The 121896-nt window shown below is 35.0% G+C and overlaps 2 protein-coding genes across 2 annotated transcripts; one reads left to right on the top strand and one right to left on the bottom strand.

The window, feature by feature from the left end:
* The first annotated feature begins 5229 nt into the window (after positions 1–5229).
* Positions 5230–72765, top strand: LOC127836681 (uncharacterized). The gene is made up of 15 exons (XM_052363374.1): positions 5230–5306; positions 25551–25858; positions 29697–29879; positions 30074–30180; positions 30327–30400; positions 34033–34194; positions 34680–34885; positions 35205–35305; positions 47933–48061; positions 49202–49292; positions 69166–69309; positions 69479–69599; positions 70521–71218; positions 72279–72506; positions 72631–72765. The coding sequence occupies exons 2-15, from the start codon at positions 25594–25596 to the stop codon at positions 72639–72641; spliced, it is 2520 nt and encodes an 839-aa protein (XP_052219334.1). The 5' UTR covers positions 5230–5306; positions 25551–25593; the 3' UTR covers positions 72642–72765.
* Positions 72766–79793: 7028 nt separating this feature from the next.
* Positions 79794–88795, bottom strand: LOC127836684 (uncharacterized). Its single transcript, XM_052363378.1, has 6 exons — positions 88706–88795; positions 87219–87375; positions 86476–86585; positions 85700–85785; positions 80114–80330; positions 79794–79997 (listed from the first exon to the last, which is right to left on the bottom strand). Exons 1-6 carry the CDS (start codon positions 88790–88792, stop codon positions 79893–79895), a joined length of 762 nt encoding a protein of 253 aa, XP_052219338.1. The 5' UTR covers positions 88793–88795; the 3' UTR covers positions 79794–79892.
* Positions 88796–121896: the final 33101 nt, after the last annotated feature.

Here is a 121896-nt window from a genome sequence, read left to right as displayed (position 1 = left end):
TGGTTATGGGGATGTCTATGCGCAAAAGTTTGACTTTATTTTTTGTTAAAGTTATTGCTTTCACATTGAATTTGTGTAGGAAATCTTTTAGTATATTGTGACCTAAAGTGCGTGGAATGATTCCATCTGCGTAAATGGGCAATAAAATAGTTCCAAAGAGTTGCATTAAAACTCACAAGTTTTTGCACGATTTATCGTACATTTAAAAGTCATATTTCTCAATTTAATGCATGCGATCTTAAATATCCACTCAAATATACATTGTATGCGTTTGTTCGGTTTTAGCTATTTGGTAGACAAAATGGCGTGCTTAGCCTTATGCACAGTTGTATGTGAGAGCAAGGAACGACAACTCTGCGTGAAGATTGCAAAGAAGGATTATCGGAAAGAGCGGATGATATGAACAAAGAAGGAAACAGCGGATGATATGTACAAAGAATGAAACTGCGGATGATATGTACAAAGAAGGAAACTGCGGATGATATACAAAGAAGAAAACTGCGGACAATATGAATAATTAATAAATCTGCGGATGATATATACAAAGAAGGGATTTGCGGATAATATATACAAAGAACGAAACTGCGGATGATATGTACAAAGAAGGAAACTGCGGATAATATATAGAAATAAGGACCATTAAATAAATAATAATGATCTGATGCAAATAAAGAAGTAAGCTGCGGATAATGTGTACAAAACTATCACTATAGAAATGCACTTTCAATAAATAATAATGGTCTGATGCAAATAAAGAAGGAAGCTGCGGATAATGTGTACAAAACTATTACTATAGAAATGAACTTACCGATTTCTGGCACAATTGCTTGTAAAATTCCAGGTGACCGCGCATGAAATCTTTCACTTTACATCCAGGTAATGGGAACACTGGACACAAAGCGATCGACTTAAGATACTTAGTCTGTGAATGTCCAATTATCATGGCCATAATGACACTATTTCTGCACACACACACTAAAAAAACACACGCTTTAATAATAAATATTTATTACGAAAAAACACTGTGTAATGCTCACTATACATTAGATATGCTGTAAAGGTTTATAAAAAAGCTGGATGATTTTGAAATAAATATACGCAGTCGACATTTACTCTATCATTACAACTGGTAAAAGGTGTGGCATGTGGCTTTGATCATATACTTGTTATTGGAACTTAAACGGTACAACTTACTGACAATCATTACTGTTTGTTAAAGGTGTGATATGCGGCTTTAATCATAAAATTGTTAATGAAAATTAAAGGTAAAACTGCCAATCATTATAGCAGATCACAACAAATCCAAGTATCAATCTGTGAATAATTACAAACGTTTAACAGACATGGTACCTTGATAACATAATAAATGTTGATTTGTTGAGTGTTTGTCTACAGTTGCTTCTAAACAAATTAATTGTTCCTTACTTATTAACTGGTAAGTTGTAAGACTTGGATGATCAAACAAAATTATCAATAAGCCATGCATTTTGTTGGAAATGTGAGAAAAACATCGAATTAATTATTTCATTTATAAGTGAACATATGAATTGCGATAACATCGACATATGGTGAATGTCGGTTTTTTGACTTAATTAGAACGTAAAGAAACAAAAATTAAAACAACGACAAACACAGTTATCAATAAGCCATGCATTTTGGTGGAAATGTGAGAAAAAACATCCAATTAATTATTTCATTTATAAGTGAACATATGAATTGCGATTACATCGACATATTGTGAATGTCGTTTTTTTTACTTAATTAGAACGGAAACAAACAAAAATTAAAACAACGACATATATATTATACTTTTTTATTTCATGAAGTTTACATATTTATATTTGCTGCACATAATACATACAGCGTTTATGTACTTTTACTTGCATGTGCAATCAGTGAAGATGTCATTAGAAAATATTTCCTTTGAAATTTGTTAAGTTTAAGGTTCATGGGGGGATAAAATTAATTAAAAATTCGCTTTGGTTTTTCTTCATTCAATGTGGTACAATATGGTCAAACTATATATCATTTTAAAGCTAAAGACGGATAGAATAACATAAACACATTTTTGACATTTCATATTTGTGTGCTTTATTCATATTTTGGTTTAAAACCAATACATTTGCACACTAATTTACAAAATCTCAATCTAAAGTTAGGAAGGATATGCACTACCTTAAGTTGAATAAATACAAAGCTATATACATATACAAGGTCAAGTTAGCAACATTTCACAGAAAAGTATTGTCATAAAACAACAAATTAGTTTTTATTCAACTGCCTATTTTGGATAAATTTCCTTAACAAAGTTCTAAAAATAACTAAAACGTAAATACTTTTTAAAAATCCAGGTATGGTGGATAATAAGAGTCACAATTCTTTTTCAAAGGCTTAACAATTTTGTTATTTACCTCTCAACCAAATTGCAAATTTAAACCATCTCAAATTGAAATAGATTGCAGACGGCATATAAAATTGTAAAGGAATATAAAGAAATTGGCAAACCGATTGATTTTATATTTCTATTCCTTCTACCCATTTTGAAAGCGTGGCACTCGCTGTGCTCCGTAGAAAAACGTGCAAAACAAATCGGTCGAAACCACGTGCAGTGGTGAGAAAACCGGGTATGTGTATACACATACCTGAGAAAACACAAACTTATTTTGACAGTTGGTTCGCAACTAGTAAAACAACTATTAACATTAATCAGCAAGAGATCGCACTCAATAACAGAAATGACCACGTAGAGATATCATCACTTACCCTATTTCAAATAATTTCCAGCTGAAAATTGTCCCCCACACGTCTTTTTTAGTTTATTTGTATTGTTTTTCTGGAGCCGAAGTGCATCTCACAGAATATCCATCTAACTTCCGTTGTTTTCACTTTCGTTATTAAAAACTTTGTTTAAAAGAATTATTTCTCCTTTTAGATTGCTAAAGCGATGTGTTATTATATATTATCAATAGAATAGTATACCGTGATGAATTTAACGTAGTTACGTATCGATCTTTCTGTCAGTCTGTAAGCGTACTATTTTATGCGCAATAATATAAGTATGGTGATTCGACAACAATTGTAAACATTGGTGAAATGCTTCTTACATAGTTATTCTTTTGATTGTTTATGAGGTCAGATCGTGCAGTTTGCAAACATCAACGGAAAGATTACAATCCAATGCATTTGTCATCGTCAACCGTTTGGAATGTCAATTAGGTGATGAGTTAGTTTTTAGCATGTTTGTTTCTATGTTATGAATTTACAAATGGCTGCCCCCATGGTGCTGAAATGACATGTGTTCGAGTTTTGATATTTCTAGATATGTAAACTTTTTTTACTATTTAAGCGTAACTTGCTCTCGTCAATGTCGATATTATTCACTAGTTACATAATTTTCCGCCGAAATACGTGGAATAAACATGATTCAGATTTTTGAAAATAATGTATATTTTAGTGTTAAAATCGCTTTGTATTTTGATTGATTTTGTGGATGGTATGATACGTTGATGTACAACATTGGTAGCAGTTTGAAGGAAAAACATCCTTTAAAGCATATATGTATACATTTTCAATGTGGCACTCTTCCTTTAGTCAAATTTGAGTTCAATGCTTGGGGTCCCACATTTTTCAAAATGAAGCCTCTACATGAACCTTAATATCAGTTATCTCATTCATATATTGGTAAAAACCGTTATGCTACGCTTTAATGATCTGGGTGACTTGTTCTCAAGATTATTATCAGCTTATCAACAATTAGTTTAAAATAACATGCCAATTTCTTGTGTATTAGGAGCAATCGATAATCGATAATGCGCTAAATAGCTTCAGTAAGGACACTAAGGGTGCTTATTAATGATAACAATAGGGAGTCTTAACAGTTGTTGTTGACTTTTTCCAGAAACAAGACAATAACGGTGCAGATATATTATTATTATAATATTTTTTTCCTTCATAAATGACCCTTATCACACAATGATTTCATCTATACTTCGGAAAACATAAAATTAACCCAATACACACACACACACACACACACACACATACATATATATTATGATGCTTTTGTGGATAAAAATGTAATTAATTTTATATGAGATTCCAACTCTTGCTAAATGTGTTGTCACCCGTTTGTTTGAGTAAATACTTATTTACGCCATGGTGCATTTCATAAAATAATGTATTAATAAATAAATGTGCATCCGTGAACTATGTGTTTTTTTTCTACCCTTGTCACATTCTTCAACATTCTTTTGTTGTTTGATATACGATGTGTTTAAATATGAACCTAATGAATGAATCTCGGTGATTACTTATAGTTTGTCAATCAGTTTTCTCTATTAAACCTCGATGCTATCCCAAATCGTATTCTTGCATAAAATGTATTTATTATATAACTTTCCCAGTACACCTAAAACGATTCAGGATAATACATATTGATTACGATGTGATATACATTTCCCAGTACATTTACTTTACTTTAATATAAACAATGTTGATTACTATGAAATATAATTTATTTAATACCGAAATGTTTTCACTGGGTAAGATTTACTGCGCTATGACCTATTTGAAGACGGCTTGAGACAACCCCTCGCAGTTGACACCGTTTCTCCTATAACGAACAACATTCGGACGATAAACATAATTATGTAGTTGAAATTCAAGACCGCTTACACGTTTCAAGAGGCAAGACATTTTTCTTTCGTGGTATAAAATTTTATCAGATAAATGCGTGTTTTATACGTTGACATGAGACTCAGAGTCTTTAGCTATCCGGTAAATACTACTTGACTATAGAAGTAAGTCATTTTTCAATGGAAAATTACCTTATTTTACAGACCATAAACCAAAAATGTAATTTCATTCGATAATATTGTTATGCCGTATAACAAAGAAAACAAAGGTTATAAAAGTTTATGTACTTTTACTTTCATTTTCAGTTTCCTTATCAATTCTATTACAACAAAAGCATATTTTCATAAATATCATATGCAATCATATATCAAAATATCGTATACAAACAATAATAAAATATCCGCACCTGCATATTATTCTGTAGTTAGTTTATAGAATTATGTTTTTTTGTTAAATAATTTATCTTGACCGGATGTTAACTTTTCTAATCAATATTCAAAACTGAAACTTGTTTATTTTTGAAACCACTATTTATACTTTTTCGTCAATGACACGTGACGACCGTTAAAGTAAAAATATCTACCAATGAACGTTATATGAAATGGCGGATCTAATGAATGAATGAGATGCAAGCGTTAACAACAATATTATACAAATACAATGACAAAAACGTAAGTTAAGCAATAGACATCGGTTGAAATACATTAATATGATGTTTATGCATATTGTGAATAACAAGTTATTTTAATAATAAGCATTTTAATTGAATAACGAGCGTTTGTTTACGTTACGCTTTGTATAACGGAATGGGTGGGGTAACGGCCTAGCAATATACACTTATTCTCATGTGAATTGTGATATTAATGAAATAAACATAAAAAATACAAGTTTAAGGTAACTAATTTATTTTGACATTACGTAACAGCTAAAACACTGAACTATGAAAAACATATTTGGTTTTGAACATCAACGGACATATAACAAAATACAGAAGCATAGAGTACACACCACTTTTTGTCTATTTATGTACCAAGTAATGTACGCGATTTTGGTATAGTTGCATCACAATTATCAACAAACAACACATGATTGCTGATGCCACTGGCAATTTTTGTTCAAATAACAAAGCATGCATCGTGTGACATATTTAATCAGTATTTAAGCACTGGGGGGCAAATGTTCAGATGCAAAATAAGCACTGGGGGGCTTATATCCTACCTGTCATTTCTACTGGGGGGCAATTGTCCAAATGTTCATTTTTTCATTGGGGGGGTTTTGTCCTGGGGGGCTTATGTCTGGATCCCTTTAAGCCACTTCAGACGAAGGCAACTTTGAAAATCTATTCACCATAGCGGCATGATATCTTGACAATCGCTGTATTGTTATTTTTATAAAACTAATGTCTTAAATAAATTATTTACTTTTTATATTATTTTGTATTGTGTTGTTTTAAAGTATTTTAATGAAAAAGCCTAAATAAGTATTATGTGATAAACCAAAACACTTTGCTTAAAAGGAATTCATTTGCCAATATTGTTGACTTGAAATATGCATGTCACATGTATTGAACATTACCACAATTTATCCAATTAGTTAATCTAACATAATGGGCTACCCGACTATTCTCTTGCTGTTATGTTGTATTTCATTTTTTTTAAACATATGCAGTGCTCTTAATTGAACATATTTTTTTATCAAATTATTAGGTATTACTTCTTTATCACATATTGTGTATCAAACATTTACAAAATGTTATGGAAACGGTAAACATAACATAATTTTATATTCAAAGAGTAAACAAAGTAAGTCCTATAACTTTTGTGCAACTATGGGAACATAATTTACAGTATACAAGCATGAAACACAACAATTACAAGATGCATTGTCATTAACAATACATAATTGAGCTGTATCGAACATTACAGAAACATACCAAACTGTTTTATCAAACAATTGTATGTCGTAATTATGCGTCTCTTTCGTTAAATATTGTTATATGACTGAAATAAAATAAGTATGTGTGTTAATACTTATACTGACAATATAACAATTGTTTTTAACGATCATAAAAGTATCGAACATTACATTAGAAATAAAATTTCTATGAAACACAAGACTTAATTGTTTTCATTGTCTCATTGATTTAAATTCTTGCTTCAAACAATTTTGAGCATCGCTCAATATCACTGTCAGAGAACGTGAACAGTTTTGGCATGTTTGTTTTCTGTGGAAAATTCACAGTACAAAGTACATTGGCATTTGAAACCCATATCCGATCTTCACGTTTTGGCCATTGATATGCATTATTTTTCGTTTCCATAAACTTTATTTCTACTTCTCCTTCTATTGCATCGACTTTTACAATCTTTCCAACGTACCACTGGTTTTCATAGACCGCAGCCACATACTTGCCAATGTTTGCGCTTGTTTCTGTGACAATTAGGGGTTCCAGTTCCGGTTGACCCTCTTCAATCGAACCGATAGAAGCAGACGGTACCGGCGCTTCTAAATCACCATCGGCAATGACACTTTCAGAAGCAATATGTACTGATACTTCAATTTCATTTTGAATATCAGCATGAACTGTAACAGCAGCTGTGGGTGTCGGCTTTCTTGTATGTTCTGCTCTCCAGTCGTCACACCGCACCCCTGAAAGACACCCAACACAGTAACAGCTTGTATCTCTTACGAATATTTTGGAGTTACCCTGGCCAACTACTGCATGTAGCTTCATGGTTCCTTTTACTGGACGCAGGTTTGCAGCATATTTTGCAATAACTATCGTTTTGTCCGATATTTCTTTGTCAGTCACAAACTTGAATTCAACGTTATGAAAGCTTGACGTTTCTTTTGCCCAACTGTAAAAGCCAGAAGCATCCTGAATCATAACTTTTCCTGTTTTGATAGCATTGTCAGCAAGACGCTTGACAGTTCCCCCCAAACCGTCACATGGTCCTTTCCCATGACCCGCTTCGAAATAGTTCCAGATCGCCTGGCACCCGAAAAGAGTATCGTAGTTACATGTAGCAACCACGTCGAAGATTAGCTTGTTTCTATACTGGGATGTAGGGCTGTCAGTCCAAAAATGACACACTTCTATGTCCGGAATCATTTGCTTAACTTCCTTATGAATGGTATCCAAGAAGGTGACAACAGTGTGGGCGTTGTGTGCTAATGTGTCCGATACTATGACAATACTTTTATGCTTAAGTTCGTTGTTTTGCATGTAGTATATGACAACAGGGTGCAAAGTAACACCTGTTTGATTGAAATAGGCCGATTGAATTTCATCGGAACTGCAGCGACAAGCATAGTTTTCCGCAAAGTCCATTTGGATTAAGACTTGTTTTTGTGGCAGGTTTTGTTTGAGTGTTCTTATCTGTAAATACTGGTTTTTAACCCGGGCAGCATGTTCGCTGAAGTCTTGTTTCTGGTTTTCTATATGGTCAAAAAATTCCTGTTTGCCCATTTTTGTATCTGTTATTCTCATAACGCTCTTCTGTTTCCCTCTGTCATCAACGACAACACGTTTCCATTGTGGAACAGTTACAACTTCATTTAATGAATCTAAAACTGTCTGCCTATCAATCTCCCCCTTTGCAAACACGTCTGGATTGACAGACACGGAAACCCCTTCTCTTTTAAGTGTTTTGGCCGTTCATGACATGTTTTGATGTTTTGTACAGAGGCAACTGTTTCTCGATATGAACGCAGACAATTTTATGTTTCTTGGTCGTATTCTACAAAACGTGGCAAACGACACTTTACACTCTGGATTCTCTGATAAAAACTTTTCGTGTAAATTCTGAAGATAATCAGTCAGCACTCTAGACTGCTTTGCTCCCCCATCAGTTTTCACACAATCAGCCTTTCCAGGTGAGATTCTACTATTGTCGTCACGCTCAAAAAATTCAATTATCAACTTTTCATACTTTCTGGTGACCCTCCGCCCTTTCGTCTGGTTTGGTTGTGAATTATTTGTGTATTTGGAAATAGTGTTCTTATTTAGGCCAGTCTTTTTTGACAGCATTGAACTGAATCTGTATTTTCTGATTATTTTTCCGGCTACAATTCTGTGTAATTGATTTATCGACGCCTTTGTATGTTCTTCCATCTTTGAGCGTAGCTGTGCGGAAAGCACATTTCCGAATACGATTTCTTTCCTCACCTTATCTTTCTGTGCAGAAGTGAGTCCCGCTCTGTTCATAAGTTTCTCCGCGCTACTCCTGGGCGTTTGAGGGGAACTTTGAAAGCGCTTCATAAATCGCTGTCGTTTTCGTTGCTCAGTCTTCAGTTTTCTGGCTTAATCTATATTTGCCCTTTTAAGCTCTGTAATTTCTTTCTTTGCACGCTTTAGTTCTCGTGTAACCCTTTTGGTTGGTCCAGCCGCTCTTCGTGGGAACTGCATTGCTACTATCATATTGTTTGAAGTATCAATCGCCCCATTCACACTCTCATAGCCGCTGGTGTTTATCGACTCGTTGTGTGAACTAACATTTTGTTCCTCGGTAAGTCGTTTTTTCTTTTCTCGATATCGTTTGACTGATTCTCTTATGTTTTTGCGTCGTTCTGTTTTTTTCCGCGGAACTTAACAAACCGGTAGGAATGTAGTTTGATCTTCGTCGTTCGCGCTCTTTTCGAAGATACCCTTCATTGTCTTTTTCTTTCAGTCGTTTTCTATAATCTTTACAGATTTCAGCCCTAGATTTCACCATCTTAGTCTGAAAGAATGATGTGTTGTATTAGGTATTGTTCGAGACTACAGTATGTAATGTTCGATACTACTTTGTTAAATAAACAACATACTTATTGCATTTATGTGCTGATGAGCATTAACTAATTTTCCTAAGTAATTATTCAACCTTTTGAAAATGACGCTGACAGAATTTTTGCTATAATAGTATACCTTTAAAAAACATGACCCATTTCGTTCAAAAATATTAAAACAAACGCATTTTGTTCAACTATCTTGTGAACACATATCGGTTTGCATTACAGCATGAAGAAATTACACACATCTGTGACTCTGTATGCGTAAAATAATATAGCTGGTTTTTATAAATTGGGGACAACAACGACCACACATTTCAGATGGAATGTAAGTAATGTTCGAGACCAAACATCGCGTACATTACACAAAGTGCTTTACAATCGCGAAAATTAACCATACTTATTTAACTATGTTTTTGCATGCAACTGATTACTGGTTACTCGATTATATACATATAGTAAATGTTAATGTAAAATGTGAATTGAAAACATGATTAAAATTAACATACCTCGTCATGCGTAAAGCTGTCTTCAAAAACAGTAAAATAGTGGCTACCCTGGAGAGAATACTATGAAGAAAGAAAGTTCTATGACATCATACGTATGACGTCATTCTAGAATATGACATCAGCAACCTTGTGTATATCGTGCAATGCAATTTACGTTATAATATATGTATTGAACATTACAATCTCGTACATTACGACCCCTTGTTATAATGTGGAATTAGTTTACATATTTCAATGAGTGGCTCATTTAATTTTTATTATACGAAAAATGAGTCGGTTCCGTGTGATAGAATAATTACAATTATAAGGAAATAAGCCGAACTAAAGAAACATTGATCTCGAACATTACACAGTTTTGTACCAATTTTTATAGTTTTAACAAATACGTTTTAAAGATTTAAACATTAACGTGGTTGGTCCACTAAATTGTTCCAGATGTAAATACTATTGGAATACAAATATGTTCGAAAGCTATATACAATTCAGTTTTCTTAGTTTAAATAAAATATGCCAACACTAATTTACAAATCGCGGACATTACGATGGCTTTCAAAATTAGACGACAAGAAATAAAGGACTATTAAAAATAAATGGCACGACTGTTTTGTCTTGTAAATGGTTATTTGAACCACACAATCATATATTTTAACGTAGCTAACGGTAAAATCATCACATGCGCAATGTGATTATAGATGTTTATAACAGAACGTAATCCATTGAAAAAGCGACAGGCTCGTACATTACATTTCGTACATTACACGATAAAAAGATCATACGTTGTACAATTCAAAGAAAACTGTTATGTGTGAAATATATTAACCTATGGCCAGGCTTTACATTTGTAATGAAAATGAAGTCCAGTTTTAACAACATGAATGATGGATGCGTGGCGACAATAATTTCCCATTGTTGCTGAGAATAAGTGATAATGAGCAACTATCAACTGGCTTGTTACAAGTACCAACAGGTACAAGGCTAAACAATTATAGCAAGGAAGAACATGTTCTAATTTGTTTTTAAACTATTATCTACATTTTAAGGAATGAATATAATCAAAATAGTTGTTTTTATTCCTAACTTTCGTTTTCCAATGAGACATAATGGGTATACATGATGTTATCCGGATCTCAATAACATTTGCAAAAACTTTATCTAATATAGGTTTGAACAACCCTAAAACAATAACGATATATATAGCGTGTGAAATGAATTTTTTTCTGTCGTCATTGTTTCTACCTATATATATTAGTAGGTTTTCCAAAATAAACCCCAGTCAGGAGTTAGTATATGTATAAACATTACGGAATAATAATTATGTTCTTACTTTCGAATTCAGGATTCAAATAATATTGCGTCAGAGAATCGGAATGATTTGATTGATTTGATTTTATGAACACACCCGTTCGAAACGGGACGTATTATAAGATCACCCTTGGCGGGCGGGAGGGCGGCGTCCACAGAAGTGTCCTCTCTCTAATTAAAAAAGTTTTCATCCGATCTTCACCAACCTTGGTCAGAAGTTGTATCTCGACAATATCTAGACAATATTTAGGTCCCGTTCGAAAATGGGTCATGCCGGGTAAAAAACTAGGTCACGTTGTCACTTAGTGCATTTAGCATGGTGTTCGCTCTCTAATTGAAGTAGTTTTTATTCGATCTTCACCAAATTTGGTCAGAAGTTGTGTCTAAAAGATATCTAAAAGATATCTAGGCCAAGTTTAAATATGGGTCATGCTGGGTGAAAAACTAGTCACGAAGTCACTTAGTGCATTTCAAGCAAAAAGCATGGTGTCCGCTCTCTAATTGCAGTAGTTTTAATTCGATTTTCACCAATTTTGGTCAGAAGTTGTGTCTAGATAATATCTAGGACAAGTTCAAATATGGGTCATGCCGGGTCACAAAATAGGTCATTGGGTCACTTAGTGCATTTCCAGGATTTAGCATGACGCCCGCTCTCTAATTGAAGTAGGTTCTCAGTTTAGGGACCTCTGCTCAGATCTCTCCCTTGCAGATGTTCACTCCCAGGATCCAAATCTGTTTTGTATTAACTTAACTAGCAAGATAATGTCCATAGCGGAATGTAGCATACCGGTCTCCTCCGGCAAGGTTAAAGCTAGAAATAGGGTCCCGTGGTGGAATGAGGCGTGCTCTAATGCGGTACAGGACCGTAAAAATGCTTTAAAAATTCTTAAAAAGAACCCCGCTGAGCATAATCTTCTTAATTATAGGTCCCTTGAAAATCAGGCAAAGCGGGTTATTTTAGACGCAAAAACTCAAAATTGGAAAGAATTCTGTGATTCAGCTATCATTAATAAGAAAAATACTAGGGATTTTTGGCAAAAAATTCACAGAATTAAAGGAAACCAGGGTTTTTTTTCGCCCGATTTTATAGCCGAAATTCGGCTATGTTCCCAATCCCAAAAAGTATACTTTTTTCCCAAAATGTGGCAAAAAATTCCCAATTTCCCCAAAAAAAATAAAAAAAATTTTTTTTTTTGTTTAGAAAAAAAATCTCATGTGTATTTTATCTCAATTTTAATTCAATTACATCTAACAAAGTATTATATGATTTTGTTCTTTTAATTTGAATGATTTTATATAAGGTTATATAAAATGTAGTATTTCCCTAATCAGTGGACTTTTCGTGTGGAAAAAAGGCTAATGAATTTATTTTCCCAATTTCATGAAAATGCCGATAAAATTCCCAATTCCAAAACCATGGGCTATCTTCCCAAAAAGTGGAAAAAAAACCCTGGAAACTCATTCACCCCTGTACCGCTACTTAAATACAAAGGCGAAATTGCCACTACCCCAAGGGAAAAGGCTCAATTTTTGGTACGACATTTCCAATCTGTCTCCAGTGACTCAAACCTTCCCGTTGAAACTTTGAATTATCAAAAGCGGTTTGAGACTGAGCACCGAAATATTTTAAACGAGCCTGGGGATAACAGCACGCCTCTTAATTTACCATTCACTATTACAGAATTATTAAGTGCCATTAACAGCAGGAGCAACACCGCCACGGGGCCTGACAAAATAGCATATTTAATGTTTAAAAATATGCCAACCATAACTCTGAAAATCTGGCTTAACCTCAGGGTTTTCATTAGGAGGCGGCCGGCGGCCGATTTGACCGCCTCAAATGTTATTCAGGCCGGCTCAAATTCGGAAAGAAAATAATAATAAAAAACATCGGCAAATTTTCACGACGATGACGAGATATTTAGTATTCGTTAATATACTAACTGTCTGAAACCGAAGTAAACAACCTTAACCGATATATGTTAACTAGTTGAAGTAGGTTCTCAGTTTAGGGACCTCTGCTCAGATCTCTCCCTTGCAGATGTTCACTCCCAGGATCCAAATCTGTTTTGTATTAACTTAACTAGCAAGATAATGTCCATAGCGGAATGTAGCATACCGGTCTCCTCCGGCAAGGTTAAAGCTAGAAATAGGGTCCCGTGGTGGAATGAGGCGTGCTCTAATGCGGTACAGGACCGTAAAAATGCTTTAAAAATTCTTAAAGAGAACCCCGCTGAGCATAATCTTCTTAATTATAGGTCCCTTGAAAATCAGGCAAAGCGGGTTATTTTAGACGCAAAAACTCAAAATTGGAAAGAATTCTGTGATTCAGCTATCATTAATAAGAAAAATACTAGGGATTTTTGGCAAAAAATTCACAGAATTAAAGGAAACTCATTCACCCCTGTACCGCTACTTAAATACAAAGGCCAAATTGCCACTACCCCAAGGGAAAAGGCTCAATTTTTGGTACGACATTTCCAATCTGTCTCCAGTGACTCAAACCTTCCCGTTGAAACTTTGAATTATCAAAAGCGGTTTGAGACTGAGCACCGAAATATTTTAAACGAGCCTGGGGATAACAGCACGCCTCTTAATTTACCATTCACTATTACAGAATTATTAAGTGCCATTAACAGCAGGAGCAACACCGCCACGGGGCCTGACAAAATAGCATATTTAATGTTTAAAAATATGCCAACCATAACTCTGAAAATCTGGCTTAACCTCAGGGTTTTCATTAGGAGGCGGCCGGCGGCCGATTTGACCGCCTCAAATGTTATTCAGGCCGGCTCAAATTCGGAAAGAAAATAATAATAAAAAACATCGGCAAATTTTCACGACGATGACGAGATATTTAGTATTCGTTAATATACTAACTGTCTGAAACCGAAGTAAACAACCTTAACCGATATATGTTAACTGCTTTCTCATTGGTCGTATCGATATAATTGTCCAATCGCGGAGCGGATAACGAGACTGTACGACTTTGATTCAAGGTCACAAACTGTGACAAAGTCAACAATTGGATATGTCAAAAAAAAGAAAAATAAACGACTTTTTCGTTTGTGTTTCCAGTAAGAACGATAGTTCGCTGTTGAAGTTATCTTATCCAAGCGCCCTTTAGAGCATTATAGGCAGAGGGACATTATCGAGTCCGTTTCCTGGGAAGAACCAGTACTAGGTGTCTATGGAGGAGATAATGAAAATGCTCCCCTAGTGGGTAGCGAACCCACGAACTCCCGATCGCTAGGCGGACACCTCATCCACTACACCACCGCGATCAAGAGCGGTAAGTGGATTTATTTGTTACCACATTTTACACGAGGGTGAGTCTTTCATAAGGATAAATGAAACTCTCGAGCCCCAAACTCTCCTGATTTTTTCATGATTAAGGTCGGACTTGGTTGCCTTAAATGCTAAATATATTGAATTTGCACTGCAATGTTTAGCTATGTCAAAATTTGTATTTGAAAAAAATGACCCAAAGAAGCTTCCTCAGCAAAATATTTAAATCCTAAGATTGCATCAGCTGGGGCAACCTATGCCCGATTTTTTTCCAAAAAAATGCCTAAGTTAATCAAATAAAAACAATTATTCTCATGTCAACAGGCACACAATCTTTATAAACTGAATAATCAATTATTTCAGAAAAAGACAGTCATTGTGTACTCTTAACACAGTATTACTTAAAAATGTTCAGGTATTTGCTCATAAGATGCTTCAGTATTATTGTTTTAATTATTGTGATGTTTATCAGACTTTATTTTTCTTAAGGTAACTTACTCCTTTGGTAATATTATTTGAATTGCTAGTCACATACTCTTGGTAAAATGGGATCGTGTTAAGTAGAGGTTAATTATATTGAATGTTATTGTTTGACAGGTGATAAAGATGCTTACAGTTTGTACTGTTTCTTCTTATTTGCAATAACTACTTGTGGACTAGTCATTTAAATTGGTTAAGTTATATATTTTGAAATGTCATTGTCATTATTGGAAGTTACAACTTATTAAAATGTTAAAATTTCCAGTGTTTGTTTAATTCAGATTTTCATTAATACTGTAAAGAATACATGTTATGTACTGCACAGAAATTATACATTCAGCTAGGGCCCGGGCCCTTTGCCCTCCGACGGGGACATTCCACCTCAGACCCATGCATCTACATGAAAATTTAAAGAAATAGATTGTGATATTTGCTAGCCAGAATATTTTTTTTGTTTTGAATCTCTTAAAAATACAGGTGATTAAAGCTCAGGAGAAGCGATTTCTTTGTTTCAAATAAGCTAAATTGCAGGTGCTTCCGGGGGCCTCTGGCCCCCTGGACCCCTGTCCAGGGTGTGTCCTGAACCCGCCATGGGCCCTATCTGCACCCAGATTTTATTTTCAGGATTTCAAATTTGGGACAATTGACACCACTGACAGTTGATATAACCTGAGGACTTAACAATTCACATTAATATCCTCTATTTTAACTGAAAAAAATCATGTAAAATATGTGCCCAAAATCGCTCAGAAGCCACGATTTGGCACCTTTATTTTAAAAAATTTCAGGGGGGGGCATGCCCCAGGACTCCCCCCTAGCAGGTTGGCCTCCTCAAATAACTCAAAAGCCTGCTACAAAGAATCCTAATGAAAACCCTGTAACCTTTTCAATCAGGTGTATAGGACAGGCAGGATACCACCCGAGTGGAAGCAGGCCACAGTGATTCCAATTCCTTAACCCGGTAAAGACAAAAATGATCCAAACTCATATCGTCCAATAAGTTTAACATCACATGCAGGTAAATTATTAGAAATAATGGTCAAAAATAGATTAGAACACTTATTGGAATCTAATAATATACTAAACCCCTTCCAGTCTGGCTTTAGGAAGGGGCCAGTGATTTTTTTTGCTTTAGTTTGTTACAGCCTGTGCCATTTGAATTGGGAAAATTAGCGCGATAAACCGTGAAATTGGGAAAATAATAGCGCGATAAACCATGAAATTGGGAAAAATTAAGCATTATAAATAGGATTATAAGTAACAGAAGTGATTTTGTTTTTTAATGCATGTTCAGGGAGTTTCCTAGAAAAGGAGTCTGGTCAAATTAGGATTTTTTTTAATCAATAAAAGTGGCAAGTTTGGGAATGATTTATGGACAAAAATGACTAAATTCAAGTTATATATTTTTTAAGATGTTTAAAAAATAAAGAAAAATAAAGTTGAGACCTAGATTTAAGAAATCATAATTAAGTTATATGAGACTTCTTTCTAAAAAAAAAAAAAAAAAAAAAAAAAAAATTTTTTTTTTGGAAGTTGGGCTTTTTTTGGGAAATTTTGGTCATATTTTTGGGAAAAAACGTGTATTTTTGTGATTGGGAAGCAGCCGAAAATCGGCTGTAAATTTGAGCAAAAAAAATCACTGGGGGCGATCTACTCTTGACCAGCTAGCTAGATTACAACATGATATTCTTTCTGCAAAAAATCAAGGGCAATCAGTATTAGCAATTTTTTTGGACCTTCAGGCCGCCTTTGATTTAACATGGACCTTTGGCATATTAAAAAAGCTAGCTGACTATGGAATCACTGGATACTGCTTCCACTACCTCAGAGCTTTCCTAGAGGGCCGTAAAATCCAGGTCAGGGTCGATGGGGAGTTATCAGAGGTAGCCATAACTGACCGCGGAACCCCTCAGGGGTCCGTAATATCCCCAACTCTGTTCTCCCTCATCGTAAACGGTCTACCTGATGCCGTAAAAGACTCAGGAATGGTTATCTCCCAGTTTTCCGATGACTCAGGCACTTGGTTAAAGGGGTCTAACATGTTACGCCTGCAAAAGAGGGCTCAAGCAGGCTTAGACTCCATATAGAAATGGGCAATTGAATGGGGATTCAAAATTTCTCCAACCAAAACAGTAGGAGTACTATTTGGCGAACAATTTCAGCACTCTTTGGACTTAAATTTAGGCGGCACCAAAATTATCTTTGAAAAAGTGGTGAAATTTCTAGGTATGTACCTAGATAAACTTAACAGTTAACCTTTACTCACCTTTTCAAATATTTGGCAGAAAGGTGCGAAAGGGACCTAAATTTAATGAGAATGTTAAGAGGCACAGGTTTCGGATCAGATAAAAATAGCCTCTTAACACTCTACAAGTCCCTTATATGTCCAAAGCTAGATTATGGAGCCCAAATCTATGCATGTGCAAAACCAAATGCCCTAAAAATGGTTGATGCCATTCAACACAAGGCCCTAAGGATAGCTCTGAGAGCCCTAAACTTTACACCGGGTGCACTGCTAGAGGAGGAGGCCGGTGTGTTGCCTCTTGACTTGCGTAGAAAACAACAGTCCCTCAATTTCTGGGCCAGGGCTAAGTCTCGGCATGGTTCAAACCCCGTTAACAAACTTGTCGGGACTGGCACCTTCATCAAGGGGAAAATACTTAAGCGTAAGCATGTCGCCCTACCTTTTGGTGCGAGTATTAGGACCCTGGTTGAGGATGCCGGTCTCGACAAGGTACATGTAGCAGACCTGAGGCCCTCCAAGGCCCCCCCTGGACGCTTGGACCCATTGATGTTGACCTATCAGTCTCTAATAAAATAACGAAAACTGACTTGCCACAACTCATCAAGTCATAAGCTCTCTCTCTTATAGATAATATGTATGCTGAGCATCTAAAAATCTACACTGACGGCTCCAAATGCCCTAACTCTGGTTTGGTAGCCAACTCTTTTGTAATTCCTTCAAAAAACATTAGTAAAACGCACAGGCTCAGCAACAATCTCTCTATTTTTACTGCAGAACTTTTGGCAATTAAATTCTCTCGGTGCTGGATATTGGTCAATAAACCTACTAAAACTGCTATTTTATCAGACTCAATGTCATCTCTTGAGTCCATAAAAAACAGAAATAGCAGATCTAGGCCTGATATTTTAGCTAGCATTTTGGAACTTCATCAACAGTGCCTAGATAAATCTTTTAAGGTCACATTAGTATGGTGTCCAGCACATGTCAACATCAGTGGGAATGAGCAGGCCGACAGGGAGGCCAAAGAGGGCCTCTTGAGGGGGGCCGTAGATGTTGGGGAACCCCTGGCACCTTCTGAGATCTACTCCCTGACAAAGAAATTTGTTTTGGGCGAGTGGAATCTCCGGACCGACAATTTGTCTTCCCGTCGACATACTTTTACCAGACCTGCGAAAACCCTCAGGCCGCCTGACAAAATTTACTCAGCAAGCATTGTGCTTGACAGAGCCATCACGCGCCTGAGGATGGGAACCACCCTATTACCCGGTGGCGCAGGAAAGTATGTCCTCGGTATAGACCCTGCATGTCCTAGGTGCCAGGAACCTCTCACTGCGCCCCACATGCTGCTGCACTGTCCTAACCATAAGGCGCAGAGGGACCACCTTGAAGCTGCATTGCACTCCCATGGACTAGTTTTTAACATTTCCAACGTGCTAGACCCCAAGGGAGCAGCTAGGGGCCCGGTCTTCTCTGCCCTCGCCAAATACTAGATTGTCAAATAACAGACAAAATCTAGGTCATTGGGGGAGGGAGAGCAGCCAACACCCACCTAATTATACAGTCTTGTGACTGTTTTCTTTAAAATGTGTAATCTCTGCACAAACCTGATGTAATCTAATAATTGTGTTGGATTTGTGTCGCTTTTACACAACCTTTACTTTAGCTTTTAATGGGTTTAATGTTCTACCCCGCCCTTTTTAAATCAGGCCAATGGCATTGACCTGGTCTTCTTTATTTTAATACATTTTTTATGAGAGTATGACGTTATTCCACCATTTACATTTTTCAGTTTTTTAATATAATCATATTTTATGGCATTTCTTACTACAAGAAAGGACGAGGCTGTCCAGTAACCTGGGATTGTTGGCTGCATTGCACCCCCTCCCTTCCTCTTTGACACCCCACCCTTTCCCCTTCAAACTCGAAGAACCATGTCGGACTGGAGTGCACGGTACAGGGCCTTATACCATCATAAACACCTATTTAGCCCTATCCAGGACAAAGTATTGTCGACTTTATTGAAACTGCTAATTTCGTTCCTTGGAGTACACTAAATATTGTTATAACTGCTATTTTGTGTAGCAATTTCCTTATTTTTGTGAAAAACTGCTATTATATATAGCAAATTGCCTTAACTTTTATCTCAATGTTGCTATTCCTACACCATAGCAACCGTTTTAATTTGTATTGCATTAATTCATGTTAAAATTGCTACTTATATAGCAAATAACCTTATTTTTATATTAAATTGCTATTTTATATAGCAAATTGCCTCGGTTTTTCTGTTTAATTGTAATTTGCATACCATATAAGGTACTTTAGTATTATTTCCTCCATTGTTTTCACCAATATATTAATAATATTGGTTAGATTAGAGCTTTTTGGGTTTGTTTTAATGCATCTAGGTAATATTTGGTCTTTTTATCATTTTACATCTTACCATTATCAATTTTTCTTCAATAGTATACAAACTATTTTTCATTTACCGTGCACTCCCTCTGGTCCAGGGGAAACAACCATTGTAGACTCCATCACCACAATTACCTCCCTTAGTACAACTGAGTGACACAAACTCTGCTGGCTCTTCTTTTCCCCCACCCACATCGGCCTACACTTCCATAAATCTCTCCTTCTTTCAACCCTCCAGGGTGGCAACATGTATTTTAAATATATAAATGCATATAGTTCTGTACATGTACATATTGTAAATAATGTACCTTTTGTACAAATTTAGCTGTTTTTGTCTCATTTTTAACTGTAAAGCACATTGTCTTAACCCTAATTTTTATGTGGCCCTATGAAGGTGACTGTTTGGAGACACGTAAGTTATTGCCCTTAACATATAAGGTTTTTTTACTAAACCCACTTTTAAATATTGTTTTAATGCCACTCTGGGGGGACCTCTCTTCTCCATAGCCCAATCCTCCTTAAGTTCCATACAGACAGGGTCTTATGTTGGAGCATTACGGCTATATTCCCTGTCTGCAAGTGTTCAACATTGAGCCACATACATAAACTTGTACTCATTACTTTTTTAACAACTCAATACTCAATTGCAACATTAATATATAATTGAGAGTTATACTCCCTATGTGTTATCATATATTGTCTTTTTTCCTTTCCTTTTCATATAATTGCATGTACACATGCAACTTCACTTTACATTTGAGAGTTGTTAAATCAGGCTCTGGCATCCCTCTTAATTAATGTTCATAGATATAAATATATCTCTCCAATGATTAGATCTTGTTGTGTGGCATTTAGTTTCAACTTCAAATATACACATAAAAATGGTACTTGACTATTTATGTAAACATATTGTGGCAATGTTCAACCACTTTGTGATCTGGAATACTCTCAAGTATTATTATTGTGTTACTCAAACATATTACACATCTGTGTATCCCTTTTTCTATAAAACTTATATTAAAATAGTCCTATTTGGACTCTAACATTTAAAACTCAGATCACAAAGTCTAAAGACTCCAACAAACCCATTGCAGTATATACTGAACAGTGGGTCTGGTAATGATGATGCCACATACAACAGTACAGTGTATGTGTGTTTTCACCATCTTTACTTATAAAAATTGGGCTATTCTTTCTCTCTCTCCTCCTTAAAAAACAAAACAAACAATAACATACAATAACAACATCATATTATTGATAATAATTAATAATAAGCACAGTAACATAACATAAACATAGTAATTTATAACTATAAAACAAGTCCAAGTTCTTTTGTATTTATCATCTTTTTCTTTCATTTATATTTTTAACCAGGTTTTCCGAAGGAAAAAACTGGTTATTAGATTGGCGAATGCGGGCGGGCTGGCTGGCTGGCGGGCTGGCTGGCTGGCTGGCGGAACAAGCTTGTCCGGGCCATAACTATGTCGTTCATTGTCAGATTTTAAAATCATTTGGCACATTTGTTCACCATCATTGGACGGTGTGTCGCGCGAAATAATTACGTCGATATCTCCAAGGTCAAGGTCACACTTTGAGTTCAAAGGTCAAAAATGGCCATAAATGAGCTTGTTCGAGCCATAACTATGTCGTTCATTGTCAGATTTTAAAATCATTTGGCACATTTGTTCACCATCATTGGACGGTGTGTCGCGTGAAATAATTACGTCATTATCTCCAAGGTCAAGGTCACACTTTGAGTTCAAAGGTCAAAAATGGCCATAAATGTCCCTTGAGATATAACCTTCATATTTGGTATGCATGTGTATATGGACAAGGCCTTTCCATACGCACAACAATTTTGACCCCTGTGACCTTGACCTTGAAGTAGGGGTCTGCGTTTAGGTTTCAAAATCTGCGTTTAGGTTTCGAAAAATGCTCTTAACTTCTATGTCCCTTGAGATATAACCTTCATATTTGGTATGCATGTGTATATGGACAACGCCTTTCCATACGCACACAAATTTTGACCGTCCGTCCGTGTGTCCGTCCGAAAACTTAAACGTTGCTCATAACTTTTGCAATATTGAAGATAGCAACTTGATATTTGCCATGCATGTGTATCTTATGAAGCTGCACATTTTTAGTGGTGAAAGGTCAAGGTCATCTTTCATTGTCAAAGGTCAAAAAAAATAAATTCATGTGCATATCTCCAATGTCAAGGTCGCCATGACTAAAAATATATTTATTTTAAAACAAACTTACAAAGGGGGTTAATTTTCTTTGTTCATTTCAAAAGTTCAGTTTGAGTTGTCTCCCTTTATCAGATTTTTTTTCACAATGAAAACCTGGTTTTGTGACAATTTTGTCCCTTGTTTGCATATAAACTATTATTGTTTACTTTTTCTTAAAGTACAACGTCAGCCGTGGGAAAATCTATTTATAAAACGGATTGACCTACTTGCAATCCTTAATAAGAAATTTCGGCCAATCAGCGCCATCGTTTTATAAATGCATTAACCAATAAAAACGCCGCTTTTTAACAGCGTTAGGCATTGTAAAGTTCTGCGTCTTTTTAACGCTTCTTATAAAGGTTAGATATTTTTAAACCAATAGATTTTTATTAAGGCACCGCACCAACACTGCAAAGTTTACTATTTATATCAATGGTACAGCCCAGTAAAATCGGGCTGTCCATTTTATGGCCGTTTTCGGCTTTTTTACGCAGAGGTCTATGTTAAGCAGTGTGCTCGGGCAATGGTTTATAACCGGAGTCCCGAGGGTAAACAATCCCATTAGTCAGTGAAGTAGGTTTCATCCGATCCTTACCAAATTTGGTCAAAAGTTGTGTCTTGAGGATATCTTGGTCAAGTTCAAATATGCCGGGTCAAAGACTATTTCACTAGGTCACTTAGTGCATTTCAAGCAAAAAACATGGTGTCCACTCTCTAATTGAAGAAGTTTTCATCCGATCTTCACCAAAGTTGGTCAGAAGTTGAGTCTTAATGATATCTAGATGAATTTTAAATATGGGTCCTGCCGGGTCAAAGACTAGGTCACGAAGTCACTTAGTGCATTTCAAGCAAAAAGCATGGTGTCCGATCTCTAATTGAAGTAGTTTTCATCGGATCTTCACCAAATTTGGTCAGAAGTTGAGTCTAAATGATATCTAGATAAATTTTAAATATGGGCCATGCCGGGTTAAAGACTAGGTTACGAGGTCACTTAGTGCATTTCAAGCAAAAAGCATGGTGTCCGCTCTCTAATTGAAGTTGTTTTCATTCGATTTTCACCAATTTTGGTCAGAAGTTGTGTCTAGATGATATCTAGGACAAGTTCAAATATGGGTCATGCCGGGTCAAAAAATAGGTAATGGGGTCACTAAGTGCATTTCAAGGATTTAGCATGATGCCCGCTCTCTAATTGAAGTAGGTTTCATCCGATCTTCACCAAATTTGGTCAAAAGTTGTGTCTAGATGATATCTAGTTCAAGTTCAAATATCGGTCATGCCGGGTCAAATACTATATCACTAGGTCACTTAGTGCATTTCAAGCATTTAACATGGTGTCCGCTCTCTAATTGAAGTAGTTTTCATCGGATTTTCGCAAAATTCGGTCAGAAGTTGTGTCTAAATGATATCTAGATCAATTTTAAATATGGGTCATGCCGGGTCAAAGACAAGGTCACGAGGTCACTTAGCGCATTTCAAGCAAAAATCATGGCCGCTCTCTTATTGACAAAGTAGTTTTCATTCGATTTTCACCAATTTTGGTCAGAAGCTGTGTCTAGATGATATCTAGGACAAGTTCAAATATGGGTCATGCCGGGTCAAAAAATAGGTAATGGGGTCACTTAGTGCATTTCAAGGATTTAGCATGATGCCCGCTCTCTAATTAAAGTAGGTTTCATCTGATCTTCACCCAATTAGGAAAATTAGCGCAGTAAAAAAACTTACAATTTGAAAAGTTCCCATGTGAAAACTGGGCATTGTAGGTATTTTTAATTTCTTTGGACCTACTTGTTCAAACCCATCTAAATATTCATTCACATGCCGTTTTCGATGAAATGTGGAGTTGTTAATTTGGGGCGCTCTTCATCCGAGAAATTTAAAAGTTCACTCAGCTGAGAACCTAACTGATTAACCTCTAGGGCATCGTTTGACACCTGACCCAGGTTGGTCATCATCAACAGTTTAAACTTTCTTAAAGTCATGAATTGACAACGGCAGAAATCCACGAGGAAGATGTTCTCTTTTATTACTGTCCAGTTATTATCATATTCTTGTTATAAGTTGCTCATTCAATTTACAGAAAAGCATTAATTTTACGCTAAGAAACTTCACCGGCGGAATCAATAAAGATTAAAACGGAAATGACCTGATCGAATACGCTGCTTTATGCAACCTTAATCAATCAAGCCATGTTCACGTGGATACAAACAACCTTTTGTATGTGTTCACTTGCTGATAACACGAATTAAGAACGATATTGAGCCAACTTGCCTTCGTTTTGTGATGTTTAGACGGCAATGGGAATGTGCAATTTTTGAAATTTTGCAATTTTGAGAAATTTTACCGGGGCTTTCTAAGAGGAAAAACATTGCTGCTGATAAAAGCTCAACGTCATTGTGTCTTTTAACAGAACATTCGTTACGGTTTCTAAATTTGAAAATTGTTTGACCTTCGAACATGCACATTGGTATATATAGATGGGAGGAACGGAAAGCGCATTTAAATTTTGAAGTCAGCAGGCCAAAGGTGAAGGGGAAATAAGCTTGTATCAAGAAAATTATTCTTTCATTGTATCTAGAGAATGCTTTCACCTACGATCATGCAAGGTCACTAGGGCTTGATAATCGATTGGGTTTGGCTCAATATCTAGAGAACTAATATCATCATACGCAATAATATGCTGGTTAATGGACTTGCACGAAAGACGACCCTTTATGATATTCACATCAGGAGATCTCAGGTTAAGGTGACATTGACGACTTTTCTGCGATTGCTTGGTCATTAAACAACTTTTGGTTGTTATTCAATTAAATTTAAAGCAAAATGACATATTTACAGTTATTATAGGTAATAATTCATAATATTTATTCTTATAATCGACTGTTGTTTTTGCCCACACGGAAGGGACGGTATTACACGTCGGTCAACTCGCCCCATAGTTTGTGTTTTCAACTTCAATATATCTACTGGGTAGGTCTAGCTCAAACCTTCACTATTGAACATACTTAATGTGTAATTGATCGTAAAAACAGCAGATCTGCTGGGTCGTGCTTTGCAGAATTATGACTTGTTTATTTTTCAAAAATGGAAAATAGAGCCCCAACAGTGTGTGTCCACTCCCCTGACTGCCTAGCGGAGAGTGCTCAAACTTTCGTAGCTGACTGACTTTCAGGTGTAGATGATTATTTAGGAAGTTATTTTAGCTGCGACAAATTTTGGCTCTGTTATGGCCTTTGGTCTTTTCTAGTTAAAATTTCAAATAATTAAACTGTTTTAATGGATGTCATAGTAAATACTTATGAACTAGCAACTTGTTTTGTTAAAAACAAATAGTAATATGCCGTACCTGTTGTTTATCATGGCTGTTGGCTTTTCCAAGACGTATTTTGCAAAGGTGAATACCATACATTGTCTAGAAGGTGTTGTTTCAATCCAGCATATATCGATTCTAGAAATAAAAATTAATTTATATAAAAAATTAATTTCATTTATTTGAAGTAGCGAATACATGTCTTCGGTAAAGAAAGGTTTAAATCTCGTGCTTTTATAAGATACTAGCAGATGATAATAATCCATGACGCAATCGATTTAATAGTGACCTTCCGACGTCACTCAGTGACTTTCTGACGTCACTCATAGGTATATAAACCAGAGCACCATGCCTTCTTATTCTTTTCGAAATAGGTGTCGCTGAAACAACTTGTGTATACACGTTCATATATCTACAATGTCGGGTAGAGGCAAAGGCGTGCGGAGACGGACAAGAAAGGCCATAGCGGGACGGGAACGAACAGGGGAACGGGGGATGCGAGCGGCGGTCAATCTGGCACCGGCGGTGGAACCAATGGCCAGAGGGCGTAGAAGGGCTGCGGCGGAAACGGCTCCGGTACGAGATCAGGCACCAACCCCGGTTCCTGGGCCAGAACCAGAGGCGGCACCCGCATCAGCACCACCTGCAAAGCGATTACGCGCAGACGAGAGCGCCGTAAATGGTGAGATCATTGATTTTTGCGACATTTTTAGCACAGCCGATGGTCAACCACGTGGTCACAACGTGGTTGAGCACGAGGCGATGTACAATGCAAACGATAATTCATGTCTGTCTCAAATGAATAACTTTCAGAGCATTTCTATATTGCCTAGACAAGCTAATGATGATGTTTCAATCCACGTGCCTGCTTCGCTTAAACAGCGTATTTGTCGTGGAGAATACATAAATCTTGCATTATTGCTTAAGGGACCAGTTGAGCTAGCGGACTACACAAACGGGGGTTCTGTTTTCGTTTTGAATAATGGGTCGTTAGAAAGCCGTCCAAAGGAGTGCAAAGATTAGTTCAATCGAACGTTGGTCAGATGCATTTACCCATTCACTTCATGTTCTCCGGGCAAAAGGGGGCAATTCTGGTCTGTCAAATATATATCGCCAGCCAAACGCTCAAGGTCTAGAGGTCAGTCGCTTTAGCGGTCAACCACGTGGTGCCAAAAGGTCTATGCCGTTTCATAGGCCCGGAAGAGGCGGCTTGGGTCGCTAATAGCCGGGCCATTTCATTAGCTCCATCGCCAATCAAATTAGAAGTTTTAGAGTCATGGCTAGAGAATTATAATTCAGTTGATAAACATGTACTTTTGTCAGGTTTCAAAGATGGCTTTAGGCTAAGCTATGAAGGCGAACGAAAGGCCAGATTTTCCAAAAACCTTAAAATTGGTTATCGAAAAAATTCACGTTGTTCTTCACAGCAAAAAAGGTTACGTTGAAAGTAATGCAGTCTCTCATCGGCTCATTAAATTTTTGTTGTCGGGCAATTGTTATTGGAAGACCCTTTTGCAGACGTTTGATAAACGCTACATGCGGTATAAAGCAATCACACCATCACGTTAGAATCACAAACGCCATGAGGCGTGACTTAATTATGTGGCTGGATTTCTTTGAACATTTTAACGGGGTTTCCGTTTTTCACGATCGATATTGGCTATCAAATGACGACATCCGGTTATTTACTGATAGTTCGGGTGGTATAGGTTTCGGTATCTGGTTTAACGGCCACTGGTGTCAAGAAAAGTGGCATGCAGATTGGGTTCGGAAAGGGCTAACTAAAGATATAACATTGCTGGAATTGTTTCCTATAGTGGTAGCCACGGTCGTGTTCGGTAAACATTATGACTAAAAAGAAAATTCGCTTTCATTGTGACAATAAGGCCGTTGTTTACATTTTGAATACTATGTCGTCCAAGTCGGTTCGTGTTCTTGCTTTATTGAGAGTTTTGACCATGCAAGGAATTTTTCACAATTGTGTATTTAAAGCGGACTATATTCCCGGTAGCAAAAACGATGTTGCAGATGCATTATCACGGTTTCAGCAAGAGCGCTTTCGGAGACTGGCCCCGTTGGCGGACACGGCAGCAACTCCAATGCCGGCCTATCTCTGGAATATATTCAATATAGAACTAACGAATTGGTACTCGCAGGCATTTCTAAAAACACGCAATTAGCATATAAAACGGCGAATAGTTCATTTAATAATTCAGGGAGTTGTATAGATTAGCTGTAGTATGGCCAGCTCCATGTAGCCATGTAAGTATGTTTGTTACGTATTGTTTCGAGAAGCATTACTCACCGTCTTCTATAACAACATACATATCTGGGTTGTCATTTTATCATAGGATTAATGGTTGGTACTGCATTTCGGACATATTTGTTGTTAGCAAAATACTCCAGGGTTGTCGCAGGCAAAGGCCTGTCGTGGATAAAAGAGCCCCTATCACGATCTCTATGTTGGAAAAAATATGTTCAATTCTTCCAATGGTCGCTCATGATCATCACGAATCTTTATTGTTCAAGGCTATTTTTACATTGGCATTTTTTGGTTTATTCAGAATCAGCGAATTAGCTTTTACACATAATGGCAATATGTCACTTGTGTTTGAAGACGTGCGGCTGGCCGCCGGTCATCAGCAGGTTTTGATACGTTTAAGACAGTCAAAAACTAATCAGTGTGGAAATCCTATTAATTTGAGACTTCCTTGTGAAACAAATAATATTAAAATTAATATGCCCAGTTTGCAACCTCAAACTATACTTTGGCATTCGGCCCGTAACATCGGGTCGGCTTTTTGTGCACAATAACTATAGACCAGTCACGCGTTATCAATTTTCAGCAGTGCTTAAAAAATGTTTAATTCAGTCTGGCTTTGATTGCAATGTCTTTAAATCACACAGTTTTAGAATAGGCAGAGCGACACATTTAGCAAGTACAGGGGTGTCAAACGATCAAATTATGCGGATGGGCAGGTGGAACTCGAATGCGTATATTTCATATATTAGGTAACTGCTGCTGTATAAATATTATTTCAGAAGTTTGGATTCTGGGAGATTCGATCCCCTATTGGGCCGGTCAGCGGGCGGAATTGCTACGTATGCCGGACCTTAACCTCCCGGCCGGGACACGAGTGGTTTGGATGGGCGTTTCCGGTATGGGGTGGGCTGACGCCGTACACCACATGCAGCTCCCCGCTCTATTCCGGATGCCACCGAAGGTGCTTGTGGTCCATCTGGGGGTTAATGATTTGGTCCGGCATAACCTTCAGGTCTGTTTTAAACACATTCAAGATTCGATTGAATATTTACATCGGGCATTTCCGGCGAGCATTATAGTCTGGGCAAACATTTTGCCAAGATTTAAATGGAGGGCTCCAGAAACAGAAAACAAGCAAATTGGCAAAAAACGTAAGCGCGTAAATCAATTTGGCCATATTTAAAGGTATAAATAATTAACTATAGGATAATATACATATGTCCAGGGGAGGTAAACTTTGCATTTTGTCGTCATCCATCACGTAGTGCTAGTCTGTGTGAGAATGGCAGGAATGCTTTCAAAATTATTTTCGGGATAGTATGGGTGTTCTGATACTCGCTCGATGGCACTGCGTGCTTAGGCGTACTTGGCATAGCTCTTTTTGGCTTTGGAAATTGTGGCATTGCGAATATTGTATTATGTGTTGCACTTGACAATCGCAGGTACTGCGTACCTAGAATTTAGTTGGCCGGTTGCGTTGGCCTTAGCAATTGCGCGTGTATAATGATATATATTTCCGAACCAGTCAGGTGTTCGTTGAAATAGGAATTGCATAAATAAATGTGAGCACGTTGCGGAGCTCTTGCAAAAAAGCATAGAATACGGTGCATTATCTGGTGGCGGTGATTGCATAAACGAGAAGCTAAATTAATAGTGCACCTGGGTTGGGGTTACCTTTAGGGCAGTACTTCCGGTCGCCTCCGCGACATGCCTCAGTTGTAGTGCTAGTCTATAGCTGAGGTGTTATTTACTCTAGTGCTAGTCTGGTGTAAATTATATTCCGCCATTTGGCCAATAAATCCCATTTATCTTTTTGTATTGTTCCTTTGATATATTGTATGGTTCAACAATAGAATATCAAATTGTGTTAACGTTATGTAACACATTTAAGAATTGTAATAAAAATGTTATTGACAAAGTTGACTTTTGTAGTAATTATTCAAATAACTCTAAGCAGAGGAATGAAACGAATCTTGGTTAACAAATGGGGTAGTGAGCTGCTTTCTGAAATAATAGCATTATATAAAAATAAACTTTATAAGTAACGTTATAGTCTGAGTGTGCTTATCTTAATTCGCATAACATATCAAGTTAAAGTTGACTTGAAGTCATTTTATAATGTCATTAGTTCTAATAAAACAGGTTCGAAAACTGAATCGATTGTATGCTTAATGTAAAGAAATCCGTTTAAGAGAAATAAACATTAATCCAAAATATTTGTAGTAATAATTATTATCGATATCATATATTATTGCAGAAATCAGTGAAATGGACGGAAAACTTGAAATGCATGGTGGTTTGAATGAGAGCGAAGTCGAAAAGATTGCATCACATTTGCAAGATGGCAGATTAGTTGAACTTAGCAAATCTTTTCTCATGAGGATAAAAAATTGTTCCGACCTAACGAACAAGGGTGGTGGTTTCGGTAAAATATATATTTGTAAGCATATATATATGTACATATCTTTATATTATTATTATATATGTATTGAAAAAAACAATAACCACAATACTATAATAACTATTACAACTTCATCATGTGAAATATCTCGTTTAGTATTTGTTTACTGTTACCGTATAATCTAGTTTAATGTTCCATTCGTACATTTTGCAAGTCTTACTTTTTTGTTAAAGCTCGCGTTCCTATTCCTGGATTCAAACACAGACTTGTCCTTAAGGCAATTGGAGGTGATGATGAGAACTCAAAATCTCAAACGCAACTTTTTGGGTCCGTTAAAAATGTGAGTATGTGTATTATGAGTTATATGTGGTAATTTGCCTAATCAGAAACGTGAACACCATGCATGATATACGCATCTCTATAGCTACTTAGTACTCGTTCGTTCGATTTAAACAAAAAAAAGTACTTACATCAGCGCTGTTTTAGGAGAAGCTGGCATCACGCGTGAGACACTTTGCTATCGTTCCACTGTTGGCATACCACGATGATCTGTCGATAGGGTAAGATTATGCAAACGGAAACGAAAGAAACGGAATAGCTTTGTTGATAGATGAGAACGACACTCCATAGAACTTCTAACGAAACATTTACGATTTTTATAATGCCTTTCTTATTTATTAAATGATTTTGTTAAATTTAGAATCTTCAAGAATGTACATATTTGAATATTTTAATCTTTATGCGATTTCATCAACAATTCGAACGAGCATTACTACGCTAAAACAAAAAGTAACATAAATACACGACGTAAAAGTAATATTTTTTATATTCTTTAAGTAGTTTATTATTTGAACTTCAACTAAACAATTATCAACTCCTAGGTGCAAGGTATAATGTAGGTCAACTCGTTTCTTTGATGACAGTTTTATTCATTTATCTCGTCGAGAACCGTAATATCTGATGAATGTCATGGAGTGTTCTTCCATTTCCAAATACTCGTCCGTTCAGGTTCTCGTACAATATATTTCTTTACCGAAATGATGCAATTGCCATGAATATGTTTAAACAGTTTTAAGTCGGGTTATTTTGATTCAGAGTAAGCTCAGATAGATTGTGAGATGCAATACATGTGTAAATGCAGGCTTTTTCTCGTCTATGCGCAGACTCACTCTTTTGTGTAATGTATTCAAAACATTTTTTGTTTTTCTGGAAAGAGATTGATCTTATATAAAAAAAAAATTTACTAATGAACATAACAAATATGTAATTGTTTTCATTTACACTTAGAAATGACGCGCACACGTTCATAGGCGTTAAAGCATCACATATGAATGATTTCATTTCAATTTAGTAGAGGATTAAATAAAACAGCATCATATGAATTTTGTAGTCTTTATATTGAGCCATTTTATTTGCGTTACAGGTGAACATGAGTATACTACTTCTACTTATACTACTACAAATTCTACTTCTACTGCTATTTCTATTTCTACTACTACTACTACTACTACTACTACTACTACTACTATTACTACTTCTACTACTACTACTACTACTACTACTACTTCTACTACTACTACTACTACTATTACTACTACTACTACTACTACTACTACTACTTCTACTACTACTACTACACTACTACTACTACTACTACTGCTACTACTACTACCTACTACTACTACTACTACTACTACTACTATTACTACTACTACTACTACTACTACTACTACTACTACTACTACTACTACTACTACTACTACTACTACTACTATTACTACTACTACTACTATTACTACTACTACTACTACTACTACTACTTCGAGCACTTCTACCATTACAATTACTGTTACTACTACTAATAAAACAACACCTACTTGTGATATAAATAATGATGATGATGATGATAATAATGATGATGGTCTGGTATATGACATTTGCTATTGTATAGCGGTATAGCGGTCCTCTATCCAGTTTGTTACAATCTTGTGTGTGGGTAATACTGGCTCTGCTCTGATAGTTACATATTTCCCTTAATTGTATATAATGACAAAATTACACATGTTATCATATATAACCATCAAACCAAGCGGTTTCGAATACTGTATGTAAAAACATAGAGTGATCTTCGATTTAAATTATTAAAAAGTTGACTTTGTGTTCAAAATTTGACTCGCCTTGTTCGTAACTTGTTTTCGTTATTGTATTACATAAAATCGTCTCTTAGCCAAGATCATTCTTGTATCAGAATAAGAATTCGTGTAAGCGATTCTGGGCTATCTTGGTCCTCTTATTATAAAACTCATCTATACCATGCGTAATATTATATACAAAAATGTGCCAATATTTAATAGACTGTGTTTATGACCACACTTAATCGGTATAAATTCCCCCCATGTGTTGCAACATTTCTCTAGTTTAACCCTATATAAATTGTTATCAGTAATAATACATTGCATTAAAATACGTATGTTATAAAATAAACGATAGTATTGACACAACTTTGTAAACGAACATGCTGTTTGCCCTTCATTTAGGCGACCATGTCATTGATAAATTAAAATCATCGACACATTCGTGTGTCCAAAAATCGTTAAGAATGATGGCACACACAACGATTTCGTACGTACAACTGAGAACACAATTGACCTCTTACGCAACATATTTACAAATAAACATAGAGAAATTCAAAATATCTAATGTATAACAGACCGTTGATGACTTTTTAATATTGTTATGTACTTCAAATTTAATATTGACATAGATGTATTTAAACGTTTTTTTTTTATTAATATTACTTGAGCGAAACAAAATGATAAATATGTTGCTGAAATGTAGTTTAACATCGTTATCCGCATTAATACAAATCATATAACAAAATGCTTATTAAAAAGTATTTGTATTGTTTATGTGAAAAGTTGGAACAGTTTCAAAAGTTAAATGAGATGCAATGAACATACAAACTTACAGGTAATCTGTTTTTTATGGAACTTCACCTTTATCACATGTTTGACCGGGTTCCGGAAGAACACACATTTAAACTCGAATGCTATGATTGGTTATTCCGTTCTACGGATTACATTATTTTGAAATCTAATAATATGTCCATAGAAAACGAATGTCTCCGCAAAACATACTTCTCACAGAAATAATTGTTGAGTGACATATGTTAATGTAAACAATTAATATCAGTGATCACTTCGAAAGAAGGTTTATAAAAGGTAACTTACTGTTGTGAATATTTTGACTCATACCAAATTCTAACATTGACTTGTAGACGAACGCCATTATTGTTTTACACAGCGCTGCATCTTGATTTCATGATCAATTGTTTAATATATAACGTAATCTCTTCATTCTTGGTAAAGATAGACCTTGAACGAAATATCAATATATTATAACTATTATTTGTTTATCACACATAAGCTGCAATTCATAATTATCACCTTGACCTTTCAGCGAGCGCACTGATATTGCATTCGACATATTGACTCGATATTATTAGTGGTTGTATCAATATATTTTGAACTAAAGGTAAAGTCATTGTCCGTGAACGTTCATGCACTGTCACTATATCCATGTAGAAAAAAATCGTCAGTGTCAACTACTGTTAAAAGTTGTTCTCTCCCAAATTAGCTTTGTGTAATCCGATCAGTTTTGTCATTCGAAATTATATTAAGCACGCACATATAACAACCGATGGTGACAACTGTATATAGTGTTTATTTATTTAAAACATACCTAACATACATAACCCGGTCATATAAATAAAGGCGGACAAATAAATATGAGGTACAATATTTTTAAAAAGTAATTATTGATATAATGTTTCAATGTTACATTTAATTACTTCACCTCTTGTGCGGCCTTAATTGTGCATGACTGCAACAACACACACGCACGCACGAATGAATACGCACCAACGCATGCAGGTACGCATGCACACTCTGAAGTACATGCATACATCTATGTGTGTGTGCGCGCGCGCGCGTGTGTGTGTGTGCGGGTGTGGGTGTAATTGTGCGTGCTTGTGTGTGAGTGCGTTCAAGCGTGCGTGCTTGTGTGTGAGTGCGTTAATGTTAAATTTATATTAATTCACACCTCTCCTTTAGAACATCATAACATCCTCTTATTTTAACAGTGACGGTTGTTTTTTGTATTATTTTCTATAAATATATCATTAACATTACAGTGTATGTTACTTGATTTCACCGTATTTTGAAAATGGTGATCTGTTCGATGCACTTCGATCCGACAACGGAGACAACGTTCTTCTTGACTGGAAAACAAGGCTGAAAGTGAGCTACCAGATAGCATGTGGAATAGACTACATGCATACAAGTAATTCGTTTCGGTATGTCTTCCATTGTCATATTTATATTGACCTCAAATTAAGAACGTGAATTAAAAAAACATTTGAAACACACTAATCTCTGAACCAAATTCGATCTCTTAAGCCGACAGCGCCTCTTGTTCACACTTTTTTGTTTCCGATTACTGTTTTTGTCGGAATTGTATATAAACAGTGTTTGTTAAAGTCACTACAGTGTACCGATTCTTCCAAATGCATTCACAAAGTGTTCCGAAAGGATTAATTAAGTATACCGACTATTTCGATTTTGTAATAGTGTATGAATGTGTTGTATGCAAGCGGCTGGGATGCCTACTGGGAAAGAATATCCATAGAGACACGCACTAACATTGTTTTCCTTTATCCTGCTCACGAAGATGCTAGCTAGTTTTATCAGATGATATCATTGCCAGTAGAGGTCTCAGATATTACTGACCTTGCGTCCAAAGTTTAAGTATTTGTTTTCATATTCTTTATCTTTCAAACAGGGGAACCATTCTACATCTGGACATCAAGTCAAAGAACATCGTGCTTGATAACAAATTCAACGCTAGGTTGATAGATTTTGGCTTGTCAAGGGAGTCAATGACAGGAAGTAATATAACAACAGCGCCTTTAGCAGGAACCGAATTATACCGTCCACCAGGTGTTCACAAAACGAGCCCTTTACTGGATTATTATGCTTTCGGTGTTGGTAAGACTTCAGTAAATCGTGTTTGTTATAGTCCTAATGTATAAAGAAAAAGCACCACTTACATATAAAGGGGAAGAACTTTCCATCTGATCATGTGTAAGGTGTTTGATTGTTGATATCATTGAAATATACACCTTCTTTACGTCTTGTGTTATTGGCTCGTTGCTTTTTTGTCAAATGTGTTAATTTTGATAATTTTCTTTCGCATTTAATTATTTTGTTTCATGACGAGTTCACAGGCAATATAACACATATTAACGTTGACCAGTATGCTTTTTTATTTTGTTAGTTATATATGTGTTATTATTCCTTTTTCCAGTTATTCGGGAACTTTTAACCGGCCTAGGTCCTGAGGGAACATGTCGTTCTCAGACACCACTGGGACGGTTGGACATGGTGAATTTTGAAGATGTGATACAGGTGAATATGTATTTGTATTTTAACTCGTATGGTTTGAAAAAGCTTGTAGGTATGTTAACATGAACTCAATTTTCTTTTCGTAAAATATTTAAATTTCATTTGGTTGCGCACAATATGATAAATATATATAGAGAGAATACTAGGTTAGCGCTGAATAAAGAGAAGTTTATGTTGCGAGGCTTAGAACGCCGGGAGCGCGAGCCTTGGCGAGCGCTTTCGGTGTTCGAGCCGAGAAACATAAACTTTTCTGTATTCAACGCTAACCTAGTATTATATTTATCCCATTTTTTATACGCCCGTCTATGACGGGACGTATTATGGTATACCCCGCGTCCGTCTGTCCGTCCGTCCGTCCGTCCGTCCGTCTGTTAATGTCGTACGCTACGTCAAATATCCTTTGACAGATTTTCTTCAAATTTTAACACAATCTTAATATTGATAAACCCTGATCCCCTTTCGTTTTTGACGGAATTCTGAATTGTCGTTCCAGAGTTATGGGACTTTGTTCGTCAAAATTTCGTGATTTCATTGAATGTCCTACTGTAGCTCAAATATCCTTCGATGGATTTTTTTCAAATTTCAACACAATCTTAATATTGATAAACCCTGATCCCCTTTCGTTTTTGACGGAATTCTGAATTGTCGTTCCAGAGTTATGGGACTTTGTTCGTCAAAATTTCGTGATTTCATTGAATGTCCTACTGTAGCTCAAATATCCTTCGATGGATTTTTTTTCAAATTTCAACACAATCTTAATATTGATAAACCCTGATCCCCTTTCGTTTTTGACGGAATTCTGAATTGTCGTTCCAGAGTTATGGGACTTTGTTCGTCAAAATTTCGTGATTTCATTGAATGTCCTACTGTACCTCAAATATCCTTCAATGGATTTTTTTTTTTTTTTTTTTAGTATCCCTGAAAAATTGAACAAGGTGAGCTTTTTTCTATTCCGATTGTACACTACCACTTACCCATCTACATTTCTCTTTTATTATTGGTCAAAATATCTATAACAGGTTTACTTCAACTCCATATCCTCTAAAGAAATGCATACATATACTCAAAAAAAGATATGGTATGAATGTCAAGGAGACGGCGCTCCATGCTCATGTACTTATAAAATAAACCATGTATTCAAATACAAATAAACTGAAGTAAAAAAATGATTCAAAGGGTTATTTATTACCTTACTACTTCATTGGCGAACGACGGGCGTATCATGCGCTCATGGCGCAGCTGTTTATTTCAACGTGACATTTACCATAAATAGATCTAATAACCTTAACAATAATTTTAAATCATTCTTAAAAGTGTTTAAAATCTAACGAATGTAACCATGCGTTAGAGAATGTATTTGTTCTGGGGACCGTTTTACTAACAGAGTTACGCTAGCGTATGTCTACGATTTTCGTAATTCCTTGCGTACGTTTGAAATTTTTGCGCAAATGCGTTTTACTAAAAAATGCGTACGTAAGTTTTACGTAAGTTTTAACGCAACTTTACGAACAAAAAAAGCATGCGTAAGCATTCAGTAGTTTCGTAAATATGGCCGCGTTATTTCCGAGAGGGAACGCTCGAAGAAGAAATCCAAGGATTTTTAGAGACCGACCAAACTTTCTAGATGTTCTGACAGAGCAAGAAATACAGCGAAAGTATAGACTATCAAAAACACAAATCTGCACAGTGCATGAATTAATTAAGGACGACATCTCGCCGCATTGTAGCAGAAGTCACCCATTGTCGTCAATGACGAAGGTAATATAGATTAACATACTTTGATTTTGTTGTATCATTCGAAATGACAACTTGTTAGAGTGACAGTTTGCCTATGCATTCAGAAAAAGTACGTGTCAATAGCGCTTGCGGCGTCCTTGACATTGTCAACTTTTTATGAAAATTAAATGATGCGTTTGCTCTTCTTGGAACTGATAACGCTATTAAAATACACAAGTTTTCTTTTATTTTGTAAAACCTATGGTTATTTTTCGAGTGTTGCTGAGTTTGTAGAACACAATATTAACTGGATATAAGGAGCTATTACTGTGAAAAGGATTTTCATCCGAAATCTGTATCCGAATAGTGAATATCATCCGCATCTGTTTGGAAAACATTCTTTGACAAGTTACCTATGGAATATGCCAGTGTTTGGTATAACACCTTAATGAAAATAAATTGATCTCTTTGATCAATTTTACAAAATGCAGTAAGGTTATTTTATCAGATAATGGCATGTTAATAATGTAGCTTGTTGTGGCATCCAATGAAGACGATTTCACAATGCAATGGAATTAATGCAGTATGGTTTGATTCTGTGTACAGCAATTGAATTGGTATGGTTTAGATATGTTTTTAAATATATAAAGTATAAAATCCTACTCTATCCGTAATAATCATACATGTAATTGTATTGTCGAGCAATGTCATTTTGTCTTCGAGTTAATTTAATTTGTTCATTTGAATCATGTGATAAAAAGATCTGACACTTGTTGCCATTTCATACCATTGTTTGTTAAACTCATCGGGGAAATTCCTTAGTAAGCTCATGACAGGCTCGCTTACTAACAAAATTCCTGAACTCTTTTTTTTTGTCAAAGTATATTACTATATGTTACAATTTTGCAGTTGCTGATAACACTTCAATTTCTAGCCAAATCCGAGTTCTACAGTGAAGGTGGCATGACTCAAAGTGTCTCAAGAAGTTCAGTTTGTAAGATTATTTGGCAGGTACAATAGTTGAACATATTTAAAATCAAAATTGCTTTTTCGACATGGAAAATATGTATGTTTTGCAGTAATAATTAGTTTTAAAATATGTTCTGCGTATAATCACATACTAGTATATTAACGTGTTTTCTTCCAATTGATTTATAGTATGGTATATTTGTTGTAGGTGTCTTCACAAAACTGCAGGCTTTCTACAATTTTCGCCTCAGAAGACAGCTCTGGTGGTGACTGTATGTGCCAAACTGCACAATCTGTGTGTGAGTGATGGTTTCCTTGTCATTGATGACATTGGTAGGCAGGAGACAACGATGACAATGCACAACTGCCAATGAAAAACCCTGACCAGAATGCTTAGCGTGTGCGGGCCTTACTGATTGAGAGCTTTCACTGAAAAGCGATTCTATGTGTTTAATACAGAATACCTTTTTCAGCGAAATCACTCAATCAATAATGAATTAATTCTCAATAGCATACTAAACTGTTTAATGTATTGTTTTGTTCATTTCACTACTAGAGTATTCTTTTATTACTAGGTGATATTTAGTGTTAAAATATAAGAAGTAGTTCTAACAATATTTCTTGATAGTTGTTAAAAAGTGCAGAGAATTGTAATAACCGTATCAATTTCAAACCATATTTAGTGCATTTCATTGATAGCAATTTACTGCTAAAATTGTCATTTGATTTATAACATTTTCCATTTATTGTACGTCACAAAGTGATTTTTTCCAAACAAAACTTTGAATTGTATCAAAACAAACATCATGAATAAATGTTTAAAGCCACACACCTTGAAATGAAGTACATGTTAATAAATACATCAAGATGTAATTTCAAAATGTGCAAAATTGTCATAAAATCTCTAGCCTTGTTTGCAAGTTATTTATTTATTTTTTTAAATTTAAAAACCAAAAGTAGGATTTCTATACATATACATACGTTTCAACAAACGCAATTATTTTAAGTTTTAAAGCGCAAAAGAGACAGATGTCTACCTTGTAACCACCAGATATATTCTTATTGGCATAGATCAAATATGTTTCTCATATGTATCCTTAAACTTACTATGCCATGTATTTCATTTCAAGGGGTGTGGCTTTAAATAATGATTATTTATTGTTCATTCAGCCGAAATGAAAACAGTTTTGCAAGAAGTTCTCTGGTTCTTCGTTGCTCTAATAAAATTGCATCGAGTGATACATTTTGCTGTCTCAAAATTTGCAAGACTTCTTCATGGTCATCTGAAAAAAAGGTTTATTTTTAGTAATAGAAAGAAATTCAGGCAAAATGGACTTTAACAAAGGTAGGAATAGGTAACGACTCGCCCCATTAACGACTCGCCTCATAACGACTCGCCCGTTGTTAATTGGGCTAGTCGTTACAATACCAATAGAAAAACAACATGACTGCGAAATTTAAATAAATTTACATACTAGTAAGTCCATAGTTTATTTCTTGAAATATTACCATCTTCACTTGTCTTCTGCCTTTTGTTTTTCATGCCTGGACTCCTGTAATCATTTAAATTAACTTACATTGAATTAACTTGTAACACGATTGTTATAATAATTGGAATAAAACAAGGGCTGTTAGTAAGACACGCATGCCCCCCTAATTGGCTGTCAAGTGTAGTGGCTTCATGTCACTGTGACCTTGAACTTTGACCTAGAGTCCTGAAAATCAATAGGGGTCATCTGTCAGTCATGACCAATGTCTCTATGAACTTTCCTGATCCCAGGCTTAAGCGTTCTTCAGTTATCATTCGGAAACCCTTTACTGCTTTAAGTCACTGTGACCTTGAACTTTGACCTAGTGACCTGAAAATCGATAGTGGTCATCTGCCGGTCATCATCAATGTACCTATGAAGTTTCATGATCCTTGGCGTAAGCGTTCTTAAGTTATCATCCGGAAACCACTTGGTGGACGGACGGACCGACGGAACATGTGCAAAACAATATACCCCCTCTTCTTCGAAGGGGGGCATAAAACACACCTTATGTTGATTGGCAAAAATTACATTTTTATGTCCCCCACTATAGTAGTGGGGGACATATTGTTTTTGCCCTGTCTGTTGGTTGGTCTGTTGGTTGGTTGGTTGGTCTGTTTGCGCCAACTTTAACATTTTGCAATAACTTTTGCTATATTGAATATAGCAACTTGATATTTGGCATGCATGTGTATCTCATGGAGCTGCACATTTTGAGTGGTGAAGGGTCAAGGTCATCCTTCAAGGTCAAACGTCATATAGGGGGACATTGTGTTTCACAAACGCATCTTGTTAATACAGGAATTGTGTGGATATTAATAATATGTATTATACTGTTGAAATGTATTCCAAATTAACTGATTATCTTGTTTCAGTTTAACATTGCTGAATGTATCGTATTTATACTAATAGCCACATTATTTATATGTTTTAAGATGCTTTGCTGAATACACACTGTTGTTAACAAATAGATGAAATAAAAAGAATTTGTTATAACGCACTGCACATACATTTTTGTTTTTTGGTTTGGAGTTGCGACTCCTCCTACCACCTGGGGTTCTAAAGCTACAGTGGGCTCCACACACATCGTACTGCATGATTGACCATGGTGCTCTGCAATCATCGGCTGTTGTGTTCTGTCATTATTGAAAACAGACAACATGTTTCTTCAACTTAAGTGCCTTTCAAAACAATGAGAAATAGAAGCACATGTACATTTAGCGTTAGCAGCAGGGATAGCAGTAATTTTTACTGTTTTTGCGAAAACAGTACTGTTTTCGTTATCTAGTCATACCGGCAGCGGGGTGTCATTAACTGTCACAACGGCGACTGTTGTAGTGGAACGGTATGGTAAATAATATAGTTAATGACAGTAAGTGAAGATTACTGTTTTATTTGATCATTGCAATAAGGTATGTTACTCACGTTGCACAGCAAACGTGTCCACACCAACGAACCCCACAATCGACTCTTCGCCAATAACCTCTATCATCTATAAGAAATTAGATCTAACTGTACGGTAATCAACAATATAATTTGCATCAAACTTAGGCGTAAAGAAGTTGTATTATGAAATTGTTATTGATTTGACTTTAATGATGCACTGCATTACATAATTAATTTCATCACAGCTATCAGTCAGATACAGTAATTTACATATGATATCATTGGTTATGAATATAAAAAAACAATATTCTAAGGTCACTCATCAAATGGAGATATGCTTTGATATAGCTTTCTCTTTGTAAAGTCGTGAATACAAATGCATTTACTTTCTCCTCCCAATGCTCCAGTGTAATTGCTAGACCCCCTCCAGTTTGTTTCATTGATAAGCGTCGTTGTCTTTCTTTCTTTCTCAGTTTTGTTTCGTGTCGGAAATCTTTTTCCGGATCTCTTCCACTGTTCTTTCGTCTGCTCCCAGTGCGTGTATTCTGCATGAGATTATGTTTACATACGTTTAGCATGTTAAGTGACATTTTAATAAGCTATATCCTTATTTAATAAGTTATTATGGTGTTTTTGAGCGTTTTAACTACAGTAAGTACATGTCACGTTTTTTTTTCTAATCTAAAATTGCGTTCATTGTTAAGTTTCAAAGAAATTATAATGGTGCGCTAGATGATACTCACTGCTCTGCAATTTTTTCCACGCAAGATCTTTATCTTTTGCAGACAATACGAACGTTGACGAGTGACGTCACGCGCACCTGCTAAATGACCCGAGTTTCTACTGGAGGGCAAAAAGCGCATATACAGAAGCTCTATCTCAATATCTATCTCATAGTACTGCCTTGACAAAATCAACGTTTTTGTTGATAATCATACATAATATCAAATATAATTTTAATTATGATGTCTGAAAAGACATAAGCATGCAAGGAACTTTATTTTTGAATAATATTGTTATTATTTGTTTTTACTTCAAACGAACTCGGGAGTGGAAAACCATTTAAGAGCACATACGGTATATGGATACCACAAAATTTCTCTACTTGCACTTCTTTGCGACCATTTGAAGTTAAAACAAGTCTCAGAAATTGTAATTCTTTCAGAATAAAATAGATTTAATGAACGAAAACAATTGAGGATGAAGACAAACAACAAATAGATAGATTTTATCTTAGCAACATACCTGTATGCATGTAGTAACCTCTATATGTCTAAAAAAACTAACCTTGTTACACATTAAATAAATTTTATCGATTAATGTTATTGATTTATTTAATTGTTACACCAGTTTTGACACTCTGTGTTGCAGCATAGGTGTTAAATTGCACCTTTGTTCATCACAAATCGATTATCTCGTTATGATCGGAGACCGTCCAGACAAAGACAACAGGGTGTCATAAACCAAGGCACATTGGGTCCATGCCATAAACCACATGTTGCAGACGATTGTCTGTTCATTAAACACAATTCACGATACCTCCATGACATCTCTTGGCATTTTGAGAAATCAGTAAAGCCAAAGTTTAAAAGCAAAAAAAAAAGTGGCTTCAATAAAATATTTCAACATTACAAAATGACGAAATCTGTCAGAAATGGATTAACAGGAACTAGTGCATTATATTAGCCAGTTAATTGAATCATTATAATACAGTGTTCAATAAATATAATTTTAACATATTGTGCAGTATTACTGCTACGTAATTAAGGGATCCGGCAAATGTAAACTTCGCTAGTACGTGTATAGATTTTACGTTACTTCAGTGTACACAATACCATCATGAAAAGAAGCTATCACAATATGGTAAAAAATACTTGCGTTAAAGAAATGAAATTTATAATGTGTTTATAATAGAATGCTAGACTTTAAATTATCACTAATTATCACTAGCACGGACTCTAGATGACAATATACGCTCCGTGTCACTAGTAAAGAGATTTCAATATACATGCGAAGACAATTCAATTTGCATAATATGCAGGTTTTTTTCCGCGTTTGTATGATAAAATTTATTAACATTGGCATTCAATGTTAACGAAACGAGAATTTATTGATTGGAAAAGTATATAACCATAACATTTAATTTTTTTATGTATTCCGTTTTTGGCTTTGTTTGATAATTGATTAAATGCACCTCTTACAAGCTGATGAAAAAAAAACCTATCCATACCACTAATAATTATTATCAAATTAATAAGTGTTTTATTATTTGTGCAATATCATTTATTAAAGTCTTACTATCAGAAACAATAAGGCAATTTCATTGTTTTGTTTTGTGGGATTGTCAGTATTTAGTATTCCCACCACGTTTACTCTGATGCTTATAACTACATTGTTTTTATGAAGAGGGATCGATATATATACATGTGAATATACATTTATTGGTACTAAATATAATATATTAGCACTATTTTTTTTAAAGATATTCATTTTTATTTCGCATTTGTTATCAAAATATTGACGAAGCAAAAGCCCTTTATACATGCTTTACGTTACTGTAACCAGTGTTTTTGCCCTCCAGTCAATGCGCATGCGCGGAAATATCGAAATGTAAACAATAACAATCAACGTTCGTATATGGATGAAAAATTGCCGTTTATCAACGCATGCTGCTCGATGTAAGCAGCTGCTATCACCTCTGTTTCTATTTTTGTCCAATTCAATTTCCTTTTTTCTCTTTTCTTCTCATTAAGCGTTACCGCATCCATTGTGAAAAGTAACAACTTAAACAAGTGCAGACGACACTATGTGACGACACACTTACAAAAGCAGATGGGTTACATAAAACAACAAAGTAAAAATAGTATAGTTTAACCGTCAGAGTTGTTGTTGTTTGTTTACATGTTACCTCCAAGTTGGAGAGTTACGATCATTTTTTCACTTACGCACGATGTCAAACTTACGCAATGTTACTAAAACGCACTTACGAAATGCGTACGTTATTCGTAACTTGTCAACTTACGCCAATACTTACGCAATACTTAAGTATTGTTAGTAAAACGGTACCCAGGTATGCAAAATAGTCTTAAATATTTTTCCACAAAAACTGTCAAACGAGAAAAAAACATCACCATATGACTCAATTCAATTTTACGCAGCATGCAAATTGTAACACATTACGACCGCAAAAAGAAGATTTTATTTATTTTATTTTCGAAAGAAAATGATCAAAATCCAATATTGCGGCGATTGCTCCTGATAAAATGATGTCGACGTCAACATACATGTATATGTAGATTTACACACAGAGTCGTTCTAAAAATAATTAACAAAAAACTATTCTCGCCTAATTTGTTCATGGTCGCTGCAAATTTTGATGGCGTCTAAATCTAGCCTTCACATCCTGTAGTTTGTGACCCAAATACAAGATAACCCGTAATAATAATATCGAGCTATGAAACACTTGTTGCAAACGGGTAATTATTACTGAATAGACTTTCTTTGATAAAATAACAAAGACAAAATTTATTTCTTTAAAGAAAATACCCTTACGTTTACTTACATCCATAAGGAAAACAATTTGAATAGACTACTGAAATAAAATACACACCATCAGTATGCTCTACACACACAATTTTACATCCAAATGGGCACGCACATTCTGAATATCAAAAACACAAATAAGCTAGATCTACATGTAGATCTAAATCCTTCGTCCCACCGGTTCCATCCGAGGTAAGTAGTCCATAGAATATGCACGTTTTCATAATATCATCCAGGATACATTAACACGAAAAAAACGCGCGTCTTTAATGTTTTTATCCCAGACATCGCATACTACTAGTATTACTAGTTTCGTGTACACCAAAAGATGACATCACAAAACATGACGCAATAAGTATGTCATTTTATGACGCAATCAATCAGCTGATTCATTATACGGATGGCGAAAAATTATGTCCTTAGACTAGATCTAAAGGTTGAAGGTCGTATAATTTTAAAGCTAAACAGGGCTCGAAATTAACTTTTTTTTCTACTTGCAAAACATTGCGAGCAGCTTTAATACCAACTCGCAAAATCAAAAACAGTCTCGCAAATTTTGCAAGAAACATAAAAAAAGTTTGGACATTAATTTAGTACTATTAAACAAAATAAAAAGTACTTAACATACAAATTTTATTTCTGCAATCATACAAAGATATCAGTTCCTTCAGGTTTTTTTTTCCACTTTTTGGGAAGACAGCCCATGGCTTTGGAATTGGGAATTTTATCGGCATTTTCATGAAATTGGGAAAATAAATTCATATAATACTTTGTTAGATGTAATTGAATTAAAATTGAGATAAAATACGCATTAGACACTTCTTTAAAAAAAAAAAAAAAAAAAAAATAATAATTTTTTTTAATGGGAATTTTTTGCCACATTTTGGGAAAAAAGTATACTTTTTGGGATTGGGAACATAGCCGAATTTCGGCTATAAAATCGGGCCAAAAAAAACCTTGTCCTTTGACCATAAGGGTATTGTTTTCAAATATAAGTGTGTCGTGTTCACTCAGAAAACAAAGTTTAAGTGTCAGTTTGGGATATTTTTAATGGGTTTTCAAATATTGAAAAAAATCAGCTATGATATCGTGTTGAGTGTGATGTCACCAAAATACAAATCAACGGTTAACTTTGCTTTATCTTTCGTATTTTTATTTCCGCCTGTAGGCAAAAAGAAACTAATTATGTTTGGTTTCGACGCCATGTCTGTTCAAGTTCAATGAACAAATGTGAATAGTCGACTGTTTCACGTTTTTTGTACCAATACTATCCGCGTATCTGAACTATAAGTATACCAATCTACATACAAGGTGCGCGCTTCCGCATACAGGTATTCAGACGTTCTATAAATTGACCTTCGGTTTAGCGTTCATGACGTCGAGTGCATTTATATTACTAGTTTTTTTCCACTATTTCTTTACTCGCAAAAAAATACTAGTGGCTTAAAACTTAACTCGCAATCAGTATTTTACACTCGCATTTTGCGAGCGTGCGAGTGTTAATTTCGAGCCCTGGCTAAAGTTTTCTCGACTCTAGAGTTTTCTTATGAAAAATCATTCAGTGGTAGAATTAAAAGTAGTCCGTGCACGCGACAGGTATATTCAACAAGGTGGGAGACAGGCTAGTTTATTCCATAGGGTGTTATACCGTCAATGTCGGTATAAAAATGGGATACAACACCATATCTAACTACCTTTGAAAAAATAAAGCCTATTTGCGACATTTGACTTGCCAGTACACATATGTGTCAAGTATTTTGAATATCTTTCCTGATTTACTATCTGGAGTTCCATTGTTCACTATATGAACCATTTCTTTATCTATATCCTGTATTTTGAAGACGCCTACACCAAATTATTGATCAAAGGCAAATACTTCCATAAACGCATGTTACTTTAGACCCAACACTAACACACTATAGGTTACATAAACCTTGAGAGGAAACTTTAATGCCTATTGTAAATGGGAATGCTAATTAAATTGAAAATATAATATCAATATAATAAATTATACTTAGTTTATTTCTTATGAACCTCGTCATTGTGTTGATGGTTGCCATATTAGCTTGAGGCCGGTGCCTAAAACAGATAACTGCAGCCCAAACATAATATATCGATATCAATTCCATTGAATTCTTAATGAAATTTAAATTATCTTGCTTTATAATATAATGCAGAACATTTGTGATTCAATAGCATAAAAATATTTATCATGATATACAGAAACAAATTTTCTACCGTGTTTAACGAAAACTAATCCACGAAAGGTTAAGCATAGGCCATTACATTGTTTGGGCGTAGACACAATTTAATGCTAAATGGAGTAAATAACTTAGACAAATTTCTTATTTTCACTGTCAGGCTAAAACAGCTGCTCTCCTGTGTTTTCACCTGGAGCATTTTTGTCAATGCGAAGATTGTCTCGATTGTTTGATATAGCAAGCGCTCAACTAACGCGCTGATTTTCATTTTTCCTTATTTACATCCAATCGAACTTTAATTTAAATATTGAAGACTATTTATTTTAAATAAATTAATTAAAACAAAACATTTAATGGGCCTTAATCGTTTCTTAATTGACAAAAATATTTGCATTAATGTGTATATGCGCGTTTTCTGGAAGTCACTATGGTCTGGATTTTACTAGATTTAATCTTCAATTAGTCGTGTATTACCAATGTATAAATCCCATCTGGTATTTAAGTTAACAGTTGCGGGTAAACTAGAAAGTCAAACAGTACGTACCATCCGTGATATTTAAATGGCGTCCACAGGCTGTCTACTGGTTTGGGCTAATTTCTCTCTGTTTTTTTTTTGACGCTCTAAAAATGAACTACAGTTCCCTAAAAGGAGAGCAAAACGGCGTAGAATAACAACTATCAGAAATTGAAAATGTATTTATTGTGTGTGTATGATGCATCAAAATAGGAAGTATATATTCGCTGCTTTGTACATTTTCCGAAAAAAAAAATACTACAAAAATGTTCCTTATCTCTTTCATTAGTAGTTTGTTTCCGGAAAATATCAGTACGTATATTATTTCGGTGAAGTTTTATCTGAAGCATTGGAATTTTGTGGATTAAGTGCATATTTGTGTTTTCGCTCTCCAGATCCATTTGCTTAGGGTTTTATTGCTTTTTGATTATAAAAACGACATTGTATAATAATTAGCCCATTCAACAACTTGAAAGACATGGAATTCAACATCGATTGATAAACATGCACATTCCTGATTGTTAATAGCACGAAAAATATGGACTTCATCCACGTACAATCGCGAAACAAGCAAATAAGATTTCCGTTATTGTGCTTGAACATTAATGTTTTGTCTTAATCACATTAAGTGATATTAAACCCTTACACGAGAACACCTTCGAATATGATTATGTGCAGGAATGTTAAAACTAAGGTATAATATTAAGTAGCTTAACACAAACGATCATGAACACACTAATTATTATAATTATATTTCTTTGTCATGTTTTAGAGACGTATATGGACAATTGATTATGTCTGGAAGAGTGTGTCCAGTATAGCAAGTCGATGCATATCTAGCGTAGATGATGACGAAACAAGTGGTCAAATATCATCAGCTTTAATACGCACATCATTGAAGGTGAGAATCTTATAATAAACACATAGTTATACTAAACGTTGCCACAACCCGCAATATTTAATATTTAAAACTAATTTGTTGTGCGGATTAAGAAGCTTGAAATAATAGTTTGAAACATATATAATTACTCGGTTGGGTGTTGTTTACGCATCTCACGTATTGGTAGTATTTCAAACTCACATCAGCACGAAGAATGGTAAGTTATTGTGGTCAGTCCATGTCCGGCATTGTGCGACGTGTGTCGTATAAATGCCGTATGCCCTGAACTTATAGCTTTGTATTGCTCATGAGGTCACAAAAGTCATCCAAGTTTATAAAAATTGATCAAAATAGCTATCTTAACCATTTATTGGATTAATTTGATTCATTATAACGTGCGTCAAAAACAAAAGTCTGTTAGTTTAATCTTATAAAAACATTGGTACAACTTTAGTAACATCAGTTATGACCCCATCTTTATGAAACGTATTGGGACATTGTCTTGACCATATTAAAGCCTTGGAAAGAATGTTCATGTCATCACTATCTATGATGTATTTGAATCTTATTAACGAGCTTCCGAAAACTAGGTCACCAAGTCAAATCTTAGAGAAAGATTCAAGTAACATTCATGACACAATCTTGATTACAATTGGTTAGAATAGTTATCTTGGTAATATCTAAGTCTAGTTTGAATCTACGACAAAATATCTGAGTCACCTGGTAAAATATTAACAAAAACGTGTTACAACTATACAGGCAGCATTTTCGATTCAGTATTATTGAAACTTAGAATTTTTATCTTGAAAATATCTAGTCCGTTTTTGAATTTGAGTCAACTTGCTGAGTTTACTTGGGCCACAAAATAAAGCAATAGGTCAAGTATTCAACAGTTAGGAATCCTTGAACTCATGCGAGCGCTTTAGGGCCAGTATAAACCTCTTGATAAAATGTACTTGTTGCGTACGTATATTAATTATGATTTTCAGAAAAAATAACAACTCTTACAAAATGTATTCTATAGTCTGCGTTCATCAATTATTGTGTATGTTCTAAACGTGTTTTCTTTCTTCCATTATATATATTGAGAAAATAAGATTTTCATTGCAGCTGTTGTTAATGAAAACACCTAGATAAATTGTTATCTTTCTTTAATTACAGTCAATTTTAATCAAAGAATCAATACAAAAGTGGTCGGTCTTGGATGACAATAACTGCGAAATATGTATAGTTAATGGACAATTGGAAAAAGGTTAGTAATTGATTGCATTAACTATTGAGTTATAATTCAATGTATTTGATACAAGTATGAAGCGTATTTGGTGCTAATCTGTGAATTAATGTTAGATGTATATGGTTTTATTGTGCGTAATTTCAAGAACTTGGCATATATAAAATAAATAAACAAGGTCTTGGACAAAAATATAATCATTTTATTAAGATGGACCTCATGGGAAACCATATCGTTTGGCTTGTTATCAAACTTTATATCCTTTCTATCAGACATATCCGTGATATTTGTTAAATAGTATGTTAGAAAACCTGAAACGGCAAATGTTTGCATTTATTATAAGAAGGGACAAGAAATCAGACGTTCCAGTCGCGATTCGATCGGTATTAAGAGTTTACCACAATTTTACGTCAACAATTTCCATTAACATTTATGTAAAAACGATTAAAAAATTACGAGTTACATTTCTCTTGTTTCAACTCTATAAGCTAAATTCATGTCTCACTCTTGATTTAACTTGGTCATAATATTTTTTCTTGAAAATATCTACGTTAAGTTCAAATCTAGGTCAAAATCTTTATATTGACATTTACTGTACTGAGTTTGAATCTAGACCACGTGCGTCCAAAAACTATGTCAACGGATCACATCTAAGAAAAAGTGTGTAGCCTATCTAAAAAGGCAACATGTATTATTCAATGTTGATTAAACTTGATCAGTGTATTTATCTTTGCACTACCTAGGTTCTATTTGAATCTAGGTCACGTGCATTAAAAGGTCATCATGTCAAATTATATGAAACTTGTGTTACCACTAAAGAGGTCAGATTCATAAATAAATCGTTATAAAACTTAACCAGATTGTTAATCTTGACAATATATGGGCCAAATACGAATCTAAACCATCTGCGTCAAAAAATGGTCATCAGGTCGTATCTAAGGAAAGCTGTTCTATAATTCTAGAATCAACACATATAACTCTTGTTACCTGGTCAAATTACGTAGAAACGATGTTAAAACGATTGTGCTAACGAAAGCTAGGCCGAGTTCAAATATTGACTCCGTACGTTGCAAAACCGTCTGACTAGGTAACCTGGTAAAATCTTATATTTCTTTTTAAGCGCTAGAGCAAAAAGTCAATATTGATGAAACTTGACCAAAATGTTTATTCGCATAAAATCTAGGCCCAGTTTGAATCTTTATCATGTTCGTCAAAACAAAACTAGGCCAACAGGTCAAATCTCAGAACTTTCTTGTTACGACGATAGAGTTCATATATATGTCTGCGTGTTTATCTTGACAATGTCAATGGCGGGTTCTAATCTGGGACAGATTTTGCTAAGACTAGTTCACCATGTCAATGCTCTAGAGACCATATTTATGACTCAGTATTAATGAAACTTGACCATAATGTATATTTTAACAATTTTTTACCTTAGTTGAAATCTGGGTCGCTAGTGTCTCCGGCCTAGCTACGCCCCTTAGGCCTCTCGGGTGGAATGACAATTAACTCGAGGTTCTGGTCTTAAATGTGTATTGGTCAGATCCTGTAGTAAGAATAATAATAATAAGAAGATTAAAAGTAATTAAAACAATCGCGGCATGCGGCGAATATTTTTGCGCATCATAAACACGGCTAGTGTTTTAAATTTCTCGCACATTATAAAAGTCAATAATTATGTCATTTTAATGACATTTTGCAAACGCAAACAATATACCGCTTTCAATTAGTAGACGGAAATCGGTAGTAAATATATAATGTTTCGAAATGTCAAAACACTTAAGATCTATGCATAACAAAAGAAAAATAAACAATATGTGTACATCGATATGATGCTAAAACAATTGTTCAACCAGTATGCTAAAAATGCTAACACGTTGTTACATCTGGAATTGGCCACAACTTTGCCACTTCGGAGCGCGGCGGTTCCTGGTCGACCTTCATACTTCTGGATTCACGTCATCAGCGGATGGTGTATATTTTCCTCACTTCTGTGGGATGACGTATTTTGTACCGGCTGTAGCGACATCCTCTAGAACAATATCTGAGGGTTTTCCATCAGTTTGTCTTAGGGGTAAGATAAGATTCCGATGGAGTCTTCGAATACGTCTTGCTCTTGGATCATTCCTTTTAACGTCATAGACGGGAATTTCAGGGTTTGGTTGATCCAAGACAAAGTAAGGGTCATTCTCCCATTTGTCTGCTATTTTCTTCTTGCCACGAAGGGTAACATTACGTACAAGTACAAGATCGCCGCGTTCAATTTTCGCGGCATGCGCCTTTCGGTCGTATTGTCGTTTATTGACCTCCGCCGTTCTCTTTGCTATTTCCTTAGCCGTTTTGTATGTGTTCGCAAGACGCTCCCGGAGTTTACGTGCATATTCGTTCGAACATCTGGCATTGAGGTGGTCGATATCGAGTTCGAGACGAATATCTATTGCTAGCCTTGGATGACGACCGAACATTAAATAGTACGGGGAATAGCCTGTACTATCATGAATGGTAGCATTATACGCATGTACCATTGGCCCGACGTGATCCTTCCAGTTACTCTTCTTGTCTTCGTCAAGCGTTTCCAACATTTTAAGTAGTGTCTGATTGAATCGCTCGACCTTACCATTGCCCATAGCGTGGTACGGCGTAGTACGTGATTGATTCACACCTCCTAGGCGACATAGTTCTGTCATAAGGCTCGACATAAAATTTGCCCCCTTGTCGCTATGGATTCAGGAAAGCCGTAATTCACAATGAATTTCTCGAACAAAACTCTAGCGTTGGTCTTGGCTGTTTGGTTTGTCGTTGGGTAGGCCTGGGCGTATCTTGTGAAATGATCTGTTACAACAAGAATATGTTCGAACCCGCCTTTTTATCGTTCAAGACTTAAATAGTTAATACAGATCATTTCCATGGGTGCTGACGTGGATATCAGACCAAATAAGCTGAATCAGGTGCTGCCTTTCGTCGAATACACCTCGGACAACTAGCCACTTTGTCGCGAACGAAAGTATCAATTCCTGGCCAGTAGAACCTCTGCTTGAAAAGTGACATAGTTCGATCTCTGCCCTGGTGTCCAAGGTCATCGTGTAATGCCTGAAATACCTCATCTCTAAGTGCAGACGGCAATACCAGTTGATGATACTGTTCACCGAAAAGAGTGCCTTTACGGTATAAAACACCATTTCTGAGTTCCAATTTATCCCAGTCTCGTCGATACTTATCTACCGCATTTGCGCCCAAAGCCCGCAAAGCTGACGGCTAGGTGCCTTTGTGTACATGATCAATACCAACGGAAATGACTGGAACTTTCGACTGTGCCTGTATACAGTCCTTAGAACTCAAAGCGTATGACAGTAAAACTTCATCAGGAACTTGTACACCTGCCTGAGCTTCCACTTCTGATATACTGTCGGGAATTACCGTACTCACAATGATTGGTAACGCTTCCACTGTCGCTGCCACTGAGGTTGACAAAGCTTGGAAGGTTGGTGGATCAATGATCAAGCGACTTAAACCATCTGCATCGGCATTGTTCTTCTTTGGTCGATAGCGCGTTGTAAAATTATAATTGGCTAATGCTGCCATCCAGCGTTGACCCGTCGCGTCGAGTTTCGCAGTGGTTGTAACGTATGTAAGTGGGTTGTTGTCTGTAACTACCTCGAAAGTTGCACCGTAGAGGTAGTCGTGAAATTTTTTCGGTGATGGCCCATTTCAACGCCAAGAATTCAAATTTATGCGTTGGGTAGTGCTTTTCCGCCGGTTTGAGCGATCTACTGGCGAATGCAATGACTCTGTCTTTGTCATCTTGATGCTGGTAAAGCACAGCTCCCAAACCAGAACCTGATGCGTCCGTGTGCAAGGTAAATGGTTGGTCGTAGTTGGCGTAGACCAAAATCGATGGGTTGAATAACTGTTTTACCAAGGCTTCAAATGCCTCCTGGTGCTCATCTTCCCATTTAAACGGCAATTTCTTTAAAAAAAAATTACTGCGTTTAGTGTTAGTGGGCTGTCCAATAAGTGAATTGTTCAATGGTCGAGCCATTTTCGCGAAGCCTTTAATAAAACGCCGATAGTATCCAGCGAACCCCAAAAACTTCCTTACTTCTTTGACACTAGAGGGAACTGGCCAGTTGGCGATTGCTGCAATTTTCGTTGGATCAGCTTCGATACCATTTGCAGAGACCACGTAACCAAGGAAAGTTGTCTGTGTTTTGAAAAATTGGCATTTCGACGGTTTTATTTTCAAATTGTAGGAGGCTAATCGTGAAAATCACTGATCTAGTCGACTTATATGGGTACTTATGTCAGATGAAAAAATGATGATGTCATCGAGATATATTAAGCAGTCTCGAAGGTTCAAGTCACCCATACATCATTCCATGAGCCTTTGAAAGGTAGCGGGGGCATTGCAAAGACCAAAGTAAAGCCTGTTACATTCATAAAAGCCCAGTCCACCGCATTGAGATGCTGTTTTCTATTGTCCGATTCCTCTAGTTCGACCTGCCAGTAGCCTGCTTTGAGGTCCAACTTTGAAAAGTATTTTGCTCCAGACAAGAGGTGTAATGTTTCCTCGACCCTAGGTAATGCATAGCTATCCTTCTTAGTTCGTTCATTCAGACGACGAAAGTCTATACAGAAGCGAATGCTGGCCTCTTTTTTCCTTACAATAACACAATTTGAAGACCAAGGGGAATTTGATTCTCGTATGGCTCCAACGTCTAACATATCCTTAAGATGCTCCCGTACTTCATTAAACAGTGCTGGTGGTATTCTTCTATACGGTTCTTTGAATGGTTCTTCATTAATAAGATTGATTTTATGTTTCACTGCCTTTGTATGACCCAAATCCAAATCCGACGTTGGGAATATCGAATGTCATTTTTCAAACAAATTGTAAACTTCTGTCTTTTGATCTGTTGTTAATTCTGAATCATCTAGATCGATGCCGTACTTCTCCTTCCTATTTTCATATTGTCGTTTGTTTTCTGTTTCTGAAGCATCCATGTGGTTGATATTCACACTCATAGGTTGACAAATAGGCGCTTCTTTTAGAACTTCAACTTCATTCAATTGGCAAAGTGTCTGTTTCGCTTTTATTTTATGGGTCTGGCTGTAACGTTGCAAATTCGTACTGGTATTCTTGCTGTCTTCCCCGGGTTATCAATACTGACCACCCTAGGACAAACGATGGCGCTATGACATGGTATGTCTTCAACGGTTTTGGTAACAGCTTCTGTTGCGAGTCCTTGTTTCCTGTAGAAACCGATGACAGTTCTGCTCTCGCCAGGATGTAAAGTGATCGGTTTTGTTGCTGTAACAAGTCCCATCTCTGCATTTAGGGACATAAAACCAGCTTTCCATATCTCATTTACAGTTGTATTACCAGCCCAGGGTTTCATTTCTCGTAGAACATTCTTTCCGAGTAATACATAAGCAGTGCCATGATATTCTTGCACTGGAACTACGAGCAATACGGTTTCTATGGGCTTCTGCGTAAACTCAGTCTCAACGTTTGCAAATATGTATCCACTATATGAAATTGAACTGCCATTTGCACATTTTAGTTCTACACCGAATTCGTCCATAGAGTGTAATATTGGCTTTGGTAACATGGTGTTGTAAAATATTTCCGTAATAGTGCTTACTTGTGACCCGCTATCAATGAGTGCCGTAGTGTCATGTCCATCTAATTTGATCTTGTCTAAATTGGCATCACCTATCATTCGTTGTAAAATATCTTCCTTCTTAAGTGTTGTGGAGTTTATGGTATCCTTGTTTGTTCTGCTGTCATCCAACTCCTCGATCAGAGCCTCTTCTAGTTTAAATTTTGCGTTCGATTGTTGTTATTATTTCTGTTATCAAATGCGCCATTGTTCTCGTGGTTTCCTCTGTAGCCATGGGAGAATCTACCATAACCTGTGCGGTATCCTCCTCGACTTCTGAAGTTCGTGTTGCCTCTATAGCCTCTGTACGATTGGCCTCTGTTAGTCCATGTACTGGTGTTAACTTGATCATTTGGTTTCTGTCTTTCCTGTGTAAGGGCGTTTATTTTCTTCTCCATCTGCTTCATTTGTTCTTTCAGGTCATTCAAAATCCTCAAATGAGTGTCCATCTGATGAACATTTACTTGTTTCGGGTGTTCTGGTTCCTTCGCGCTTTTTAGTTCCTGCTCTTTTGTCCGAACCTTTCGTCTCAATTCTTCAAACGTACAGTCAGATTCGTAAAACATTCGCGTTGCGTTTTTCAACTCTGTGTTTCCCAGATAGTTTCAAAATCTCGTCTTCGACATCTTTTCTTTTCTGTATTCTTTGATCTCTCCCTTGTCAATGGCCTTTTGTAGTAATTCTTCTAGTCGTATACCCCATGCTGATATATCTTCATCTTTCTCCTGCTTCGCTTTATAATATTCTTCCATTAAACTTTCACCACTCTTAATGTCTCCAAAATTGCTGTCTAGTGTTACAAGTATCTCTTCAGTTGTTGCTGTTGGTTTAAGTGTGGTAAGTATTTTCCTGGGTTTTCCACCAATAGCATTTCGTATGGCTTGTCTCAGAATCTCTTTGTGGTAAATGTTGGAAATGAGCATACTTTCTACTTCAATTTTCCATTCTTGAAATTGTGCAGGGTCTGAAAATTTCGGAACGTTTGGCTTAATCATGAATGGCATGTATTCTTGTTTGTCGGTTGTTTTCTTTCTGTGCGTATTATATGTATGTTGATGATAACTTGGCTCTATAAGCTCGTCATCCAATGAACATAAGACTGTTTTTCCAAAAGACTCTGCTCTAAGTCCCGTTTCTGTTGTTTCAGAGCTCGAACCCTTTCTGTATACTGCCTATCTTTTTCTTCTCTCAATCTGTCTCTTTCTTTCAGTTCTTTTATGCGTGCTTTCCTTTCAATCGCTTTGGAAATTTCATTCTCCTTCAGCTTAATCAACTCGATTTTTTTCTGGAGATGCTCTATATAATCGTATCCACTTTCATCCTGTCTATCTCTTTTGATAAGCTGATGATCATATGTGTTGTCTTTTCCACTCTCTCTTTTAATTCTGTCCTCAGAATGAACAAATTGTGTAACATCTTCTTGCATTGCCATTGTCTTCTGTTTCAGCCAATTTAATTCTCTATCTACAGTGTCTATGGATGCTGAGGAGCCCTTACTCAAAATGTCCAAATGTGTTCTTATTTCATCAACTTGACTATATTCACCCACTGTAATTAGAGACTGTCCACTTTCTGTGTTCATCTTTGAACAGTCCATGCGGTAATCATATCCGCATGCTCCTTGCAACACAACATCATCATCGTAATCAATGTCAATGACTGTTTCCCTCATTCTCTGCAATTCTAATTCCGATTCTGTCCCTCTCTTCTCTAACGTACGTGAGTCATGAACTTCTTGTTGCCATCTGGTGACGTGTTCTTCCTTATTTCTCTTTAATTCCTCCTTTTTCTGTTTTGCCTCTCTTCGAGCTTTAATAACTTCTTCTCGTTGCCTTTGAAATTCATTCAACTGGGCCATTTTAATATCTCTATCTCTCTGCTTGATTCGTTCAACCTTTTCTGTTCCCCTTGTTAATTCATAATCCTTTCTTAGCATTTCCCGTCTGTGAAATCTCTTTTTCCTTTCTGTCACACCACCATCCATGTTTCAAAATGTTAATGTCAACAAATCAGACGAGTATACAGTTTTTTATATCTGATACAATGTTTCCGAATAAACGAATGCACGTTGTAATAAACACTTTGTGTTGTATCTTTAAGTTCAAAACACACTGTTCGTAAAACCCTATTGTCTGCAGAAGCGTCTATTTCACAACACACTGTTATGTTAACGTTTCTTTCACATCCACATATGTAAACTTTCATGCAATCAATGTAACATGCGGATCTATTCACTTAATCACTAAACTAAAATGAATAAACAATATCAAATTCACAAATAATTGTACATTCAATATACACTTAACATGCGCACAATAATAACCTTTAATCACTAATCTTTATGATAATGTATAATCCAATAATTATACCAATTATTTGAATATTAAGTTCAGTTTAAAAATTACTATATATAAAAGTGAATAAATCAAAAGACAGCTGTATATCAACCACTTGAGTACAAGACAGAAATAGTTATTTAATATCTGTACGAATATAATAACTAAATATTTACCAATTTTACAATTAAAATTTGATTTTAATTTGAAAGAATGCCAAAAATATTCAAATGATTGTAATTAAATTATAATTTTGTAACAAAAACACAAAAATCTAAATCACTTTTTTAAAATACTCTAATACATAATCAAAGTATCAACGATTTACAAACGTGCGCAATTAATTTCCGGTATTTCGCTTTCCGGTTTAACTATATCCGGTTCCGGTTCAGAGTTCAAACGGCTGCGCTTCAATGTTTTAGTATCGGTATTCGCTACAAATATTTATCAATAACCCGTCAATCAATTAATACTCGTAAACGCGCACTTTCTCCGTTTCCGATAAACGCCTTTTAAACCTCGATCGGTAACTCGATAACTATCCAATCGCAATATATGTAAATTTTACAGATTAAACCTGCAAAGATTTACAATATTCCGATTTAAATCAACGTACGACTGCTTTCTTATCGAATCGCGCAACCTTGCAAGGATTTTCTATAACCATTCATTTATTTTACAATGAAATAAGCTTGCAACAAATTTCATTGAAAAATAACGCTTCCATTAACGGTCACATTTAGCTAATACCCGTGCATTTATGAAATGCACGTGTATAGCTGTTCAGTGTTACCAATAAATGGATAAATGCGGGATTGGAGGGATTATAGGGGTACTACTAGCTACTGGAGATTTAAATCAATCTGGTTCTTGGGTTTTACCTAACTATATATATATAGTAATGTGTTTAGCTTACTACTCATAAACAACTACATAGCAAAACTGCGTAAAGTTCAACGGATTAGTGATCAATGAATGCACGTGATTTTACTCAAATGCAAGGACAGATCAGGTTTCATGCAACCTAAATGTTAGTGCAGTGGTTTTCTTATTTATGGTTGAGGAAAAACAATTTAAAAGGCTTTAAATATCAGACATAAATATGACCTGAATATATAAATATAAATATAACCTGATTGACTAAAAAAACAACAGAGATAATAAAGCTCACCACACCACCGTCAAATGAATCTATGATCACGAATCAAGAAAATGTTTACACACTGTCACAATATTTAATGTCACAATTCCAACTCCAGCGACGAATCCCTGGTCCGGTGTGGATGTAACGTTCTAGAAGATGGGGCCCCTTAAAACGTTCTGTACCCGCGGGAGTCTGCAGATCAAGTTTGTTGGTACCGTCCTGAAGATCTGGTATACCAAACGTGCACGATATCCCATTCGACCAAACATCAAAAGACTGCAACGTTGGGCGCCATTGTTTCCGGCCTAAATACGCCCCTTAGGCTTCTCGGGTGGAATGACAATTAACTCGAGGTTTTGGTCTTAAATGTGTATTGGTCAGATCCTGTAGTAAGAATAATAATAATAATAAGAAGAAGAAGAAGAAGAAGAAGAAGAATGATAATAATAATAATCATACAAAAGGCAATCACAGTGCATTATAAAATAGGCGGTATGATGAGCGAGAAACTCTAACATCATTCACATAATATAATACAAAATACAAATACACAATTTGAACAATTATATAGACATTTATTAATAATATTTACCTGTAGGTTTATTATAAAACCCTACAAAAATGGATTTGAATGTGCAGATAAAGATGATCTTTACTTTCTGTACGGCCACGATCAGTACGTGTTCGTTGTCTTTGTGTGTCTGACAAAGTGCGGAAAAGTAGCGAAGCAGTGCGGTGAAAAGTATAAGTTCTCGTGCAAAACGATAGGTTACAAACTACTATTCTTACTACTACATAGGAGTGCTATCTTTCTATTTACACTAGAAGCAAAGTAAGTTGAACTAAAATCTAAAACATAATTAATACTGAATATACAAATGAATACTGAAAGGTAACAAATAGAATAGGTGTTTTACTATATATTTTTATATAGTAAAAGGACATCTTAGTTTTTACCGTATGACATATTCCCCCCTGTTAAAAGATGGCGTCCCGACATTTTACAACATATATATATATATATATACATACGTATCGTAATTAAAACAATCGCTGCATGCGGCGAATATTTATGCGCATCATAAACACGTCTAGTGTTTTAAATTTCTCGCACATTATAAAAGTCAATAATTATGTCATTTTAATGACATTTTGCAAACGCAAACAATATACCGCTTTCAATTAGTAGACGGAAATCGGTAGTAAATATATTATGTTTCGAAATGTCAAAACACTTAAGATCTATGCATAACAAAAGAAAAATAAACAATATTTGTACATCGATATGATGCTAAAACAATTGTTCGACCAGTATGCTAAAAATGCCAACACGTTGTTACATCTGGAATTGGCCACTAGTTTGCCACTTCGGAGCTCGGCGGTTCCTGGTCAACCTACGTACTTCTGGATTCACGTCATCAGCGGATGGTGTATATTTTCCTCGCTTCTGTGGGATGACGTATTTTGTACCGGCTGTAGCGACATCCTCTAGAACAATATCTGAGGGTTTTCCATCAGTTTGTCTTAGGGGTAAGATAAGATTCCGATGGAGTCTTCGAATACGTCTTGCTCTTGGATCATTCCTTTTAACGTCATTGACGGGAATTTCAGGGTTTGGTTGATCCAAGACAACGTAAGGGTCATTCTCCCATTTGTCTGCTATTTTCTTCTTGTCACGAAGGGTAACATTACGTACAAGGACAAGATCGCCGCGTTCAATTTTCGCGGCATGCGACTTTCGGTCGTATTGTCGTTTATTGACCTCCGCCGTTCTCTTTGCTATGTCCTTAGCCGTTTTGTATGCGTGCGCAAGACGCACGCAGAGTTTACGTGCATATTCGTTCGAACATCTGGCATTGAGGTCGTCGATATCGAGTCCGAGAAGAATATCTATTGCTAGCCTTGGATGACGACCGAACATTAAATAGTACGGGGAATAGCCTGTACTATCATGAATGGTAGCATTATACGCATGTACCATTGGCCCGACGGGATCCTTCCAGTTACTCTTCTTGTCTTCGTCAAGCGTTCCCAACATTTTAAGTAGTGTTTTGTTGAATCGCTCGACCATACCATTGCCCATAGCGTGGTACGGCGTAGTACGTGATTGATTCACACCTCCTAGGCGACATAGTTCTGTCATAAGGCTCGACATAAAATTTGCCCCCTTGTCGCTATGGATCCGTTCCGGAAAGCCGTAATTCACAATGAATTTCTCGAACAAAACTCTAGCGTTGGTCTTGGCTGTTTGGTTTGTCGTTGGGTAGGCCTGGGCCTATCTTGTGAAATGATCTGTTACAACAAGAATATGTTCGAACCCGCCTTTTTATCGTTCAAGACTTAAATAGTTAATACAGATCATTTCCATGGGTGCTGACGTGGATATCGGGACCAAATAAGCTGAATCAGGTGCTGCCTTTCGTCGAATACACCTCGGACAACTAGCCACTTTGTCGCGAACGAAAGTATCAATTCCTGGCCAGTAGAACCTCTGCTTGAAAAGTGACATAGTTCGATCTCTGCCCTGGTGTCCAAGGTCATCGTGTAATGCCTGAAATACCTCATCTCTAAGTGCAGACGGCAATACCAGTTGATGATACTGTTCACCGAAAAGAGTGCCTTTACGGTATAAAACACCATTTCTGAGTTCCAATTTATCCCAGTCTCGTCGATACTTATCTACCGCATTTGCGCCCAAAGCCCGCGAAGCTGACGGCTTGGTGCCTTTGTGTACATGATCAATACCAACGGAAATGACTGGATCTTTCGACTGTGCCTGTATCCAGTCCTTAGAACTCAAAGCGTATGACAGTAAAACTTCATCAGGATATTGTACACCTGCCTGAGCTTCCACTTCTGATATACTGTCGGGAATTACCGTACGTACAATGATTGGTAACGCTTCCATTGTCGCTGCCACTGAGGTTGACAAAGCTTGGATGGTTGGTGGATCAATGATCAAGCGACTTAAACCATCTGCATCGGCATTGTTCTTCCCTGGTCGATAGCGCGTTGTACAATTATAATTGGCTAACGCTGCCATCCAGCGTTGACCCGTGGCGTCGAGTTTCGCAGTGGTTGTAACGTATGTAAGTGGGTTGTTGTCTGTAACTACCTCGAAAGTTGCACCGTAGAGGTAGTCATGAAACTTTTCAGTGATGGCCCATTTCAACGAAAAAAAATTAAAGTTTATGCGCTGGGTAGTGCTTTTCCGCCGGTTTGAGCGATCTACTGGCGAATGCAATGACTCTGTCTTTGTCATCTTGATGCTGGTAAAGCACAGCTCCCAAACCAGAACCTGATGCGTCCGTGTGCAAGGTAAATGGTTGGTCGTAAGTGGCGTAGACCAATATCGATGGGTTGACTAACTGTTTTACCAAGGCTTCAAATGCCTCCTGGTGTTCATCTTCCCATTTAAACGGCAATTTCTTTAAAAAAAAAAATGCACTGCGTTTAGTTTTAGTGGGCTGTCCAATAAGTAAATTGTTCAATGGTCGAGCAATTTTCGCAAAGCCTTTAATAAATCGCCGATAGTATCCAGCGCACCCCAAAAACTTCCTTACTTCTTTGACACTAGAGGGAACTGGCCAGTTGGCGATTGCTGCAATTTTCGTTTGATCAGCTTCGATACCATTTGCAGAGATCACGTGACCAAGGAAAGTTGTCTGTGTTTTGAAAAATTGGCATTTCGACGGTTTTATTTTCAAATTGTAGGAGGCTAATCGTGAAAATCACTGATCTAGTCGACTTATATGGGTACTTATGTCAGATGAAAAAATGATGATGTCTTCGAGATATATTAAGCAGTCTCGAAGGTTCAAGTCACCCATACATCGTTCCATGAGCCTTTGAAAGGTAGCGGGGGCATTGCAAAGACCAAAGGGAAGCCTGTTACATTCGTAAAAGCCCAGTCCACCGCATTGAAATGCTGTTTTCTCTTTGTCCGATTCTTCTAGTTCGACCTGCCAGTAGCCTGCCTTTAGGTCCAACTTTGAAAAGTATTTGGCTCCAGACAAGAGGTGTAATGTTTCCTCGACCCTAGGTAATGCATAGCTATCCTTCTTAGTTCGTTCATTCAGACGACGAAAGTCTATACAGAAGCGAATGCTGGCCTCTTTTTTCCTTACGATTACACAATTTGAAGACCAAGTGGAATTTGATTCTCGTATGGCTCCTACGTCTAACATATCCTTCAGATGCTCCCGTACTTCATTAACAGTGCTGGTGGTATTCTTCTAATCGGTTCTTTGAATGGCTCTTCATTAATAAGATTGATTTTATGTTTCACTGCCTTTGTATGACCCAAATCCAAATCCGATGTTGGGAATATCGAATGCCATTTTTCAAACAAGTTGTAAACTTCTGTCTTTTGATCTGTTGTTAATTCTGAATCATCTAGATCGATGTGGTACTTCTTCCTATTTTCATATTGTCGTTTGTTTTCTGTTTCTGAAGCATCCATGTGGTTGATATTCGCACTCATAGGTTGACAAATAGGCGCTTCTCTCAGAACTTCAACTTCATTCAATTGGCAAAGTGTCTGTTTCGCTTTAATTTTATGGGTCTGGCTGTAACGTTGCAAATTCGTACTGGTGTTCTTGCTGTCTTCCCCGGGTTATCAATACTGACCACCCTAGGACAAACGATGGCACTATGACATGGTATGTCTTCAACGGTTTCGGTAACAGCTTCTGTTGCGAGTCCTTGTTTCCTGTAGAAACCGATGACAGTTCTGCTCTCGCCAGGATGTAAAGTGATCGGTTTTGTTGCTGTAACAAGTCCCATCTCTGCATTTACGGACATAAAACCAGCTTTCCATATCTCATTTACAGTTGTATTACCAGCCCAGGGTTTCATTTCTCGTAGAACAGTCTTTCCGAGTAATACATGAGCATTGCCATGATATTCTTGCACTGGAACTACGAGCAATACGGTTTCTGTGGGCTTCTGCGTAAACTCAGTCTCAACGTTTGCAAATATGTATCCACTATATGGAATTGAACTGCCATTTGCACATTTTAGTTCTACACCGAATTCGTCAATAGAGTGTAATATTGGCTTTGGTAGCATGGTGTTGTAAAATATTTCCGTAATAGTGCTTACTTGTGACCCGCTATCAATGAGTGCCGTAGTGTCATGTCCATCTAATTTGATCTTGTCTAAATTGGCATCACCTATCATTCGTTGTAAAATATCTTCCTTCTTAAGTGTTGTGGAGTTTATGGTATCCTTGTTTGTTCTGCTCTCATCCAACTCCCCGATCAGAGCCTCTTCTAGTTTAAATTTTGCGTTCGATTGTTGTTATTATTTCTGTTATCAAATGCGCCATTGTTCTCGTGGTTTCCTCTGTAGCCATGGGAGAATCTACCATTTCCTGTGCGATATCCTCCTCGACTTCTGAAGTTCGTGTTGCCTCTATAGCCTCTGTACGATTGGCCTCTGTTAGTCCATGTACTGGTGTTAACTTGATCATTTGGTTTCTGTCTTTCCTGTGTAAGGGCGTTAGTTTTCTTCTCCATCTCCTTCATTTGTTCTTTCAGGTCATTCAAAATCTTCAAATGATTGTCCATCTGATGAACATTTACTTGTTTCGGGTGTTCTGGTTCCTTCGCGCTTTTAAGTTCCTGCTCTTCTGTCCGAACCTTTCGTCTCAATTCTTCAAACGTACAGTCAGATTCGTAAAACATTCGCGTTGCGTTTTTCAACTCTGTGTTTCCCATATAGTTTCAAAATCTCGTCTTCAACATCTTTTCTTTTCTGTATTCTTTGATCTCTCCCCTGTCAATGGCCTTTTGTAGTAATTCTTCTAGTCGTATACCCCATGCTGATATATCTTCATCTTTCTCCTGCTTCGCTTTATAATATTCTTCCATTAAACTTTCACCACTCTTAATGTCTCCAAAATTGCTGTCTAGTGTTACAAGTATCTCTTCAGTTGTTGCTGTTGGTTTAAGTGTGGTAAGTATTTTCCTGGGTTTTCCACCAATAGCATTTCGTATGGCTTGTCTCAGAATCTCTTTGTGGTAAATGTTGGAAAGGAGCATACTTTCTACTTCAATTTTCTATTCTTGAAATTATGCAGGGTCTGAAAATTTAGGAACGTTTGGCTTAATCATGAATGGCATGTATTCTTGTTTGTCGGTTGTTTTCTTTCTGTGCGTACTAGATTTATGTTGATGATAACTTGGCTCTATAAGCTCGTCATCCAATGAACATAAGACACTCTGTTTTTCCAAAAGACTCTGCTCTAAGTCCCGTTTCTGTTGTTTCAGAGCTCGAACCCTTTCTGTATACTGCCTATCTTTTTCTTCTCTCAATCTGCCTCTTTCTTTCAGTTCTTTTATGCGTGCTTTCCTTTCAATCGCTTTGGAAATTTCATTCTCCTTCAGCTTCATCAACTCTATCTGTTTCTGGAGATGCTCTATATCATCGTATCCACTTTCATCCTGTCTATCTCTTTTGATAAGCTGATGATCATATGTGTTGTCTTTTCCACTCTCTCTTTTAATTCTGTCCTCAGAATGAACAAATTGCGTAACATCTTCTTGCATTGCCATTGTCTTCTGTTTCAACCAATTTAATTCTCTATCTACAGTGTCTATGGATGCTGAGGAGCCCTTACTCAAAATGTCCAAATGTTTTCTTATTTCATCAACTTGACCATATTCACCCACTGTAATTAGAGACTGTCCACTTTCTGTGTTCATCTTTGAACAGTCCATGCGGTAATCATATCCGCATGCTCCTTGCAACACAACATCATCATCGTAATCAATGTCAATGGCTGTTTCCCTCATTCTCTGCAATTCTAATTCCGATTCTGTCCCTCTCTTCTCTAACGTTCGTGAGTCATGAACTTCTTGTTGCCATCTGGTGACGTGTTCTTCCTTATTTCTCTTTAATTCCTCCTTTTTCTGTTTTTCCTCTCTTTGAGCTTTAATAACTTCTTCTCGTTGCCTTTGAAATTCATTCAACTGGGCCATATCAATATTTCTATCTCTCTGCTTGGTTCGTTCAACCTTTTCTGTTCCCCTTGTTAATTCATAATCCTTTCTTAGCATTTCCCGTCTGTGAAATCTCTTTTCCCTTTCTGTCACACCACCATCCATGTTTCAAAATGTTAATGTCAACAAATCAGACGAGTATACAGTTTTTATATCTGATACAATGTTTCCGAATAAACGAATGCACGTTGTAATAAACACTTTGTGTTGTATCTTTATGTTCAAAACACACTGTTCGTTAAACGCTATTGTCTGCAGAAGCGTCTATTTCACAACACACTGTTATGTTAACGTTTCTTTCACATCCACATATGTAAACTTTCATGCAATCAATGTAACATGCAGATCTATTCACTTAATCACTAAACTAAAATGAATAAACAATATCAAATTCACAAATAATTGCTCATTCAATATATATATAAAATGTACACTTAACATGCGCACAATAATCACCTTTAATCACTAATCTATATGATAATGTATAATCCAATAGTTATACCAATTATTTGAATATTAAGTTCAGTTTAAAAATTACTATATATAAAAGTGAATAAATCAAAACACAGCTGTATATCAACCACTTGAGTACAAGACAGAAATAGTTATTTAATATCTTTACGAATATAATAACTAAATATTTACCAATTTTACAATTAAAATTTGATTTTAATTTGAAAGAATGCCAAAAATATTAAAATGATTGTAATTAAATTATAATTTTGTAACAAAAACACAAAAATCTAAATCACTTTTTCAAAATACTCTAATACATAATCAAAGTATCAACGATTTACAAACGTGCGCAATTAATTTCCGGTATTTCGCTTTCCGGTTTAACTATATCCGGTTCAGAGTTCAAACGGCTGCGCTTCAATGTTTTAGTATCGGTATTCGCTACAAATATTTATCAATAACCCGTCAATCAATTAATACTCGTAAACGCGCACTTTCTCCGTTTTCGATAAACGCCTTTTAAACCTCGATCGGTAACTCGATAACTATCCAATCGCAATATATGTAAATTTTACAGATTAAACCTGCAAAGATTTACAATATTCCGATTTAAATCAACGTACGACCGCTTTCTTATCGAATCGCGCAACCTTGCAAGGATTTTCTATAACCATTCATTTATTTTACAATGAAATAAGCTTGCAACAAATTTCATTGAAAAATAACGCTTCCATTAACGGTCACATTTACCTAATACCCGTGCATTTATGAAATGCACGTGTATAGCTGTTCAGTTTTACCAATAAATGGATAAATGCGGGATTGGAGGGATTACACGGGGTACTACTAGCTACTGGAGATTTAAATCAATCTGGTTCTTGGGTTTAACCTAACTATATATATATATAGTAATGTGTTTAGCTTACTACTCATAAATAACTACGTAGCAAAACTGCGTAAAGTTCAACGGACTAGTGATCAATGAATGCACGTGATTTTACTCAAATGCAAGGACAGATCAGGTTTCATGCAACCTAAATGTTAGTGCAGTGGTTTTCTTATTTATGGTTGAGGAAAAACAATTTAACCTGAATATATAAATATAAATATAACCTGATTGACTAAAAAAACAACAGAGATAATAAAGCTCACCACACCACCGTCAAATGAATCGATGATCACGAATCAACAAAATGTTTACACACTGTCACACTAGTTAATGTCACAATTCCAACTCCAGCGACGAATCCCTGGTCCGTAGTGGATGTAACGTTCTAGAAGATGGGGCCCCTAAAAACGTTCTGTACCCGCGGGTGTCTGCAGATTAAGTTTGTTGGTACCGTCCTGAAGATCTGGTATACCAAACGTGCACGATATCCCATTCGACCAAACATCAAAAGACTGCAATGTTGGGCGCCACTGTTTCCGGCCTAGCTACGCCCCTTAGGCGTCTCGGGTGGAATGACAATTAACTCGAGGTTCTGGTCTTAAATGTGTATTGGTCAGATCCTGTAGTAAGAATAATAATAATAAGAAGAAGAAGAAGAAGAAGAAGTAGAAAAAGAAGAAGAAGAAGAAGAATGATAATAGCAATAATCATACAAAAGGCAATCACAGTGCATTATAAAATAGGCGGTATGATGAGCGAGAAACTCTAACATCATTCACATAATACAATACAAAATACAAATACACAATTTGAACAATTATATAGACATTTATTTATAATATTTACCTGTAGGTTTATTATAAAACCCTACAAAAATGGATTTGAATGTGCAGATAAAGATGATCTGTACTTTCTGTACGGCCACGATCAGTACGTGTTCGTTGTCTTTGTGTGTCTGACAAAGTGCGGGAAAGTAGCGAAGTAGTGCGGTGAATAGTATTAGTTATCGTGCAAAACGATAGGTTACAAACTACTATTCTTACTACTATATAGGAGTGCTATCTTTCTTTTTACACAAGAAGCAAAGTAAGTTGAACTAAAATCTAAAACATAATTAATACTGAATATACAAATGAATACTGAAGGGTAACTTATAGAAGAGGTGTTTTACTATATATTTTTATATAGTAAAAGGACATCTTAGTTTTTACCCTATGACACTAGCGTTAAGAAACTATATAATCACTTTGCGGGAACAGTTATGACTCAAGCTTGATAAAACTTGCTCAGAAGGTTTATCTTGACAATATCTTGGCCAAGTTTGAATCTGGGTCAGATGCGTATTAAACTAGTCACCGGTACAAAACAAACACATGTTACCTCATAAGGGCCACAGTTATGACTCAGTATTGATAAACCTTTGTCAGAATATTTATCTTAACAGTTTATAGGCCCGGTTTGATCTGCGTTAAGCGTGATCAAAAACTAGATCACCTGGTCAAGTCTTCAATATTTGGTGTCCCAAAACTCATGAGAGCTCTTTGTGGCTATAATGACCGTCGTGTTATTGTAAAAAAAAAGTGTTCTCAATTCTTGAGATAATTACCCCGGGATAGATCCCCGTTTCTATTTTCATGGATAGGTGTATTGTTAACATGTTCCAGACTGTCTTCTTGTTCAAAGACACAATTGAGAATCATAGTGTGGTAGTATGCCCCCCTTCCCTAGTTCATTTGGTCCCCACCAATTGCGCATTGCACTCTTGTGGTAGCAACATAAACATCTTCTGAATAGTTTGGGGTTTTGTCTAGATGGAGACCTTTAAAATAAAACAAAACCGGCAATTATTAACATGTTTTTACAGACAAATCCATCTCAGGTAAATAATAACAGGAATAAGCACGTTCTAATTTGAACCGGCTCTGAACAGTAGTGTTAAATTTGTACACAAATAACGATGTAATTCGTATAAAATCATTTGAAATTTTATTATTTGGTATGCTTTTGTTTTCATTTTAAACATTTATCATTGTTGAAACAAGCTTTAATAATATATTGCATAGAGAACTTTAAAATGTTCCAATATATAATAATAGCCGTTAATATTCAAAACAATTTTCAGTTTTTAAACTGAAACGGCATAACATATATATAAGTATTGTGTTCGAGTTAAGCCAAATTGAACGTTTCCAAAAGATACAAGAGTCCGTTATTTTACAGCGTATAGACGCTTGTTTTGCTGCCAACTACTTTGTATTTCAATAATGCTTCTAATTTGGTTTTAAATTTAGTATGATTAAAAACAGGTAAGTAAGAATGTAAGGAAGTAGGAAGTCACATAAAATACCAGACTTACACATGAATGTAATCATATTGTCAATAGACGTTCTTATATTGTATTGCAGAAGATATTTCCTTTCGCCGAGTATCAGAAATAAATCATTCTAACTGCGCAACAAAAATCAAAATATGTTGTGCCTGCATGAGGAATTCGTACATAAATCCAGTAAAGTGTCAGGAGTGCGATAACGAGATCAAATCTATCATAGGTAAATCCAAAATTCAACACACCTTCTTGGCTTCAGTATACCATGTATTTGATAGGATTTACGTATTGGTCATTATTCTGTAAACATTCACATTAGATCATTAAATGCATTATACTTTAATTTACGTTTCTCTTGATTTGAAATTCATCACTTAACAACACTAATTCAGGAGATGGATGGGGCGCCATTTTAATAGCTGGATTCGACGAAGACAACGATTCGTTTCGAAATGATGTGATGATGTTCGCACAAGCTATATCATCGAAAGTTCTGCCATCGATGTGTGTAAGGTAATGTCCCTCTTCTTATCAATATTAAGCATTATGTTCATTAAAAATGATCATTCTTTGTTTATAATTTGATCAAAATGAAACACGGGTCATTATTTACATATTCTAAAAGCAATGGGGCTCTGTTTTATTTTAAATTAATGTGAAGCCACAAATAATCTACCTTAATGTGTTCAAATAAAAAGTAATAATAAAAAGTATTAATGCTGTCTGAAAAGATTGGCGTAATTAATTTCATAACATGTTTGTCAATCCATATTTAATAAATAAATATAAACATATATTTATATAAATAAATAAATTTATATATATAATCATTTTTGCAAACTAGACAGGCATGATATTTGACGAATGTATGTCTTTTCTATTTTCCTGTATTGAAGACTATCTAAATACTTAAGACTTAAAAGAAAGCAGTAAAAGCCGTGTCAACTAATGTATGTATTGCAAATATTTAAAGAAATATAAATGGTGTAGGGCATCAAAACATTTTTAGGTACAATAGAAGCTCAATATTTAACATAATGTATGCATTTTCTGTTGTTGAATATGCCTCCATTTGAAAAAAAAGCGGCATATAACAGTTGCACTTTCTGTGCATCTGTGTATCTTCGCGTCAGTGCGACCGTCCTGCTCTCCATGTCATTCAGGAAAGTATTGTCTTAGCCATAATTTTGCAATAATTTAAGATTATTTGCAGTAAATGTTGACCAACATAAGACAATCTATCACGTGTAACACCCGTCTTTTCACCTCATCTGTCAAAGTCACTACGGGTCAGTACACAAGAGCCAATTCATAAAAAATATTAAGCCGTTATATCTTCACTTCTACCTTTCCCATCCAACTTTTATTGGAGCATACACAATTGTTACTGTGAAATATATCAGTTGAATGCTCGTATGTCATGTTATATTCTAGCACTGTGATCACAATTGATTCGGCAACGCAAACAACAGAACCTGTGTCAGTCCGGATTGATGATGCATTTAATACGGTTATGAGACACAATGTTCACACGTTGGTGTTTCTCTACTCAGGACACCACGGCAACGACGGATTTAAAGTTGGCATGAATGAATATGTCAGCATGCAACACATTAACAGAAAAATACAAGAATGTACACACGTTGAAAAAGTCATAGCATTTGTGGACTGTTGCCAGCCAGAAATATTCAGAGTAAAAGAAGAACGACGTCTCATTCAATTCAACGCAACTGCGAGTACGGATACGGCCATATCTTTACGAAACGAAGGAAGTCCTTTTACGAAGTTGTTGGTACAGGCTTTTACGATGAAAGCTTCAGGTGGCAAATGTGCTTTGCCGCATTGTGAATGTCGCATAGATGGACCCTTTATAACAATCGATTCGTTATCGCATTACATTGAGATACACAGACAAAACGGACTTTTGCGTGGCATGGAACCTGACAAGAGCTTGATGAAAATTAATTGGCAAAATGAATGCCTTGCCTACAATAACTCATACAAAGTGGCATTTCGTTTCGACATTGTACTTCCTGAACCGTTTACGTCAAAACACACATACGAGGTTCTGGCAACAACTGTGAACGACTATGATGCCCTGATACAAACGATCCTATTTCCGAGATTTGCTGGTAGGAGAAGATTTACTGTTTACTAAATTTAAAGTTTAATCATAAAGCAAAATAACACTTATTTATTTATGTTGTATGATTTCTTGCTGAATCAAAATGTAATTACCAGGCCGATTGCTTATACAATCAACAGTATGTTTTCAGTTAAAATAGCTTAAGCCATTTGTTAATGCAGTTGTTTTCTTCTTAAAATCTGAAGGTGTTGCATAAAATAGTATTTATATTATTTATTTCAAATCAAATGTTAATGAAAAGCTCAGTTAAATGCTTGTTAACTGCATTTCAATTTTACAATACGATGCTTTAGTAAATCCTGTTAAAGAACATTTGAGAAGTCGGGGCCAGAAATTTTAAATTTGTAATTTAAAAACGAAACGAACGGACAATAAAAGTTGCTTCTGTTCTTTATCAACAAGTGTTTAATGTTTCTTTTAATGATTATATATTGAGTAATGCAATAGTGCTTGCTTGAATAGATAACCGCTGATCATGTAGAGTAATTGACGATATTGTTCTGTGAATGTGATTTTGATTTATGCAAGCGCGTTTTATCTGGGCGAAATGAATTTTCCGTTATAAAATTAATGTTCATATAAGTTTCATTACATAACCTCTCATTTGCGTTCAAGAACCGTGTATGATCTATTCCTGTGTAACCATTGATTTATTTTATTTTTTTAATAATAACAGTTGAATTATGTACAATAACAATTATGAAGTTTCAATATAATTAGCAAATACACTTGTATTTATATTCATTACAGATATATCAAATAGTTATCTTTTCAGACAGAGTAATTGTACCCTAGAAAGTCAATTGAAGTTGCCAGTACTGTCTCATATTGCCATAATTAAAATTATTTTAGTTTCTCTTTAGATTCGACGTTAATTTTTTTTTAACACGGACTTTGTTTAAGGAACAAACGTTTATACATTGTGAATTCAAAAATACCACTTCCAATATCTTTGTGATCAAGCGTGTACAAAACTTTGCAATTTGCATTAAAATGTTCACGCTTATAATTATGTAGTCATACACGTTTAATTTCAAACATTGCAGACTTATTGGGAGAACAACTTAATGTGCATCAAAAGTCAATGTCACATGCAGACAAGAATGCCGATTGCTTGTGCATTGTTTATGATACGGGTCCCAAATGGTGTGAAGAAGTAGACAACATTGAAAAACTTGTGCTTGCTTGGAACTCGAAGCGTTTGTTGTGCTGCAAGCTACGATTCTCACTGACAGGCAATTGTCATAAACCGTCCGGTTTTTTCTTGAAAAACGGTAAATCTGTCAAGGATTGCATGCACGAAAAGGTAATATATTATGATATATTAAATTAGGTTAAAGACCATGAATGCTTGATTATTATTGTAAATTACAAACAAAATGTTTGCGTGTTTTCTAGAAAGAATTTGAGTTGACAGAAATGGAGAGTTTCATAAAGGATTTACAAGATAAAAGGAATAAGTGCGACACTGACACAGAACAAGCGTTATCCGTTTTCATTTCAAACATGTCTTCATTTATTCATGGCTGCAAACGGAACAAGGTATATCAATACGTGTTACGAAATTGCTGTATGCACTTATTTTTTCCATGAACCATGTCCATTCCTATGAACCGGTTTGCTTAAAAACGTGAAATTCAGTGATGTATGAAGAAACAAATATGTCAACAGCTGTGTATATTTTATATTCTACTCCATAAGAAGAATTGAGGTCGCATTTAAACGTATATGCCCAAACATAAGTCAGTTAATGTGGTCATATTAAAACCATATTTTCCAGACTTAGTTTGTTAACGTTCTTAAGCTGACACCATTCCAATCTATTGAGAAATAAAGAGCAATGCCAAAATTAACAATATCCCTCCGCCTATGGCGGGGGATAAAAATGTCAAGTCGCCTATAAAACATCTCAATAAAATGGTTCTTAGGAATAGTCATTAGTGAGTGATAAAAAAACTTTGAACATGTTGAAAATCTTTACAAAAAAACATTTCTTGGATATCATTGATTAATAATTTAATATGTCTAAAGTACATGTGAATATGGTGGAGGTGAAATACTTCGATTTCTTTTCACCGCCACCAATTTTACGTTTGCCGTTTAAGGTAGAAGCCATTTTTCTTCGTATAACTACCGCACATGTTAAACATTTTCCCGTAATTAACTTTCAGTTTCTTAGAATTCGGTATTGTCAGAAACCATAACTGAGTGAAAGTCAATATAAAACCGAAATTGTATTAATATATATGTTATGGTACGGCAATTGTACCGCATAAGTGACTCTAGAACGGTAGTGATTTGCAGAGTGAGATATTGCATGTGTATAATACTATTGTGTTTCTTTCAGCTGAAGCATCAAATAATACAAATTCGCTTCATTGATCTCTTTGATGAATGTACAAGCTGCGTGGTTCAACTTTTGATCGTCAATCCAGGTAAATTTGACATGAGTTGTGCGTTGTTTTAAAGCTGCCCGCTACATATAACGAACATTACGCATAGCGAAAATACCAATTAAATCGAGTTTGTATTTTAAAGAATTTCTTAAAATAACATTGTCACGCATTGTCTAAACACTTCAAGGATTTGTTTGAACGCATTATTTTACAGAGGTTTGGAACTCTTTGATTGTTTCGAAAATACCTCGCGGTCGTAATTTACCAAGCAATTTCACTTTAGGAGTCACCAAGCTTACATGCGATACGTTCATAATTACTAGTGTTTTAACTAGCGTCTCGGATAAAGCATTTGACTCCCACGCAGAAAAGTCTGTTCAATTTTTTGTTTCAAATACATTTCAAATTATAAAGAGCTCCATAAATTAACGTAAATCAACAAAATTGTTAAAATACCACTACACTTATGTTTAGTATCCTTTAGAAATCCAATGTAGCACAAGCGACCTACCCAATGTATCTCATAATATACCTGAACGTCTTAGTCTATTATGAAAATGGCTGTTCATAAAAGTCGTTAAATTTGATATTATTTGTGTTATTATTATTATTATTATTATTATATATTACTGTGGTAGTGGACATGAATGGAATGGACAAATGCTCGGAGCATGGTAAAGGATTTGAGTTTTACTGTGAAGATCATTTCAAGCTCTGCTGTACTATCTGCGTTATAGCACACCGGAAGTGTGACAAATTGGATGACATAGCCAGCATTTCCAGGCAAAAATTAGCACAGCCGCACGGATTGAAACAATCCTTGTTAAAATTGAAATCCGATGCTGACGCTATTGTTGCCGAATGTAAGCACTCAGAAGAAGAGTTGAATGCATCAGTTGAAGACGTATCCAAAGATGTCAATGAAATGACAGATCGAATGATAAAACTCTTTGACGCTGCGAAACAAGATTGGCTTACCGAAGCAAACGCTTTAAAGAGTGAAGAAGTGAAGAGACTGAGTATAATGCAATCTGTCTCTACAAAAATTATGGAAGAAATAATTCAACTGTTTCCAATGTGGTCTTCTATTGCAGACCTAGGTTCACCTCAGCAAATGTTTATATTATCTAAACAGGTTGAGGAGAAAATTAAAAATATCGAATCCATAATAAAAGAACAACGAATTACGCAAGTTTCATCAAAATTGGCATTGTCGTATACGGGAAAGCTGTCGTCGATTCTTGAAATGGGAAAACAATTCATGAAAGTGAATTTGGAACGAAAAGGTATTTATTTTAAAATTAATACTGTGTATACGTTATTATAACCATGTAAAATTAGGTAATACAATTCTGGTTTTTGTAAAGCAAAATAATATGAAGTTACAATCTTAACATATTAACCTTCAATTATAAAGATAGTTCTTTCGATTTTTTTTATATAAAAACTAGTTTGATGTTCCCTCCATCGATTATATAGTATAACTCCTAGTACTTTTGTGTGTGTATGAACGCATGTTGCTATGTATCTGAATCTGACGAGCAATATATGTGCGCCGAGAGTTAATCAGTATGATCTGATTATTTTGCAACTTTTACTGATTATGGTAATACGGCGGCGTCGTTAAAAAAACTAAAATCGCGTGGAACGGTGCGTATCTATCCCCAATCACATCAGTGTGTTGAATCTGTTATAATACAACTACGAACTTCTTAAAAAATATCCATTCTATAATAATGGTTTTATTGTTTAGAGAAAGCAACATAAACTTTAAAAACTACCTCACAAGTACACGTTTCGAGCTGTACTCGCATTCTCTCGGAAAGTATATAATAACTCTTGAATCTGGCATATTTATAAAAAAGTATTTTCTTGCAAATGGATGCATTATTTAATAAACACAAAGCTTATCAAACCACACGTCGTCTTGGATGAGGCATCGGTGCCCTCGCCGAGAATATTTCGTCTTTTACGGCGTGCTGAATGCACATGCTACATTGTAAATTAAACAACACTGTCCATGGATATTCGTGAAATACAACATGCTATATTGTAACTTAAGCAACACTGTCCATGGATATTCGTGAAATACATTTACGAATTGATATACAAAAGTGAATTATAAAACGACTTTGTGATCACATGCAAATTACTTATAAAGTATAAATTCAATAGACTCAAGTATACATTTCATCAAGCGTAAAGTGTTATTTTGTTTCGAATTGATCCAGTTCATAAAGCATTGATAGTTATCTTAATGTATATATATGTCAAGAATCCCATTTCCGTTGGTCGATAGCTCGCAAAATAAACTTCTATACATTCAACACTTACCTGATAGTCTTGATGCAAACGCTAAATTATTGGATTTTCGAACCTGTCACATTTAAGCCGATAAGTCTTCTAAGTATGAAAAATAACTACATCTTGCATATTATTATTGAATGGCATGATTAAATGCTTTAACCATACATCATCGCGACACCAGTTGATTTACATGCGAACACTATTCAATCGAAATGTCAGCTACATCCTTGCAAAACCATATTCACTATTCATAAAAATAGTGTGTTTAGCTCATGAAATTAAAGCGCGTCGTACGTTGACTTACCCCACGTGTTACTAATATAATTGAAAGGGAAATAGTGAGTCCATATTGTACTTTGTATTCAGGAAATCCCAGTTCCATCAGTTCACTATCCCAGTCGAGGCCAGTCACCCTGGAGGGGATCGTGTCATTGAATCTACCAAAGTCTGAAGATAATGAACTTGAACCTTTCCTCTCTGGACTAGACTTCCTGTCGGACGGAAGACTGGTAGCTGTAGATAACTGGAACAAGAAATGTATGATACTGAACGAAGGGCTGAGGAGACTCGGAACACCATACACGTTTGAGTCATCCCCCAATGATGTAGCAGTTTTGTCTAATAGTGAAATAGTAGTGCCATGTTTTGGATGTTTAACATTTTTATCATTAAGTTCAGACAATGCCATCAGTCTGACTAGGCAAATTAAAACATCAAGTTTCAGTTCTATATGCTGCAAGACGCCAACACAAATGGTCGTGAGTACGTACGATAATATCCGTCATGCTAGAATGATATCTGTGGACGGAGTTGAGGCTGACTTTCAGCAAGTTGAGTTTCCAAAGAAGACGTATACATTAGATTGTAGTTTTAGTACGTATGTCCAGTCCAAGAACACGTTAGTGCTGACTGACAGGTTCGCTCACACAGTTTACGTGTACGACACCGTGAATGGCACGTCTAGAGCAGTCACTAATGGGAACATACAGGAACCAAGTGGTGCCTGTGTTGGACCAGGTGATACGGTCATGGTGTGCAGTGAAAATATGAACTCCGTTGTGCAACTGACTGCAGACGGTGACTTCCTGTGTACATACCCCGTGGATATGAAGTTCCCGCGCAGCATATGTGTGTCTAGGGATAAGACTAGGCTGGCGGTGTCCAACACCGCTATTGGTCACAAAAAACTTCAGCTATATAAAATACTACCCACACTCAATAACTAGAATGTGATCACAGATCAGCTGCTATCTATGTGGTCATTGAACTTCATCATTGATCAGCAGTTGACGGTTTGTTGAAGTATGTTTTTGAACAAAGGACGGTTACAAATACATTGATTTAAATGATTTTAATAAGTTTGTACTAATTATAGTAATAGTGACTTTTTTTCATAATAGTGTCGTTAACAAAACGAGTGTACACATATAATCATTTTGAAGAATTACGTGCCATTTACACAATATAATATTTAAATGCCATGTAGAAATGCACATATTGTGCTGAATTGCTGATTTGAATTTAGCTGTTTGCTCGCGCATTGTTTTAACATTTCAACAATTTGACCATTATCTGCTAGACGCCAGGCAAAATTACGGTATTATAATAAATGATTGTATAGATAATGCTTAACTTTTAATTTTAGTTACCAAAGGTATATCTTTATCGTAACTACAACTGAATTTCGATATTTTACTAACTTAAGTAAAAAAATGTGAATCACCCAAAAATGTATCCACTTTATTTATTTATTTAAATGAAATACATACTATTAAGTCATGGATATAACTCAAATGTTTAATTGAATCGTTTCTTTTTGCCCCTTAACGTAGTTCACAATATGTTACTGTATGTACGCAAATATGTTCTATTAACACAAATATTTATGTGCATGTCTACTTTGGATTCTTTCAAATACGTCATACTATTTGTGCTTCTTTGCTTTATACATAGTGGACACGAACGGTTTTGACACTAAACGGGATACTAGGTATGTGTATTGCAAAAAATATTTCATTAACTAACATACGTATTGACCACGCTTCAATAATTCATTTAAACGGTTTTAACCTTTGAAAACAGAGCTTGTTTGGATCAACGCATCATTACTCACGATCATAGTGAAAAACATTTTTATTAGATATCAACTATTCATTGTATTTATATTGTTAAATTAAATGCATCCCTTACTTTTTAAAGTATTACTCAACTACTATGCTTTTTATGTGCTATTGTTTGGGTGTCAAATATGAAAACTTATTTATATTCCATGCACTACTTCAAAAAATAGAGAATTCATTTGAAATGTCTGATAAATGTTGCACATTATTGCTTTACATTTTTACAGTATCGTCTTTACATGACATTTGCATAATGTTTTAGCTTATGGGATTACTCTAATATATCAAAATCGAAACCACATAACATTGTTAGCCCGTTTTATATTACATTTTTGTCTTCCTTGTTAAAATGAGTTCATTTCCAAGTTCATGTGAGTGATCTAATTAGAAAATTCTGAAATATTAATTTTGAGATCGTCTTAATCAGGGCTATAATTAAGTACTACATAGTTTAAATTATTTCCATGAACATTGCTCCATTGTTTGAATGACGTTTCACGAAATTATATTCCACCATGCTTTTAAGCAAATGGGCCGTGCTCTGTGACAAGGGGGTATATTGCATGTGTGTAAAGTGTTGTCCCAGATTATCCTGTGCAGACTGTACAGGCTAATAAGGGAGGAAACTTTCGGCTTTAATGATATTTGTCGTTCAAAGAAAGTCTCTTCTTAGCAAAATCAAGTTTAGGCGGAAAGTGTCGTCCTTTATTAGCCTGTGTGGACTGCACAGGCTCATCTGGGACGACAGTTTACGCACATGCATTAAAACCCCTTTTCACAGAACACGGCTCAAATACTAAATTATGTAATATGTACACAATATTATGGTTGGCGAGTTATGCAAAAATAAATTGTAATGGATCTATGTGCAACCATTGGTTTTACATTTAGTTTTTTTATGACGAAAGAATAATATTTAACATAATTCAACAAACGTTGATATCACATTAATGAACATTGTTCATTTATTGTTTAGAATTTTCACATCATTTATAGCAACTAAATCAAATCAAATAAAACAAAATAGTATACTTTTGTTTCGTAAGTACCCATAACAATATAAAAACAATACGAAACAAGATGTGTTTGTGAAACACATGTCCCCCAATATATTTGACCTTTGACCATGAAGGATGACCATGACCTTTCATCACTCAAAATGTGCAGCTGCATGAGATACACTCGCATGCCAAATATCAAGTTGCTATCTTCAATATTGCAAAAGTTATGGCCCATGTTAAAGTTTGACTCAAACAAACAAACCAACAAACAGACAGGGCAAAAACAATATGTCCACCAGTACAGACTGGGGGACATTAAAAGATCATGAACAGATTAAGCTGTTATGCTTTATACGACATAGACGCACCAGATTTTAAAAAATATTGTCTTTTTTGAGTTATTTTGTCCTTAAACACAGCACAATACATAAAATCAGCTCTCCTCCATTGTTTGTGTTTATGACAATGTCATAAAAACTGAATCACAAACTCGATGTTATCACTATGGAAACAAGGTCCCTTAAAACTAAACCACGACCTCAATATCGTTTCTGTGGAAACATGGTCCCTAAATCCGGAATCATAGTCCATTTTCAATACCTAATCACCATCTCGTAACATTGACGTGGAAACAATGTCCCTAAAATATCACTATGGTAACGGCGTGATTAAAGCCAGACCCTATTCTAAATGACATCACGATGACAAGAAGGTCACTAAAGCCTGAGCATGGTCCTAATGAAATCAATATGCGAGAATATCACTAGAAGCTATGGTATCAGGCTCCATAGAAAAGGAATCGCATTTCATATGATATCACTAAGGCAACAAGATCACTAGAATTTATCGTCCTCGTCTATTTTTGGGCTGGCAGTCTCAGCTCGACTTGCAGCCCGTCTCTGCATCACCGCTTCCTTGTCCAGCAAGGCTCTCTCTGTGACCTGGGAAAAAATATAAACATGTTGTTAGGAACAGTTATCAAGCCTTTTGTAAATAGCATGCACTGAGTGAAATTATACATACATTTTTCCCGGGAAAAAACACAAATTAAACTTACTGTTTTATCAAGTGTCTTGTAATTTTCCACTTTGTCTGACAGCATGATTCGTTTAATGGTGCGTGGATGGTCCCTGATAAGCCCCGCCTTCCTCATTTCCATATCCACCTTACGTAGGAGTATCTTGCGTGCCGCCACACTCACGTGTTGTACGTCGTCCATCAGCCAATCACTCGTGTTCACTCTTAGTTCACGTGGGACAATCTGATGATTTGGTCTGGAAACATTTCTGGATGTTCATAAGGTTATTAATACCCAACATACTGCTTTGTGAAATATGTGAGACAGTTATGAAACTAATTGCTGTACTTTGACCTTCCACTTCTGACTATGACCTCGGCTTTTTGGCTGCACGTTTGTGATTGTGCTCGACACAACATTTTATAGTAGTTAATTGTGTTACTTATTTCAAAATCTTTAAATTGTTAGGAAATATGAGAGCAGACAATATCATTCTGACAATGAATTTGACAAGTAAGTATGGTATAGACGTTTATGGCAGCAATGTCATTTTATACCTGACACATATTGTAAATATAGAATAACGTTTGAGCAAAACTGTTTCAAGAGAATAGACTGGCCCTTTTCGGATAATAAAGAGTTGTATTGCTACTTTTGACCCCAAGGAATTACCTTGATCTAAAAAGGTTCGTAGATTTATGTTGTTCTTTTATGCGTCAAACTGTCTCAACATACTAGGTGATCTATTTTATTTTCTTATTTTCACATCATTGACTTTCACTCAAACCTTTCCAAGCTAAATCAGAGTTATGCTATAAGGTAAAAAAAAATATATGTTTGCATGTATTTCAATTCATTGAACTGTTTTTGAGCACACATTTTGTATTATTTTCTGTTACACTTGCAATCCAACTTAACCCATTATGAATGCCATCCAAAGTAAATAACTGTTTATGGTATCTTAATAGTAATATTTATTCTTAATTCAAATAATGGAAATTCCAAATGTCCACCCACTGCATTATGTTTTCTCTTTGTCATTATCTGACCTTTTAGACCGAAGCCAGTCATGAGTCCATTATTATATGGCTTTCGTTGTATGTGTGTATATTGTTGAAAATATATTCTTATCTATTATAAAATTGTACATTAAGTATTTTTGTTTGTATGTGTAATTTAAATACAAACAAAAGTTCGGCAAAAACATAATTATAGAGATATTTGCTTTCATCATAATTCGGAGTCATTTATTATGATGCTGGTTCTTTCAATTGCATTTTAATAACTGGTAATTATACAAAAAAGTATTTATAATTATGCTCATTTATTAAGATAAATTTCATTTTGATTATTGAAACGTGTGTAATATTCAGTGCATGTATTATGATGGTAATATGCTGTGTGTTTGGTCTTGTATTACATAAGTGAAAGGTGATTGTAATAGCTTTAAAAGATTTGCTGTTATGTTCATATAAATTGCATTTTTAGAATTTGTTATTGCATTATCTTGACATATTATTTTAAATTGATTTTTGATGACTGATGATTGTATTATCAGCCTTGAATTTTATGCCCTCCTTCGAAGAAGAGGGGGTATATTGCTTTGCACATGTCGGTCTGTCGGTCGGTTTGTCCACCAGGTGGTTTCCGGATGATAACTCAAGAACGCTTGGGCCTAGGATCATGAAACTTCATAGGTACATTGATCATGACTCGCAGATGACCCGTATTGATTTTGAGGTCAATAGGTCAAAGGTCAAGGTCACAGTGACAAAAAACATATTCACACAATTGCTGTCACTACAACGAAGAGCCCATATGGGGGCATGCATGTTTTACAAACAGCCCTTGTTATAAAAACAAGTGGAATGGCTTATACTACTCAAAATTTATGGTTTTGGTGATGTAGTTTGTAGCATTTAATTCAGTTATATGTTTTTTGTATAATGATTACCTGTACTTAAAGTATTGATGAATATATTGATGATTTTTTTTACACAAAAAGAATGATAATACATAACTATTAAAACAAAACGTGAACATTTGGACTTTCCATGGTAACAGCTCACATTTAATGTGTTAATTCCATAAAAAGTAAATTATCTTTAATTTTGTAACTTTTATGATGAATCAATTTGTGAAATTGTTTTAACCAATAAATGTTGTTATGCTGTATTTTCATTTGCAATACATGCTTTTGCAAGTTCAGCAAAACTCAAATAACGTGACTGTATACAATAACTTATTTAGTATTATTAATATCAATGTCGAAAGTCAAAACATTCATATAATAATGCCTGCTGTCGTAAGATGAATGATCTAAGGCGAAAGTCACCGAAAGAATTTTGGAAAATATTTAAATCGCGAAAACAATCAGCAACCGAAGATGATATTTCAAATGAAGAATTTAAAAACTATTTTAATACACTCATGTCTGGTGGCGACACGCAAACGAATGATGATTATTCAAACTTTATTAGCCAGTTTGATAATGACCAAGATATTGGATCGACATTTGAATGCCTATATAGCCCAATCTCGGACACAATTTTAAAAGCAATTAAGAAACTTGGTTTTAATAAATCATCATCGATTGACAATGTTCTGTATGAATATTTTAAGGTATGCGCACCACAAATAGTCCGCCCGCTTAACACATTTTTTAATCACATACTGAACTCAAAGTCATTTCCCCGTGCTTGGGCTTCGGGCATGATTATCCCCATTCATTAAAAAAGTGACCAATCCGACCCAAATAATTATAGGGGGATTACACTAACAAGCTGTTTTTCTAAATTGTTCACTATAGTATTTAACGAGCGACTTAAATTATGGGCTGACGAAAATTCGGTTTTAACGGACGCTCAATTTGGATTTAAAAACAATTATGGCTGTATAGACTCAGTGTTTATTTTAAACTCGCTTATACAGAGACAAATATGTAATAAGAAAAAATTGTATTGCTGTTTTGTGTTTTATCGTAAAGCATATGACTGCATAGATAGGAATAGACTGTGGTACAAACTAATACATTTAGGAATAGACGGAAAAGTATTATCCGTGCTCCGTTCTATGTACAGTGAAGTTAAACTTTGCGTAAAACATTTAGGAACATTGTCAAATTTTTTCAATAGCAACAATGGACTATTCCAGGGGGAGATCACCTCTCCGATCTGCTTTTCTTTCTTTCTAAATGATATTGAGATGCACTTACAGGAAAATATAAATGCAGGTATAAATATTGACCAAATCGCTATTTTTTTATTACTATTCGCTGACGACGCAGTGCTCGTATCTGAATCCAAAGATGGACTACACAATTCTCTCAATAGTCTTTATTCATATTGTCAAAAATGGAATTTAATAGTAAACATCGAAAAAACTAAAGTAATGATCTTTCGAAAAGGGGGAGGGTAGGTGCTACCGATAAATGGTTTTATAATAATCAAGAGGTAGAAATTGTTAACTCCTTCAACTACTTAGGGGTTGTGTTTACCAGCGGCTGGTCATTCGCTTTAGCAATGAAAACACTTGCGGGGAAAGGATTGCGATCTTTACATGCGCTTATGTCTTTAATTAACAATAACAAAGTACCAATAAATATAATGTTTAACCTATTTGACGCGTATGTCCTATCAGTATTAAATAACTGCTCGGAAGTTTGGGGTTACGATCAAGGTGAAACTTTAGAAAGAGTACACAAAAAGTTTTGTAAATGGGTCCTTAATGTAAAACCCTCTACAAATACTCTTGCATTGTATAGCGAACTGGGTGGATTTCCACTATATATCGAAAGATACATTAGAATTGTTAAATACTTTTTAAAAATACACACAGTCAAACAAGAAAATTGTATTTTAAATACCGTGTTAAACGAACAATTAAATAACATAAATGCTAACAATTTTCGTTCAAACTGGGCATCAAAAGTGCGTCTGATACTTTAATCCTCGGGCTTACATGAACTATGGATGTATCCGAACTCTGTTAAAATAGAAACATTCATCCCAAAGCTAAGAGTCCGACTTTGCGATATCTATATTAGCGATTGGCGATCAGGACTAGAAAACTCAACGTCTCTAGATGTATATAGAGAAATAAAACTTAATTTTGAAAAGTCAGCATATATTAGCTTGTTGGAAAATCCAAAAAACAGAAATGTATTGGCCAAATTATATTTATCATCCCACAAATTAAATATTGAAATCGGCCGTCATAATAATGTGCCTAGACAAGTTAGAAAATGCACCCTCTGTAACCTAAATGATATAGAAGACGAGTTTCATTTTGTCCTAAAGTGCCCCATATATATCCATATTCGGAAAGAATATATTTCAAAATATTTCTATGCTCACACGAGTATGCTTAAATATGTTCTACTTATGCAAAGCGAAAATAAAACTACTTTAAAAAAGCTAGCAACATACTGCAAAAAAGCTTTCCAACTAAGAGAAACGTTAATATCTACAGTTTAATTAGAAAATCGGTGATTTACACATCACTCAAAGTTTTCATACACCCAAATCGTTTTGAATATTCAGGTTTATGTATGCTTTTTGCTGTATGTGTTTTTATTTGCTTTTCAAATATTTAATGTATTGTATAATTGGTATGAAAGTAAGTTTGACGCATACAAACCCTTGGATCATGTTTGTGTATTTTTTGTGCTGCTTCTCCTTTTATTTATTTTTCAAATACTTACTGTATTGTATAATTGTTACGAAAGTAATCTTGCAGCATACATACCCATGTATCATGTTTGTGTATGTTTATGTGCTGTTTGTATTTTTATTTGTTTATAAAATATTTAAAGTTTTGTGTAACTGCTATGAAAGTAATTTTGTCGCATACATACTCCTAGATCATCTAAATTTCTTTTTTCGCATAGATGGTTGACGCTGGGGTATGAAACAATTTAAATTAAATTGACTGGTGTATATAGATGGAGATTATACTTTTAAAACTAAGATTGCCCTCAAACTGATACTGTTTTAATATTTACTAAGGAGCAATATCCCTATAGACCAACTATAGTTTCGTTTTTCGTATAGGTGGTCAACAAAGGGGAAAGAACTATTATTAACACTAATACATTACTTATCTACAAGTAAGCGTAACACACTTCGACATATGATTTTCATTACAAACAGCTTTAAAGTTATCAGCATTTCTATCCGATAAGTATAAATTTCATTTAACTACGAATGAAAAATAACATTCAAATATAAAGTTGGATTATGCGGTTATATATGCCCATCATACGAATTCATATTTATGTATTTTTCCTTGTTAAAAAGACTCAAAGGTTTAAATGCATACAAAAAAACGAGTAATATCTTCCATATGAAGATATTACACAATAATTCTATTCACTAGTGCAACTTGTTGCAGAATAATACAATTAGTGCTGCAAGTATTAAATTACGTTTGAAATTATGTTATAACATTCTCACGAAAACACATTGACATGTTTACTCCTTATATTGTAAATTGATCTTTCTTCGAAATTAGTATATTTTTGTTTGTATTTACTTCATTCTGTTATTGTATACGATTGTAAATGACGATGAGCTTGTAATGATTAAGTCTGAATAAACGATTCTGATTCTGATATTATTCACTTACATTGTGGTATACGTCTTCCACAGAGCCCGTCTGTCTACATAATTGTTTTTGTCTGTGAACGTGACTATGTACATCTTGGACATTTTCTGAAATACAATTCATAACTTATTGTTATTTAATGTTTTTTAAAACTGTTTATAGAAGTTCCTGTATCTAACTCATAAACATTGAATCTCAACAAAAATTCGATTGTGTCCAAGACACTGATAAGTCAAAACATGTATCAACACATACAAAAAAAACAGTCAGTAAAATATTTTTTTCTTAATTAAAACATCATCTTTAAACATGTATATATTTCATACTTACTAGCACATTACAAAAGGCATAAATATACTTAAATTAGTTGAGCCAAAATTTCTCCCCTTAAAATCCCATAGAACTACCGGTGTAACCATTCAGCTGTAAATGTATGAGTGAAAATGACCAGTTCAAGAGCGATAAGTACACAACATTTCAGGACGTACTTATATAAACAGGTACAATTGTGCAAACAAACCGACAAACGTAGTTATAGAGCCACAGACAAGTGCAATGCCTTATGCCCCAAACTTTGTGGGTTTGTAAACAAACTAATTCTCAAACGTTAGTTCCAACATTTGGCTATTCAGATACACATAGGAATTTCTACATAAATTAACATATTGGTAGATTTGTTTCAAATCTTCAGGATACTTAATATTGCAAATAATGAGGGGCATATACAAGATTATGCAAAATTCAGTAAACTCATTTGTTGTTATTTATTGTACAAGTTAAATGTTGGTAAGAATTACCCTTGCAAACAGGACCAGGTGTATTCGGCCTTCAAAGCTGACCACTGTACAGTCTGTGGATAGGGGCAGATCTAGAAGGGTCTCATCAATAATACAGCCGTTGAAGCGATCTGTATATATAAAATACATGTGTGTCCATACCTGATGTCATACAGCCATGATAATAAAATATTTATAATGGAAAGTTACACGCATACATGCAATACATCAATCAACCCATGGATATGTAAACATAAATTAAGAAGCTTGAAATAGATTTTGTTCATATTTTATTTTTTTAATGTTTAAAAAAATAAAACTTAACTACATCAAATTGTTTTGCATTTCATTAGAAAACCCTACATGACAGTTATTTATATTTTGATTATTGTATCCAACCAAAAGGATATAGCACATCGGAGACTGTCAAATCATGCCCTGACTATTGATATCCTAGGAAATTTAAATATTTTTTCTCTTTGAGTATTTATATGTTGGTTTTAAGGTGATATGGATTTGTTTAGTTTATAAATAAAGCTGAACAAGTAAAACACCTGTTACAATCATTTCAGTAAAACAGTTAAATTTACAAACCCACAATGAGCTATATTACAACCTACCCCATACGCCCTTTTGTTTCTTACTCTCCATTGCATCATTATCATCATAGTTTGTAAGTTTCAAACCTTTCCTAAGACAGTGTCTGCACCTAAAAATGAATAAACTAAACCACAGTTCACTACATTCAGCCAAGCCCCACCCACCAGTGTCTTCCTCTTCATCCTCCTGCTCATCATCAGCACTTGGTAATGGACCTTTCCTGACAACAGTCTGCCCCGAAAATAGTGATATACAGCGAATGCGATTGTTGAACACGATGAATATATAGTCAGAGCCTGAAGTTCCCAACACTCGAGTCACCTGAACAGAAAAGCATACATATTGCCATGTTAGTTTCATAACCATATATCATCAGGAAACAAGAAATGTGCTTGACAAAAACACGATGCACCCTATTGCGCCGCTTTGAAGCCATATATTAGACCTTTGACCTTGAAGCATGATCTTGACCTTTCACCACTCAAAATGTGCAGCTTCATGAGATGCACATGCATGCCAAATATCAAGTTGCTTAATATATATCTTCAATAATGCAAAAGTTATTGCAAAACTTTAACCAAGGTTAAAGTTTTGGAAAACACACAATGAATGATTGAATGAATGAATGACAGACAGACAGGCCAAAAACAATATACCCCCGATCTTTCGATCCGGGGGCATAAAAATATAGTAATGTACTTTGTAATGTACTTAGTAATGTACTATGTTATCAATATACCCCCGATCTTTCGATCCGGGGGCATAAAAATATAGTATTGTACTTAGTAATGTACTATATTATCAACAGATCATTTTTCATAATAAGTCAAAATTAAATCAAGGTTCGATAAGTTAATATGGATTTATTTGGAATGGTAGTAAGAAACAAATGTGTAAGTACTGAAGTGATGTTGAAAGGAGAGTTGGCAAAAATTTTAAAATCCTCTTAACCTGTTACTGAGGTTCAAAAACACAGGATAATCACTACGTGTATCCCAAATCTAAAAATTATCAAAAAATACAAATACATGTATTGAAACAGCAAACTAATTTAGTGTCAAAGAACAAACCATTTGGTACATTTCTTGAAAATTAGGGAATTGATTAGGTGTTTGTATGAAAAAATACCTTAACATTTCAAATAGTTGAGAAATCTCTTTCAGCATTTAAATAATATATTTAATGTGTCACTTGTAAAACTGTGAAAACATAATTTGCGGAATGGAAAACTTCCAAAAAGGTCAGCTTTCAAGTAGCAAGTAAGCGGAGTAGCATAAGTACAGGTTGGCAGAGGTACCAGAGGGCATAAATTCGATTTTGTCTAAAATATTGTAAGGGCATGTGGCCTGGGGGGCATACGCCCCATATATTGCGACTGCCATTTGAATAAACCCAAACTTTTAAAGTTGTAATATGCATGTTAAACAGATCTGAATTTTAATAATTGAACTACAAGAATATCTTATTTTCCTCAACATTTTTTTAACTACTCATTGAACTGACCGAAAATTTTACTACATGAATATTCCATTTTCATCAAGTGTTTAACAATTCCTATAGAAAAAAATTATCCACAGGAATTTCCCATTTTTAAACAAGGGCTATTATGACTACCGAAGTTGCTGTAAGGCAAGGTGAGATGACCACTCACGTCACATGATATGATGGTCTTTGTCATCATGGTGTTGTACTCCTGCACGGACACTGGCAGCTTTTTCCTGAAGTCACGCAGTGTCATCTCTCTCATCCACAATGAACACTGTGAAATTTGGGCCTGAAATATTTTATCAAATTACAAAGAACGGACTTTGCTCTTCCATTTATAAAAGTATACGTTATTTGGACTTTAACTAATTCCTTGGTACACACACATTTTGTGTTATTTGCACCTAGCTCAAATGAATATTTGCAAACAGACTTAAATAGGCTGTATGTTGTGGTTATGGTGTCTGCCTATCAATCAGGAGGTCGTGGGTTCGAGCCCCAATAGTTCCAGGAAACGGACTGGAGAACGTTTCAAATAAGGCTTTTGATGCAATTGAGCTAAAATGAAATAGGTTTAAACTAAACTGGCTCAAGATTAAGGTGATTAGTATTCACCTGAAAATACAAAACCATCAATTTACCATTAATGGCAATATAATTTAACTTTTTGTAAATCAAAACCTTTTTTTGAAGTTTTAGTTACAGAAAAGAAGAGGTAAGAATTTCAGATGTTTAATCGAAACGATATATTTTCTGCTGCTCAACCTATTCCAATCACGTCTCTGACCTTGAGGTGGGTATGCATTGAACAACAAGATGACAATCAGCTCTGTACTGGTGGGAGAACCTACCACTCGAACAATACGTGAACAGCGCACCTGTTGATGAAAGAATTACACTTATTTAATTAGGTGAACAAATAAAATATTTAGACTTAAAATGTGAAAGGGAAATTAAAAACCTTTGAGGAACTGTACAAATTATTAGCATTGTAATTTCTACAACTGTTTGAACATATTAGCATCTCATAATTCTTATATAATCAGCATTTTCTATCAAGTGATGATTTCAACAACATGCAAGAATAGTAACTTTAAAAAAGACTACCCTAATGCCCTGGGGTGCTCATCTAATGCACAATGGAACTGAACTGTTATGAATAAGTATCATTTGGATTAAGCCAAAAAGTGCTCGGAATAATGCAAAACAAAATCAAATGGGCATAACATATTGAAAGAGATGGCATTATCATAAATTCAGTATTTCAAGCTATTTGTTGCTTAGATGAAACGCACATTTCTAAAGTACGATGGCAAGTGTAAAACGTTTAAAATCAATAAAATTCGTTTCTTAAATTTTCTATTAAATTGTTGAAATTAGAACAAAGTTATAGACCCTGTGCTGGTAATTTCTTAATGAGATTTTCTTGGATTGGCATTTAATTCAATTGTGGTTAATATGGGGATATTGAATGTCAGATCGATCACACTTTTTGTTAAGGTTCATGTAGAGGCTTCAATTTGAAAAATGTGGGACCCCTAGCATTGAACTCAAATTTGACTAAAGGAAGAGTGCCACATTGAAAATGTATACATATATGCTTTAAAGGATGTTTTTCCTTCAAACTGCTACCAATTTTGTACATCAACGTATCATAACATTCACAAAATCAATCAAAATACAAAGCGATTTTAACAATAAAATATACATTATTTTCAAAAATCTGAATCATGTTTATTCCACGTATTTCGGCGGAAAATTATATAACTAGTGATTAATATCGACATTGACGAGGGCAAGTTACGCTTAAATAGTATAAAAAGTTTACATATCTAGAAATATCAAAACTCGAACACATGCCATTTCATCACCATGGGGGCAGCCATTTTTAAATTAATAAAATAGAAAGAAACATGGTAAAAACTCACTCATCGCCTAATTGACATTCCAAACGGTTGACGATGACAAATGCATTGAATTGTATTCTTTCCGTTGATGTTTGCAAACTGCACGATCAGACCTCATAAACACTCAAAAGAATAACTATGTAAGAAGCATTTCACCAATGTTTACAATCGTTGTCGAATCGCATTACTTATTATTGCGCATAAAATAGTACGCTTACAGACTGACAGAAAGATCGATACGTAACTCCGTTCAATTCATCACGGTATACTATTATAATGATCATATATAATAATACATCGCTTTAACAATCTAAAAGTAGAAATAATTCTTTTAAACGGAGTTTTTAATAACGAAAGTGAAAACCACGGAAGTTGGATGGATATTCTGTGAGATGCACTTTGGCTCCAGAAAAACAATACAAATAAACTAAAAAAGACGTGTGGGGGACAATTTTCAGCTGGAAAATATTTGAAATAGGGTAAGTGATGATATCTCTACGTGGTCATTTCTGTTATTTAGTGCGATCTCTTGCTGATTAATGTTAATAGTTGTTTTACTAGTTGCCACCCAACTGTCAAAATAAGATATGTGTTTTCTCGGGTATGTGTATACACATACCCGGTTTTCTCACCACTGCACGTGGTTTCGACCGATTTGTTTTGCACGTTTGTCTACGGAGCACAGCGATGGCCACGCTTTCAAAATGGGTAGAAGGAATCGAAATATAAAATCAATCGGTTTGCCAATTTCTTTATATTCATTTACAATTTTATATGTCGTCTGCAATCTATTTCAATTTGAGATGGTTTAAAATTTGCAATTTGGTTGAAAGGTAAATAACAAAATTGTTATGCCTTTGAAATAGAATCGTGACTCTTATTATCCACCATACCTGGATTTTTAAAAAGTAGTTACGTTTTAGTTATTATTAGAACTTTGTTTAGGAAATTTATCCAAAAAGGCAGTTGAATAAAAACTCATTTGTTGTTTTATGACAATAATTTTCTGTGAAATGTTGCTAACTTGACCTTGTATATGTATATAGCTTTGTATTTATTCAACTGAAGGTAGTGCATATCCTTCTTAACTTTAGATTGAGATTTTGTAAATAAGTGTAAAAATGTATTGGTTTTAAACCAAAATATGAATAAAGCTCACAAATATTGAATGTCAAAAATGTGTTTATGTTATTCTATCCGTCTTAAGCTTTAAAATGATATATAGTTTGACCATATTGTACCACATTGAATGAAGAAAAACCAAAGCGAAGTTTTAATGAATTTTATCCCCCCCCCCCCCCATGAACCTTAAGTAAGGGACTGATTCAATAAGCTCTTGTCAGAAATAATAACCCACATAGAATTCTCAAAAATTCACATGTTTCATTTTCAAACATTAATGTTACCGCTTTAAGAATCACAATAACGTTACACAGGTTTATTGGAACAGTTTCAATGCTTCATCATTTTGATACATAAAGAATACGTAATTTGAGAAAGATTGTCCGTTGGAGTTAAGAACATGACAAATAGGATGAACTTTCGCTTTAGCATGTTTGCATAGTACCCAAACAAAATAATGATCTTATTATTACTTTCACATGAGAACTGAAACGTTTAAACAAAACTTAAGAATGCTGAGTTTAATATATTTGTCCATGTTTTACTACAATATAGATGTTTAGAAAATGCAAGTGTAATGATTATTTTATATTATTATTTAAATATGGTTTATTTAGCAATTCAGTCAGTTATCAAACTAGGACATGGAACATTTTGGAATTTCAACGCAAATAAAAACAAAACTGCTAGTGCTTCTTTAATACGGATAGTTAAAGTAATTAAAATAAATTATTATCATCTTTATGAAATATTTGCCTCAAATCAAACCAGTGTTAATTCATTTTTCTAAATTTTATTTCCATTAAATAAAATGTACTCTGATTTTTCAGAGCAATACATTAATGGGTGGGGAATTTGTTGACGAATTCAATTAAACTTACTTTGTATACTAAGGCTCCAGAAATACTTTTTGCTATAAATATACTGTTTTGTTGTTGGTATATAACTCAAAGAAAATAAATATCCCAAAAAATGATTTTTTACATTTACATTGATTATCTAATGTTGATGAATGGTAAGTAATGAAGAACTTTCTTACACTCATTTTATAAATGTAATGTCCTGATAGGACACTTAGTATGGAAGAAGGGATTACTACAAAACATCTCAGTCCGAATGTTTTTCATTATGGAAATACCAGAGTGAGCAGGTGTTTTAAATATTTTAATAGGTCATTATGTTATCCGGCATGTAGGAATACACTAATAGCTGGATAAACCTTGTAATTTGCTGTTCACTGGAGATAGGAAACCTTTTATTAGGTCACATTTAAATTTACAAAAAAGATTAACAGAAATAATGAAACTTCAGAAATATTTAAAGTAAAACTATTTTTAAAATGTGTTCGTTTATTAATATAATTCCTCTTCGATGCTTGCATAAGTTATGCAAATAATTTCATTTTTGATTCTTCAGAAGTGGTATAATGCTCACAATTTCATTTTTGATTCTTATCAGAAGAAATGTTATGTTCAAAGCTTCATTTTTGCTTCATGCAAACGTGATTTTATGTTCAGAACTTACTTTTTGATGCTTGAAGTTGTGATTTCATGTTTACAATTGATGTTTGCTGAAGAGATGAAATTTTCAGAATTCATTTAATATGCTTATTTTAAGTGATGTAATGTTCAGAATATGCCTTCAAATATTTTGCAGAAGAGACTTTATGTAAATAACATCATTATTGACGCTTGCCAAATTGATATCATGTTCCTGTTGTCCGTGAAGTGATAATTTGTTCTAACAAAAGTGAATGATTTATGCTAAATTGATGTTTTTCCCAGAAACAGATTGTTACACCTTGACATGTTTGTACAGTTTGGTATAGTAGGCAGAAAGCTGTTGTGTCTCCGAATGGCGGTACACAATATGGAACATGGCGCCTGTCTCAGCAATCACTCCACGCGGTGTGAATATCTGGATCTCAATCTGGTACATTGTAGAACATACCAAAACAGATGGTTCATTCACTATGTTCAAAATTGCCAGAAGTTCATGGTTTGTTGTTGTGAATTTGAGAAGATAAGCTGACATTAAATGAAACCTTGACATAACATTTAAAGAGATTATGAAACCATAAATATCGCGATCGAAAGTCAAAGTATATTCAACAATTCAACTCCACTCAATAAATAACTTAAAATGCAATCAACAGAAAACATGCAAAAATTACATACGGTAATAATACTAGAGTCATATAACTTCACTAGAACTAAACACTCACAATCATTTCCTCTTGATCGTTTATTTCCTCATACCAGGGGTGTCCCAGCTGCATGTTGTCCAACGTGTTTTGATCTGCAAAAAGTGAAACCATTTAAACTCAATAAGATGGCGACTAAAAAACAATGTTCTGATATACATAGATCAAGAAATTGTAAACTAAATTTGGAAATATTTTCAAAAGTACAAACAAAAAATGTTATTTTTTAATCTGTGAAAACCTGTTGTGTATCTATATGCATAAAAATACAGAGACAATGCACCATCTCAATTTAGAATTGGACACAAATTCGACTACTTGTTGTTTTTGTGCATATTTATTTAAATTGTTAATGTGTCATGACCAATTAGTATAGTTCATCAGTAGAGACTTCTTAATTTCTTCCTTAAGTAAAGTGTCATTCGGTTCTAGAATACATTTATTTTTGTTCAGAATCTGTACAAAGCAAATCGTGAGTGAACCTTTTATTATTGAACCGGTATATGCCATCAAAATACATTAAAGACTAATTTAACAAAATACTTTAAATTAATTAATTAAAAATTTCTTTGCATTACAAATTCAATAATTACAATCTGGGAGTAGGGTATTATTTTAGTGTTGGCTAACAAAATTGAAACCAAACATAATTGATGATTGATGCTCATATAGTTCTCACATTTTTGTCTCTCTGCTACCAGATCCTGTGTGGTTCTTGGTTTCTTCCCTGGAGTGGTCTGATCAGTGAAAATCATCTGAGAAAAAAGCAACCACTTATACCTGGGCCATGTATGTATAAACACCAATACCTGGGCACTGTATGCACACACAATTCTTAGACTTCCCCTAGTCTACAAAAAAGAATTGTTCTTAAATTTATTCAATGTCAAATAGTACTTGTTATTTACCATTTATAATGATACGATTTTTCATGTGAAGACAATTTAAAAATACAAATGCAATAAAAAATGCAGATCTACTGTATTTACACAACCTTAGATGTATTTATTAAGACTTTAGGCTTAGGATACAGAATATTCTTTAAATTGAAATATTCAATTATCCCTTTAATGGTAAGTTTTACTTGGTATTATTCAAAATTTTACATTAATCAATATTAATGGACACATTTTTCAGACATCGTCTAACTGACATAAGTATCAGTGGTACCCTGCACATATTCAAAGTCAGTAGAGCTTTTTCTTGAATCAAAGTCCATTGTTAATTCTTAAGTCTAAGACTGGATTGATGAATACCGGAGATGTTAAACACTTATTCTTAAGTCGAAGAATGGGTTTTTAAATAAAGACCCTGAATTGCTTGTGTTTATAAGAATTGGCTCAAGAAAGCAAGGACATTGTTATCATGTTGTGGTAAACAAACGAACACATAATGATACAAACGCTTAGTGAAAACTTTTTATAGTCCTGACCATTTCTGTGATTTCCAGTGGATACTTCTTTGAGTTACCTACTTTTGGTTTATCTGAATCTGATTCCTTGTACATAACCTTGGGCGTTTCCAGTTTGTATTTCCGTGATGGGATGAATGAACCAAACGAGGACCTGTATTGACTGCAACATTAAATTTTTGATTACTGGCAAGTCGTCAGGATTCTTTCCACAAATAATACTCTGTTAACAAAACACGAGGAAGAAAGTATACAATTATGATAGTATTAACAAAATGAAATTTAATACTATATTCCTTTTGTTCAGATTCTGTACAAGAATGGCTATAACAAAATACAGGTACAGGTGATTCCCAAGTATAAACTGGGTCATTACATTGCCATTATGCAGTACACTTTAACACAAGAGCCACAGATACACTTGAACACAATAGTAACATATACATTTGAGCACAAGAGCCACAGATACACTTGAACACAAGAGCCACAGAAACACGTGAACACAAGAGCCACAGATACACTTGAATACAAAGAGCCACAGATACACTTGAATACAAAGAGCCACGGATACGCTTGAATACAAGAGCCACCGACATACTTGAACACAAGAGCTACCGATACGTTTGAACACAAGAACCGAATGTACACTTGAACACAAGAGTCACCGATACATTTAAACACAAGAGCCACATATACACTTGAATACTACAAGGGTCACAGATATACCTGAACACAAGAGCCACAAAAAACACTTGACTAAAAGAGCCACAGCTACACTTGAATACAAGAGATGCATGTTCACTTGAACACAAGAGCCACCTAAACACTTAAACACACGAGCCACAGGTACTTGTAAACACTGGAGCCACAGATACACTTGAATACAAGAGCCACATATACATGTAAACACAACAGCAACAGATACATGTAAACACAAGAGCCAAAGATACACATGAACATAAGAGACATCGATACATGTAAACACAAGAGCCACAGATACACATGAACACAAGAGCCACATATACATGTCAACACAAGGGTCACAGATAAACTTGAACACAAGAGTCACATATACACTTGAACACAAGAGCCATAGATACATCTAAACACAAGAGCAAGCTACATTTAAACACAAGAGCCACATATACGATTTAACACAATAGCCAAAAGCACACTTGAACAAAAGAGCCGTAGATACACTTGAACACAAGATTCACATATAGACTTGAACATAAGAGCCATGTATATGATTGAACAAAAGAGCCATAGCTACACTTGAACAAAAAAGCCACAGATACACTTCAACACAAGAGCCACAGGAACACTTGAACACAAGAGCCACATATACGAGTGAACACGAAAACAATATGCACACAAGAGCCACATATATTTGAACACAAGAACCACATGTACACTTGAACACAAGAACCACCTACACGATTGAACCCAAGTGTCACAGGTACACTTGAACACAAGAGCCACATATACATTTGCACACAAGATTTACATATACGATTAAACACAAGAGCCACAGATACACTTGAACACAAGAGCAACATATACGATTAAACACAGGAGCCGCCAATACACTGGAACACAATAGCCACGGATACACTTGAACACAAGAGCCATATATACAGTTGAAAACAAGAGCCACATATACAAATGAAACAAATAGCCACATATACGATTGAACACAAGAGCCATAGGTACACTTGAACACAAGAGCCACATATACGATTAAACACAAGAGCCACATATACGGTTCAACACAAGAACCACATGGACACTTGAACACAAGAGAACCGCAACATATACGATTGAACACGAGAGCAACATGTACACTTGCACACAAGAGCCACATATACACTTGAACACAATAGCCACATATTCTCTGGAACACAAGAGCCACAGATACACTCGAACACAAGAGCCACAGATACACTTGAGAACTGCTCTTGAAGAATTCTGAAGTTCTGACATCAAATTATTATGGATAAATATATATTTTAATCTAGACTTTACCATGGATAAAAAACACTTTTCATCTCCTACATCTTGGTTAGGCCTTATGCATATTGATAGCCTTAGGTCTGCAACAGATTACAAACCGATTTTGCCAAATAATGTGTATTATATTTATTTATTAAATTTTCACACATGTGGCTATAAATACACTTTACATACTGTACTCTACATGATTATCTTACTGAATAATTTTCAATCAATACCGTATTACATTAATGGCTCTTTTAGTTCTATGGATGTTCTTCCAAATTTCCCATGTACAAAACTATTCTGTGTTTGAATTTTCAGCCTTATAGTTTTTTGCAAATCATTAAGTGAACTCTTTCAATTGCCAGTAATCCCCATATTTCTGACCCAATATTTAAAATTGGTAAAACAAGCTGATCAAACAAGTCTAATTTGGTACGTATTGAAATTATTTGATAATTTATTAAATATGAATTAAGTATAAAAAAAGCCTTGATGATTGACCTGCAATGTTTCAAAAGTATTTTCCAAAGATCCTCCTGTAGTGAATACAATTTCTTATGTTTTTGCTTACAAGCACTAATTATTTGATGATCAGTAAATGTTATATTTAACTAACTAAACATTATAGTCATTTTCCATTTAAGTACCGGTCCTGATAAAACAAACATCTGCATCATCTTGTAATTGTAAAATGTGTTCTTTATGTCGCCTGTAGTGCATTCTCCGCATTTATTTGCTTTCTCATTTTATGTTTTTTGTGTCTTACTATGCTTTGCTTCTGCTTGTGTTTTATAACTGATTTGATACATGTAGTCTTATTATTTTATCTGAGTTGCTTTTGTTTTATATGTATGTTTTATTAGCCTATCTTAATTTTATTTCTCACCATTGGCATGATGTGTACGTTCTTTTGTTTATATACATGTTATATTATATTCTCTATCTATATTTTTTCATTTCACATTTTTTTTTTTTTATTTCCTCACTTTTTCCTTTTAGCCAAGGGAATATACAATTTCAGAATAATAAGATACTCTACCTAGTTGCTTCCCCTGACAATCATCATAGTCTTTAAATTTGTTTACACTGTGATACACTATTTTATGCAAGGGACTTAAAACTTTGCGACACCTTACCTTTCATTTAAATTAGTTACTTCCCCTTATTCTTGGCTTACTGTGATAATAATAAAAATGTAATATAGTGTCTTTTAAAGGCCAGTGATGATATATAATATTTAAATATATGTCTTTGAGCATGTCATTGTGTTATATATATTATGTCTTGCTATGCATGTTTGATGTCAATACCTACTTATGTGCTTTCATTTCACAGCTGCTATTATTTGTTATGTATACCATGTACTTTTGTTTGTCGGTTAAAAGCTATTAGCTTATGTTCATTGTTTATAATGCCCGACGTTAAATAAATCGTCTTGTATCTTGTATCTTGATAAAATCTAGAGTTGTGATCATCAATGATTTAAAATAGTTAAAAAAAAACTTCCTACTACTTATATCTAACTTATTGTCTGTGAATGTATTATTAACATTTTCCAGTAAAGTTTTGCATTTGTAAGTCTCTCATTTTCTACTTTCATTGTTTGATTTTTATCGTAAGCATATTTCTTTTTTCTAATTGTACTTTTATAAAGACTCCTAGATTCTACATGCTTTGTCTATTTTCCCCTGAGGATAATGTATGTACATATTAAAAAATAAGATCAGAATATAATTTAAATGCAATAACTACTTGTATATTTAATAATACAAAGCAAGTTTTTAATTAATAATAACTTTATTATGTTTCATAAGTCTTTCTTCAGTTGCTGGAAATGACAAAATTATGGTGCATACAAAAAAGCTGTGGAAAAGAGACAACACTCAAGCCCAATTAAATATGTATAATTAAAAGCTTCGTTATGTTCTGTATAAGAATTAATAAATGCTATATTTGATTGTAGGTTTGAATTGCGCTAATGCTTACTTAAATGCTTATGAAAATTAAGTCAACTTAAAAAAAACACTTGCCTGTATACAATAACTTATTTAATAGCATTTGTATACTAAAGTAAACAAAAACACACACATAATGAGAGAATATATTCCCATTACTGACATTGTGGCATACGTCTTCAACACAGCCAGTCCGTCTGCATAATTGGTGTTGTCTGTAAACGCGACTATGTACATCTTGGACATTTTCTGTAATGCAATCTACAATTTATTCTTCTCTAATTACTAAGCACTGTCTGAATAAATATCTTTATCTACAATGTACCTCAATTACATTAAATCTTAGCAACAACTAGAATTGTGTCAAAGACACTGATTTTGTCACCACAGGTAACGACATATGCAAATTAATCAGTTAGTTAAAGAAAATTTGCTTCTCTTAAAATGATCGAGTGAATTCCGCGAAGCAGTAAAAGAAGAGTTGAGTACACAACATTACAAGACGTACCACTATACAGAATTACCTATCTGACGGACGGTCGTACGCACAAAGGGACGGATAGGTTCGATGCTTCGCACTTATTGGGCGTGTACAAAGACAAAGTATCGACCGTTATTTCCACGATGTGGCTATCCATATCAATATTCAGAGCTTATTAATTCGAAAATACATATTAACATTCCTACGTACGCCTATTCGTAATTAATCGTCAGTATTTTGAAAATTGCCAAAAAATGAGAGGCTTATAAAAGAGCGTAACTGTTGCGTCTACTCAGTTGCTTATAGTCCTTGTGCAAGTTGATTGTTCCTGGGTATTACCCTTGCAAACAGGACCACGTGTATTCGGCCTTACAAAACTGATGACTGTACAGGGGCAAATCTAGAAGAATCTCATTAACAATCCAACCGTTGAAGCGATCTGTAACAAATACAGATGTATGTCCATTACTGCCATACAGGCATGATGATTACATATTTATAACGGAAAGTACAACGCATATTCAAAATGCATAATATTAATCAATGGTGGATATTTTAACATAAATAAAGAGGATTAAAGAAAATATTATTTTAAAGAGGGGTATTTGATTTAATGCAGACAGTCATGACTATCCAACAGCTAAAAACAACAACAACACTTTTGTCTAAACGCTTTATTTATCAAAAACCTATGAAAGAATGTTTGTACATAATGCTGTGAATATACATTGTTAATTAGAAATACTGGTGTTGTGAATACTGTGCTTTAGACGTTCTATTTTATTTTTATAAAGTGTTTATACTTTTGTTATTTAGATCATCAGATAGCTCTTAACAATAGAGACTTACTAATCAGATGGATCTTAACTAAAGACTTAAGAGACTGACCATTTAAATGGCTCTTTACAAAAGAGACGGTTCCAGCGTTGAAACTGTTAATTGACTGTGGGAGCGAAATTCTCCTAAACGCATTAAACAACACATGTTGGCTATTTTTCTTTTTCTTATTATGCTATCTTGGTCATTGTTCGTGGTTTCTTTGTTTGAAATTAAAACATAACAACGTTGTGTTTGAAATTTATAAGAAAAGAAATTAAATCCCTCTCGGAGTGGCATTTTTATTGCGAGTATTGTATCAAAATATGTTATAGTAAAATCGGAGACTGTGCCACTGTCAAATTATTGCCCGAAAAATGATATGCTAGTAAAATATTTTAACTTCTTCATGTTTTAAAGGTGATATGGATTTGTTGTTGTTTTTAAATTAATCTTCACAAGTAAAACACCAATACGCCTGGTATAACAAGTCCATAACGAGACCACAATGAGCTATATTGAAATCTGATCCCATATCAGTTTCTTTCTCACCATCTCATCATTTTCATCATCATTTGTTAGCACGAACTTATTCTGTGTCTGCACCCTAATAAGAATAAACTTCATTTTTCTACATTCAACCAAACCCCACCCACCAGTATCTTACTTTTCTTTCTCCACGTCACTATCGGCACTGGGCAAAGGGGCCTTTTCCTGACAACTGTTTGTCGCGAAAATAGCGATATATAGTGAATGCGATTGTTGAATACGATGAATGTATAGTCAGAGTCATAGGACCCCACCATTCGAGTCACCTGAACAGAAAAGCATACATATTGTGAAGTTACTTCCATAACCAATAATCGACAGGGCAAAATGTAGTAATGTACTGATAACATTTTATGAAAAGTCCAGGCGCCGTTAGTGACTTTAGATTTTTCATCGAATGTTAATACAAATAAATGTTTAAGTATCGAAGTATTATTGCAAGGGGTTTTTCTGCTACACAAAAATGGTAAAATCTTATGAACCTGTTACAGACGTTAAAACGACATGATTATAAACAAATGAATCCCACATCAAAAAAGTCTGAGGAATAAATATACTTGATGAAAAAGTTAGTAAGTGTTGAAGTACATACCATTTAAATACACATGTGTTGTAAGGCCATATATGGTTACTTATGTTTCATATTGATTTGGAAATAGAATTGAATAACATGTTTAATCCCAATGTCATGGCCGTGTTTCCTGTTGACTTGCTCAGTGAATTTTTAGAGTATTCACACATTTTTGTCCTTCAATATGACCATTTACATTTACATCTGACAACTCTCGGTTGTATGCTTTTTCCCAAATATCTTTCAAACATCTCGTTTGGGCAAGATTTTTTTACGATGTATGGACAATATTGATCCCAAATTGACGAGGGACAAGTAGTAATGAACGAAAGACAAAAGGTGATCTCAAAAGGTCCCGATATGGACATGCTGTGCTCATTGCGCTATAGTCACCTAATAGACAAACCTTGAATGTCAGACATACGCTTCTTGACAAAGGCCCTTCCGATATTCTTAGCTTAGGCTGACATATGCCCTCTAGGACGCCTACTTATGATAATCTGGACTTATGCCAAGATGGCATCTGACTCATTAATACTTGGAAGCCATACATTGATGCCAAATACATTTACCGACTACGTTATTCTGTATGTTAAGAACCCTGTTCAACCTATGGATTTATGGAAAACTCACAATGATGAAGGCCAATGTTACCATAAAAAGGGCCAAACAAAAAGACCTAATATTATAAAATCATTTCTATCTCAAAATACATTTACTAGTTTCTTTAAAGATATATAGCTAGTTGAAACCGCTGTTATACGCCATAATTTTCTTTGTCAAATTCAGACTTTTTAAGAAGTAACCCCTTTTTGGCCCTTCTAATTGCAATAGCGCCTTTAGAAAGAATGACGCGGAATTTAAATACAAAAAACGACACTTCGTGGTTGGCCATTGCACAACTGATAGCAAAAAAAAATGCATAAAAACTCAGTCGGAAATAAATTTGATACATGACAATATCTTTTTGTCATCATCAAAACGGAAACTAGGAACACAGTATTAGTACTAGGTGCAACAAAATCAACCCAAACAGACGTGTTAAGGTAAAAAACTTTTTGTATGATGAATTTCATCGGCACTAGGACACAATGCAATGCAAAGAAACTGCGAAAGCAAAGTTTTTTTCGAAATGGAAAATTCACTTTTTCACACTGTATATTAACGCTCATTACCAAAGAGCAGAGTCACACATAATTAGTTTAAATAATTGAATACTCCTTTATACAAATTAAATACTGAACTTAACGAAAATGTATCTGCTGTAAAGATTGCTTTAGTAGTACAAGAATCTAAACTTGGCTCAGCAACTGGATTCGATGAAATACCATAAGATTTGGTTGAAAAACCAAGATGGTAGGTACACTTCTGCAATATCTGTTTAACTCTTATTTGATAACTTCAATTTGTCGTAAATTAGTAAATTTTCATCTTTCCGATTCTCAAAGACCCCAAATCAGAGTAACCGGTACCTATGAATTAAAGCGAATAAGCGTCATATCTTGCAAAATCAGGCTGTACATGGCATTCCTTAATAAACGTCTGATCGCATATGGAGTGAAAAATTATATATAATTCTAACACTAAAAGCACGCGCTGTAACTAAACAAAACATGCCGATACATTTTCCACCAGCGTAATAACCCGGTATTTTATGAATGAACGTCATTGAGTGCGGAGATCTGATCGACAGAACAGCCGAAAGTTTTTTTATCGGCGGAACTTCACATAAAATAGTACACACAAAAATAAGATACATTGTATAAATCTTTAGTAAAAACCGTGTTGGAATCGAAATAATTCGTGAACGTTATAGTTTGTTGTCGAATAAACCACGGCCGGAAGTTTAGATGCGTTGTTTCAAATCACTCGTGCTTCGCACTCGTCATTTAATCCCTACGCATTTAAACTTCCGGCCGTGGGTTATTCGCCAACAAATTATAACGTGCACGAATTAATTCTTAAGCATGCGAAGAGATCGGTTTCCGCTTTGATTATTTAAACAGTGACATGTTATAATACAAATTGTTGGTAACTGTTAAAGTTTGAAACTGTACATCTCAATTAAGAACACATATACACGTACAGTTTCAGTTCAGGGGTTATTAGCCAGGTTTCTGAAATATCATGTACTCTTATTGAAACAGCACATAAATAAGCAATTTCTAACTCACCTTATTAGGTAAAATTACTTTTAACAATTTATAATATATTTACCTCAAGAGTTTGTGCAGTGTGTAGACTTCAATGCAAACTTCTTGCTAGATAACCTACGTTTAGATAACAGAAGTATCAAACTAAGCAATTTTCATTTTGATTCGCTTACAAACAACAGTTTAAACGCAATTTGACAACCCGCTATTGATGTAAAATAGAGTTATATTTATCGTTCATAGAGTATAACTGAACTTCGTTATCTCGAAGTCGATTGGAGTTCAAAACTGACTCAAATAGATTCGTAGGTTGAAATATCCTAATATAGATAAAAAAAGAAGTCGTCAGTTCACAATATTAACTTTTCACTATACTTATCATTAGGACGTTGTGAAATTAAAAAACGATCGTGTATGTTATTACTTAAAATGAGAATAAATTTGATAAAATAATACAAATGCAGTGTGCAGAGTTTTGAAAGGTATGACGAACTTGTTGCCCTCGCTTGTCAACACTTCGACATAACAGAAAACCTTATGTTTAAACACACGTGGAACAGCAAACCCACTCGAGATAAGCAAAAAATATAGTTCAAAATTCTTACTTCTTGTATTTTATATTTTTAGTAAGATTTATCCAAAGAATTTATCTCAACTTCGACATGTCCAAAACTGAAGCGAGTTGGAGATAACGAAGTTCAGCTGAATGTATCGTTGAAATGTATTAAAGGGACCGTCATACAGATTGACAAAAAAAACAAGTTCTAAAATACCGTATTTGTTACAGTTATTAATTTATATTGATTACAATATTACGACTGATATATTTCATTACTTGAAAGAAGTTGTTAAGTTTTCATATTTTCCATTGTGTACACACCGATCTTACTGACCTGTGTACTAACGCGAAAGGAATTGTGGGTAGCACTTCTTTCACGAGTGAAAAGTGAAAGCGAAAGTTAATTAATCATGCTTCTGATAATCGTTATCAGTCTTAAAAGAGATTCAAAATCACATTTAAACATAATTTAATAACATTTCTTTAAACAACATTCCGTTTTAAAGACACAATAAAAAACGATTTTTCTTTCATTATTAACATTTTCATTCCTACGCAGAACTACTTTGGCGGAAGCATAATTCCCCAAACTAGGGGAATGTGATGAGTCTTGGTATAGAGGTGACAATAACTTAGTGACGTCACCATCTATGTATGGAATGCATATTTTCAGTATATTCGGTAATAAATTTTCGCGATGTTAAATCGAAAGTACATCGCGAAAATAGGTGACATAACGATATACACACTATAAATAACGTAAGTAGATTGATAGTTGTATATATAAAATATAAACAATTCTCTACGCATGCAAAATTTGCATTCCTGGGTTTACCACGTGACGATGATGATCAACCTACTTGCATTATTTATAGTTAACTGGTAGTTACCTGGTAGACATACTCACTAAAATTTTATTACCGAATATACTGAAAAATGTGAATTTTTTTTTCAAGTTATATAATACACCAGTCGTGATATTTTAATAAATATTAACTAATAATTGTAAAAAATACGGTATTTAAAAAACTTTTATTATTTTCGTCAATCTGGTGGACAGCCCCTTTAAATGTCGTATATGAAATGTGTATTGTGGAATGGATTAAGTGAACTATCTGATAGTCGAATACTGAACATATTCATGAAGTTTCACTCATTTGATTTACATGTTAAATGATAACATAAACAGAAGACATACTAGTTGATCTTTAAACGGGTAATACAATATATATTGTTTTTCGTAGTTCATGTAGTTAGTCGACGAACTACGAACGCGTTTATGTTGACACTTTTGAGCTTGAAGATATGTTTATATTGACTACATAGTGCAAACGGAGTGTTTAAACAGGACATTTAACTCAAAATGCACAAGGTGTTTTGTGTATTAACATTAAGTTAAAATATACATGTAAAGGTCACATTAATTGTCCAATCTTCAAAAAACTTGTCCATAACATTTGTCTTAATATTTTCTCAGCTGAGTTCGAAAATGGTTTCGCTTGGTTGAAAAACATGGCCGCCAGGGGACGTGGCAATTTTCCTTATATGGCTATAGTAAAACTTGTTACCACTCTAGAAGTCACATTTATGGTCCAATCTTCTTTTGATTTGGTCAGAACATTTGTTCTTATGATGAGTTGGCTGAGTTCAAAAATGGTTCCGGTCCTTTTAAAGACATGGCCGCCAGGGGGCGGGGCAGTTTTCCTAATATGGCTGTAGAAAAACATTGTTAACATTCTAGAAGTCACATTTAACAGTTTCCAGATTTTTAATTTATTTATTAAACAATTATAATAAAATTTTGCATATTTGTAGGGGGCAATGAGTACATACATATAATTGAAAAAAAGAGTTAAAATATTTTTAGAAAGAAGATTGATGATAAAGTTGCCATCCCCCGTGGTGTCCCAACGAGGTTTTGGCTATGTTTTCTGTTTCCATTTTTACAAATACACATGCTTAAGTAATAATTGTGAAAAATATGCACGTTAATAAGAAAATAAAGTGTTTGTTGAGTTTTGTTTCCCCGTGGAGGTTTGACGGGAGCATCCGTGAAACACCCATTTCCATTAAATCCCGTCTTCCATTTACAAAGAACTCCCATGGGAGTTTGACGGGGGCATCAGACTTCATTAAACAGTTAATACCCATTGCAATATTGTATTAAGACACCAAACTTTATAAAAAAAAATTTTTTTTCTTTTTAAGATGTCAAAATCTATTAATAATTATTGAATTGTCTAAATTTAGTACCAAAATTTAGATTGAATAAAATGTCTTAATGGTAAGAGATTAGATTCACATATCTTTATTTCTGTAAAGAAGAATTTCAAACGTTCCATAATTTTGATAAGATTCAATGTATAAAGTGACTTGTCTCGAAAATATATAACATTTACCATTTGATAATCCAAAAGTTGATTTTATCCCTTAACGTGATGATTAATACAATTCAGAAAGACAGTAACATTGGAAACATACTTATTGTCATTCGGAATTGTATGTATTTTGTTGTTTATTCTCTTGCAGCAGTTTTGGCAGTTATTTTCGACCTTTTGCTTGTAAGAAACAATTTTCGGTGGCAAGGTCGTGCCTTGGTGTTCCGGTTACATTCCACAAGTGTTTACACAAAATGCCTGAATAGGGCAGTGTTAGGTTCATAGCTTTGTTGTAGTTTGTTTTAAATATCTTTTACAATACCGTGCGCTGGTGGCGTTATTAGCAGAGTCATGAGGGAGTCTTCTTAAAACATACTGTACTGGCTACAGTACATTACAACATAACCAATACAAGCAGTTTCAGGTAAGGGACACAACACTACTTCTCCAATACAAAGACCTATACAATTCATATTGTATTGATATTAAACGTCTTTGTCCAATTGAATCGATAATGTTGAAACACATTTGATTACAATATGCAGTTTCAGTTAAACTTTTTTTTAAGGATATGATATCCTAGACGTTAGTTCCTGTGCTGTTTTTCTCTCTTCATAAAACATACATTTTACATCCAGGACTTTGATCACTTTTCATAATTGTGTATAACATACAAAATACCACACAAAACTGAAACAAATTTGATATAACCCATATCGGCAGCATGATTTCTTTCTTTATGTAATAAAAACTTAATATCAATCAAAAAATGCAAAACCAACAAAGGCGTAGAATTGTGAAATATGTAAGCAAGAGTTATGATTGCTGTGCGCTGCACTTGTATACACCACAACTAATCTTTGTTCCAAGTTTGATGTCAATGGGCCTTATTGTTATTACGTTATGACCAGGACAATAAAAAAGCAAGATAAATATAGCTATAGTTCTTATGCTCAGATCATCAGTGAGATCTATCAATATATAAAGTTTCATGTGAATAGGTGTTAAAGTTTAAGAGTTATACTACGGACAAAATACTGGAAGCTGCCCGATCTCCGGTATGACATGGCTAATCCCTTAATATGCCCTGTATTCGACGGACGTATAAAACAGCCAAATAGGAAGCATGAACAAAACAGCACAGCAGTAATAAGTTTAATCAGAGACATAGATAACAGAGATAGGCAGCTCGCAAAATATCGACAAACTCTCGCACGTCGTGTGGTTTTGGCAAGATAAGTCTAAGGGCACAACTGTTTGTCGGTTGCCGCGGTAGTTAACACGCGTATAAACATTTTTAAAACATGCTTTCGCGTTGCAGTTTTTGTGATTTGAAATGATTTAATTGTTATGTATTATCAAAAATGAGAATGTATGCGGTATCATCACACAAAATGTAATGTGTCAAGTAAAATAAATCACTTGCCGCACTGTTTTATTTAGCGATTTTATCCGGCTCCAGTTTGAAAATCACAATGATTAACGGTATAAAAACATAGCCTTTGAAATACGATAAAGTAATCAAATATAGGAGCGATCAAAATCTTACGACAAACAATTTATAAAAGCTAGGTTACTTTAATTAGATTTTTGTTTTTCATTTTAATTGCAGTGTGCTTAAATTTTATTCATCCGAATGCCATTTACCTGTAGTATAATTTGAATAAAGCTCTGAACAAATTGTTCTTTTTATGGAGAGCATCTATTCTTGGTCTGCTCGAATCAACTGTTTGTATTCTTTGTTCCACTCTATTACTGCAAAATTCCATGCACGATTTCACCAATTATAACATCACGACCTAGAGTACATGTATAGATATCTTCAGACCCGTATACTGTGCAATTCTCCGATATTTATCATATCGATCCAGTTTTTTAGTCACTTTTCTGTGTATCTTCACCAAATCTTATACGGATTTTGTGGCAGGGGATGACTAGGATTTAAATCTGGATTTAATTCTTGGTATACCGATAATGATGAACAAAGTTTAGACTGTGCAATAAAATAATGCATGAACGTAGTTTTTGCAGTTTAATGATATTTCATTAAAACTTCATAATTCATGAACAAATATCAATACACCTGGCATAAGAAAAAAATAAGCAATTAATCAAACATAACACATATTAAGCAATTTGTTGAAATTACAAATAACATATTGGAAGAAAACAGCTTATACTAAGCAGTTATGCAGGCAACAAACCTGTAAGCATAAGAGCCATTATCGTATGAGGCAGGGTATCAATGTTGCTGAAGAAAAATCATAATCACTTAAGAATTTTTCATCATGGAGATTGGACTCTAAATGTGACTAAGAGTGTTAACATGTTTTTACTATTGACATATAAGGAAAAATGCCCCGTCCCCTGGTGCCCATGTTTTTGAACCAACCGGCACCATTTTTGAACTTGCCTAAGATATCATTGAGACTAATCTTTTGACCAAGATTCATGATGACAGCAATAAACCGGAACCATTTTTTCTTGTCCAAGATATCATTGGGACAAATTTTCGGACCAAATATCATGAAGATTGGACAATCAATGTGTCCCCTTAGAGTTTTAACAAGGCAAATGTTGACGCCGCACAACACACACCGCGCGACGGACAAAAGCGATCACAAACGCTCACCATAACATGTAACACATTGTGCTCAGGTGAGCTTAAGGGAAAAAAGATAATCACTAGAAATTTGTTCCCACAAAAATATGGTCCTGGACAACTTCCTTACCATGAACATACACAGTAGTGTGTCCTGCTTCATTAACACATACTTTCATACTTAATTATGTTTTGCCATCTCTTTGATCTGAATGTCAACCGAGAATGTCCAGGTCTCTAGCTTGCGTATTGACAATAAATGGCTTTGGATCACTTCGTTCAGTATGCAACACTCAACACTGATAGGCACAGTGATCTCAATTTGACAGTCTCCAACGTCAGCTGAGTCTGGTTCTGTTGTTGATGATGACGAACCACACTGAGTTGCTTTGTCTTCAAACAATGCGGTGTTGAGAGGAGCATCATCCTCAGTTCTCAGTTATGGATACATCCTCATTGAGCAGGAAACCATCGTCAAGTGCTTTTGGGGATGATTCATCAAGTACATGTCGAGGCTGCTTGAGTTTCTTCTGCACCCCAAACCTCAGTCACTCCCTCCTGGGCATGGCCAAACTGAAAATACAAATGAGAATACACGGATTAACAGTGTTGCAATGCGCATGCGCAAAACCAACTTACCTGGAAGAGTTACTCCGCCTGAATTGCGAGTAAAAATATTGTTGAATCTCGTTATGGCTTTAACATGTTGCGTTCAAAACTGCTCTAAAGGGGCATACTGGTTAAATAAATAGAAAAAACAACTGTGTGACGTCTGTGGATGTTTGCACAAAGAGAGAGACTGCAAATGCGATCCGCCATTCAGGTAATAAACGATTAAGAGCTGATGCATCGTTTTCAGAAAATGTGGGTGGGGTAAGATTTGTACGCATTTTTACGCATTTTATAGAAAAGGCAGTCATTTAATTATGTGCTTTAATCCCACATATTTTACAATATAGATAAAGCACGTTCATTAAACAGCAGAAGTATGCCTATTTTGCAATATAACACTGTGATCTGCTCGTACGTAAACAGTTGGTAAATGATGATTTGACCTTAGGTAGTTGTACAGTACTGTGTACTGAAGAATGCACTCATTTGAATCCCTGCAGATCCTGAACGTAATGAAACGCATAGAAATAGGTCTGTTGATGGCAGGCCAACTAAAACTTGTTTGTGCCTATTATTTCGAATTATATTTAATTTCAGACTATTCACTTTCCCAACAAAGAAAAAGAATCCAGAGCAAATGGAAAAATGGAAACAGCTGGTAGGAAGACGTCAGGGCAATGGACAACTCTGGTCACCAGGCAAAGACAGTCGGGTTTGTTCGGATCATTTCACAGATGGAGAACCAACCATAAATAATCCATTGCCCACTGTCAGCATGGGATATAATGAAGCAGAGAAACGAGTGAAGAGAATGACACAGTTTGAGGCGACTAGTACAAAACTTACGAAAAAGCGTAGAAAAATTAGTGCAAAAGACAATGACCATGCGTCTGAGGAAAATCTTGTTGCAACACCTATTTATGATGACCCAGAGGTTGAGTTACTTTCCCACACTTACAAACTGCCATGGTTTGTTAATTTGTTGGCTGTGTTTGTTTCTCTGTGTTTACGAATAAGTGCACAGAACAAGCAGATTGTTAAGTTGAAAGCTGATGTGTTCATACAGAGGCAAAAAATAGACAGGTTAAAGAATACTGTGTACAGTGAGAAAATACTTAAGACCGACGATGATGTTCAGTTTTACACTGGTTTGACAAACAAGTCTCTGTTTAACAAATTACATGAGTATATTTCACCATTTGTTACAAGAAGGTGGACTGGTGTTATGTCAATGGCCAAAAATGTTAGAAAATTAAAATCCAAATTGTCAGCCCGTTCTGGTGCAAAGTTTGGGCCGGAGAGAAAAATGTCATCGAGGACAGAATTTTTAATGACATTAATGAAGTTAAGGCTAGAGCTGTTAAATAAAGACTTGTCCAAGAGATTTGATATATCGGAAACTTTATGCTCAATAATTTTCTTTGCATGGCTGAGGGCATCATTCGAAATCTTAAAGTCAATGGTGTACATACCAAACGAAGAGTCTTTGATTGCCTCTAGACCCCAAAGCTTCCGGAAATTTCCAGATCTGCACTCAATTATAGACTGTACTGAATTATTCATTGAAACGCCCAAAGACCCTCATCTCCAGAGCGCAACTTGGAGTAACTACAAAAACCATAACACAATGAAAATAGTGCAATTGTGATTGTTTTGCCTACATACCTCGGTAGAATTTAAGATAAGGCTTTAACATTAGACTGTGGGTATTTGGGCATGTTGCCTACAAACTCCATGATAATGGCAGATAAAGGATTCAACATCACTATGGAATGCATGCAACGAAACATAAGTTTGCATAAGCCACCAGGCAAGCGTGGAAATTCTCAGATGTCAAGTGCTTGTGTACAAAAAACTAAACGAATAGCAAATCACCGAATTTTAATTGAGCAGGTAATCAGGAGATTAAAAACATTCCGTATACTGGCAAATGAAATTCCAATTTCACTTGTGGATCACATAGATGAAATGGTGATGGTCTGCTCTGCCCTATGCAATATAAAGGTACCAATATACAAATCGTAGTTGGAAGATACATGTACATGGTTGTCATCACTGGATAGTTTCCATAAACTGGTGTACAGAATGTGTTTGTGTTGTTTTTGAAATAAAATTTTATTATCGGCATGGAATGCATAGTTGTCGGTTACATTTTCTTATATTAGATATTGAACTGCAGAATACGTATTTGACAATTACATGTTTTTAAAACTTACTTGTTCAATTTGCATGATTGTTAAAGTTCTGTTATTTCAAAATATTGCATCATTGTATGTAAAAATAATCATTGTATGTGAAAATAAATGGTTATGACAGCTATAAAACAGACCTATTAATACACATATTCACTCAACCAACTTATGCATATTTGAGAATTGATCGCATGAATTTATCAGTTGACGATCCAGTTATCTCGTGTAGTGAATGCACATCAATCATCGGATTTAGCGTACATTTTCACCTTGGATTATATTCACAAAACTTCTTAGTGACGAGGTAAACTAATTTGGGAATTTATCAGTCATCAAATATCTTAACTATTAAATTAAGGTTCTGTATGTATTACATAGAATTATGATGGTCAAAATAGATACATGTAGTTGCTTATAGAGCAATAATTTTAATTATAATAAATATGTAATTTTCAAGTAAGCATATCATACTCTTTAAACTTTTGAAAGTTACATGTATCTAAGGAGCTTTGTGAATATTACCCCTCTTAATGAACATTATGTAGGTATAAACTGGTATATACCCTAGTCAATAGTATTGATTGTATTATACAGTCTGAAACAAGTGACAACAGGAAACATGTTTAACAGTTTAATGCTGTGGTACTCATAGAAATGCAAATAACACATACAAAGTAATATAAAACAATTGAAAATAACAACAACAACAATTTACTCATTAGGGACCCAAAGGCTTACTAGTGTTACGTCAATTGCGCATGACATTGTATCACTGCCTTCTTCATTTTATTTGCAGAGCTTACTCTGCCTTTTGCCAAGTTTGCCAAAGGCTTAGATTTGGTTAAAGAAAATTCTATTTGGTAACAACTTTGTGAGTATTAATATTCATACATTAACCAAAAATGTAGGTATTTCCTGTGTAAATTAAAATTTTGACATTAATGAGTCAGGGTGAGCCCTGTTGGGCTGTGTTATTTACATTATACATACATATTTACATGTGCTATTTGCATCTTGGGCAAAACCATTTGTCGACATTAACCAACAGTACATCTGTAACTTTGGCACATACATAATGCACCCAAGCTCCACATGCATCACAATTTACAGAATTCTCTGAGTCACACATTGGTTTATCAATACAGTCCAGTCCACATACACCACAAAGGTAGACAGCGGCACGAGTCTTTTTGACGCACAATCTCCTACGCTTTCGCGCAGCAGTTGGAATGTTAGATGCACTGGTATTACTTTCCAAAACTGGCTCCAGGGCTTTTCTACATGCTACATGTATCTGTGCCTTGCTGTCCATGTTAGGCTGCCCACTGACCTCAACGGATGAAACCTGGCTTGTTGGCATCTGGTTTTCTGTGTCAATTTCATCTGTAACACTGGATAAGAGTGCCTTTAACACAAAATTGTTCCAAAACCAAACTAACTTCTCTTCAAGAATCAGCCAAAATTGTTCATCAAATGGTACTCTGATACACTCATGGCCATGGTAAGTAAATACAAATAAGTCACAGTGTTTTCGATCCAGGATTTTCATCTGGCCTTGTATTTGTGAATAGCATGGATGATTTGTGTCCAATGATAGAGTACTATTTTTCAATTTCAAATACTTTAAATTGTCAGCAGATGGGGATGTGTTCTTTATTGATTCTGTACATTTTATCTCACAAAGCCCCTTGCCACAGCATTCACATTCCGTTTCCAGATCTGCACTGGCAGCAATAAAAGGCTTACTTTGTAATACTGCAAGTCCAGAGTCCTTAGATTTAAACCTCTTATGCTTGCTTTTCATAAGGGTCACGTATGCTTTCTTGGCAACTGGCTCTAAGGCTATTCCGTGTTTCATGGCACTGGTTTGTTTAACTTCAGCCTTGCCCAAGACTGTCTTCAGCAGCTCTGAAGGATCTGCAGAATGGTCTTTTCTCAGAGTGTCAACACAGGTACTGATCCTTTGAAATATACTTGCAGTTAGTCTGCCCTTTCTTTGCTCTTTCCAAACATCTGAAAATGACTGGGCAGTGGTTTCATTTTTCAATGCCTCGCAGTCTTGCTCTGTCAGTTGGAGTTTGTCCATCATGACATTTGACATGTCGTCACTTCCACTATTTTTCACCAGCTCTGCAACCTGCATCACATAAGCTGGTAAATTTGCTTTTGGCACCGCGATTCTTCTGTTTTCCTGTAGAAGCACAAAGCAAGAATCCTTTACTTCATCTTTTATTATCTCATACAGGTCCTTTCTAATGTCCTGCTGATTGTTTACTTTTTCTAGTTGCCGTTTGTTCAGCGGTGTGAAATTTTTCTTCATATCGTGCTTGTAGTTAGCCGAGCTTTGTTCAGTTGGTCCTTTCGAATATTTCCCTTTCGTCCATACTACATCCTTTACTTACATTTTCCGGTTTCTTTTTTTGCACATTCCATGTGGACAGTTTGCTGGTTGACGATGTTTGCGTAGCACCAGTCTTTACCGCATATTCAACTCTAAACAGCAGTCCAGCGACATGGTTGCACGCACCAAGCATACCAGCTGTGCACGAGCAATATGCAGAGATGATTTCACCGCCAGGTCCATTTGCTCCATCTTTTTTCACTACAGCCCACACATCATAAGCTTTATTGTTCAAAGAATGTGATGGAGTAACTTTACATTTCAACACACACTTGTCACTGTTTGGGCGTTTATCATGTACAAACACTTCCTGCACCCACTTGCTCTCAAAATACCGGTACGCTTTGCCTTCCTTGTATTCATTTAGAAGTATATTTAACACATCTTGTGGTGTTGAGTAATTCAAGTATGCTGAAATGTCAGTAATGTATATGGAAGGCCACATAGAATTTCCAGACTTTTCACCTTCCCATCCTGTAGTGAGTGTGAATGGGTCTGGTATGACATCTCCATCGGACAAGAAGAGTTTTTTCTTATATTCCTGGAGCAACCGCAATTCAATTTGCTCAGCCTTGTCGTCCACCGACAATTTCTCTTCGCAAACACAAAAGGCTCTGAAATACCATAAAGCAAAACATTTGAGTATATTCATGTCAAAATATAAATGATAAAATATAGGCAATTTTATGTAATTATATTACACGGGCTATAATAATTATCATTTATCATGTTTTTAACCCATTTATGCCTAGCATCTAGAAAAAATGCATTGGCAAACAACGTACACTCAGATGAGACGCCACATGATGTGGCGTCTCATCAGGTCTGCGCTGTTTGCTTAAAGGTTAATTTTCAAAGAGATGTTCAGACTACGTTCAGTACGTAGAAGTGAAATGTTGTGATGTCAAAATAACACTAACATTCAAGATTATTTCTGCAACTTGTACTTGGCGTGGTTTTATGCTCATATATTAATGTATTTTTGGTCATTCGTTAATTTCGGTAACTGAAGCGAGTAAATGTAAAAGAAACAAAACTAGTATAGCTTTTTTGTAGGTAACTTGAAAGGGCAGACACAGACAACCGTTCATAAAACGTGAAATGTTATGCAATTACTGAACGAGAACATGCTTTTTTATTCAATCAATCACCACATCACGTGTCACTCATTATGCATTTCATTTTACGCTATTCATACTTTTTTAAAATTCTTATCGATATGCTCATTGATATTTAGCTAAGTCAGTAAGTGTACAGTATTTTTTGTTTTACCTCGCAGCAAGTTCATCAAATGATCCTGTCACTGGTCGATTTCTTCTTGAGAGAAACACTTTCAATGCACGAATTGACCATAACCTAAACGTCCCCAAGGTCATGTCACTTAAATCATCCATTCTGTAAGTTATTTTTACGTTTACTATGCTCTAATAACGAAACACAAAGACTTCTCGGATCACTAACTATTACAAATGGCGGCTACTCGGTTTTTTACTCGTACATTCGGGCACTTAGAAACTGTCGACAATCGCCCACTTCGAAACTGTTAATCCCACTCTGGATCAGCAGACGATTTATTTCATAAATCAATCTCTGGGTTAATGGTCGCCATGTTTCGAACTACTTTCAAAAGTACAACAACAACAATAACAGTAGAAGACAATTTTAATTGCGAAAAGTTGAAAAGTTGAGTACATGTGTCACGGTTGTTGAGTGAAATAGTGTTATTTTCAACTGTGTATGAAGCATGTGAACTGGTAGTTGAATAACCGAATTGTTGGTGGAAATGGAATTTAGAAATGTATCTAATAATTCATCATCGTTTAGAATAATCATCAGCATCATTTCTATGGAACATTGCACTATTCAAAAACAAGTGTTTCATGGATATGGTGCTTTTGACATAGTTCACTAACCATCAAGACTGAAATGATTCATGCACACAGGTAAAGTAAATAATTGAATTTGTGCAGAATGTTTATTTTTTACAAATTATTATTTAATTAGACTAGTTCTGGCTACCATAACTTTAAATGTCGCTTTTTATGATTTTTGACTGGCGCGACTTTACAGGTCTGTCAATACTATATAAACTGTACGCTGAAGTTTCTTTAGCTATAATTTGACCAATTTATTTTAGATTGATAAATGCACTGAAACTCAAAGTCTAAAGCTTAGTAAGACACTTAAGCCAGTTTTCTGAGAAGAAACAATACTTGTTCAGAGTATAGCAGGCTCATGCGGCCTCTGTCCTGGTTTATTTATTTGGCCTCGGTCTTTAACCTGGGTCGCTTTGATTTCAGGTGTTTAGCCCCCATATCAACAAGGCTCTCGACCCTATATGTAGTTATTCATATTGTTTAAAGATTTTGAGAACCCTCACTCGGTGCCAGTGGGGATAAAACAGGGACCTTCTTATAGCTAGATGAATGCATAAAATATGCCAGCAACACTTTATAATCAATAACTTTATAATTGATGATTCTGTTCTTTTAACTACATTACTAATTTACCAAAACAATGTGAAACACATTTTTATGCACCCAAAAGAGGGCATATAGTGATCGCATTGTCCATCTGTCTATCCGTCACACTTTGCATTTTGGTTTCGAAAAAATGCTCATAACTTCTATGTCGCTTCAGATGTAACATTCATATTTGGTATGCATGTGTATATGGACAAGGCCTTCCCATACACACACAAATTTCGACCCCTTTGACCTTGAACTTAGGGTCGGCTTTTAGGTTTTGAAAAATGCTCATAACTTCTATTAAAGCGTTTATCGGGGGCGTATGTCATCCTACGGAGACAGCTCTTGATTTTGCTATTGTCCTCTGCACAAACCATGATATATCTGCATATATGCATCCAACCAAATCAGTAAAACTATTTGTCACTTAATTACAGTAAACTTATTGCATGTTAACTTTTCAACAATATATATATACATGTATATATAATTATATATAACAGATCTTGAAAAACACTCACATCAAACTTCAAATTGTTATAGTAAATTATAGGCTTTAATTAGTATTGTGACATTGACACCACTCATGCATGCGACTATACAATTATACAACTATGGAGCACATTATTTATGAGTAATTCCAATACATCAACATATCGTCTCAGATTTAAGGCAGATAATCTAGTGCTTTTTTGCTGCCATTTTTACTATTACACATTTTTTCATTTTATGTTATGATGCATTGATCTTGTTTCTAAATTAATCAACCAATCATGTAAAACTTTTGAAGAAAGATGTTTTCTGATAAATATAGGAAATATAATCACTACAAAGTGAACAAAATTCATTTGAATACTGTGACCAACAAAGATTTGCCAAAGAGCAATTCAGATCATGATTTAAATTAAATACAAGTAATATGAAAGTCTGCCTATTGGATCCCAGTAAAGACTTATTTGTCAAATCTGCACATTAATTTTCCCTTAGCCATGTAGAATTGGGGACTAAATACCATCAAGTCATGTAAAAAGGAGCAGGGTATAGCACGCTGCTATTGATCTCTTGAGCTTTCACATGAATTTTACGGGTAATTTTCATACAACAAATGATATTATGTAGTGTAATGATAAAGCATTATGAGCACAAATTATATCTCTTACTAGTGGTGCAAAAATCATTTAAGTGTCACATTTCAAAAGAAAATTTATATAAAAAGGTATTATTAATTGTTAAAACGTTATAAAAGGTTATTTCAATTCACTAAAGCATTTAATTACAAGAACAAGTGCATTTTATGTCCATTACAATACATGTAACAGTATTGGCATTGTATTTATCTGCATTTGATGTGCATTTAATACACTTAAAAATGCAGACAAGACACACTTCTAACAGAAACAAATGTATTTTTTTCTGCATTTTTCCAGCATTAATACTCTTCAAGTGTATTTTTTATCATCCCAAATACACTTTACCAAGAAAAAGGTATGTTAAAATGCATTTTTAGTTTGTTTTAAGTATATTTTCAAATGCATTAAGACACTCTTTTCTTTTGCAAAAAATGTTGAACAAAAACTTGAAAATATTTAATATACTAAAGTGTAGTAATAATTAAAGTTTTGTATGAGCATCAAAAACAGTGTCAAATTCATACCAGTGCCTATTTAGTAGCAGTAGGCTTTATATGGTCTACTTGTGGTAGAAATAATGCATTTTGTATAATACAACATACATAAATTAAAAAATATAGCTGCCCATACAGTTCAATACAATGTTCAATTAACTACACTATGCGAAGTTGAAATATGACATCAAGCTTGGAATAATCTTTTCAATAATGAATAATATGCTGTTTTAATTTATAAGTGAAATAGACACTTGCATATAAAAACTGATTTTAAATCAAAACTAAATGTTTAATTTGATTTTTAGCACCACTGGCCAAAGGTCCTGTGTCCATCGTGCATCCATGCATAAACTTTTCCTTTAAACATCTTCTCCTAAACTACTGGTCCAATTCTGATGAAATTTCTTAGGAATGTTCCTGGGGTGTACCTCTTTCAAATTTGTTCAAATTATGCCCCTGGGGTCAAATTTGACTTTGCCCTGGGGGTCACAAAATTGAAAATTTGCTTAAATACAATGTAAGGCCTATTTTGTGAAAACTTTCAAAATCTCCCGTCCATAACCATTGGGTCTAGGGCTATCAAATTTGGTATGTAGAGACATCTAATAGTCCTCTACCAAATTTGTTCAAATTATACCCCTGGGGTCAAATTTGACCCTGCCCCGGGGGTCACAAAATTGAACATATGCTTATATAGGGTATATTTTGTGAAAACTTTACAAATCTTCTCGTCCATAACCATTGGGCTACCAAATTTGGTATGTAGTGGCATCTTATAGTCCTCTACCTAGTTTGTTCAAATTATGCCCCTGGGGTCAAGTTTGACCCTGCCCCGAGGGTCACAAAATTGAACATATGCTTATATAAGGCCTATATTGTGAAAACTTCAAAAAATTTCTTGTCAATAACAATCCGGCCTAGGGCTATCAAATTTGGTATATAGTGACATCTAATAGTCCTCTACCAAATTTGTTCAAATTTAATCCCTAGGGTCAAATTTGACCCTGCCCCGGGGGTCACAAAATTGAACATATGCTTATATAATGCCTATTTTGTGATAACTTAAAAAAAATCTTGTCCATAACCATTAGGCCTAGGGCTACACAATTTGGTATGTAGTGACATTGTATAGTCCTCTACTTAGTTTGTTCAAATTATGCCCCAGGGGTCAAATTTGACCCTGCCCCGGTGGCCACAAAATCAATTATATGCTTATATAGTGCCTATTTTGTGAAAATTTTAAAACTCTTCTTGTACTTAACCATAAGGCATAGGGCTACCAAATTTGGTATGTAGTGACATGTTATAGTTCTCTACCAAGTTTGTTCAAATTATGCCCCTTTGGTCAAATTTGACCCTGCCCGGGGTCACAAAAATGAACATACGCTTATATGGGGCCTATTTTGTGAAAACTTTAAAAATCTTGTTGTCCATAACCATTGGGCCTAGGGCTACCAAATTTGGTATGTAGTGACATCTATTAAACCTCTACCAAATTTGTTCAAATAATGCCTCTGGGGTCAACTTTGACCCTGCCCCGGGGGGTCACAAAATTGAATAAACGCTTTTAAAGCGCCTATTTTGTGAAATCTTTAAAAATCTTCTTGTCGAAAACCATTTGGACTATGGCTACCAAATTTGGTATGCAGTAACATCTTATAGTCCTCTACCAAGTTTGTTCAAATTATGCCCTTTGGGTCAAATTTGATCCTGACCCGCATGTCACAAAATTGAACATTATATACGCTTATATCTTGCTTATTTTGTGAAAACTTTAAAAATATTCTTGTCCTTAACTCTAGGACCTAGGGCTACCACATTTTGTATGTAGTGAGATATAGTAGTCCTCTACAAAGTTTTCTCAAATTAGGCCCCTGGGGTAAAATTTGACCCAGCCCAGAAGGTCACAAAAGTGTACATGTGCTTAAATAGGGCCTATATTTAAGTATTTGCACATGCAGAGAAATTTGTTTCAGCCTTTTTTCAGCAGTGGAGTGATACAGGGCCATCATGGCCCTCTTGTTTAAATACTCAAAAAATGAAACCGTGTTCATGCTTGCATGAACACAGTTTATAAATGCTGTCAGAATTATAAAATATGCAATTACTATAAATACAAATGCCAGGGAAAAGTGCTTTTTGTACTAAAAAATTCGAATGAATATTACAATAATACATTCTGAATACTTTAGTATGTAATTAACAGTTTTTGTCTGAGAAAATCACTAAATTTTATATATTTATTCAAATTCACATAAATCATATTTCAAAAACACATCATTACTTCAAATCCTTTCACACAATACTGAAAAAAAATGCACAGTTTCTGATTGTTATTGATTCTTTATTAATTTATACATGTACCATTTTTTAATCTTGATGCATCCTCAATTGTATAATGCACATCTTAATCTGTTTTAACATTTTTAATAATAAAGATTAAGGCTGACTCAGTAAAATAATAATCCATGATTTCTGCAGTACTTGCAGACAAAATAGGAATACTGCTGTGATATTATCTATCTATCTAATGGGATAATAATTTGGCTTCAATAGAAAAAAAATCAAAGCATACACATGTATAAAATGTGTATGTATATATTAGTTAAACTTAAATTGATTGGCCATCGATAAAAAGATATTATAATATATGTATGTATATATATATCCTTGTAAAACTAAAAATTAAATATGTATTTTCTATTACATCATTTAGGACTTTTATTTTCAGACAAAGTAGAGTGAAGCTTAAAACAGTATCCAATTCATTTTTATGGTCAGCCATAATTGTCACAATCAAGTGGTCTTTTTACACTGTAGTTTTCTCACTGACTATGGGTTTGTTCTGAGAATGAGCCACACAAAGTATCGTTGGGGAGATGAGTTGTCAATTTTATGTTTATCAGTCTTTCATAATCCAGTATACCTGTAAAAGGGAATTTGTAACGAATAATCACACAATATACACAATTAAAATTGTATGCATTTAGATTTATTTAGTACTGCACATTAATCATTTTCCAAAAATATGTAGCAACATAACATTATATAATGCTGCAATATTAAAGTAATTTACTAATTAAAGGTCGCTGATGTGTAATGGATGTGGTGTCCACCTAATGATCTGGAGGTCACTGGTTTGATCCCCAGTGTGGGAGCATTTTTAAGAAATCTCCAAGAGACACCCAAGTACTGGTTCTAGGCCCAGGAAACGAACTCAAGAGCATTTCACATACATGTACGTAGTTAGTACTTTAAATTTAATCGAACTAAAAATTGGTTAAAACTAACAACTGAAACCCTTATTAATACATTTTATTTTGAATCAAGCAAATGTGCAAATTCATTAAAA

This window comes from Dreissena polymorpha, chromosome 6 (assembly GCF_020536995.1).
Source record: "Dreissena polymorpha isolate Duluth1 chromosome 6, UMN_Dpol_1.0, whole genome shotgun sequence".
NCBI classification, from domain to species: Eukaryota; Metazoa; Mollusca; class Bivalvia; order Myida; family Dreissenidae; genus Dreissena; species Dreissena polymorpha.
This window is presented reverse-complemented; position numbering and strand designations above follow the sequence as displayed.

What these genes read in the sequence shown, in the direction of transcription:
- LOC127836681 (XM_052363374.1), top strand. Translation starts at nt 25,594, where the DNA reads ATGTCGGGTAGAGGCAAAGGCGTGCGGAGACGGACAAGAAAGGCCATA. An exon ending in TTTTTGGGTCCGTTAAAAAT is followed by an intron (nt 30,181 to 30,326) that starts GTGAGTATGTGT and finishes GCGCTGTTTTAG; the next exon opens with GAGAAGCTGGCATCACGCGT. An exon ending in TAATACGCACATCATTGAAG is followed by an intron (nt 48,062 to 49,201) that starts GTGAGAATCTTA and finishes CTTTAATTACAG; the next exon opens with TCAATTTTAATCAAAGAATC.
- LOC127836684 (XM_052363378.1), bottom strand. Translation starts at nt 88,792, where the DNA reads ATGACACTGCGTGACTTCAGGAAAAAGCTGCCAGTGTCCGTGCAGGAG. An exon ending in AGACCATCATATCATGTGAC is followed by an intron (nt 87,376 to 88,705) that starts GTGAGTGGTCAT and finishes TTTTCTGTTCAG; the next exon opens with GTGACTCGAGTGTTGGGAAC. An exon ending in ACCTGGTCCTGTTTGCAAGG is followed by an intron (nt 85,786 to 86,475) that starts GTAATTCTTACC and finishes ATTGTATTTCAG; the next exon opens with AAAATGTCCAAGATGTACAT.